General features: G+C 42.1%; 10 protein-coding genes across 14 annotated transcripts in view; 3 read left to right on the forward strand and 7 right to left on the reverse strand.

The window, feature by feature from the left end:
- The first annotated feature begins 27,112 nt into the window (after nt 1-27,112).
- Nucleotides 27,113-30,627, forward strand: znf703 (zinc finger protein 703). The gene is made up of 2 exons (XM_068605258.1): nt 27,113-27,783; nt 28,342-30,627. Exons 1-2 carry the CDS (start codon nt 27,520-27,522, stop codon nt 29,848-29,850), a joined length of 1,773 nt encoding a protein of 590 aa, XP_068461359.1. The 5' UTR covers nt 27,113-27,519; the 3' UTR covers nt 29,851-30,627.
- A 15,808-nt stretch (nt 30,628-46,435) lies between these two features.
- On the forward strand, nt 46,436-58,010 carry erlin2 (ER lipid raft associated 2). Its single transcript, XM_068566483.1, has 12 exons — nt 46,436-46,498; nt 47,869-47,976; nt 49,114-49,195; nt 49,857-49,903; nt 50,144-50,205; nt 50,403-50,528; nt 51,021-51,094; nt 52,350-52,408; nt 54,207-54,298; nt 54,386-54,475; nt 55,482-55,561; nt 55,667-58,010. Exons 2-12 carry the CDS (start codon nt 47,870-47,872, stop codon nt 55,844-55,846), a joined length of 999 nt encoding a protein of 332 aa, XP_068422584.1. The 5' UTR covers nt 46,436-46,498; nt 47,869; the 3' UTR covers nt 55,847-58,010.
- A 3,174-nt stretch (nt 58,011-61,184) lies between these two features.
- On the forward strand, nt 61,185-64,975 carry ch25hl3 (cholesterol 25-hydroxylase like 3). Of its 2 annotated transcripts, none has more exons than XM_068566753.1 (3): nt 61,185-61,312; nt 61,444-61,919; nt 62,507-64,975. In XM_068566753.1, exons 1-3 carry the CDS (start codon nt 61,295-61,297, stop codon nt 62,862-62,864), a joined length of 852 nt encoding a protein of 283 aa, XP_068422854.1. In that variant the 5' UTR covers nt 61,185-61,294; the 3' UTR covers nt 62,865-64,975. The 2 variants fall into 2 exon arrangements, with proteins under 2 accessions (XP_068422854.1, XP_068422855.1); XM_068566754.1 differs by having other exon boundaries at nt 61,249-61,296.
- A 3,421-nt stretch (nt 64,976-68,396) lies between these two features.
- Nucleotides 68,397-70,390, reverse strand: bmp10 (bone morphogenetic protein 10). The gene is made up of 2 exons (XM_068566532.1): nt 69,985-70,390; nt 68,397-69,478 (listed from the first exon to the last, which is right to left on the reverse strand). Exons 1-2 carry the CDS (start codon nt 70,388-70,390, stop codon nt 68,397-68,399), a joined length of 1,488 nt encoding a protein of 495 aa, XP_068422633.1.
- A 2,179-nt stretch (nt 70,391-72,569) lies between these two features.
- arhgap25 (Rho GTPase activating protein 25) lies at nt 72,570-84,819 on the reverse strand. Its single transcript, XM_068566401.1, has 11 exons — nt 84,756-84,819; nt 80,976-81,178; nt 78,510-78,597; nt 77,689-77,802; nt 76,842-77,046; nt 75,684-75,816; nt 75,477-75,550; nt 75,153-75,274; nt 74,694-74,848; nt 73,695-74,230; nt 72,570-73,182 (listed from the first exon to the last, which is right to left on the reverse strand). Exons 1-11 carry the CDS (start codon nt 84,817-84,819, stop codon nt 72,981-72,983), a joined length of 1,896 nt encoding a protein of 631 aa, XP_068422502.1. The 3' UTR covers nt 72,570-72,980.
- A 610-nt stretch (nt 84,820-85,429) lies between these two features.
- Nucleotides 85,430-100,622, reverse strand: cds2 (CDP-diacylglycerol synthase (phosphatidate cytidylyltransferase) 2). Its single transcript, XM_068605386.1, has 13 exons — nt 100,396-100,622; nt 96,255-96,397; nt 95,203-95,299; nt 94,669-94,766; nt 94,033-94,172; nt 92,781-92,839; nt 92,190-92,272; nt 91,864-91,951; nt 91,525-91,593; nt 90,958-91,110; nt 90,372-90,491; nt 89,798-89,901; nt 85,430-89,183 (listed from the first exon to the last, which is right to left on the reverse strand). Exons 1-13 carry the CDS (start codon nt 100,465-100,467, stop codon nt 89,048-89,050), a joined length of 1,362 nt encoding a protein of 453 aa, XP_068461487.1. The 5' UTR covers nt 100,468-100,622; the 3' UTR covers nt 85,430-89,047.
- A 5,322-nt stretch (nt 100,623-105,944) lies between these two features.
- On the reverse strand, nt 105,945-111,713 carry neff1 (neuronal intermediate filament family member 1). Its single transcript, XM_068566688.1, has 4 exons — nt 110,857-111,713; nt 108,994-109,314; nt 108,494-108,618; nt 105,945-107,871 (listed from the first exon to the last, which is right to left on the reverse strand). The coding sequence occupies exons 1-4, from the start codon at nt 111,601-111,603 to the stop codon at nt 107,520-107,522; spliced, it is 1,545 nt and encodes a 514-aa protein (XP_068422789.1). The 5' UTR covers nt 111,604-111,713; the 3' UTR covers nt 105,945-107,519.
- A 7,241-nt stretch (nt 111,714-118,954) lies between these two features.
- mxd1 (MAX dimerization protein 1) lies at nt 118,955-133,829 on the reverse strand. Its single transcript, XM_068604630.1, has 6 exons — nt 132,894-133,829; nt 132,152-132,251; nt 126,545-126,574; nt 122,505-122,619; nt 121,403-121,559; nt 118,955-120,964 (listed from the first exon to the last, which is right to left on the reverse strand). Exons 1-6 carry the CDS (start codon nt 132,958-132,960, stop codon nt 120,768-120,770), a joined length of 666 nt encoding a protein of 221 aa, XP_068460731.1. The 5' UTR covers nt 132,961-133,829; the 3' UTR covers nt 118,955-120,767.
- Nucleotides 133,830-134,707: 878 nt separating this feature from the next.
- On the reverse strand, nt 134,708-138,203 carry snrnp27 (small nuclear ribonucleoprotein 27 (U4/U6.U5)). The gene is made up of 6 exons (XM_068566244.1): nt 138,031-138,203; nt 136,802-136,943; nt 136,382-136,467; nt 136,196-136,275; nt 135,340-135,404; nt 134,708-135,005 (listed from the first exon to the last, which is right to left on the reverse strand). The coding sequence occupies exons 1-6, from the start codon at nt 138,065-138,067 to the stop codon at nt 134,951-134,953; spliced, it is 465 nt and encodes a 154-aa protein (XP_068422345.1). The 5' UTR covers nt 138,068-138,203; the 3' UTR covers nt 134,708-134,950.
- Nucleotides 138,204-138,503: 300 nt separating this feature from the next.
- Nucleotides 138,504-143,136, reverse strand: part of add2 (adducin 2 (beta)) — an 18,555-nt gene continuing 13,922 nt past the window's right edge. For 3 of the 4 annotated variants that reach the window (XM_068604828.1, XM_068604827.1, XM_068604825.1), the window contains 5 exons: nt 143,136; nt 142,939-143,025; nt 142,714-142,840; nt 141,315-141,386; nt 138,504-139,906 (listed from right to left, as the gene is read on the reverse strand). The exon at nt 143,136 is cut by the window's right edge and continues 116 nt beyond it. In XM_068604828.1, coding sequence (XP_068460929.1) covers nt 139,650-139,906; nt 141,315-141,386; nt 142,714-142,840; nt 142,939-143,025; nt 143,136 — 544 coding nt within the window. In that variant the 3' untranslated portion in view covers nt 138,504-139,649. The remainder of the gene's footprint in view (nt 139,907-141,314; nt 141,387-142,713; nt 142,841-142,938; nt 143,026-143,135) is intronic. The other variant, XM_068604829.1, reaches the window with a different exon arrangement.

Consider the following 143,136-nt stretch of genomic DNA (forward strand, 5'->3'; position numbering starts at 1 on the left):
TATGTTCAGCTATATTCAGCTATTTCTTTCAAATATTTCAGCTATAAGCTTCAGCTTTTTGCATTCCAACGCATTTTCAGCAGGAAATGCTCTTTCTAGTTATTATTCTATTTCTTCCATCCGTATTTTGGACCTCTTCAACTCTTTCATATTTTCAGCTACAGAAAAAAGTTCAATTATAAAAATATTCAGTTACCTAAGGACACGATGGCTAAGACCTTTCATATTTCAGACTTTTCAAATCTTTGAAATATTAAGCTTTTTATGATTTTTTTTATAATGGGACCCAATGGGGAAATTTTCAAATCATCTTCAACTTCAAACGTTTACAGTTTCTTCATACGTTGAGCTTGAGACAATATTTAAAATTTCACATGTTGACAAAACCTTTAGCTATTAATCTACGCTTTTACATTTTTCATATTTTCTCAATTTTCAAAATTATTCAGCTTTTTATTAAAAAAAAATGAATGGTTTCCAATGAAGAACATCTTCAAATCCGCTTTCAACTCTTCAACTTCAAAAGGGAAAGACTCTGTCATGCCTTCAACTAGAGACACCATTCCACCTTTAAAATGTTGACACAACGTTTTTGCTGTTATTGTATTACTCATCTTTTTGATATCTCCTGTAGTGTTTTAACTGTAGGCGTTTTCGTTTTATAGTTTTTCCGCACCTTTTCTGCCTTTCTCATTATTGTGTGTTGGGCAGCTCACAGCGGTGACGTCAGACTCCAGAGCGAGGGCACTTGGCGATACACATATTTTAAACTTGCTCTCTACTCCAAACCGTATACTCTTTGGACATAATTTATAGCTCAAAACGTTGGAAATCTTGTCTTCTGCCGTAAACTGCGGTCGATAGGAATCCAACAGATAAGACGTGTTGAGGTCCGACTGAATGGGAGAGCCGGTCCGTCCCCAGCAGCAGCCCTTTGGTCTGTGCATCTACAGGCAGCAGGCACGTAAGCGGCCGCACACGCGAACGGGTCGCGCACATGAACGGCCGTGCTCGCGCGTGAACGTGTTATTATGGTCGCGTGCACGTTCGTGTGTGTGTGTGCGCGCGCGTGTGTGCAGGTCACTTTGGTTATAGACGTCAGGATGAACAGCGTCACTGACGTTCACGTTGAGGTTTGACGGATGGTTTTGTAGACACTCAGTAATATCAGGTCTCTCACCAACTGCACCTGTAGATCAGTGGTTAGCAACTCCGCCTTAGGAGCAAAGGGTCAGTGGTTCAAACCCCACCTATGACAGATTTTAATTTTTCAAAAAAACTTTTTTTTTTCTTCTGTTGGACTGGACACTGTGGCGGGCCGGGTCGTATGTTTGACACCCCTGATTTAGATGATGCAGTTTTCCTTTCAACTTTTCCAATTATACATTTAAACGACAATGATTTTCAACAGTTCAATGAAATGACTTCGAACTGTAACATTTTTCAGCAGGTATTTTGCCTTTTCAATATTTTCAGTAATGATTTGCTATTTATTTATATATTCATCTATTCCGCAATTTTCAGCTATATTAATATATTCAGCTGTTTTTACATATATTCAGCTATTCTTTCATTTTCAAATATATTTAGCTATATTTAGCTAATTTAAGCTATATTCCACTATGTTCAGCTATATTCAGCTATTTCTTTCAAATATTTCAGCTATAAGCTTCAGCTTTTTGCATTCCAACGCATTTTCAGCAGGAAATGCTCTTTCTAGTTATTATTATTCTTCTTATAGTCAAACCACTACTCCTCCCAGAGCGTTGCCAGCACATGCGTAAAAAATACATCGAAACGTGCGGTTTGCGCGGGAATCGTGAGGTATGACTTTTCTAAGAGATTCGCCCGTACGTTTTCCCGAAAAATGCAAAAAACGTCAAAAACTGTCAAAAAAATTTCACGAAATGTTCGTAGAGGGTGGCGCACCAATTAACAGAGTGAGAAGAAGCGACAGAAACTGTTAAAAAAATAAAACGTATTTTGTCTTTACTCGCACAATGTTCACTCTTCATACACCATTGTTGGATAGAAACGTTGGAAATCTTGTCTTCTGTCATAAACTGCGGTCGATAGGAATCCAACAGACTCAGACGTCTTGAAATCGGACTGAATGTGAGAGAAAGTCCACCTCGCTCTGCCATCCGCCGCCATGTTAAATCTCCCTCCAAAGCCACGTCTCCCCTGAAGATCGTACCTGATTTGTAAATCGCCCGTACAGACACATGTTTTATCGTACAGACTCGCCAGTCACAGTATCTGTTCATCAGGTCTTCCTAACGCTCAATATGCGATATCGAAGCAATAGTGGCTTTTAAAGTACCATTTTTTTAAAATAGTTTGAAAGGAGTTCCACAGTATTTAGGTCTATTAAGCTCAGCGTAAGGAAGTCCCTTTGAAGTCATCACCATGGCAACCTTTGATCTAACGACCCACAGGTGTTCTCGTTAGTGCAGTTTAACAGACACGCAGACACTTACACACGCACACACAACACAGATGACTTCTGTCTCTCTGTCTGTTTGTCTCACACACACACAGACACACATACACACATACACACACACAAACAAACAAACACATACACACACACAAACAAACAAACACATACACACACACACACAACACAGATGACTTCTGTCTCTCTGTCTGTTTGTCTCACACACACAGACACACATACACAGACACACATACATACACGCACAAAGACGTTTACGTGTGTTTTATATTGTGTAGTTGTCAACACTGTGATCATTAATAAGGTCATATGATATTTCATATACGTTTGTGTGTGTTCAGGACGTTCAGTAGTTTATTTCCTTAAGTTCACAGTCCAGTCTGCCTCTAATCAGTCTGCTGGCGCTCACTTGGTCACCATGACGACGGCAGCACACAGGTGCTTCATATCAGCCAATCAGTTTAACACACAAACCAACTCAAGTGCTTTGGAGGAGAGACGGGCGTCAGAAACAAAAGCTATATATTGCGACGTCTTACGGCAGTAGTAGCCACACTTTCAAAATTTCTTGCGAAATTTTCTAGTTCATTGCTGTCTCTCTGTTTCTGTCACAGCACACATACATATATCATGTTCCCCACCCATTTACTCACCCACCCACACACACTTTGAGATGTCTTATCCCTCACACACATGCACACACAAACAAACACACTATCCCCCACCCGCCTACCTACCCATGTGCTCACACGTAGGCTTTTTGACAGAGTGAAGTTGTCAGGGAAATGGAGAGGAAATGACAGAGGGCATATTTTCACAAATCTCCCCTGTTGGCATACTCCGCTCTGGCACAGGGCCTGTCAGCAGCCTGTCTGCTCAGTTTAGCCATCAGACACAGTCAGAGTGCCAAACACACTGGGACACGCTCGTCCTCAGACAGGAGGGAAGACGGAGAGAAATGTCAACGGAGAGAGACAGGGAGGTGTGTAAGGGGGAAGGACTAGGTTTCTGGGAGAGGGAGACCGAGGAAGAGAGAGGCATGATTGAAGGAAAAAGTCAAAATGAGTTAAACTAGTGGAGCGATTAAGAATTTCACATCTTTAGAAAGAGGTTAAGTCCAACTCTAACCCCGGCGCTCTCGTTGCTCCTCCCCCGCAAAACAGAAATGTCAAAATGCCAGGCCATTATCCCTTTTACTGGTACTGTAACATAAACCGTGCGGCTCGGGGCACCGTGCGTCACCGCGACTTTGGGAAAGTGACTTTGACGAGGTGGCGGTCGGCCAAGGCAGGCAGGCCTCACATCTACCTGCTTCACTGGAGGCACTGCGTTGACCCTGATGGCTGTCTCCCACAACCCCCCGCTCTGCTGCTTACCTAAACACACACACACACACACACACACACACACACACACACACACACACACACACACACACACACACACACACACACACACAGACTCCCCAGCTGTGCATGCCATCCTACGACTGCAACAGACACTCTACTGTTCTGCCACACACCTCAGGGCTAACATGTCACACAGCCCAACTAATTATCTTGGCATAAAGAGGAAAAACACAAACAGGAGATGTTGCACATATTTTAAACTCATGCTGAGACCGTGTATCCTGGATGACAGACATAGTAAAAGCTCTGGATGGGTGAGAAGCTCAGGCTATTGCGCCAGTTATTTTAAAGCAGGGATCTCAAACGACTGGCTAAAGAATCAGATTTCATATGTCACGCAACATAGATGTGGACCACAATCCCCATAGTCTTTATTTCACAGTTATTCCTTCATTTTTACCTTCTATGCTTCAAAATCTGGATAAGAATTTGTTTATATTTGACATTTAACATAACAAAGCAAGTTGTGCAACTTGTCAACATGAACACTTCTTCAATACACATCCCCCATTTCAAAACACTCAAACTATCCCTTTAAGGGAAAGAAGTCAACTACGACTCCCAGGGAGGATATCAGAAACATCTGATAACAAAGCTTAAAATGTTGTTGCATGTACTGCTGACAGTGAGCAGAGGCTAAGAAGCACACTTTGTCGTAACACACAAAGGACATGATGCTAAAACACTGCGAGTTTAGCCAGTTCACATATTGGTCATAAACAAGCAAGTCTTTCTGTGAATTCTCCGGACAATGACCAGCTCTATTCATAACCTTTAGGGAGATAGCAGGGCAACGTTTATCTAATGTCCAGTCTAACTGATTGGGACATTTGCGTTCTCACATACAGCTCCTCCGGGTGATGTTTAGATTCAGGGTTGCAGTGCACGTGTGAAAAGGATTGTTGCATTTCCCAGGGGACGCACATCCCATGTCGGAAATCATTGAGACAAAGAAAGGAGATGTGAAACTCTATAACAGACAGATCCCTACATTTTAGAGGTTTTCGGATATTTTTCAGCCACATTAAGGACTTTAAAAGGTAAAAACACAGCAGCAGCTGGTGACATTCGTGTTGAAGGGTAAACAACTGAGGGAGAATGGAGGTCAACCTGCTGCGTGGAAGCCTCGTGGGAAAGACTTGCGGCCAAAGCCACCTTTCACCACCACCCTGTCTGCCACACGGACAGCGCCACGAGTACAAACAAGGACATGTATGTCTGCTGCTGCTCCCTGTGTGTGTGTGTGTGTGTGTGCGTGTGTGTGTGTGTGTGTGTGTGTGTGTTTACAGCATTACACTGGTTTCTGCCAAGAGACATTTGGTTATCCTGTCCTGAGGGAGCCATCTCCCTGGGGAGGGCTGGTGATCAGCTCGTGGCTATTGCCTGTCACCAGTTCTCTCTACATCACTGCACACACACACACACACACACACACACACACACACACACACACACACATTGCACACACTGGGAAGAGGAGATACGGTTTTACATGTACTCCCTAGGCAGTGTGAGGTCACCCAGTTCTCTATTTCAAAGGAGACAGGGTCGCAACCGAGCCAGCCGAGGCCCCGTGGAAGCAACCAGTCAACTGTGATTTTCCAGTCCGCTGCTCCATGATGAGCAGGTCTGGTCATGGTTTAGCCCCAAGGGTCCGGCCCGCGGGGAGACTGACGGGCTTGGAGCAGGTCCACCTTCTGCTCTGGCCCTGTCGTATCATTGGGAATGAGGGCTCATCATCGCCTGCCAACCAGTGCTGCAGTCATCATTCTTCTCGGCTCCCTCAGCCCTGTAAATTGTGCTTACCCGCATCATTATTAAACTCATTATGGACCCATTTGAGTAGCTTTCAGCCTGTCACCGGCGCTCAACTATGTCTTCGGATTGACTTGATTTCCTCTGACAGGCTGGGGAGGGGAGTTGGAGAGAAGAGAGACTGGAGAGAAGGAGACAAAAATGCATCTAGAAGAAGTCAAGCAAGAGGTTTACAGACTGATGTAGAACATTGATTTGCTTTTATGATGAGGCACACATTGTCGGTTTTGGCGTTGCTCATCGTATCTCAATTCAGTTGGAGACGCGTGGATATAAATGGGGTGAAGGGCAAGAAAGCTGGCAGTCTGAGTCCATCTTGCTGGTTGTTGACACATTTTTAAACACAGTTGAGAAATGACCCTCATTTCTGGAAAGCTAAGGCCTTTCAATTTTACTGTGCTTGGCAAACCGATGCAACTCACTTGGATTCCCAATTGCCTGTCAACTGCTGGGTCTGCCATCCATTCGTTTCCCAAGTCCTGTCCCCGCTAAGCCTTTTGCTACATCTTTCATTCTGTCATCGCTAACATGATAGGGAATTCCCTGGGAGAAAGGGAAACTTCGTTGGGAAAGGCTCGGAGAAGTATGCACCAGCTCCCCTCCATGCTAAACGTGAACAGAGCCAAGATCTCTCAATCTGCGACGGCTCATTTGGAAATGTGGCTTTGGGCTCTTGTTCCCTCTCGCCCTTGCCAAATACAATAATTATTTTTAATTTCTCCAAGACAATTTTATAAATGTGTGATTTTCCCCCGTCAGCTACGGCCTTTTGAAGTATTTTATTGAATTTCCTGCTGGACTCAGCCCTAACATCCATTTTTTCATGACTGCCTTTTGCAACATGGTCCACCTCTAAGACTTTCCAGTTCACTTTTCCGTCTTGAAGCCACTTCCTTTTTTTTCTTCAAATAAAATAAAAGCTCTCATACTGCTTCAGTTGCAATCATTATTTCATTATCTGGATTTCACATTATTTTCACTGATATTTCTTTGCATTTCACCTCTCGACTCTGTCAGGAGTAGCTGTGGGTGATATCATTGTCATGTCACTGCTCATTTACATCACATGGATTGACAGCAAGGCCCGGGCCAGCTCTGCTTCTGATAAAGGCGGATCTAATCCATACCACTGTGTACTTTCTCCCACTCAGCTCCTCTGTTCTTGGCATCGATGTCTTTAAACCCAAAATGCATCTCTCTCTCTCTCACCCCCCTACATGTGTTTGCAATTCCCCTCCGGGGGGTTATGATTCAACAGCGGCATCATCTCAATTCGTCTCAAAGCATGAAGCATCGCAAGAGAAACTAAAGTGGGAGACAAGACGGCCCTCTCTGCCCCCATTTCAGAGGCAAGAGCTTGAGTGTGTTTGGCGGAGTTGGACGTGAGGCTCGCTCTTTGGGATGTGGGAGTTTAAGAAGAGAGTGCCACGCTGGCCTAATCACATTATGGGTGCCATATTATGTGTCAAGCTGTCACTTTCAATTTGAGCCACCACATTGCAGTGGTGGGCCCTGGCTTTTCTTCATATTTCTGTTTTGATTGGGGCTCGATAGTGACTAGGCTGGAATTGGGTGCACACAGCAAGAGAGGGAGACCGCGGTGAAGAACGCTGATCATATGTTTACAATTAGTTTCTTTGTGGTGTGTGAAGGTTATGTGTGTCTGTGGGGGCTAGGGCAACCGTTCCCACTGACCTCTTCACACTGAATCACATGTCAAATCGTATTTTTGTCTCCTGTTTGAACTGATGTCATGTGTCTCATCGTCAAATCTGTCACACTGGTTGACGTGGAAACTGTGTCGAAAGGCATGCGGGGTGTGTGTGTGTGTGTGTGTGTGTGTGTGTTCAGGAAAATCCTGCTCAACTCCATGAGCTGGGTAAATTGAGGAGATACAGACTGACAAGAGGGAAAGAGGGGGTAGGAGGGGTTATGGGATGAGGGGGAGCAGGGCGTGAGTTCAGTCAAAGCCAATTGTTCTCCAATTGAGTGGAATGACTCAGAGGAATTGGTAGAAGTTGGGTCTTTTGTGTTCAAGCAGCTGAAACATTTGAGCGATTGAGTTGAAATTCCCCCTGTTTTTCCACTCCGGAGTGTTTTACCGCTATTCGGATCCACCCTCCCGTGAGCAATCACTGTCCTCCCTTTCTCTCTCCCTCTGTACCTCCCTCCGTTTATCTATCTCTCTCTCTGTCTCTCCATCTGTCTCTGTCCGATAGATCATTGGCATGGTCATAAAGCCGAGCAACCTGTCAAGGCTGAGGGCTTCTGGCTGCTCTTTCAGACGAAGCCTCAGAATCAGTCGACAGAAGGAACAAAAGTACGTGGAGATGAGACACAGAGGGAGGAGGGGTGCCGAGAGGGGAAGTGAAGGGGAGAGTAGGGCTTTGGTGGCCATGCTGACATCCTGAGACGTCCAGCTGGGTATCTGTCATTTCCAATGGGTTTTCATCTCAATCTCCTCCGTAAATGCTAAATATTCCCCTCTATCAATTCGCTGTTTTGTAGCCGGTAGATGACTCAGAGACCAAATCTCATCCTTGTCTTAGTTTAGTATGAGGCAACAACAACACTGCAATAGCATTTTGATTCAGGACCATAGTCTGACGATAGCAGGAAAGATGCAGACTGCAAGGAATAAGGTAATCTTTTAAAGCTACCAGCTAGCTAACAGGGTATTTAGCTCACCCATGCTAATCAGTAAATTAATTGGCCCACAGTTAAGTCAGTTAAAAAAATCTGGTTGGATCTTTGTATAAGCACGGTAGAACAGTGACTTAATAAAATACCACAAGGAAGCTACTATTGTCATCTAACAGGAAACAGTGCACTGTGAGCTAGCTAGCTGTTAAAACTTGTTGATATTTTATACAGTACTGGGAAGCCAACTTCCTGTCCATTATTCCTTCACACAACTCAACATTATTCGGAGTCAAGCCAAGTTTACACTAAAGATTTGCAAAGTTGTCAGATTGCCGTAGTGTTCACACTACAAAACTTGCTGTTTTCTTGCTGGTCCCATACTCCAAGATCATCTGAAATTGCAGATGAGGTCTCCAAAGTACGCTTTATTATAAAAACACCATCATGAACAGACACTGCCGTTGCATACAGTTATGCTTGTTAATGTTGCTTGTTGGCATTCCCTATGTCGATCATTCACATTATGTTTTGTGTGTATTCATGCAACCATCCAGCACCCTAAGTACAACAACAACAACAACAACAACAACAACAACAACAACAACAACAACAACAACTTTGGCCAGTGTTGCAAATGCAACACTTAACACACACAGCGAGGCAGGGTTCCCCTCAACCTGAATCTTGTGCTCTCCTTGGCTGTAGCTCCCTGACATGTCCAGAAACTCACACATAGCTCTCGAGCACCAATGTGCAAGCGCAGAGTCAACGTGGGTCTGCCTCTGATCTGGGGCTTTTGTCCGGGAGCTCCAAAAACTGTCCCCAAGCGGAAAATCAGGGCTAAAGTTGTGGAGTGTGAAATAGGGATTAACTAACCAGTAACACCGGTGTGTGGCCTGCTACTCCAATACCTGGAAATATGTTTCCCAGCTGAATAAACCCAGTTGAGGAGTATAAAAGGGTTTCTATCTGTGGCCGTAGACTGCAATGCAGGAGTAACTATTGAAACCAGTAGTTTCCATTAGGTCCATTTCTTGGGTTTTTGTGCCAAGCCTGAGCCATGAATCTTCATGGCTACCTCTGATGTTCAGAGGTTCTGGTTCTGCAATGGCAGAGGTCTGGGACCAACCCAAGGAAGGGTGGTGTTGTTGAAAAGGATGTGGATTTGCTTAACTTCTTGTATTTCATAAAACCTGGAGATCCATCTCAGTCTGGTACTAATGCAATATGTAATTGCAGGGTAACACATACCAATAAGGCTGCTATCAACTGGCCGAAATAGAGAGAGAAAAGTAATGTGCCTCTTTATATGTATGTTACTACATAGAGGATCACAACACCATGCCATGGGGAGAGCGTCCATCTTATACAGTTTGTAACAGATTCAGTATGGCAGTCACATTGCGAAAGCTATGTGTTTCTTCCCTGTCATGACCAAATCCTGAACGTCTCATGCTTCTGTGAGGCACTTTGAGCATTTTATTTCTGTCACTTTGTTGTTAATGCAAGACTAATCCTGTGAAAGGCTATGTATCCATTGGTCGTCAACATTATTCATGCTTATTTCCAGTACGAGTCTGGCCAAATTACAAAGGACATATGATACGGCACAAGGACTTGATTATCCAAATTCAGTTACCAAGGCATCCATATGAGCACAAGTAACTTGTCATGCTCTGAGTGTTTCATCTGACTTGATTTATTGTGTCTCATTTACATTCCAGCTTCTCACAGAGCTAATGGTCCATAAATCCTGTGTAGATAATGTCCATAGATTAAAGTGAAATAACAGGCAGTATAAATCAATTCCAGAACAGAGTGATCTGTTGTTTCAATAATGTGCACCATTAGTTTGAAAAGCAGACCTCTGACACACATGAATCCACGTGCAACACTTTATTCATCTTTCTCAGTCTCGTTTTTCTCCCTATAACTCCTTTCACACATTTCATAATTTCTATGTAAGTCTGTGCTTTCTGGGTTTACATGTCAACTCTTTAAACACATGACATGACCATTCGTAAAGATTTCTGCTTTTTCCTGTTCAGTGCTCTCATTGCTCACAAAAACGAATGTTGGCAAAAATGAATTTAAAACTTGGTTTTGCAGTTGAATGAATGTTTATCCCCTTGGCTCGGTTACCAAATCCACTTAAGTGGGTTTTGGAAATGCTACTAGGTGCTGAGTGGGGAGATTGGCAGCAGACTTTACAGAAAAATGACTTGGGGTTTTGAAAACATGATGGTGAAAATGTGCTGAGTGAAATAAGGTTGTATCGTTCTGTTGACCTTTTTGTGACAAATTCAGGATGTGTCGAGATTAATGGCAACCAGTGCTCAACCAGAGGTCAGTGTCAGCATTTAATCATTTTCAGCACCAACTACTTCCAAATAGTTTCAGGGCCATCAGAAAATACTATCCATAGAGCCTGGATGTTTTGGGAGCCATTCAGGAACTAGCAATGAGGAAAATCTCCACGTATAAGAGAGATTGTGTAGGATTTGGTGGCTTCGAGTGGTGTGGTTACAGATAGCAACCAACTGGGTCTTTGCTGAGCAGGGACATTTTGGGGGGTCCAGAAATATAGGAAACTTTAGAGCCTGCTCCCGCCAGTCGAAACATCGGACAAGTTCTTGGGTTCCTAACAAAATTCCTTGCTGCTGAGAAAGGTTCCTGTGGTTGAGTGCTCTGTTTTTTTCCCTCTCACACACTTCATTGTCAACATATTTCAACATATTAAATCTAGTATCTAAGGTGGTATTGAAAAACAACATGCAGACTAGTTTATGAACACACTCACGGTCCCCAACACAAGTAGGGTATACTATTTTATGATGGAGTTATGGACTCTAATAAATATGCACACATGTGCTACTTGTGCAGAGTTGTTGGCACTAGCAGGCCACATTAATATGTCACATTAATGTAGACTGTCTGTTGACAAGCCCTGTTTTGACCCCGTCAGTGTGCACGCTCCACACATACTTTAAAGACTTGTTATGCACTTGCATGCTAAAACTTGTAGCAGAATACATTATGTCTCCTATGTTTCAAAGTGCATAATGCAATGCAGATCTTGATATGTGTCAAACAGCAATGAGAGGAAGTAGCAGCTCCGAGAGACAGAAAGAAAATACAAGAGAGAGAGAGAGAGAGAGAGGGAGAGAGACATCAAAGGCAGAGTGTTTTCCATACAAGAAGGCGAGCGGGGCTTTAGATCAGACAAGCTCTTCTGTAAACAGCCTCCTCAGATCCTGCCAGCAGGAGGTTCCCCTTCAGCACGCTGCTTTGTCTATCAAAGTGCTCCCGTAGTATTGAGGGGGCACTGGAGCAGTGCTCCTTGCCACTTTCATCCCTCCCTCCTCATATAGAAAGCCGGGCAGCTACACCCCCCCAACACTGAATCACAAAATAAAAGTGATTATCTCCTCCCACCTCCACCAGGACTTCCACCGCTTTTTCCCTTTTCCTCCCTCCAGCTTCTCCTTCATGTGTTTCAAAGGTTGCTCTCTCAAAACTTCCTCTTTCACCTCATCTCCTCCTGCTTCCCCTCCTCCCACCTCTTCCATCCTCCGCCACCCTCCAACAGCTGTTTTGTTCTTGGGAAAACACTTTTTACTATATATATATATATACACTTTTACAGAATTTTGTCTTTTGACCATAGCATACTTTCCAACATCCACGCAACTATAAGAAGGAAAAGGAGAACCAGTAAAGAAAAGTGTACCACAAAGGCCAAAAGAGAACAAAGCCCATGCTATATTAATGAGAATACATTTTCTTCTCTGAGCCAGAATGGAAGGTAATTGTGGGGCTGATTTTCTTCTTCTCTCCAGTCTTTTCAATGGGCTTCAGGAGCAAGCTTTACAAGATCTTCCCTGCTCTCATCCTCCACTGATCAAAGCCCGCTCGCACAGATATATTTCCCCTCACAGACAATGCCTCTTCTCAAGGTGCTGTCAGGTTCCCTTCTTTGCTTTAATTTCATCTCTTAAACTTTTTTTTAATCCCCGTACCCCCTACCTCCCTTCCCTCTGCTTCTTTTGTGCGGGCTGTCAGCCGTGACAGTTTGTTGCCAGGAGGGACTTGTGGGAAGAGAAGGTAGGTGCACTTTTACAAAGAGCCGCCGCCTGGCTGCACCTCACTCACACTGTCACTCAAAACAGCCCGACTCGCACACACTCACATGCACACGCAGGCAAGGTGACACGCCCGGCTTTCATGCACCAGCACTGGCAACAGAGCGGCGCTCACACATTTACACTCCAACCCACACGGTGGAACATGACAGACACCTTGACCTTGTGTTTGTTGTGTCACGTAAGGTATCAGCGTTGAAGAGAGAGGGCCGGAGGGGGGAGGCGACTTGAGCTGTGAAGCCAGTTGCACTGTCTGAGTTTCTCAGATCATAAGCCAGAAGGAAACTCGGAGCGACAGAGCCGTGATGGAGCGCTGGCAGAGCCGGCGCTGACAGGGCTTGGATGACAGACAGAGCCTGACATCTCCCTGTCGCCTCGGGGAGACATGCGGCCCTGAGTGAAACCTGAGGAGTCCTCCCTGCAGCCATAACTATCAGCCAGCCCTCGCAAGCCTAATCCCTAAAGTTCACACAAAGACGCATGGGTGACAGAAGGGCAGGAGCAAAAAGGAAGACAAGAGGAGTATCTTTTAATTTACTGAAAGAGAAAGATGATGAGGAGAGAGTTTGCCTTAAGGGAAAGGATCAAGTTTGTGAAACATTAATTACCCCTCTCCCCCAACCGAACGCCACCCTTTCCCCACTCATACTCCGTGCCTGTCTTCATTCTGGAGGTGCTGGGGCTGCTCAGAGCAGGTGAATGTCTTCATCTGTTCTTGTGGAGGCAGTTGTAGGCAAGATAAGGAATTATTCTGATGTTTCGTAGAAAGTCAAACCAATATAACATTAACATAAGATGCCTGTTTTCTGTGGTTTTTCAATGCGATGGCCTCTGAACCAGCAAATGTTGGACAACAACCTCCTCTAGCGACATGAAGATCGACTTTAGATTTTCGTTTTAGTTCCTCCTGACACTATTAGAGTCTGGAAGTAAAATCTGAGATTGGTTTCTAACAAAATAACATAGCATCAGTGGGTCTGCTGCTCAATCGCTTATTTACTACAGCAGTACAGTTTGCTAGCGAGCAGTGGTTAACGGACCATCTGGCATACTGGGACAAATGCTGGTCATTTGGGAGTGTGCATGAGAGCGTGCTGCACGCGTGTTTCAAGTAAATATGTGCATACGAAACACAGGTTATATGGAACAAAGGTTTTGTGCTATCATTTTTTGTTTTGTTTTGAGGTTGATTTTAAAAGCATAACAATAGAAAATCATTTAAAAAGAGCAGGTTGTAGTTTGTTGTGGGATCTGGTGAAGTTTGTGATTTCCAAGCGTGTCAAAGTATTACAGCGGCCTTTGTAGAAACGCAAAGTCTCCCTCGAGAACCAATGTTGTGTTTGTCTGTTCAGGGCTATTGTAGAAACATGGCAGACTCTGTGAAGAAGGCGAGCTCCCTATGTGGAAATAAATAACGCAATCTAATTCTACAAAAACACAAGTGTTGGTTTTCGGTGATTATACACAAAACAAAACCGAAAATACATAGTTAAGCATATTAATCCATCCCTCTAAATCCTCCACACTGTTCCTTTAAACATCATATTCCTCTTTTGAAAGCACATTACTAATACATATTTTACAGCTATCATCAGGTAAGGAGGGAACGCCGCAGCCCAGTTAATGTGTTATCATTGTCAGACAATTGACGGAGTAACAAAGAGTGATTTAACTGTAGCACATAAATGGTACCTGTTAAACAAAGAGTAATTCCTTGTTTGAAGTTAGACGTCAATCAAAACCTGCCTGACAACATAGAGCGGTGTTTCCCTTACGTAGAGACATCTGTGGTGAACAATAGTTTAACCACCACGCCCGCTACAGACTCCTGAATAATGATGTTCATGAAATGTTTAATTGATCCATTCAAATCAGAGGCTTATTATGTTTTTTGTTGTTCATACAAATCTTTGTACGTACCGACAGCCGGTCAGTTACAAGTCATTGGAGCGCTGACCTGGTCAACACCAATGTTTAAACTTTATTACAACGGCGATGTTCAAACAGATTCAAACTTGAAATGTGACCTCTTCCTAACCTATCTTTAGCATTTAGGAGCAGTGAGCTGCTGTAAAGCACAATTTGGGGTTCATTACTCACTCAAGGACAGTAGGAGCTGGGGATCAAACTGCCCACCCTGAGGTCAAAGGACCACCAGCTCTTCCTACTGACCTACATCCTTCCGAGCGCAAAGAAGATACTCTCACGCCATTAGTCGGCCATCCTGCAACCTGTTGTAGCGCTAGATTACAAAACACAGCCCCCTCATTCATTTCAATAAGGCCACTGCCTCGGCACAGCAGGCTTTTGGCATCTGATTACCTTAAAAAATCAGGGATCCTCACTGAAAGTGAACTTCATGGATCAGGTGTCATTGGCTGTTTTTTCAAAGGATAAAGGATAATGTTCGGGGGGTCAAGTTTGGACATTGTCGTTGGTTAATAGTAAATGGACCTGTACTTGTATAGCACTTTTCTAGTCTTCAGACCACTCAAAGCACTTTAACACTACTTGTCATAATTCACTCATTCACACCCATTCATACACTGGTGGGCGGGGCTAAGGTTTGACTCGCCCATCAGGAGTATCTAACACTCGCACATAAAGGTTCTGTGGTCATGCAGCCGTTGAACAACAATATTTTATCGTTATTAGATTTTGCCGCGGGCCTTCATAGACGGTGTTTTCGGAAACTCGTTGTGTCTCCAGTGTGAGGTTTTGTTGGTATCTTTGTGCAAACGACTCCTCTCCTTCACCCTCGGATGTTTGTTTCGCATTGTCACCACGTCCATTCAAATTTTTCAAAAAATCACATGCGTTCACTGACTTTGAACTATTGAACTGGCAGGGTAGCGTCTATTTAACGTCCAGTTACGTTCTTAAAACAGCTCATCTGGGTCACGTTGAGATACGTTCAGGGTTTCAGTCAGTGTGTAAAAGAGTCTCACCAGGACCTTCAGCAACATGCACCCCAATACAAGTGTGTTTTTGTTTTATGGTGCTATATTTTGGTTTTAAAAAGTAAACAATATTTTGAAATCATTTTTAATTGAGAAGTTATGAAGAGGAGTTTTAATAAATGAACACTCCAAGCAGATGATGGAGCAACCCAGTGATTTTTAAATTATGAGATACTGATAACTGTGCAAAACTCCATATATTTGTATAGTATAGTATAGGATGATACATAGTATAGGTACGGGGCAATTTAGTAGATAGTTTTAAGAGCTCAAACAAATTGTGAGACTTTTAGAAAATGATCATGTTAGCATTTGCAAAATCATCTGCATGAGTGTAAATTAATTTCCACTCCACATAAAGCCCCCCGCTGCTCTTAGGGGGCTCCTCACCTCATGGACCCCCTTCTGTCAGCCTTTCTGAAAAGGCAGCCAGCTGAGTGCTGTTAAACCACCTCCAGCACTCGGTAACCTTCAGCGTTGAGTGTCATGGGCTTAAGAGAGATGATTGTGCTGTCTTTGATGAGCAGAGGTGCCTCATCTCACACCTCCCTTTAAAACTTCAAGAGACGACCACTCAGCTCCCAGGAATGAGGATATTAGCCTGTCAGTGGGGTGACAAGTTTAGCACAATAGGGGCGTTTGGCTGGAGTGGATATATTGGGCGAGTCAAAGGGCCGGAGAGAAGCAGTCACATGCTATTAGGCTCATGCTGGTTAATTTGAAGGAGTTCAAAGTATGTTAGCGCCCTCACCAAACTCACTCATACAATCTGTAACAAAACTATTTGGGAACTAAAACACTGTTTATGTTAAAACGCCTCAAGACAAAAGTTACAAAAATCTAACTACATCTCTACATGTTACAGAAAGTCTAGCTTTTTTTTAATTTCAGCTTTCCCCCGAAGGCAAGTAACACAGGTTAAAGTTGAGCGGCAGCGTTCCATACATGTGATGTTTGAGTCAAGGGAAGACTTGTTTATTTATTATGTCACCTTCAAAGTTATCGTTTGTCATCTCAGGCGTGAATGTTGAGGGAGTATCTATAAAATATGATTATTCTCCACAGTAAGAACGCTCTCTTCCTTCCCCATTCCTCTGTCTTTCTCCCGGTCCCTCCAGTTGCAAACAAAGCATTATTTTGACTGACAGCTCCAATCATTCTACTGTGTTTGCTTGGCAAGTTCAAAATGTGACTGACACTCAGCTCATTGGATAGGGGGGGCGGGGCGGGGGGAGATTGGGAATGTCAGAAAGGGAGGGGAAAGGGGCAAGAAATTAAACAGAAAACAAAATCCTCTCTGCATGACAACTCCCCCCTCCTTCTGCCATCTTCAATCCCACCCGCCTCCACTCCGTCTCTTCCTCTTCTCCATCCTTTTCCATCATCTTTCCATTCCTGTCATTCCTTTTTTCCGCAAAATCCGTTTTGATAGCAAATCACCATAGGCCCGCCAAATGACAGATAATCCTTCACAGTTTTATCGCTAAACCCTCTTCTTCTTATTTTGTCTCGCAGCATGTACAGTACGTACAGCTGCCGTGTTCGCTGATACAATCTGCCAGCCATCACAAGCCGTGGCAGATCACACCGAAGAACGAAGGAAGCTCGCCTCCACAGCCACGGATAAATCATAATAATATTCCTTTTTTTTTATTTAAATAGGAGAACATTTACATGCATTTAAGAACTGATGGTCACAGTCCTCCAGTTTTCTATATATTCTGCGTCCCGCCTCTTCCTGGTCCTACTGAAATAGAGATACTCCAATTGATCTGTTTAGGATGTGTAAGACACTATTAATTAATAAAGTTTGTGTAATTTTATATTGTAATATAGTGATTTACCTCGGCGGTCATACGTTTTTGTATTTCATCAAATCTAAATGTGCAAACAAAGGTTCAAGTCAAAGTGAAATTTGAACCATTGAGGCTGAAATGTGTCCGAGATTGCTAATAGTTTCAAAATTAATTTGCCTTTCCAATGAAGACATTTTACGGGATCTCATGCAGAGGCGTGTAAATAGCACGGTACTTCATTTCCCGGCCCATTGGTCACGTGATTCAGTCGCATTTATGTTCATACAACAAAACTACTTAGAAACGGTGAGGCAGAACATTGAGGTCAGACTTGAAACAAGTATTTCAACAATCTAACATGAGAACAGAAAACACGTCACGAACGTCACTGACAAGAACGTGTCATTCATATTGAGTGAGGTCATTCAGAACTCATTATTCAACTCCTTCACAAAACACTGAACAAATCTATAGTCATTTGCTATTTTCTTATTATTTTCTTTCTTTAATTTCCTCATGTTAAACGACATTTTTAAAGACATATTTTCTTTCGAATCCACTGGCAGTACAAATTGATATATGTCTAAATGAAATATGTCGTGTATTGTTAAAAGATGATGCCAACATGAGTCACAACAAAACATAATAGAAGCTACTTTGAAACTGTTAAACAGACATTGACAGCCATGCCTGCATGTGAGCTGCCCCTATAATTTACCTGCGACAAGTCAATTGTCTCTATTAAAAACTTGGAACATGTTTTCTACTTTTTCCATATAATAACTGATCATTAGCAACTGTAATTTATTGTTGTCAGTCTCACAGCAAACAGCGTGACAAGCCGGCCTTGCTGGATCATCAAAGAGAGCAACGCCTTAAAGCACCACTGATGACAAATACGGGTGGTGAGAAAGTAAGGCGAGGAATTAACCAGATGATTTACTCCGGAAAGCTCTGCCTCCAATAATGGGTTGGCCTGAGGGATGACTCTGATCCAGCAGGGAGAAAGAAAGACGGAGAATAAAGACAGTAGAGCGCCTCGACGTCTCTTCATTGTATACAACGTTCACCTTCTGATGTTAAAATCCTCATCTGATGAAGAGGTAAATCCTGCCAGTCCTTTATTCTGTGCTCGATATAAAGAAAGGTGAGCCTGAGGAATCATTCATACACCTGCACAATGTGTAATGCCCCAATCCTTCTACCTTAGGGTCAAACAGGCTGTAAATCTCAGTGCAAAATAACTTCCTTTCAGCTAAAGATCCACTCTATTATTCTTATACAGATGATGTAGAGAATGTCTCGAAGCACAAAACAATAAAGGAGGAGAAAGAGAAATGAAGTAGCGGTGCAGAGAGGATCGATGTATAGAAATGAAAAAGCAGAGGAGGCTGGAAGCAAAGCTGAGAACACGACAGAATGATGAAAGGTTGTGTAATATGCAAAGTGCATATGAAAAATAAAGGTTTTTGCTTAATTATAATGCTCTGACACGGTGACTTCTCAACATCATAGAGGTATTAAATAATGATCAGCTAGAAGGATATTGGTGTGCACCTCTGTTTCATCTTTGTGGCATTGTGAGTGCAAATACAGTGTGTGGATGCTTTCTAGTGTTTTTAGGATTTGCAGGAAAACGTGATTAATGTCGTGGAACTTTGATCTTCTAAAAGGCTTGGGATTTTACACCACAATAATTCTCCCTGGGCTCAGTTTAAATAAATGATGTGCCTGTTGCGTGTGTCCAGAATAGCTTTTATTAGGCTGATCGACACAGAAACAGGCCCGTGACTACACTTAAGATTTATATTTGGTCTTTGGAGACCCAACTCTAGGGAGGGATATTGTGAGATCATGTTACATTAGGTCAAAACAAGGCTGTAGTTATTCTGTTTATTGTAAGTAATAATGCATTTTTAAACAAATACAATACAAACATGCTGTTTAATCCATTCTGTACACTTACTTGCTTACCTAATGTGCCTCTGTGCTTTTGCTCAGGGACACTTTAGTGGAGGGTTTGCTGACTCCCTGGACTTGACCTTGTGTCCTCCTGTTGAAGGGCAGATTCTCTGTACCACACCAACTCACTTCATTGGGATCATGTCACAGTTGGACATGGAAGAGTTTACAAGAAAAATCCCGAAATGATTTCAAGAGGGTGGGATTTCAGTTTGTGTGTGTGTGAAGGTCTGTGTTTCTCATTATGTTTCGTTTAATAAGCAGTGATGAAATCACTGCGGCCTGCTCTCCAGGTTTGCGCAAGTACACACACACACGCACGCACACACACACACACACACACACACATACAGGATGAGGTCATGTATAAATGAGGAGACATAATGTAGCCTACCTTATAGGGTCGAGTCAGACAAAATAAAGTCACTTCAATTTCAACAGTTAGATAGAACGCTGTTCAGACAACACACAGGTCAAAACACTGGTGGCGCATTTACACCAGCCTTGTTCAGTCCAGTTGAAATGAAGCCTGCAGCGTTTACCTCTTTGTGCGGTTTGTGTGGGTTTGTGGGAACACCGGACTCGAACTCTGGTGGGACCAAACAACCGATCTCTGGTCCGCCTGGAAGAGGTTGAAGACTGGAGCAGTTCATTTCTGGTGTGAACACCAACATGTTGGCTCTTCCTGTCTGGTGCCTATTGCACTTTTGCTACCACTGAATTTGATGAATACTGTTTATCAGACAACAAATGAGACAATAATTAGCTCTCTAGCACACCCTTCGCTCTATCCGCCCCACATCCCGCTCATTTGGCTCAATTTGGCTCATTTGGCTCAATTTCTCTGCGAGCCAGTGTCGCATGAAAGTATGCTGGAATTAGCGAGCTAACCAGCCTTCCTTATTTAAATTAGTTAAATAAAACAATTTTGATTAATCCACACACTCTTGTCGAAGCGTTGGAAAGTCAAGGCATTTTTTAATTTGTACAAGAGGCCAACCATATGACCAATAATTAAGCAACATCTCCACTAAATTCTGTCCTCAATTTCTGGACCATTTGACTTTTGCCTCTGTGAAAGCACCCCGCCCCCAGGTAAACATGGCTTTGTCATTTTCTTCATAAGCAAACACACATACATGCTGTATCTGCTATATTGTCTCCAACATGCTGGCTACCCGTTTGACATAAACTCATTTCTAAAACCTATTTAAAATTCTATCCAATCAAATTCAGAGACAACCCTTCTGAAACTAAATTAATAATAATACCAGCTGTCAGTTGAACACATTTTGTGGCTTTGGAGTTTGGTTACATGGTGACTACGAGTGACTTTCGGTCACTTCCGTTTTATAAAATTAGCTTATACACCCCCGCGATAAGATACATACATAAATGCACACACGCACAACATGCCTATACACCTGATGAAACGACAGGTTAATAAATTAGCATGTGTACATTTTGACTTCCTCCTGTCTGCTATTTTCCCCTTGACTCAAAAGACAGGCAGTCTGTCAAGAGGAGAATTCTTCCCTGCAGGCCGGCTGAATAAACGACCTGCCAGGCCGTGGGCTTGGTTTTAACAGTGGCTTGCACAAACACTGTAAATTTACAGCTGGGAACTGCTCACTGAAAAGAACTTCAAATTTGCCAAAGCCCTGAGTCAAGTCAGCAGTCTCTCACGCTAACTGTGTCTCCTTTCTGTTGTCTCAGACTCTTTCAGTAGATAAGTGACTCTCTCTCTCCTTTTCTCTCTCTTACAGAAGTGTTTAACCTACATAATAATCCATACTGGTCTGGCTAAAAGCAGCTCTTAGCCTTTAGACATTGTAGTCCCTCACAATAAGAACAACACTTTGAATCCTAATTTGCTAAAAGATGGGCAAAAAAGTTAAATAGATTTTAAATCCCATTTAAACTGCCTCTGTGAAGATCAAAACGTTCTCCTTCCATCCCCAACTTCGTCTGTTCTCCTGGTGAATATAAAAAAACACCTAATCTATAACCCATAGAAAACCTATGTGTGAACCACATAAACCACAACTTAACTCAACAAAGCCAAGCAACAGTTCGGGCTCCAATGTGTTAAAGGAGTTTCTCTGTCTTTCCTCGTTGCTGGCAGCTGGAGGTACTCAGCACTGACTCTAACATGGAGCTTTGAAATAGCAATCAATGCCTTTATACTGCAGGGAGGGCTCGTAAAAGTGTCGCTGAGAGGAATATATGATGTCGTATTTCACCCTCCCCTCCCTATTTTTAAACACTGAGTTATGGTGGCAGATATGTGTACCCATTAAAGGTGATATGATGTATTTTCTGCCTTGTTCAGAGACTCATTCATCACCATGGACCAAAAAGAAAACTGCACTTACTCCTTTCACCCCTTCCTCTCGGATCTTCCCTCCACTCTTCACCCCGACACCGTTCTTGTACGCTGTCTTGAGTAATTTACGATGCACCGGTAGTGCAACCTTCTGGCAGGAACTGCAAGAGCAGCTTGCTCTTTCTCCTGGCAACTAAATAACCTTTTATAAAAGACCAAACTTGGCCAAGTCATCTGCTGCTGCACATTAAGACGGGACAGAGCTGGACATGTGCGCACAATCCTTCACACTCTTCTTTCTTATGGTTAGAGTGCTGATATAAGGAAGCAAAGACATGCCATCGTGATTACAATTTCATGACTGAATTCATATAGAATTATGAATATTGTGACTTGTCCTGCAGGTTCACAAGTTGAAAAATTCAAATGTCCTGTCGAGTTTCCGATCGGACATGTCAAATTACCTTTCTTTGATCACGGACTGAACAAATGTGTTCTGGCAGGAGCCTGTTTGGTTGATTGTAAGTATGAAAACTAAAAGTATTGATGTACATTTAATCATTAACATATATTAAGAATAACGTGAGGAATAAAGAAAAATGGCGGCCGTGATCTTGTAAGTGATCACGCCACACGGCACGGAACAATGGCGGAGGAGGGAAAGGAGGATCAAGATGGCGGATGTAATCTGGTATTTGATTACAAAAATGGCGGTGAGGCCAATTTTATTGAATGAAGCAATGAGCCACACAAAGCAAAACAGCACAGCTCATACGTGTGCGAGTTACTTTACACAAGCCAGAAGATTCAAGTTTGAACTTTCATCTTGAATTTCAGTGACAGTTCAGTTTAAGCTAACTTCTTCTCTTTTTACCCGATGCCTCATTGAAAATGACTATTACTGACTATTTAAACAACAAACTCATTTCTAAAACTTGACTTTGAGTTTTGTGGAGAATTCAAACAATTTAAGAGACAGATAGACGGACAAAATATGTCAGTGTTAAAAATTCATTGGTATTTGCATTTCAACAATATTAAACAGCATTAAAGAAGCTGCTGTATTCCATTACTGCGTGTGTGTGTGTGTGTGTGTGTGTGTGTGTGTGTGTGTGTGTGTGTGTGTGTGTGTGTGCGTGCGTTGGCTTCTGTTGCATTCTGCTCCCAGTGTCTGCCGACAGAGGATTAATCTCCCCAGCTGAGGCAGTAGCTAAGGTCAGCAAGGGAAATATTTCATAAGTGTCAGCTTGGCCCGTAGCCCTCAACGCAGAGTTCGAAATGAGAATGCACGGTCGCATAACAAACTACCATGTGTGACTTTGCGAGGCATGTAGGGGTGGAGGGCGTGATATATGGCAGTGCTTCACTTTCATGTATTCATCTGAGCCGGTGAATTACTGCCAGGGACTACCACGGTGCTTTGTCACTACAAGGACCCTGTTGAGACAAATATTTTGGCCACACGAGGTCTTGTCTGGAATGCGTTTACCAGTAAACTTTTTTTTATTTAAGAAGAATTCATGAAAGTTATTCCCAACTTCTGCCTGACTACATTTAGCTCAATTCAATAAAACAGTTTGTTATTTAAAAACTTAAAAAACACTGCATTTGTGTTGTTTTTTTAAATTGACGTTTGGCTGCATTTAACACTCTCACTGTTGCAGGTTTTTCTGCTCCTGCGGTGACCCAGGGTTGGCAGACACATGCAGAGAGATTAATGGCATGGGCGGGCCGCTTCAATAACCGTTTGTTTGATATGTCAAGCCTGAAGGGCGCTGATTTACTTACACATTGATAGGCTTTTAATTGAGCAATGCCATCCCTTGTCACATCAAAGTGGTGGCAGCTGACATAACTCGGCCTCACTGCAGGTTGCAATGATTGACATGCACCGCTGAGCCTCGCCCGTCCCATCCTTCATCATCAGCCTCGGTTATGTTTGACTGGAACTTTGCGGCTGCTGCAACCTCCAGTAACTCCTGTTGTTTGTCAGGTCATAAATGCCACAGCGTCTTTCTGCTACGCTTCAGAGTTTCCCTTTTTAAAACTCAGCCTCATTTTTCTGGTGAAAAATGTCTTCTGGTTTTGATTTCATGACTAATGTTGTTTCATAGAAAGACAGAACGTGTTTTCCCAGCAGCCGCCCCCTCAACGAAGGTTGGTGATGAAGACACACAGACGGTGACCATGACTGCAGGAAGCAGCGCCGACTTTCATAACAAGCGTGAGGAATTTGTGCGGGAAAGATTTTCTTTGTGCGACTTGTTGTCGTTCCTTTCAACAGACCTGTCACGGCCCCAGCTCGTGAATACCTTGATTGTGCTTCTATCAAAATGACCCCCCTCCGTCATCAGGCCATCTTTTGATGTCATCTGAAATTTCACACAACAATGTAGGACGATCTGATTTGAGGCGGGCGCTGTCTGGCGAAGTCGGCCCCTGATCCCTCCTCCTCCACGCTCCGTGCACATGATAACTTCTCCGTGTGGAGGACAATAGCGGCTTTTGTTTCCCAGCGTGGAGGGGGGACTTGAGGTTGCACGGGTGTGGGTGGTGTGCAGTCTACGTGCCTGTCTGCGAATGCGTTTCAGGTGTAGCGAGTACGACAAGGTGGAACCCTGCGCGGTGTAGGTTTCGGAAATAAAAGTGCCAATCCGCGAACAGAGAGGGAAGCCTATTATCCCGTTGTGATTATAATGCAGACAGATAGACGACAGGTAGGCAGAGTGGATAAGAGCGTTAGCTTGCGAGACGTGATGAGCTGACAAGAGAGACAATCTCCCTCCTAAACTGGAGAGATAAGGTTGTCAGCCGCAGCTCTGAATCTGACACACACACACACACACACACACACACACACACACACACACACAAATATGCTGTGTAGACAGTCACATAGATGATACTGCATAAGAACTACCCAAACACACATGTTTAAGATGGCATCTTGCACAGTACGGTCTGTCTCTTTGTGTTTGTGTACACGGCATACATTTTGTCGCATGAGCGCACGCATATTCAGCTGTGAAAGGATTAGTATGTGTATGTCTAAGACACAGGGAGAGGCAACCACAGAAAGATAAACGAGGAAGTGTGAATACATTAAGTACACTGTGTAGATATTGTTTGTGGACCTTTCAGCTCAAGGAAATCCTTGTTTCAACATTCTGTCCTGGCTGGAATGTTGCCTGCGAGGCTCTTTTTAAGTGTTTGGGTCTAAATGCCATGTCTGCTACACCCCATGAAACTGTCTTAATCCACTTTTTTTCCCTTGGTTTTATTACTGCTGGAGAAAACACTCGGGGTAGAGCAGAGCCACAGCCTCAGGCCTCTATTCCCATTCCACACACCCCATAAGTCAGTCACAGATAATTAAATAGGAGTTATTTACACTCGTTTTCCCTCCTCTGCCTCTCTGGCGCTTTTATCATTTCTCTCCTCATCTCTTTGTACAGTACTACACTCAGCCAGACCTTGTCAAAATCTAGCTGACACCAGTGAAGGCCTGTAAAACTTGAAAAGTAAAAAAGAAACAAGACTCTCATGAGCTCACATCAATGTCAGCCCCTCATTAAACAATCACACGGAGCATCTACACAACACTAATCCCCATGTGTGCCACAAAACACCTCAGCACTTCCAAACAGAGCAGGAGACAAACGAGCAGACAAGGATTTGCTTCAGCCAGGTTTGAAGAATTCAGCTGCCTAATGTCAGCGTTATATATTTACTCTGGAGTCAGGCAAACAGCAGCCTTTCAACACAGGGATGAATTAGGCCCTGCCACAGAGCTATGGCATCCATTACAGGCCTCAGTGGCTCTATAAATCACAGGATCACAGGGGCATGTGGGGTCTGCTCCTCCTCACTCCTCCTCGAGCCCTGTGAGGCTCATCCTGGGGCTTTTGTTTGGCTGCTGTTTCAGTTAAACCCACTGCTTTGACACAGCCAGGGAAAGGCATGGAAATGGCCCGAGGGCCAGCGGGACCTGGACATGCTGAGAAGCCTCTTTAACGGGAAAGCTGTCCTCTTAAAATATCCACAACAGGAAACAGCCATCAGTCATCGACACGCCAAAACAGCTGTTACCAGCCTACATCAAGGGGGCACATGAAAGGAGTTGCTCCCTGTTGTTTGAGCCCTCCCTTGTTTCATTCTCTCGCTGCCTTTGTCTGGCTTTTGCCAATGCCCTCCTTTGGTCTCCTTTTATACGCCCCCCTCTTCCTTATTCAACTCCACCCACACTGGAGCAACTTACCCACTCGCCCTTTTAACAAGTGGATGACTGTGTGATAAACAAGAGCGCTATCGGAAACCGCGCAACTTAACTAGCAGCCTGATTTGTAAAGAAATGGTTGAAATCCCCTTTAAGCTCTCGGCGTTACCTTTAAATGTTGCAGTGAGAAAGCAGTTGTTATGCGTCACCTGTTTATGTGTCTCGGCCCGAGGTGGCGACTGACAGTTTTAAACAAACAGATGGATTCAAAAGAAGAGTGTACCACACTTAGCCCGGCGGCGTGCACAACTGCGTTCGCATATTCTGGGATCTCTGCAGGTCATTGAAGCACGAGTGGCAGTGCGTGGGCGATGAGTGACGACTAAGCCTAATGATGACAGGTCAAACATTGACGCTGTTGAGTGAAGCTGAAGTGACTTCATCCTCCTCTCAGCTGCAGAAAAATGGCGGCAGGCATGATGATCAAGGAGCAGAATGGCGGCAGAACAGTTTGATAACGTTGGCCTGCGTTGTGAAATGTTTAACAAGTTTTCCTATTAAACCTCAGAAGAAAGCTTTGTTCTGATCTCTCAATAATCATTGATCCTGCTTTAAACAGACAGTGTTGTAATATCTCTGATTATGGATTGAGTGATTCAAGTCAAGCCAGAGGGGTTGCAACCAGGTTGGAAATCTCGGTAAGACACACCTTGTTGTACTTTATTGGAAGTTAAATTAAGTTACTGAACAACCGAGTCTTTTTGTTTACTACGTTTTAGTCTTCTGTACAAGCTGGAGAAAACATTTAAAGTAGCGCTAGTGCACATGTTTTACTCAAATTAAAAACAACTTGTTCTTGGTGTGTGTGACTGTCATTCACAGCAAAAAGCATGAACAATTAAAACATGTCAATTACTTCTAATTTGGAAACATGCCATTAGCCGTCATAATTATAAGGCAATAAAGTAATTAACATACCAGAAATTCTGGTTCATGAACAGTAGGTTATTTTAATTTAAAGTAATGTGTCTAGTTAAAAAAAAAAAAGGCCAGTTCAGTCTCCATAGTTGAGGTTTATCAGGATTAATAGTCTTTTTTATCACATCGTGTATAATGTCACATCTACGACACAGAATTTATTTTTGGCAGGTTCAGTTTGTATATGGCTTATAGAGGTCACTGACACAGATTTCCACCCATAGCCCACATTACTGCCTGGTTATGAGGGTGAGGCCGAACACAAACCACGCCTCGTCACATGGCCCCGCCCCTGCTTGTGAATGCAGACACTTGTGATTGGACGGCGGCACATTGCTTTGAAAGCCCTCCTCTCACGTCGTTAGTATGTGGAAGAAGTGAGGTACTGTGAGAGAGACTGCTGCAGAGGGACCGAGACACACACGCAGGAGGATCGTCATACACACACACACACACCAACCTCTGCGGGGATATTCCTTCTACTTGCACTCTGTATTTTGATGAGCGGTGACGACCTATGGTGTTTTGTTTTTCTCTTTTCTGGCTCGATTCTTTCTTTTTCAACACTGGATGAAGGGATATTTAGGAATAATTAGCGGGTGATATTGAAGAGCCCGACAGAAGATGACATTTGGGCAATTTGTTCCTCTTTAGAGACATCTTGGGTCCGACGCGGAGGACGCGCACTGCGCAGCTACACGTCTTTCCGGATTACCGCACTCTTTAATTTACCACCATGCAACGTGCTTGTAAATGACTTTCAATCTGCGTCCCCTAGTTACATGCCGTAGTCCCTCCACGAGCCCCGATCCAGATGAGAGATCCCCCCGGTGGACCTGAATCACTTTTACGCAGACAGTCCGCGGAGCGCAGCGTCACCGACGCCAGCGGTGATCATCACCAGACAGGAGCGGAGAGACCGTCCGTTTCCATACCCACTTTTTGTCCTCCAAAGGATCCCTTGCGTCAGGCTAAAAGGCGTCCTATCCGGATCGTAAAGATGTTGACGGCGCACAGCGGCCACTTGCTGCACCCGGAATATCTCCAGCCCCTCACATCCGCGCCAGTCAGCATTGAAGTAAGTTAATCAAAATAAATTGAATTTGTCTCCTAAAACTGTTGGTATCACCTGATGTCGCTTTTCTTCCTCATATTATTTCGATAATATAATTCCATGGCAGGTCGAGTTTTACTCTTGATAAAAATGCCATATGCGCCATTTTACGCACAGCGTTTTGTTGGCAAGGACAAGAGTTCCAAATGTAAATTACTGCAGATAATAAACAGTTTTAAAAGTAATATTACTTGTTCATTTGAGAGAGATATTAAAATGACATACACTCTTTTTGAATGTTTTTCTTCTTTTTTTCCTGTCTTCCTTTTTTTACTTAAGGTAAACTTAAACTTTGCATCCTGTGTCTTCCTTTGTTCACATTATATATAAATTAACAACTCAGGGCGGACGTGTGGTTTGCTAGGTCATATACTTCGTAAACTGGTTGGCTTGTTACATAGGTAATTAGAATATTATTTTAATGAGTGCATATTTAAAATTACAATTGCATTTGTCTTAAGATGTTATAATTAAATCAAACAAACATTTGTTAACCATCTTGCTCTCTTTTTTCCTTCACAGCTGGATGCCAAGAAGAGTCCTTTGGCACTGCTGGCCCAGACCTGCTCTCAAATTGGCAAACCAGATCCCCCCTCTTCTTCCAAGTTGGCCTCCCTCTCCTCAGGCAGTCTGGGAGACAAGGAATCGTCAAGCCGATCCTCCAAGTCTGGAGAGCAGCACCAGTCCCTGGATGACAAGTCCAGCTTCAAGCCTTACTCCAAATCATCAGGCGACTGTCGTAAGGACGCTCTGGGGACAAAGGGGTCTTCAGATAAAGCAGCTTTCAGGGTGCCAAATGGAAGCTCCAGCAGTGGCGCTGCTTCATGTCCATCCTTTCCTCTCCATTCCCAGTCACCCAGCTCCAGCCCTCCTCCCCTGCACACTCAGAGCCAGACCCACAGACAAAGCCATTCCCCCTCCACGCAGCCCCCGTCACACTCCCAGGCCTCGCACATGGACAGCAAAACTGGGAGCTCAGAGCAGTCCAGCTTAGACAGTAATAACAACAGCGCTGGCAAAAAAGACTCCGAAGCAGCTAAGTCAGGGATGGATGGGGCTCAGTTAGCCAACTCCAGCCACATACGGGCCAGCGCCAACTCCAGCAACGCCAGCTCTGCCAGCAGCCCGCGGCCAGAGAGCAAGGCCGACACACAGGTCTCCTCACAGCCTGGCTTGGGCTCCGGGCACATCGCCCCCGTCTCCCCTTTTAAACCAGGACATTCTGTCTTCCCTTTGCCTCCCGCTTCCATGGGCTACCACGGCTCCATAGTTGGGGCTTACGCCGGCTACCCCTCCCATTTTGTTTCTGGATTGGATCACACCAAGTCTAGTTTGGGGTTAGGACTTCCTGGGAAGCACCCCAGCTCCAGTCCGCTCACTGGAGCCTCACCTCCATCTCTGATGCAGGGCTTATGTCGGGACCCGTATTGTCTGACTTACCCCAATGCACCCCACCTAGGAGGAAGTAACTGCTCCACCTGCGTCCACGATCCCTCCAGCCTCAAGTCTGGTTACCCTCTGGTTTACCCCTCCCACCACCTCCATTCCCTGCACCCCAGCTCCTTGTCTTCTACCACCGCCCCCTCCCTGGGCCACCCTCTCTACACCTACGGTTTCATGCTCCCCAACGAACCGCTGCCTCACGCCTGTAACTGGGTGTCTGTCGGCGGTCCCTGTGACAAGCGGTTTTCCACGTCAGAGGAGCTACTAGCACACTTGCGTACCCACACAGCCCTGCATGGTATGATGGACAGCAAGCTGTTGTCAGCCTACCCCTCATCAGTTTCATCGACAGCCTCTTGTCACCTCCACCTGCCCCCACACAGCAGCCCGGGTACCATACCCAGCTCCTTCTCCCTCAGAGGCTCTCCTGGCTTGAGCCTGGCTCGCTACAACCCCTACAGCAAATCTCACATGCAAGGAGCACCAGGACTTCCTATGACCAACCTCCCCTCCGCTTCGGCCTATTACTCCCCCTATGCCCTCTACAGTCAGAGACTGGGCTCGGCCTCAGCCCTTGGATACCAGTGATATCAGAAATAGTGCTGGAGCCCACAGACTGCGGGCACCAGCTTGGACTCTCCAGAGCGTCTCTGAAGATGGATTCTTGGGATCGGGGTCATCACCAGTACAGGACATTGTAACTGACGGCGTGCCTGCCAGGAATACCACCTGTTAGCCTCAGGACTGTGACTGGCACTGCGAAGGCACAAGACTCCATGATGGATTGTCTGTAGAACCAACAGACTTAAGTGATTAAAGGCGACAGAGCTTGAAAATAATGGAATTGTGGGAATATTACAACAGTCTTGATTTTGGTTTTTATTTAGTTTTTCTCTAAATGTGTCTCCCAGAACTGAAAGTCTGTATTTATTTTTCACTCAAGCGCTTGAGATTCAACTCTGGGGGTTGGGACGGGGTGTCCGCATAAATTGTTCTGAAATATTCTAACTGAAAGAGAATGATATAAGTATAGTACCATTCTGCCTATCGTACACTCTAAAAATAAAAACCTTGCACCACGATGAAGATGGACTGTGAAGCTTTATTCTGGGAACCTCTTTTCATCTTCTGTACTTTCTTGAGTTGGTATTTTGTTTCTGCATCTTATTTAGACTCTGGAGAATTGCATGTCCATGAGAATTACCTTGAACAATGCCATTATTTTTATTTGTAAATATGCAAAGATGTAATATTTTTTCAAGCTTACTGGGGGCAAGTTGGGGTCAACGCAAATGATACAAAGATCAGAAAAGATGACATAAATAAAAACAATTAATGGTGGCTGTGCTATCCAACCAACAGGAAAAGGTCTTATTTTGTTAAATAAATGATACATGATTGCATTTCACCTTGTTTTCTTCTTTATTGTTTGCTTTAAATAGTACCATGAAGTAGCTTTTTTTGTCAAAGCGTGAGAGGATGGAGTGAATCTCGCGAGGCTATTGCACTCCACTTATCTCGGTCTATCGATCATTACGGCTATTACAGCGACGCTATATGTGGCTGCGTGTAATATTTCATGGCTCATATCAGTTGAAAGGGCTGTCCCAAAGAGGGCAGGCTGGGTCACATTAACCCTGTTAGCTAGCCTCCGAGGACCTCCATCCCTCCTCTCTCCATCACCCACATTGCTTTTGTTGTTGGGAGTGCAGCTTTTAATTGCTGATTCTTGTTTGTGAGGCCTGAAAACAGCCTCCTCAGCAGAGTGGCAGTGTGGAGTGGCCGCTGGGTCACTGGGACTTCAATAATGACCTGAGGGAGGTGTCGACCCAGGATCCCCTCACGGTCTGACGGATTGGTCTGCAGCACAAAGGCCAGGACTGACAATGGGAGGCGGTTAATAGAGAAATATTCATCAAAGTCCTGACATCTCCCCTGAGGAGAGCGGGCTCTCTTACAGGAACCACAAACATGCTGGCCTCCCGTCCTGATGTGAAGAGCCATTTTCTTGCTGCTCTCTGCTGCGCTGTGGTTTAACTGAAGTCAGCGTTCTCGACTCAGAGCAGTTAGATACTAATTTGAGGGGAAGGAGTCGGTCTATCTCAAAGCCACCGCTGCCATTAGAGCATTTCGGCCTCGATAATGTTCCTGCGTCTCCACTCTATTTGGCTGTCAGCTTGTAGGTGGCACAGAGCAAAGAGGCTGCAGTCTCCGAGGCGGCTATTGACCCCGACTCCCAGACTCCTCTACTCTCGCGGTTCATTAGCACTCTAGACAGGGGAAAGGCGAGCACAGGTGTCACTTGACAGGACCATTAACAAAATGGATGACCCTCCCAAACCACATCCAGCCACACGAGCAAGGTCACGGCGCCCTGATCACCACTCCGCATTGCTCTTCAGGACTATACTATTTTTCTTCTTAGAATATTAGGAGACATGCACTTTTTTGTAACAAGACAGGCTTGCTGTCTTGTTGCTGTTTTTTTTTACGGAGTTTATAAAATAGTTTAGATAAAATAGGTCAAGGGTATTCTGGTTTTAATGCTGTATTGCACACATTTCTGTGTAACTTTTAAGAGCGTCACGAGAGATTCACTGGATTGTGTTGCCCCCTAAAGTTACATTGGTGAAGTACAGGGGAAATCTGTGTGAGAAGGGCAGGTACCTCCCTTCCACATAGACTGAAAAATACATCTTACAAACTGTAGATAGAGAATCGGTTACATTGGCTGTAATATGAAGATGATTCACACTGGAGGTCATGCAGAGGGGAGAACCTTCAATCTTGTCGGGGAGGAGGAATAAATTCCACTGTTGCCAGTTTACACTCGTTCATCAAATGCCTCACTATTCTCCCTTTCCCTGCGCTCATCAATCTCCAACATCTATCTTCCTCCCCTACACACACTCACACACACTCCCGCAGCTGAGTCAACACCCACACACTACATTTATGTCGCCTGTGTGAGGCCGTGTGTGTACAAGTATGTGTATGCAGCCCCGATCCTTTGTCCGCGAACGGTGGCACATGTGAGGCTGAAAGTCTTAAGTTATACAGTTTTCCAGTTTTAAATAAACATCAAACCTAAGGGATATGTCAGGAGACTTAAGCCATTAACATTGAGACACTATGGGTACAAATTACCAAAATACAATACGAATGGTACCAAGCAAAAATATGAAATTCCCAAAGTAACTTTGTTTTGTATGTTGTTTTTACTCAAAGAAATGTAAAGATATTCCATCGGCACAAAATTAAATGGTGTAATGTACTTTTTCATCCATCCATTTTATTTAAATAAATCAAAAATAAACAATCAGCAGAAAGTGGAATTTCCTTTGTCACAAGTGATACTGTTCACCTCATAATTATTATTCGAAAAAGTTTTACATCTTGGGAAATAATTGAATGAGTTTTCTTGGCAAAAGCTTCTATGTAACTTTATGTAACATTATTCTCAACCAACACAACATAGAAGGTCAGCAAAAGCAAAACTTTTTTTCCGTCTTACTCTTCTACGCTTCTTTTTTTGTTTTTCTATAGTTGTAAATAATCTGCACGAGTCAGGTGACTCGTTAGTCATTCAGTAGCAATGCGAGTCAGTTAACCACCTTATTTTACTGCGTGTGTGTGTGTGTGTGTGTGTGTGTGTGAGTGCGTTGTCTTAGAATAGCTAAGCATAAAGTTAAGGTTAGCCTGGCTCTGTCGCTATTAAAATCCATCTTCCAGCTTTAAAGCTAACTATTTAACAGCTAGCGGTAAGAAGCAGTTATGGATTATGTTGTTGTGTGCTTGTGGCAATAGTAACAATAGCAAAAGTATGTGAATGATAGTTTGTAATCAGACAAGGAGTATCAGTAGAGATGGTGATGGTGATGGAGGGGACTAATATTTTCCCCTCTGTGCGTCAGTGCAGAGACGGTGCAGAGTGCCACTGTGAGGTCCTGAGCAGCCGGCTGACAGGCCTGGTGATTAATGACGACAGGGTGTGGAGCTGCTCTTCAATTAGACGCCAGCTCTACCCCGGCTCACCATTCCTGGTGACAGCTAGGACAGAGCGAGAGAGAGAGAGAGAGAGAGAGAGAGAGAGAGAGAGAGAGAGAGAGAGAGAGAGAGAGAACTCATCTCGCTCTCTCTCTCTCTCTCTCTCGCTCTCTCTCTCTCTCTCGCGCTCTCTCTCTCTCGCTCTCTCTCTCTTTCTCTCTCTGTGTCTCCAGAACAAAACATTAACCTCAACTCCATGACTACCACCTCTGTGTTTAACATCAGGACACAATACAGAGCCCTCGGCATCCAACAGTGACCGCTGTGTTAAAGCAACCCAGATGGCGTGAACACATCCCTCATCAGGGCCTGTCACACAGCCTCTGCTTTATTTCTCCACATAAACCCTGTGACATAAGCCATTTTACATGCCTGCTTCAACTCCTCATCTCCTTCACGGCTGTAGTCAGCCATGGTGCTCGATGTGAAAACATTAACGGACTTCCAGCAATAATGTTTTCTTGATTCGAGGAAAAGTGAGATGATAATCAGAACTTAACCTCCTTTTTATTAGGGTGCAAACTTGTTGCAGAATGTGGTTCTCCACGCTCACTTTAAACTGTTGTTCTTTGTGCCAGAGAAGAAATTAAATGATTGTAGACAATACCCCGGGATAGAAGGGTGACCCAGTGTGTAAACTGTAGATATGGATACACAAGTAGATTCAGATTACTATAGCCCACAGTCATAAGATCATGTTCTCATAAAAGTAATGTGGAATTGATGTTTGACAAAGTAATCTAGAAGACACCGTATTTAAAGCATAATGTTGTTGCCTTCTGTCTTTGAGGAGAGAAAACCAGTTTGGCCCCCTTTTAACTTACCACATCCATGTTCTTGTTCTAAGCACTGCTGTTCTTGTGTGATGATGAACATGTCCACTAGTTTGAAAAGCAAGAGGCCCCTACAGTGTTACGTTGAGTTCACAAATTGATTCAATGTTAGAAGCACGATCATTTATTTCACCTAAAATAAATAGTTACATTTTGGTATGAGAATACTCATAATTATCTATGAAGCTACAGCCAATAGCTGGTTAGCTTTTAGCTTAGCATAAAGTGTTGGACTAGGAGGATACAACTAGACAAACAATAACCAACAGCACCTCTATAATTAAAACACTAGCCTATATCTCTTTTGTTAAACCCATGCAAAAAAAACCACTACTAATACTTAGCTAAGCTAAGCTCAACTGAGATAAGCTAAGCTTGCTTTCTGGAGCTTCAGATATAAAGGACAGATATAAGAGTAGAATCAACCTTCCAGCGAAATATTAACAAAGAAATGTGTCTATATTTTTAGTGTTTGTGAATGTGCATGTGCTTCAAAACTCATTTTGTGTTAAGCAGCAGCCGTGGCCGGTGACTTACGTGACCTAAAATCAGTCATCAAGGACATTGACAGCTCTGTGGCAAAGTCAACCATGCTTGTATCTATTGAAGAGGAAATAAATGATGATGCTGTGGTTTACACTAACAATACTGCATTGTAATTATAGGTTTGAAGCTTTGATGTCAGGAGTTTAACCTTTAACGTTCAGGGCTGAAATGTGTTGCAACACCAGTTGCTGCGTAGGATCTGTCTCCTTTTAATTAGGCCTTCAAGGCCAACAGCAGTTCTTGACAACTCATTGGCAGTGATCCTAAAAAGGTTATTTACCAATCGGGACAGTGATGCTATTGTTTTCACCTTGTGAGTCTGTCTGTGTTGTCAACGACAGTATATTACTGAAGCTGGAACTCAAGGCGGTTTTGATGCCTGTGGTTTGAGGTGTTTATGTTTCTGTCTGCCTGTGGACAGATTTTGTCACTGCCATAACTTCACAACTGTGTATAGTGCAGTTACAAACCTTGGGAGTTTCAAGGTGTGTTGTCAACATCAAAATGAAGGCTGAGTTCGAAGATTGGTGTAGCCCGAGCAAGGGCACCCCCTAGTTTGTAAAAGTCCTGCTTTTGGGTTGATTCGTCTATGGACTGGTAAAAGAGAGGGACTGTCGGTCCGGCTGCCGTTTCAGAGATAGAGAAGTAGTGCTCGTGATGTTATGTGCAGCCGGCTCTGACCTTGGCAAACCTCACTTGGCCTCGACATGGAAAGCTGCCCAGAGCCGCTGTGGCCTTTCCAAAGTTCCAGTGGTGTGAGTGAGCACCGTTAATAGACACGCCACCCCTAACCACCGGTGTAGAAATGAACATTTTAATTACAGTACGGTGCACTGCTAGCATTTGGACTGCGTGTCCATTTTGTTGCCGCGTTGGGAGATTGCCGGCGAAGATGCCGCGAGCGCTCGGCAACGAACGTGTCTTGGCGGGGAACGAGGAGCAGCTCTGATGGGTGGGATTCATGCTCTGATTGACAACTCTTTTTTTTCTTCCTATTTGGGCCGCCCTGTGGTCATCGTGTACTCACTTTGAGCATCAGGGGCCTCTTTTATGTCTCCTCTGGATGGGCATCCAGACTCGGAGGCTCATTTGAGCCACTGCACTGCAATATACACAGTTTATCACCACTTATGTATCAAAAACTGCTTCACTTTTCTTGCAGGATTAATGCAGCCCTTGTAAGGCAGATTGTACCTTTGTGAAAATAAATTAATAGGCAAATGCTGGATGATAAACAATTCAAAGAAACAGGAAAGAGATACAGGATGAATTGCAAAAACAGAAACAATGGCAAATTGGTGATTAGGTGAATTGGAATAAATTAAAGATAAATTGCCCAAAACTCTGCGATTGTGGTTGTGTGTTGTGTAAATCAAAGTCCAAACCAAGCATTAAAAAACTGTCGCAGATGTCACACCGTCGTTTTTCAGTCACTTAACACACATGAGATGTTTGGTAAATGAGAGACTGTGACTTCCGAGTGTCTGTGTGCCAGCATCACTCACCTGTGTGGTATTCAGACATAGTTGTCTCACAACTGTTCAAACATACATCATTCCACCTGTCAACACATCGTAGGAGCCCAGCCCAACACACACTTGCTGTAATACACATCAATCTGCGTTACACATACATCAATAGCACACGTCTGCTGTGTTTCTCAGCCTGTGTAAGGGTACAATGAAGCTATGGTATGTGTTATTTACTGGTTGCTGAGGAAGCTATAACTTAAGTTTTGTTTTATTTCATCTATACCTATTTTGGAAAATCTGCACTTAGTTTATGAATGCCTAAAATACGCCTTTGAAAGTGAAATGCAGCTTTTCACAGCAAACATTTTGATATGCCTTGTCTTAGGCAGGAAAGCACAGGTGCCATTACTGTACTAAAAACATGACTTAGTTACATCAAGTGTTTCAAGCCATGTCAGTGAGCCAGCATGTGCAATACCAGGGCCTTTCCCTTTGCTCAGTTTGAGCATCCTCAATTCCTTTCCTGGCTTCCTCTCGTCATAGTCGCACACACGGTGGATGTGAGTGGAGGAGGCGAGAAGGAGACGCAAGGAGAGAGGAGGTGAGAAGGAGACGCAAGGAGAGAGGAGGCGAGGCAACAGGCATGTAACAAAATTAAACATCCTCCCCGCAGAGCCGCCACTTTAGATATGACACGTGTCACATTTGTATCAGCTGCCCATCGAGTTGTTACCCCTGTATTTCAAGATCTCTGTCACATGAGCATAACAGTGTTAATGACATCTTGTATACTTACTTTTAATTTAGATTTCATACTTTTAAAAAAGGCTGATCTTAAACAACTGATAAACTCACAATTACAATACCTACATTTCTAAAGTGTTCTCGCCATGGTTTGAGATTATTTCAGCTGCGTGTCTGAGATATGTTCGTTGTTTTTTTTCATTATGATATGTTTATGTTCATAATGGAAATTTTCGGAGAGTGGATTTGGGGATAGGCCTGAATAGACGGGCTGTAATGTTGCTGACTTGTCGACTTTCTCACTAGATTCAGCTACTTTTGGAGCCAGTGCGATTCACTTCTTTGTTTGGAAAACTGTTGGAACTCTGGGCTGATTACTCTAATTTCTCAACATTACTTACCCTAACTTCAACAAAATTATGCAATTCCACTTTACCAATGATACCCAGTGTTACATCGATACATTGATCAATACGCTGCAGGTCCATCTCGATCACATTAAAGGGAGACAACGCTGACTGGGCAGTATCTTATTCTCAAGTTTCTATTTTATAGACACTTGACAACTTTGTGGAGTGATTTTACATTTTTCAGTTCACAGTCCAAATGTACTGTTTTGGTTCACTCTCCATTGTATTATTTTTGGCCACAGCAGACGAACAGATAATCAGTAAGTGCAGTTTTAAATAAATGTCAAACCTTACATGTTTCTTTACGTTTACTAAACTCAAAGAAAAGGCTGTGTAAAACTGAAGAGATGTTCTTTCTTTCTCTTTAGTGTCACTCCCCGTGTCTCCCTAGGGTGCTGCACTGACAGCTCCAGAGTCTCTGGACACTGTTGGTCCAGCGTGACACAGTGGTCTGATTCCTTCCCAGAGAACGTAACAGGATGCTTTGCGTTTTTCCTCCTGCAGTGCAGACAAATAGACAGACAGAAATCATTCAACCCACCATGTTAAACATGCAATAAGGTTTTGACCATTTCCTCTTTGACTCTTTTTACATTAAGTTCACCTGAAACAACACGTCAACCTTTCAAATGATATTTCAGAACATTTTAAGTAAACTCAGTCATTTTGTTTTGGGAGATTTTCATATAAAAGGTGGGTCTGTTGCAACACTTTACGCTCAATTCAACTACTATCCTCACAACACACATCTTGGATCACATTTTCCCATCGCAGGGTGGGCTTATGTTTTTAAGATCCTGACAAGCTTTACAGATTAGGAAGTTCATGGTTAATGTTTGCAGCGCCGTCCATCCATAAGCTCTCTGTGTTTAATTCAGCAGGACTTTGTCAGTGTGAGTGTGTGCTCTCACATACACAAGTCTATATTAGCAGAGAGGCCTTGCGGTTTGTTGAGTGAAGGTGAAAAAAAAACCTTTTTTCCACAGGCAGCGTGATTATTTTTACTTTTTCGGAGAACCCTTTTAGACGGTGAAAGACCCCTCCCTCACCTCCTCAGTCCCTCCTCCGGCTTCTCCTCCTTTAATAGTGAGTTACCCTCTTGTCAATGATGGCGCTTGGGGCAAAAAAAAAAGAAAATGGGGAGGGGAAAGGAGGGCGAGCCAGGGAGAGGGTGGGAAGGGAAACAGAGCTGATTATCCAAATACAGTCATTAAAGGGGAAATGTGTTTTTCAAGCTGTCAAGATGATTAATGGCTGAGAGCAAATCCTCACAAATGCTCTTGTTTAGTCTAACTGGCAGACACGATCCTGCCCATTGATTTATGGCAGGCCTGCTGTGTGAGACCATAGTGAGGTTAGAGGGTGTGTGTTGGTGTGTGCGTGCGTGCATTCATGCCGGTTTGTGTGCATGCATATGGGCGCCTGCTTGTGCGAGTGCTAGTGAAACTGTGGGTTTGTGTGCATGTACGCATACGTGCAGTGGCGTGTTCGTCCACATGGCCAGAGGAGTTGAGGAGGGAATCAGGCAACAGAGGAGGGCAGTGAGTAAATTCTCCTCATCAGCTTTCACCCCTCGCTCTGACAAATCAGCTACACGAACCAGAGAAGGTTAGCTGAGCCCTTTTTCTTATTTTATGGCTCCATGATTGAACATCAACAACAGGATCGATGTTACATCCAGAATGAATCAAACAGCTGTCCAGAGGTACTTGCGCTTTCATCTGTCACTTGCCAAAATCCCTCCTCACAAATGAGATTAGAACCGAATAAGCAATATTTCTCTCATTACTCAACTGTAACTGATGTTTTTTTGGTTGTGTTGTAGATAACATTACCACTGACAACACCTCTTTTTAGGGCAAGGCCTAAACAGTTACAACTTAATAAACTGCACGGTGCCATGACATGTTTTTGTTACAGCATTTTAGGAAATACACTGTTTGTTTTCATGACGAGAGGTAGATGAGGAGATCAATGAATATGTTGCTCGAGCCAGCTGTCAGTTAGCTTGGTGTAGCATAAAACATGTGTGGGCAATCGAAGGAACCTTTGTGAGAGTGAATGTGGTCAGTTTAGATTGAAGAGGAGTTTTATAAAGAATTGAACACTCTGGTTGTTTTTAAATATAAGCTCCTTTCCAAGATGGAAAAGGTTTGCACACATATGAAGAATAAAATGTTCTTGCAGAAAGTAAGATGATACCACTCCCGTAAATATGAAGACTAAGCTTAGCATGGTGACTGAAAACAGCTCGCCTGTCTTTGTTCACAGAGTATAAAATTCCCCTAAATATAACAGAACTTCAAGTAGTCAGTTAACAGTCAAGAAATAGTTTGCAACATAACCCCCAGTAAAGCCACCGCTCGAGGTTCTTCACTTTGGTTTATATTCATGAGATATACAGTGTTAATTAGTGAGTTCATTGTTTTTAATTTTAGGACAGCGCTATGCTAACTGTACCAGTCTTCATGCTTAGCTAAGCTAAGCCTTGACCTGAACCTCTTTGAAAAATAATATTTACCATAATGACATAAAAGTGGTTTCTCCTTTAAATAGAAATAACACATTTTCCAAAATATGAAACTATTAATTTGAATTGCAAATCTCCCCTTTGTAGTAAAAAGAGGAACATTTCACACCTAAAAAGAAAAATACATTTTGATATATTAATAGCGCTGCGTTGAGTATATCTAAGTACAAAGTAAAGTTTTGATTTCTGTTCAATGTCCTGTGTTCTTAAAAAACGTCTAACTGAAACAAAACTTCCTTCACTTGCCTAAACCTGCTAGCCAACTCTGACTAACAGGTGGAAAAGACGTGTCTAATTACTCTTGTTGTTACAAAAACAGTTTGCTGGCGCAGGTACTTTTTTCTTGGTACTTTTTCTTTCCCACAATCTTGGCTTGTGTTGGTAGGTTTCAAGAATAATGAAAATGATTTATTGCATTAATATATATAAATATATATAAGCCATTAACATAACATCATAGTGATCAAACCCCTGAGCAATATTTGACTTTAAAAGCGCTTGACGTGTTGGTAAAAAGTTCTAATAGAAAAGCTTTGACTCATATTTCACAGCTCAGACAAACACAAGAGGGTTTTCTTCCATGAAAAGAATGCATCACATGTTTATCTGACAGCTGATCTCCGAGAAATGAAGAACATGAGGAACAAGGAACCAAAGAGATTCCACCGCTTAAAAAAAAACGCATTAATTAATTTTCCTAAAATGAGCTGGTGTTACTTTTAACTACCAAAGTTTGATCTGTGCAGGAATCATGCACTATGTATTTTGAATGTATTCATAATGATGTGGTTATGAACCCATTTGTTCTGTTTTCAAAATTCTCCAAGTTACATCTTATTGCTTCTGAATAAATGAGCTCTTCAAGGGATTTTAAAACAAACTCCATGAATGTATTGCAAGTCCTTCTCCCCCCTGGTCTGATGAACAGTCCCAGTGCACTCGTCTCCAGAAGGCGAACACGTCACTGTGGAGCGGTCCGGTTCAGCTCGCCCGGCTGGTCCAGATGGATTGCTAGCAGCTGTTGGCCCTACAACCTCTTCCCTCAGCACAACCATTAGGCCTATCCGTCTGCAATTTCCTCATTCTTCCTAAGCTCCCTCTGAAGTACTCCGATCGGTTTCCCACACCCCCACAGCTCAGCACAGCACCACACTGTACGTGTATACAGTGAAGCCTCGTTTGGCCTGAGCACATACACAGTACCAATTACCCTGTCCGCCTACACATGCATGCTCATAATCACAAACACACACACACACACACACACACACACACACACACACGCACACACGCACACACGCACACATCCTCTAATAAATTTCCCCATGAAGCAAAGCAGGCATGAGGAAGATGTTGTAGGGAGATTTTTGCAACCAGGGGAAGATTAATGTAGCGCAGCAGAAAGAGGCCAGTTGTGTAACTTTGTGCCAGGACCTCCTCTGGGACTCATCAGCACTGTGAAGAGCAGGACATCTTAAACTCTCAAACTGTTGTGCTAACGGATGATACTGGGAAAAGAAGAAGAGAGAAATGAGAATAGGCGTCCTAATCTTTAAATCATGACTTATTGGTGTGACGGCTTTTGTGTTGGGCCCAAAAGACGGGATGCATTGCTCAGCCTGAAGTTGCTATATTCAATATCTTTACGATAAACAAATGTAACATGTAACGGGAAACGGGTCATACACCAGCAGAGAATTATCACCGGACTGCTGCCTACAACTTTTGGTTCACATTCACCGCTCTCGTTATTTTAAACAGAGGAGGCGACTGTTTTAAGAAAAATAAAATCACTAAAAACGCCCAGCTGAGCACCAACCAGCAGAAAGACAAAGTTAGAGACTTGCTTGTGAACATAGTGGAGCATTTAGCAGCTAAAACCCAGATATGTCCATCAGGAGTTGATGGAGACCAAAACAGAGCTAAGAGGACAGTGAAATGCTTCAGATGGACAAACATGGCTCCTAATGAATGCTAACGTTGATATAGCTATTTTGATCTAGAGAGTTATAATAGGTCAATGTAGTATTTACAATTTATTTCTGCTGCCATAAAGTGCTAAAAAAAACATTTCAGATTATAATGCTGCTTTTGTTAATTGATTAGTCATGCACCTTAGCTGACAAGCGTTTACCCTCCACCTCTAGTTTGTGCAGTTCAGAAAGTTATTTCAGATTTCACGGTTTCAAGGCATGTTTAGGGCCGACACAGACGGCTTAAAGATACAGAAGTCACTTGGCATCAGAGCAATATATGTCTCGAGCTGAAAACATCACTGAGGAAAAAACGTTTCTGTAAGTAAACTTTATTTAGGGTTGAGAATTTAAGTGCAAAATCCAAGCTGAGCTGATCCTGAGTCTGTGAGGTCCGGCTGTGTCCTGTTGGGTTTGGATTATGAGTATGCAGCTCTGGAATGGAGGAGGGTGGAGCTGGGAGTCCGTCCAGACTGAGGCATGAAGTCCAGCTGTGAGCTCATTCGCCTTACAGTCTGTATACATGTTCAGCTGTAAGCTCAGCACCAAGCCTAAAGCTGCATGTGTGTGCGTGTGTAGAAATATACACGTGTGTGCGTGTTCATGTGTCACCGACAAGTGATTAATGACCCTGCTCTCTTCAACTTCCTTCCCCTCCAGTTGTGTCACACACATCATCACACGCGTCACCATAATGGACGCCGGCAGACGGCTGCAGCGAGCTCCTGCTAGGCCTCATACATACAAACAGACCATAACATCCTCCACATGCAAATATGCTCAAACGTTTCTATTTAATGCTGCTCCGGGAGACTTTGCATGTCAGTAAACTGTGTCCTCCTCTGACCTAAAGCGATGGGTCAACTTTCTGACCTCTACTTTTAGAAACCTTCAAGTTACAGTGTAGTGCTGAGTTTTGCTCATTTCTACACTATATATATATATATATATATATATATATATATATATATATATATATATATATATAATAAAGGGACAATTCTCATTCTTTGAAATCAGCAGAATAAATCATTAACAGTAAACCTAAAACCAATGGACATAACGGTTGCATGACTTTATGTCACCTCTACTAAGCTGAAGGTGGACCATTGTTTGGCCATTTGTTAGAAAATCACATTTTTAGGACATGTAAAAGCTTCAACATTTAGTTCTGTGACAGTTTTATGTCGTAGAACCACACTTTAAAACCTCTTACGCTTTGTATTAGTGTATATAGGCTTGAAATATTTATCTTGAGAAATGTTAGAAAAAGAATAAGAATAAGGAATAACATGCACACATCTAATCCATCAACGAAAGTTAGACTTTTCCAAACCCATCGCATCAAACACACTTAAATGCAGTACAGAGCGCCAAAAGAAAAACTGCTGCAAAAGGCAAGTGTGTGTTGGTGTGAGCACATATCTCCTGGACTGTGCTGACATGCTGCAATGTGCCCTAAGTGTGTGTGAGAGGGGGGAGAGGAAAAGAAAGGGAGCGGTACTGACAAAGAAAGGAGAGAGAGAGAGAGAGAGAGAGAGAGAGAGAGAGAGAGAGAGAGAGAGAGAGAGAGAGAGAGAGAGAGAGAGGGAGAATTGGAGATAAAGGAAGAAAAAGAATGAGCAGTGGAAAAAGTGGGAGAGAGGAGAAAGAAAAGGGAACAGCAGAGAGACAGAAAGCAAGCGAGTCGTGCATGTGTGTTGGTTCCCAGCCCTGTCAAGGCCCTGTCAGCCTGTGATTTATGGCACCGAGACTGGGAGCAGTCTTCGCTGCCAGCTCAGTATTGTTACAACTGACAGCTAATGAGGCCGGACGGGCTTTCAAGCACAGCACTTAACAGAGGCCTCCATCTTCACGAGTCACAAGCTCTCCTTTTTCTTTTCTCCCCTCTCTTTCTCTCTCCCATTTATTGTTTTCTTCCAGGGTGGCAGCAGTGTGGCGAGCTACCGCGTGTTTTCTTGGGGTGCAGAGAGAAAATAAGTCAGGCCGACAGAGATATATGGGCGACACTCTGTTACTGCAGCACTTCCACTCTCTTGCTGCTCCTGCATGCTATTAAGCCAGAGAGGCAGCTCATATAAATGAAGGAGTTGAGGGTGAAATACACAAAGGCAGAGATCCAGCCCCTTTTCTTCTCAAACCAAAATATTCCACTCTTTCTTCAATTATCATGTCACGCTTTCAAAGTCTGGAGTTCCACGTCTTCTCAGTCTATCTGTGATTATGTGAGTGTGATCTTTGTGAAGGTGCCTGAACTTTATAGCCTTGGCTGTGGTGTGTTTTACCTTCAACACCCCTGGCCCGGACTGCTTGGACCCTGTTCTATAATCACTACCAGAGTCTCTGGCAGAGCTGCCCTCCCTCCCTTCCACCTCCTCCCACGGCCCCTGGTTTCTTGTCAGTCGTGATTAATGGCACTAGGGCCCCGGCGCGGCTTACGCTGCCAGTTCCAGCGATGTTCCCTTGATACTTAATGAACTCTGACAAACTTCTTTTCCCTTGCTCTGTTGTCCCCCCCCCCCCCCCCCCCTGTTTAAAATGCACGGCACAGAGCTGCCACTGCAGCACCTAGGGGTTAGCTCTGGTTCTTTGTAAATTTCTCAAGAGGCCAATGTCTAAAAATAAAGCGCCACAGCCATTTTAATGTCAGGACCCTTAGTTGTGCATCACTTTCAGTGGCTTGTTGCTGATTGAAGAGGAAATTAATTGACTTTTGGAGATGTTCAGTGATTGCCTCTTTAAACAGTAGCGTGTGGCTTTATTTTCTTAAACAAATGTGAAACTTGTGCTGCTTTTGTTAAAAAACCAACCATATCTACTGCAAATGTATGTCATAGCCAACTGCTGCAAGATGTTAGCACAAGTCTTTCTGGAATGTTAAAACAGGACGAGGTAGCAGGGTAATGCAGCCTCTTCTACCGGTTTCTCATAAAAATAAAAGCATTGCATCTCTGCTGGTGTGTGTCGCCATCTGCTGTTCACATGAGTGAAGTGTATGTCCTCATCAGCATCTTTAGTGAAAGATAAGAAAAACATCATAAGGAACAACTGAAAAAGGTTGCACTGCAGTGGATAGCACTGTCACCTCACGGCAAGAGGGGCCTGGGTTCGATCCCCAATCACGAGCAGCATGAGTACACTCAGTTCCCAGTTCAAAGACATGCAGAGGAGGTAAATTGGAGACACAGAAATGCCCGTAGGTGTGAATGTGAGCGTGAATGGTTGTCTGTCTATATAATATACTCTATGTGCCCTGTGATGAACGGGCGACCTGTCCAGGGTGAACTTAGCCTTCTCTCAATGCCAGCTGTTATTTTCTCCAGCTCCCTGCAACCCTGAATATGAAGTGGTTTAGATAATAGATTGGAATTATACTATGACCACTTTTTTAAATTTTCTATGACAATGACATTCCATACTATGATTTTTTTTATTTTACTATGGTAATTGTTCTGACTACGGCAAAAATGGAAAATGGAAAAAATGGTTCTACGGCAATGTTTTAAATAACATTGTTCATAATGTTATTATGGCATTATAACCTGTGACATTTTTATGAGTTTAACCACTATACTATCCTCCAAGAACTGCATCTGGCTTATCTCCATAAAAACTTCCACCGGCTCACTTTTCATCTTAGATAAGTATTTTGCACTACAAGAAAGAAATGTACAAAATGCAGTGATGTTCAAATATGACCATTTGTTTTACGACTATAAGGAGATTTGATAAGCTGGCTCTTGAGGTGTCCAGAAACTGAATCTTAAGTAGAGTTGTGTTTGCCCTCCCCCAAGCTCAAAGGTGTGTTCATTGAGCTCCTCCTTGGCTCCACCTTTTTTTGGTGTCAGGGTGGAAAGGGCTATTCTGTGCTTTTCTTTTTCCATTTACGCTACAACGTGAATGAAGCGAATGATCCGGCTAGTAAACTCAAGCAACGAAAGCGTGGTGTGAATGTAGCATTAAGTATGAGATATTCATTCAGGTTTTAATAGCAGTGTCCTAGTCAGGATGCTTGGACATATTATGCATCAGGATAAAAAGATATTTTGAATTTTTACAGTGAATGAAATATATTGAGTTTGGGGGACCTCCTTCAAGACAATTTCAAGGTTTCAACTTCAAACTGTGCAGTTTTACACCATTTTGGACTATTAATAACTGTAGATAGAGCCCAAGAAGCTTAAGACAAAATATTACAAGCTTCATCTGAATATTTGAGTCTTCTGGAAATGTCTGCCCTGTAAAAAACGGCTCAATGGTAAAGGATACAGGAAACCGAAATGCACAAAGGGAAGCAGAGACAAGGATCAACACATGCTAAATAATCAATTATCAAAAATCTGTATTTATCTTTGTATCATCTGTGTTTTTGCTTCGTTGTTTTATCACCTTTATCAGGAGTCAGGGAGATGCCAAAGTCCTGACACCTAACTGACGCTCGCCACATGCTTGCCACAGACTTTTCTGAGCCACAAAGAGGAGCTCGGCCTTGTTGACTGACTGTGGCACACAGGCTCAGCGTGGACCAGCACCAGCACTGTGCGTAGGCGGTCAACTGACCACGAGGGGGCGATGATGCAACAAGTCGGACGCCAAACAATCAAATTGTACAGGAAGAAGAAGAAGGTAGCAGGTGCCTGCTTCTTATCTGTTGCTTGTGTCCTCTCAGACGAAATTACAGGTAAGACCGACCAAGCAACGAGAACAAGTGCTACCGTGCATTTCAACAAAGTCTCTGCTCTCCCCGTCTTGTTTAATATGCCAGTAGCTTGTCAAAGGAAAGACGAGGCGTGCTGATATTGTTTCGCTAACTTCGTAACGTTAGCAAAGATTAATCACTGTTGTTGCGCTGTGTAGTGCTTTGAGGCCAACATTAAGGCGAGCTAACGTTGTCTAAATTAACATAGCCTCGGTCACTGGGAGTAAAGCGTTAATTAAACAGGTCTGCTTTTGGAAGAGCTCCTCTTTTTGAGGAAGCGATAGTATAGCTAGTGACTTACGTTATGCTATCACAGCTAGCTAGCTACGAAGACATCGAAACTAAACTCCGCTCAAATGTTTGGATATTTTATGTTGACTTCCTAATTAGTCATCTATACCTATCATAATTTGATTGCTAAACGACTGCATAGCCATCTTTAAACTCGACCCTGCCATTCGGCTTACGTTTATATTTCTAATATTTTGTGTATTTTCATAAAGTGTTAATTTTGAACTTTGAACTGCTGTAAAGCTGCGTCGTTACCGTGAAGGAGAGGAAGCCGTGTCCGCCACTTTTCGAAAATGTAAGATTGGCATAATTCTGTTTATTGGATTACTTGGCTTCAGAGTTTTCCAGAAGAATTAATACTATACAAACCCTGAGATAACTTGGGTTACTTGACACTTTCGTGGCCGTGAAAAGTAAGTTAGAGCTGCAGACCTTTCATAGCAGCTCACGTGAATCTGTTAGGGCACATTTCTTATCGCAAATATGTTCAATTTCCACTTAATTGTGCATTTTGTTGATTTGCTTCCAAAAAAAAATCCATTTTCATCAAAACAAATAGTTGCAGAACAATTTCTTTCTAAAGAATGGGTTCAAAATAAGAGTCCAGAGTTGAGTCAGCAGGGTCACAAGGTTGTGAATGCACTGAGAAGGAAAATGCACTTCAACCAACTCTTTCTGCTTAACTAGCTAAAATCGTTATTGTAATCGTTATCACATCCATGTGAATGCAGATGGTGCTGCAGGTTTATTTCACGTATGACAAGCGATTACAATGTTTTCTCACTTTAGCCTCAATCCTCTTTACGTGTGACAAGGTCACTTAGTACCAGCTGATGCCTGGTTAAGCCTGAGCTGAGAAGAGATAACTCAGTGAGCAAGGAGCCAACGCCGGTACGTTGCTACCATACGACACAAGCCGCTCAGGGGTGCATAGTTTATTAGTACTTGTAGTTGGAGCATTTTATTGAAGTTAAGGCAGGACATCGTGTGTACATATTAAGCAAGTAACTGTGTTCCCATGTGCTCCTTTTCACATGCTGTCTTCCTTTTCTGCCTGCCAGGATGGCACAGTTGGGTGCCGTATTCTCAATAATTGCTGCCCTCGGAGGAGCAGCTCTCTTAGGCTCTGTGCACAAGATTGATGAGGGACACACCGGTGTTTACTACAGGTAAGGCTGCGCCACACCTTCTTTATTTTGTTCCTAAGGCGGTAGTGTTAAACTGTACTGTTGTGAAACGCAGACTAATAAAAAAAGAGAGCATCTGCGTCAAAGGTTTTTGTTGTCAGCAACTGTTAACAGTGACTACTATAAGTACCTTGGCATTAATTTGCAATAAAAGTCGCCTGTGCAGGTGCAGAGTATTTTAAGTTTCCACCCTTCTTTTACAGGCATGCAATAAATATTTGTTTTAATGACAAACTCGATACTATCAACCTTTGTCTTTCTGTGGGCCTCTTAAATTGAGTTGCCACTGAGACGTCTCATGAGTCATGATGGTGTCTATCGCAAGAAGAAATTAAGTGGTTGAGTATGTCTAGGAGGATTTACTCAAGCATTGTACTTTTACAAATTCAAGGTACGTTTATTTTACTTGAGTATTTCAATTGTATTCAACTGCACTACATCTCAGAGGGATAGGATGGGATGATTTTTTTTAATGTTTTTGATAAACTGAAAGAAAGACATTTTCCTTTTGTGTTTTGAGAAAATTCTCTGACGCTAATTTAGCTGATAAAAACGACTCTTGGATCAGCTGGAAAGTGCATAATGAGAAACCTGAAAACGCCTGTTTTTCTAAACTCATGACGAGATCTTTCATAATATGATGCATTGCTGAGGATTAAACTACCCAATATTTTATAAAAGTTCAAACCTGCACACACCTGTATATCCACTGCAGTAAAATGCATCATACACATATACGCAGCAGTAATGTCAATCCAGAAACATCATATATTGTGAATCGCAGATGGGGACCATTTTACAGTACTTTTACTTGTCATACATGATACATACTTTTATTAAGTTTTTGTAGAGTGGAGTATTTTTTTTAATTCCCCTCGAAAAATGTGTACATTTTAAACTCTGATAAACAAGTTTCCCCGAGTATGTGGACAGAAAGGAACGAATATTCAATATGTGTAAGTGTCGTCAGCAGAAGCATGAACGAAAATGAAAGCACCTGAGTCTTAACAAACAACTTCTTCTGTTTGTCTCTAAATTATTTTACCACACACATTGTTTTATTACAAGCCATCCCCAGGAGATGGTTTGATTGTGTCGGTGCTTGTGTGTCTGTAACAGAGGAGGGGCTCTCCTGACCACCACCAGCAGCCCGGGTTTCCATCTTATGCTTCCATTCATCACATCCTACAAGTCTGTTCAGGTGAGTCAAGTGAATTCAGTTTTTTGAATTATAACCTTTAAACCATAATCACTAGTTACCGCGATTCAGATCATTGAAAGCTTCCAAAAAAAAGTAATTGATATTGGATGTACAGAAATAAGTGATATTTCAAAATAAGTCTATCAAGATTGAACCTGACTTTATCCAATGTTCAGATGTATGGTATATGCAAATTATCACATATTTGATAAGATACGGCCTGCTATACATAAGCAAACATTTATTTTCAGAAAACTTGTAAGATTAAAAAAAAAGAATTGTCTCGATGTAAGTATTCTCCTGTAGTGTCTTTTTAAAAATGAACCTATGCATTCAGTGTAGCGGCCCCGTGACATAACCTACCGTTGGCTAACGCTCACACACTGTCATGGGGATGTTGACTCAGCTCTTTGTGGTGTTGTATTGCATTGCATGATACTGACCAGGACTTCCTGTAACTGTTTCTCCTCTATGTACAACGGAGATCCAGGTTTCTTCAATTTAAAACGTTGTATTGTCTGATCTCCTACTGTGTTGATGAATTGTACCAAGTCCTACCACTGTCTGGTACTGTTATTATAATTTCAGGGTCATGTTTTTTGTGTTCCTGACACCTGGAAAACTTAATTAAAGCATGAATGATTGTTTTTTTTTCTCACAGACGACGTTGCAGACGGATGAAGTGAAGAATGTACCATGTGGCACAAGGTAGGTCTGCCGTTTTGATTGGCTTAAGTGGTATCAGATGTGGTCTTGGTACTTATTACACTGAGCATCAATCTTGTATCCCACACTCTCACAAAATGCATCGAGTGGATTGTAACGCCACCAACGCTGCTGGAGTCAGAGGCCTGTCATCTGAACTACAAGCCCTCATCTGATCTCATACTGGTGTTTTGGATGAACATTCCTGTCAAATAGTTATGTATTATGTATGCTTTCTTTCAGTGGAGGAGTGATGATTCACTTTGACCGCATAGAAGTGGTGAACTACCTCATCCCATCAGCAGGTAAACTTGCCAAAAACATCACACATTGAAATCATCCTCACCACTGTTCAATTTCTTTTCAGACAACTTCACACTGACAAACATGTTGGACGTTTACTTGTTGCAACTCACTCCACCAGAGTCACATTCTGTATGCATGCTCTGTGTTTTTTGCTTTTATTTGTGAACTGACTGAGCACTCGCATCCCTCTCTGCAGTGTACGACATAGTGAGGAACTTCACGGCAGACTACGACAAAGCTTTGATATTTAACAAAGTTCACCATGAGCTCAACCAGTTCTGCAGTGTTCACTCACTGCAGGAGGTCTACATCGGTTTGTTTGGTAAGTGCTGCAGACTGCCGTTACTGCAGCTCTTCATCTATAGCTCTTGTTTTTTAATTGTTTATTCATACTTATTTCAAAGAAACTAATTGGCACATCTTAAGTAAACACAATATTTAAAGTGGTACTTTTGTGTGATTCTTTGTGAAATGCCAAATGACGACTGTCAATTTAATTTAAATTAGCAATTAGTTGAGTCGTTTGAGTCTTAGTCGACTATTGGGCCAAAAGCCCCGTCACTGTTGTGTTACCTCATTAGCCGATAGTGACTTCACATATGTTTATTTCACTGCTCTTACTGCAGATTCTGATGAAGACTGCTCTCATGTAGGACATGTTGATATTGCTCCCAGTACTGATGATGTCTCTACAATTTCTCTGGACATCTGCTTTAATGAAACGTACCTTTTTAAGTTGTCTATGTTATTGCCACCTTGACTCGGATCTGGCATTATCCACATTGCCCACCTGCCTCGTTTCTATTTCCAACAGACCAAATCGATGAAAACCTGAAGTTGACGCTACAAGAGGACCTAACATCCATGGCACCTGGACTCATCATCCAGGTACAGTAAAACCACCAGACAGGCTGCAGTCAGACAGTGAGTCAAGTCCAGCGGCTGAATTCATGACCAAGTCCAGTTGGCCCGAAACTCAGCCCCGGCCCATTTTGGGATGTTTTATGCATTTTTTTTTTTTAAATCCTTTTTGTAAAATGGATTGGCATCCCCTTACATTTTGAGATCTCTGAGATCTGTAACAACATATAAACTCAAAGATTTGCTTCTGGATCGTCTCATCTAATCTGACATGGTGTTTTGAAAGCAGAAGAAAAGGGAAAAAAAACACCTTTTTAACAAAAAGCATTTTTCACTGTTTTTTAAGGAAAAAAGATTTTAGCAGCCTTAGTGGCCCAGAATGTACACAATACAGACACGGCATATACATTTAATTAATAACAACACTGTTACCATTGTGTTCTGCAGGTATTGTAGCTTCATGTGTATTCTCATAATAATCACACCGCTGATTGAAAGCATCAGCTCTATGCACGTTCTCTGGGAATTGTTCAGGTGCATTCTGGGAAATGTGGTTAATAGTAAGGGCAAGAAAATGTACTGAGCATCATGAGTTGATATGATCGTGAATTATCATATAATTATTGTTTATTATTATCTGGACTGAGAAAATATCACTTGCGTTTTACTTTGAGGAGACATTTTTAGGTGGTTGTTGTAATATTAAAACATCTAAACTCAGAGTTATAGTAGTAATGTTAACCTAATGAAGCGCTGTATACAGACTCCTTGATAATAAAAGTATTTTTACAGTTTTCAGCCTTGACTTTCACAGCCTTTTATAAAGACGCTTTCCTGGATAGTTTATTATAACAACTCAAGACCTTGTTTGTCCAAAGAGTTTTATAGAGGTCGGCATTCTGCTTTCAAACTTTAAAAGGAGCCCGAGTGTTTCTCTCCCTCATGACTCCCCCCGCAGAGAAACACACACACATCACTCCTGAGAGTTTAACGCTCCACTGGGCTTTAATACTGTGGCCTTGAGTTTCCTGTAACTCTCTCGAAGCAGTTGAAATAACAATTGATGCTCTTTCTGGGAAAACCAATAATCTTACAGTCCCAAAGTGCCTCAAAACAGGATGGCTTTTCTTTTTCAGGGTTCCCTCAAACGTTTTTTTATAACTCCCCTTGTGGTGAAAACCTCTTTTTTAAAGTCATGTTGCGTTCAATACTTCCTCTGTCTTTATCTGCCTTCTTCAGAGTAACTCTACTCTCTTTGTCTGTCCATCTTACTGATCCACAGGCGGTCCGTGTCACAAAACCCAATATACCAGAGAGCATTCGCAGGAACTACGAGCTCATGTGAGTTTTCTTTCCAAACAAGGAATGTTCCCTGTGTTGTGTAATTTTTCCCCTCCCAAGTGGGCCTGATGTTCATCCAACGCCCCCGGCCAAGTAAGACATGGCTGTTTTTAATCAGTCTGAGGACATTTTACTTTTGCCTCATGAATAAACCGCATGTGCTGTGTCACAGTGGCTGTGCTAAAGAGAGGAAGTTGAGGATTTACACTAAGTCGTAGTGCGGGTCATGTAAGCACTACAAGGCATCAGCCACGGTGGAAAGTCTTCAAGTCACATGCATACATCGTGAGTTACACTGTGTTTTGATATTGTTTAATTTACAGTCAGGCACTGTGCTTGACTTCTGGTCCAAAACCCACACGCAGCCAGATTAAAACAACACGTGTGTCAACTGGTCCGGGGATTTTAAAGTGGGGTCAGTGATACTCTGTCAGGGGGGTCTGTGAAATAGTCTGCAATAAGTTATATAATTGTTCTGTATCATTTTAAAAAAAAAAAAGTCCATATCTACAGATTTGCACCATTAACACGAGTATTGTGTACATTACACCAATGTTGGCTCTGGGCCAATAAAAAGTTTGAAATGCAGCAATGAGTTCATTGTTTTGAAGTTGAAGCCCTTACTGACGGTCAGCTTTCGACTGAGTTTGATTGTCTGGCTCGTCATGGCTGGTTGGCTCCTCCTAATGAAGAAGCTTATAAGATCAATTTATTGAAAAGTATGAATAAAGTTGTTTAACAGACTTTTTATTGTTTCAAGCAAACATTAATCTTAGCGTTTGATAGAACAGCCTGTACATCAGTTCCCTTGGACAAGAATGTGAAATGCAACTAAGAATGTAAAATTGCCACTAAAAGATACAAAAGTAAAGGAATAAGGCATGAGAATGCAATTTCAGACAATGAATCCAACAAAAAGCACGTCAGAGCCGTTAATAGTAGCCAAAACTCTGATGGCATCCACACAAAAACAACACACACAATCTCAAGCACCTTTTCAACATAGTTTAACTGGATACACAGTTTTCGTTTAGTTGCAATAATGGCAGACACTGACGCACATTTTGTTCCACAAAACACTTTCTCACCTCACTGTAATAAGTGAAAATACTCATATTTTTGTCGGTATTGCCATGACTTTTGGTTTTGGGGCTTTTTGAGGTTATGATTCCAGTTATTTACCAACTGAATTGACATCTAGAGAGGCTGCGTTACTTGTAAATGGGGTTCAGCAATCAGACGATCACAGAAGCTATCAGTTTCCGATGTGGAAGTCCTTATTTTCATCCAGGTCATCCTGCAAAACAGTAGATTCTTCAGAGCTACATTTCGACAACGACCGCATTTACTGTGGTTGCTGCAAAATATAATTATAAGCAGCGGAAAATTTGACTTACTTTTTGGTTTTACTTTCTAATAAGTTGTTCAGGATGTTTAAACTCTTCCAGCTTGTGAGACAGTCAGAGTTGGCTTATGCTTGGACGGCTGCCGGCCAGTTCTGTAAACAAACAGTTGTAAAGGGGTTGAGGAAATAATGCTCCAGACCATTGAAATACTCCCCACGGTTTTTAAAATAAACTTTTTTTTCATTGCGTGGATAAAAAAAAAGTACATTATATGATCACCAAACATTTTAAAGACTGCTACATTCTGTGATACAACCCGAACACTGATTTCACCAAAGTCCGAATAATTAAGTGTTTAGATTCCCCACCTAAACAGTATCAATATGTCGGTACAGCTTACTCTGTAAATGCCAACACGGGTCAATGTTAAAGTCTCTGTTTGTTGTTTCCAGGGAGAGCGAGAAGACGAAACTGCTGATCTCTCAACAGACACAGAAGGTTGTGGAGAAGGAGGCAGAAACGGAAAGGATCAAAGCCGTGATAGGTGAGAAAAAAACAAACTGGAAAAAAGTGCATTTTAAAAACACTCAAATATACCTCTTTTACATTTTTTTTTTGTTTTTATATATAGAGGCAGAAAAAGTGGCACAAGTGTCAGAGATCAAGTTTGGACAGAAAGTCATGGAGAAGGAGACAGAAAAAAAGATCTCTGAAATCGAAGGTTTGTCCTCAATTCAAAATCATGGAAATGATTGACATACTGAGAAGTTGGTGTGCAGCTAGTCATCTGTAACTCACTGTGGCTGCAATATTTAAAAAATGTCTGACCAAAATGAGAGTTGTTCTGGTTTGAAGATGCATTTTTGATTATTGATAGTTGTCAGTGTTTAGCTCACTGACCAACATGTTTCCTGTGACTACTGAACTCCTCTTAGTCGATGGGTTGGTTTTAGTTTTATTCTTTTTTTCATGCTGAATTGCATCAGCACATCTCTGGTAAACACAAGATTAAAACAATTTCTTAATATTTATTTCAACTAGAGAGAGTCAGGGATGTACAAAATAATGTTAACGCCACATAAAAAAGTTAGTCAGTCCACGGACCAGTGACTAGTATATCCAGCGCACTGCAGGGATGACGTATTGTAAGTGTTAAATGTTGTAAATGGGAAAGTAATACCTCATAATTGTGCACTACTTGCATAAAGTACTTGAGTAAATGTGCTTTGTCACTTTCCACCATTGTTTATGGTCGGCATGCTTTGACATGTAATAACATGAATATTCACTGCAAACGGTTTAGTTGTGCGAGATCTACATCCCTCGATCAGGCATGTTGATTCAAAGATAAGGCCACGTCATTACGAAGCCACTTACATGTCTGATGTGGGCTTCTCCTGCACGGGCAAGTCAAAATGTTTGATTCCTTTCATGAAAAGGAACCAAACGTGTTGGCCACAATAACCATGTGAAGAAGTGCATCAGAGTGATCTTGAGTAGATCACGATGTGGTCTCTGCAGCTGTACTGTGTGCAATCACAACTGCTTATTTACAAGCTTTTTTTTAGTTCTGGTTTGCTTCTTTTTGAGTCAGGAAACCAGTTGTTTGAACATGATTCATGTCTTTAGATCACTGTATTTACACTAGCTTCCTACTTTCTCAGCAGTAAAGCAGCAACTTGTTATTAAACCGACCTACCGCTGTTGACTCTGTTTGTGATACCTAGATGACGGTTTCCTGGCTCGGCAGAAAGCCAAGGCAGATGCAGACTTTTACACATCCCAGAGAACTGCAGAAGCCAATAAGGTAAAGAGATGACACAAACGCACTTCCTAAATAAACCGGGCCAAATGGTGATTGTAAAGTGCAGACTGCATGTTGGTAATTTCATTGCTGTTGCCCCTCTTGCAGCTGAAGTTAACACCGGAGTACCTTCAGCTGATGAAGTACAAGGCCATCGCATCCAACAGCAAAATCTACTTTGGGAATGACATACCCCAGATGTTTGTGGACTCTGGTTCTGTAGGGAGCTCGATCAAGACGTCTGCAGCCATGGACATCATTGCTGAGCAGATCCTGGACTTGGATTAGTAAGGCACCGCCCTGACTAAGCAAAAAGACAGTCTGCTAGAGGGCAGGCGCCCGGCCCACATGCTGGCTGGCAACTTATCCCTCTGACTCAGAGAAGCTCTGCTGACCAGTGTCTGTATTTCTCAAACACTTCAGAATAACTGCTAGAAATCACACTAAGTAGGACTAGGATGTAATGTTCTCCCAGTTAATTCCAGAGGCTTCTACTATGTTCTCATGGACAATGAGATTGTCTCGACGGACAAGAAATTATGTGGAAGATGAAATGGCATCATCCGACGATGTACAATTAGCTACTTTAAAAATAATGTAGTCCTTTAGCCCAAAACACCATTTTAAGGAACTCGTCCGCCTGCTGCTCAGCTCCGTGTATAAAGTGTGTTTGCTAATCCCCGTCCTCTAGTTATTGCTGCTTTTTAAATAATGATAACAATAGCATGATTAAAATTAATACTTTCTAAACGATTGGTTTCTGATTTCAGTAATAAAAAACAAAGAATCTGCTTCTTATCGGCTGAAATGTCACTCGCAGATTTGATCCGCTTTAGCTAAATCGATATTTGAGCTAACATTAAAAAAAACTGCATTTTTTTTTCACTTTTAAATGTTTCTAGTTGACTCATGTTAAAACAAGAATATTAGTAGGGTGTTAAATATTCACTTGATGGCTAAATATCGCTCTAAAAGTCTGAGGCTAAAGCGGCATGTTGCAGGCAAAACGTCATCGCCTTCATCAGTCTTCATGGAGAAGACATGTCGCTTGTCTGAGGCCTTTCAAGCCAGTAAGTGACTGCTACATTCTCGCATAGCTCTGCAGCAGAACAAGGAATGACTTAAAGCGATCAAGAAGGTTTATTTAAATGTTGATACTGCTGAAAAATAAGGACAAAGTTTGTCTCTCTGGGATGGTAAACTGTGATTTCTTATTCTGAGTGCTTGAGAAATATGAGCCCCGGCGGTAGACCACACACAGGGATGATGAATGTACTGTCGTAGCTGCTGCCTGTCAGATTTGAAAAGCATCACTTAATTTGTTTTTGGAAGAAAAGAAAAAAAGCACAGGGGACCTGTTGAATATTTAATTTGTACAACTGTTTGAAGTTGTACCACATGTGCTGTACATGTATGTAGCACTCACTGTACATTCAGTGAAGAGACTATATTTGTGCAACTGTGTTATTTATGTTGATTGTGCAACTAAGAGTTTTATTCCAAACAGGGCTCACTTTGAAAAGTTTTTGTTGGGTTATGACACAAACAGCGGTTGTACTCCAGCAGACTTTTATACAAAGTCTAGGAAACAGACATGTGGCGACATCTTTTCTCAATGTGCAATGTTCATCTTTTTTGGATGATTTATTCCAACCACTTCATGAATGGTTATAGAATTTGTACAGGCGTGATTTGGCATTGAGCCTTTGACAACATGACTCACTAAGGTGTCATAAGAACTGAAGTAAACAGATTGACACTGTGGGACTCGCTGTATAAAAAAAAAAAACACACCGACCTCGTATGTCAACATTGTCTGTCGGGGTTAGTTTTCACCCCAAAACCTTTTTTTTTTTTTTTTTTTTAAATAATAATCTTGAATTTATCAGGACCAAAAACTAAACTTCATTTCATGTTTGATCTCCTGTGTTTTGTCTTAGATGACTAAATAAATGATTTGTCTAAATGCAGTTTGTTTCCCAGCATGTTGAGTGATGTGTTGTTGCACAAGATAAGTTTCCCACCACGGGATGTGTTATTCATCACAAATTGACTAATTTCATTGCGTAGCTTTGCTGGAAGGGGATTGTTTTGGTGTTGATTCTTGTTACTTTTTATAAAATGTTTTGTTCAGCTGACGCTGCCGCGGTGAGATATTTCTGTAGTCTGAAGCTAAATGGCGTCTGTCCTGAACTCAATGTAACCCAATGCAACTTCCATTCATCATTTATTGTGCAAACAATGATTATATGATGATGTTGGAAACCCTCTGTTGTTTAAAGTTGTAACTCCTCAAAGTGACTTCCAAATGTCATTTTATTAGTTTTTTTCTTCTTGATTGAGACTTATACTGACTTGAAAGGCAAATGTTTTTGCACTGACTGTAATTGTGAATATGCAATCAAGACGTTGTCCTTTGACAATAAAGTGCTGTGGGTTGTTATTTAAGTAATCAATTGCATTAATAAGAGTTTTTTATCATTGTCTATTGTGATGTATAGGTTGTCTGGAGTTAGGAGTTTCAAACAAACATTTAGTATCTTAACTGTTGCAGATTATTTTAAAGTTGAAGAAGTATGACAGTGTAATGATGATACCAGATTGAAGGACTCAATCACACACATTGAAAAGGTTAAACTGTTGAGATTGCGAGACAGGAAGGTTGGACTAGTTTAAACTTGTTGCACACCTCGAAGTCTTGATTGTGTAACATCTTAGGGTGACAATAAGGACATCGACGGGTAATGCTTTATGCTACAGGTCTGTTTCTTAGAATCCTGCATGTTTGAAAATGTTACTCTGATAAACCAATAATGAAAATCTGGAAAGAAAATGTAAATGCAGTATTGTTGAACCATTGTGTGATGGTTAGATTTCACATTCCAGACTTTCTTTATGAGTCGTTTCTGACTTACTTCAGACCAGCTTCTGAGAAGGACACAAGTAATAGTTACTCATGAATATATTTGACCACCACTAAAGACTCATCTTACTGGGAATGAACTATGAAACCTCCATTTTGTTCCACCCACCTTACGGTGAAGTTTAACGATGGACTCTGTTCTTCGGGCCAAATGCTGAACCGTATGTTTCTGGATGACTTTTTGCCCGTCAGTATTTGGGTTACTATTGCCTCTAATGATGGACAAATGGGTTGTCAATCATGAAACCGAAATCATAAAGAATCCTAATGGCCGAGTGGGAAGAGTGAACTTTGATCATAAGATAAAACTTAAGCTTTAAGTAATCTGTAGGTTCATCAACACCTTTCATATTTTCAAATGGTTATTTGACATTAATTACAGAAGCTCAAAGACATTTTGAAACCCCTTCACAAGACGAAGGGGATTACGTAATCGTGCCGGATCCTCTCTGGTTGCCTTTGAGACAGATTCTGTCCAACTTTAATACACTTTAATTAGGTGCAACTGAGTGAACGGGAATGTGGGGCTTTGGTTCTGAGCAATTTGCCGACTTTGACTGGCTTATTGGGAATAATAACTGTCATATTCCTATTTGACCTTATTTTTAATGATTCCTTTGATTTCACAGCTGGGTGTGCCTCCCTAAATGAAAAAAAGAAGAGTAAGAAATATAAAGGAGAAATAAAATAAAGCGTTGAAATGTTCTAGGTTTCCTCCTTTGAAATGTTAGGTATCTATTTCCTAATGTTTCAGTTTGGAAACCGATCCTGTTCTCACCCGGGATCCCATCAAAACTTCTTCAGCAGCATGGAGCTTTCACTCGCCTCCAGGAGGCCGAGGACAAATACACTATGGAAGAGAGTTCATCCAGGACAGTTCCTTCAGGAGTAATGCAAAGTGAAGATCTGAAGGGCATGACTAAATAAGATGGTATAGTTTTTGTTTAAGGTTAGGTTAGTTTTTTTTTCTCAAGAATTCTTGAGAACAGTCAGGAGGAGTCTACCTGAAAGAAGATGCAGGGGATTGTGAATTGGGAGCCGTGATGACCATCGAGGTCAACGTGCCTCTCCTCCAGGGGCTCTGGGAGTCAGAGAGAGAGATGTGAACAGAGAGATGACTGAAACCCCTTCACAGCTGAAGTGGACCAAAAGAGACGGAGTCCTCTCTCAAATTAGATGACAATCTATGAGAAATTATAAGGGAAGTAATGCTTTAATTGGCGAGTCGCTAATGATTAATTATTCACTCATTTCTGAATTAACTACAGTAATCAACAGCTACTCTATGATTATGAGTTACAATGGGTCTCATTTGTTCCCTGATAACTATTCAATATGTCGCCCCTTATTGCTGCACCGAGATACTAATGGCTGTAGAAAGAGCTTCACCGCAAGTCCAATGTGATGTTCAGGATGTCTCTCATTAGAGGTGTTTAAAATTCAAATATTTATCTCAACAACTCTTACATATCAGATTATGTAAAAGTTTAAAAAAAAAAAAAAGTTCTTTTGAGTACAGCATGAGTTTGCATTTCCCAATACAAATAATTTAACAAACTTAATTGCTTTATTTTACAGGACTGTATATATTTCCTGGAAACATGGATGAGGGACTTTAAATGCACTTTGCATTGCAAAGGTTACTCAGAGAATGCAATGAGGAGTTACAGATGAACAGACTGAAAATGAAAGCCTGACTGGAGTGGTTTGGAAAGTATCGAGGCAGACACAAGATGCTTTGTCCAGAAAACTGATGATGCTTATTTGCGCAAGTAGCTCTGCTACATGTGTAACCAAACGCACAATCCCAAAAAATATTACCAAACAGTAACCAAACAGTTACCGCAACCTTGCTTTCACACAGCTACACAGTAACTTTCTCCCAGCCAACAGCATCTGCTTAAATAGAGCCTTCAATTAGCAGGATCTAGTCGGTACCATGCGTGCAGGTGAAAGTATAATCTTGCATATTTCTTAAATATGCAAAGTAACAAAGCTATACCTTAAAACTGTAAAACTTCAGATAGAAACATGTTTAAATACTCTAACATATGGTGTACCTTGCAAACATAGACAACAAATCACAATCCAACCCCATGATGTCACTGCTGACATAGTTTATAAATGGAGGCAATGGATGGGCAGTCCCTTTTTGGTAGGGATCAACACAAAGAGATGATTCAGTAATTAAATGCTGCACTGAATCAATAAAGAAATATGAAGACAAACGTTGTGTTCTCACCACTTTGTCACATTGATGAATACTTGTATTGAATATACAGAATGTGATGTTAACTCCCTGATGATTCAAACACATTGTCAATGAGTCATTTGATGCGACATGTATATTGTCACTTTACTAATAAGTTATGAGCGCAAGTGCAGAAAGAGAGAAGATAAAAACACCACAACAATGTGATGAAACGGGCAGGTGTTTTCCTCTCTGAATTAATCATAGTTTCGTTCACATTGTGCCAGTTTAATAGCCGATCTTGTTCTAGCTAATGAAGACAATTATTTGTGAAAAATCCTCAAACGTGTGATGAGTTTCGATTTCCCCAATAAAAAAAAAAATGCGACACTCCTCTCCCAGAAACCCCCTGCATTCCCAACTGCATGTCGACTTCATGTAGGCGGTCCGAGGGCGTAAAACTGAAAGCTTTTTTTAAATTCCATCTCCACTTGCCTCAACTAAGAATATATTGTGGATCTGCGGCCCCTCCTCCTTCTCTTCCTTTTAGTAGAGAGAACTTTCCCAGCAGCTTTATTCGCCTCCAGGAAGAAGCGAGGCAGCAGCCGAGGAAAAACACCAAATGTACTCGTTTTTAATAGTATGGAACTTTATCCGGCAGTAATTCAAAGTGGACACATAAAATTCACATGAAGATAGCTTTAAAAATATACATATATATATATATATATATTTAATCTGCATTTTGTGCTGAAAGTTCTTCTTGTATAGCCCGGAGGAGTCTACCTGAAAGAAGATGCAGTGGATCGTGAATTGGGAGCCGTGATGACCATCGATCATGAAGCGCCTCTGCTCCAGGGGCTTTGGGAGTCGGTGCGATCCGGGCAGGAGGAGATGCTGCTGTCTCCTTACCTGCCTGCGTCCTACGCCTTCTTGATGCATGTCCTGCTCTGCGCACCTTTCCTCGCGCTGGACGCGTTGGGGACCGTCAGCCAGCGGGTCCGCTCGTGGAGGATCGCTGCAGGATCGGGTCCGCCGCCGCCGCTGCGCCGCTGGTGGGACTGTTTCTGGAGGTTGCTGTACAGATACCTGACTGCTGTCCTGCCGGCCACCGCGCTGCTTCACACCGTGAGGAGTCCCGCGCTGCCGCAGCTGGCTCCATCCTGCTGGCAGCTCTTTGTGGAAGTCCTCGCATGTTTGCTGCTCTTTGACACGCTCTTCTTCATGTGGCACGTCTTCATGCACAGGTGAGAAGTCTGCACCCATGTCAGTTGTGCACTAGTGTCAAGCCAGCAGGGTGAAATGAGATGCATGCATTTACCCAATAATCTGAGACCAAAAACATATAAAATGTAAAAAAATAAATAAAAAAATAGTAGACAACGCCACCTACAGGAGACTGACTCCATATCACGACTCTGTGTGAATTAAAGAGGAAGCACAAATCAAGGTTCAGCCCAGTACTCAATGCATGTCTGGAGGCCAACAAACGGTTCAAACAGAAAGTTTAAATAAGTCAAATGGTCCCTCATTGTTCACTGCAGCAGAGTCCCCACTACTCTCAGAAAATACCTGTGAATAGAGCAAATGTACGCCTGTGTGGCGTTGCAACACTCTGGATTCACAGTTTGTTGTCTTTTTGTATTTTTCCTCCCGTTCTATGCGCTTCCTCTCGTCCCCTGGTCCTCAGTGTTGATGTCGCACTGTTGAAGAATGGTACTAGTATAGATGTTGGACTTCCACAGACACATTGACATGTACCACTCTGCGAGTATTGTGATCCTCCCTAACAGTGAGAGTGTGTTCATAGGCAGCTGTTTGTGTTTCTCATCAGGGTTCCCTGGCTCTACCATAACGGCCACCGGCTGCATCACCAGCACCGCACACCCTTCGCTCTGGCCGCTCAGGACAGCGACCCTCTGGAGCTGCTGTCTCTGCTGCTGCTGGCTCTGAGCAGCGCCTGGGTGGTGGGCTGCCACCCTCTGAGCGAAGCCGTCTTCCACCTCTGCAACAGCTGGCTGGCGGTGGAGGACCACTGTGGCTACGAGCTGCCCTGGGCTCTGCACAGACTGCTGCCCTGTCTGGGAGGAGCCCCCTACCACCAAGCCCACCATACTCTCCAAAAAGTCAACTTTGCCCCCTACTTCATTCACTGGGATGTGCTCTTTGGAACATACCGTGGACCAGCGTAGTGTTCACATCCAGAGTGATGCAACTGTTGAATCAAACTGAGGATTGCTCAACTTCCAGCAAAGCTGCCAAGACGCAGTAAATGATTTTTTAAAAAGTTTTTGTTCGTTGCTGATCAGCTTTTTTAATATTTCACAGAGATATTTCATTCCACGGACTACAGCAAACCAACCATGGCAGTTCAGTCACACATTTGACAGCATCAAGACATGTATAGAGCTGTGACAACACAATGCCATTTATAATAATATGATGGAACTCATTATAACTCAGTTCATGGACAATCATCTGGTTAAAGTGGTTACAATGTGAAACGTTCATAGTGCAGATCATGTGTATTGTAGAGAAAATCACAAATCTGAGTAAATGGTTGCTGAAATTCACTCGCTTTAGAAAAGAAAAGAGAAGCCTCATGCTGTTGAATAAAAAGTCTATGTGATCTTTTACACACAGGGGGTAAAATAATGAGCTATAATTGATTTTAAGATGTGACTTGTCATTGACATTAGATGACCGGCCAAGAAGTCGACTTGGCCTGGGCAAGAACAAGTCGACTTGCTAAAATCTGATTGGTGGAAAAGTGACGCAAAGGGAGGTATATAATTCAGACTTTTAGGAGTCTGCGCTGGAGGAAATATTGCACTTGTGGTCATAATTGTATTCTTTAGAAAGTGATAAATGTCTCCCTGCTTGTTTCCAGAAATCTGAATCCTGTCCCTCCATTATTTGCCACACTGCCACTCAAGTTGGTACAGCACAGTTGAAAGCTGCAGCCAATCAGCTTAGTTTACGTGACGTGTTCAATACTTATTTCACCCGCTGAGTATAATTATGTGTGACGGTATTTGGAGTGTTACCTTGTACAAACTCCTTGAGACTCTATAACTTGTGAGAAATTCTTTAATAGGCCAGTTCTGGTTTATGAATTAAAAAGAATCAACAGCGGGTTTGATACATTTTGCCGCCACAACTGTCAAAACAGCTGGCCGGCCTCAGCGAGAGGGGACTATCTCAAGAAATTGTCCGGCACATAACAAATCATAAAGCCAGACCAAATAAACAATCGGGGGGAGCGTACGATACCTACTGGTAGGTTGATTGTGTTGCTTTAGTTTCCAGTCTTTATGCTTAGCTGTAAGCAAAACTCTAGATTCATAGTTACCAATCATCGATCTTCTGATCTCGCAAGAAAGCAAATACATTGTATTTCTCAAAATGTCAAACTGTTTCTTTATTACCACTTTGAGGCTAAAGCGGTTGCATCATGTGTACCTTGTTGAGTAAATTGTTAAGATTGTGTTCTGAGAAAACGCATGAAACACATGGACACATATTTGGGGTTTTGTTCACTTCAAGTTCAGGTTTCTGTTGTGAGGGATGTTTTTATGCCCCGGGCCTCTCAGCTGTCTCTACTCGCTGTTAACTGGCTCCATGTGGATTTTATGGAGTTATCGAAACCACATGTTTTCAGAGATGACAAGACTTCCAGTCACTATTTGCTGTCGTAACCTTTGTAATTAGTTTAACAAGAGAGGCATGGTCATCAATACCTTCTTAAAATCCAACAATGCCGCGAGGACAACAGCGTTTACAATGCAGCTGGTCATGCCTGATGAATGTAGCTCCCTCTCCTTTGGCACTCGAGCTGTATTCACATGACAGCAGGCTAGCAAAGAGCTCCAGTTCCCTATAACTCATCATTGAGATATGGGCTCTAACACTTAATGATTCACCACAGGGAGACAAATGCTGAGGGTTAACACGTTTATATATATAATGTATTTTCTTACAGCAATGATGGAGTCTTTTGGAGAATGATCTGAACATGTAATGCTACAAGCCTTATTCATTGGAATTTTCTCACACGCTGCACTAATAAAACTAATGAAAATAATCCATTTTAATGAAGAATGAAAGTTGATTTGAACTGAAAAAGCAGTGTAGTCGTCATATGAACTGAACATCTGTTTTTCATTTCTGTCTTTTCCAATGGGCTTTTTGAAATTTCGCAACGTCAGTTCAAATGTAAATTGTTAAAAGCTGTTTGGACATTTGAAGGAACTTTTGCAGATGATCATAAATAAAGTGTTCTTTTCATGGGAACGAAAAGAGATGAGAGGAAAGAGTCAGAGATGAGTGCTGGGTGGTGGTGTTGCCAAGAGATGAAGTGATAAACATGTGATCCAAAACGGAAACAATCAGGCCCTATTACGGACCTCACGTCAGCGTCGGGGCGAGTCATGCAGCTTTGGATGACTCGCCCCAAAACACGTCCACAGACGTCCTGCAGCCGACGTCACGATGCCGGACACTGGAGCATGACCGCAGTTTGGAGCACTTTGAAGCGTCTTTACATTTTTAAACATTTGTTTACGTGTTGATAGGTACGCTCCTAAATGAATCACGTAGGCCACATACGTCACACACTCCAGAAGAGGGGCGAAAGTGATTCGACAGAAGGAGCCATGTCAAAACAAAGAGAGGACAAAGCACAGAACGCTCAGCACCAGTCCTTATCAACAGAGCACACACTAAAGACTTCTCATTTCATCATGTTTCCTGAAAGTTTGCTATTCAGTGACAAAGGCCAGATTCATATTTCTTCCACCGTTCTGTAAATATTCAATTAGTGAGCTTCACATAGCTGAGACACACTGTTGCCACAGAAACTGGTCGAGGTTCTTGCCCTCAGGTCTGTAACCATTTTTAAACGACCTCAGCTCTCATCTTACATGAGAGGTCAGTCAGGGACTAGTTTGCTTTCGGAAACTTCTCAGTGCACTTGTCATTAGTGGGCTGTTTATGAAGCGTTGAACAGACCGCTTCACTGCAGCATGTTTGTAGCTCTCTTGTTACGACTCAGATGGGAAATCAGTGTCTCTACATCATCAACATTTTTCTAAGGACACTAGGAGGTAGAAGCATTACATAATCATCATACTCTGGTAATATAGCGATGGTGTTATGATTGCATAAGTTAAGTTCACTCCAAACATATCTCTGTTTTTTTGTTAACTTTTGCTAAATAAGTGACTATACTGACTGCATTAGAATTGGTAATGTTGCAGAATCCTCTGAAAGGAAATCTGCGTATTTGCTTTCTTGCCACGAATATTCGATGAAAACCCCACTCACATCTGAGTGTTAAGCTACAGCTAGGAGATAGTTAGCTTAGCTTTGCATAAAGGAAGCAGGGGAAAAGAGCTAGCCTAGCGCTGTCCAATGGTTAAATAGTCCACCTCTATATCGCTCAACTGCATGACAGCCTCACAGTGACAACAAGAGTCTGGAAGCCACTGCCCCCGAAATAGTCCAGCAAATAATCTCAATTAAAAACCTAACATTTTTGAGTTTTTTACCTCCTTTTTGGTGCAGATTAATCAAACAACATATATATTTCATTTGGGCAACGTGATTTCAGTTGTTTCCTTGTGCTTCTAGTATTTATTTATTTTTATTCTTCTAAGCTAAGCTAACTTTCTCCAAACAGTTTATTCTAAATTAGCATACAAACAGGAAATGTATGTTGATCTTCTCGGCAAACTCTTGGCAAATGAGCACACTTCCAAATATGTCAACAGTAATCTTTCCATTGAAATCCATGTCTGTGTCTTCGTCTTTGAGTTTCATCAGTCTTGACTTCAAATCTGTTGCTGTCGAGTTCACCCAAACAGAGCACAGTCTCCTTTCAATGCACATTAGTGTGAAACACATTCTCGAAAAAACAATAAGACAAGAGAAACTTTTACACATTTCCAAGCATGAATGAGGTTTATCTTTGATGTGCGTTGGTACATGAAAAGAACAACGAGATGCTGTTGTGATCTAAAGAAAAATGAGTGAGAGCATGAAGAGATACTGAAGTCCAGATCCTTTTTGTTTTCTTGTTCACATTTTTTCTTCTTGAACAGGTTTTCCATCACAGCTGTCTGCATCTGCTCGCTGTCAGTGTGAGCAGCAGGCCATTCATTTTGTTCATTAGCGGGGCTTCCACTCAGTTTCCCATGGCTCTATATTTGTATGTCATGTATGAACTGTGACCTGAGAGCTGATAGTGTTGGACTAAATTATCTGAAAGTCAGAAATGTATTGTATCATTGGTCTAACAGCTCCTTCCTGAAATAATGGCAAGGAAAGTTGACATACCGAGATCCTTTGATCGATAATTGTTATGTGGGAAATAGCTCATGTACACATCACAATGGCATTTCAGCTCCAAATATTTACATTCATCTTGATATGATATAATCCTAATTACATTTTGATGGGCTGTAAACTGTCATAAAGAGAAAGGATCAGTTTATGAGACTTTTCATGGAGGATTTGTAAAGTAATTTATTGTTTTAGAAATTACCATTTCTCTTCCCAACAGAATTCATTTTATGCTGCAAATGCAATGTCGGTTACAAACCTGCTCTACACTAAGCAACTTACCAATATTTAAATATATATATATATATATATATATATATATATATATATATATATATATATATATATATATATATATATATATATATACTCTGTTGTAAAAATAAATAAATTAGAACAATAAATAGTATTTTATTTGACACAAGCAGCAGAGGTATCAAAAGGCTTTTCAACAAAGAAACTTAATTTCTGTCGCTGTGTTTCCTTTGGGTTGTATCCATGAAGGGAATGTGACAAAGTGCCCCCTTTTCAACTCTTGAATTTGGCAGTCAGATGATAACTGTCCAAAAAAGGCAATTTTTACCATAAAAGTGATAGATGGCTGAACTGAGGAGTTCGAGAGACGTTAGGGAAGCAGGGCGCTCGGTCAGTCCGTTGAGTCAGTTAATATCGTTTGTTGCCTTGGAATGTGGACAACCCCCTTTGTCCTGTCCCACTCCCCCTTCCCACCACCTTAGAAAATTGCACAGAATGCCGTCCAGTTCTCCAATCCTGAGTGGTGGCATACATGTTTCTCAAACCCCAACACCTTGCTATCGCTGTAGCTTAGGGGAGTGGAAAAGAGGCATGTGAAGTTGGAAACGGGATTGGAAAAGATAACCCTGCCACATAGGACCCCTCACAGCGCCCACGTATCAGGAGGCTGCAGGAGGCAGGAGGCGGGCCTGGAGAGTTCATGTCTTGTCAGGTTGCCTCTCGGGGGGTCATTCCACTGCGCCAGGACACACGAAGTGCTGATTAGTGTTTGCATCGAGTGGGGAAGCCAGAGATAAGTGGAGAGGAAGACAGATGTCAGGGGGAAGGGGGAAGGAGAGGGAGGGGGATAACTGGCCCGCTGGTTCCCACCAGGCCGCACACACTGTAGGATGAGCCTGGTTTGGTCTTTTGGGAAGTCTTGTGCCGTTTCCTTCTTGTGGGTTGGAGGACACCCCTTGGCATCACTGCCGTTGACTGTTAATCTGCAGCACACTGCCTTTCCACTGTCTGATTCTCACTCAGTAACTTTCACAGAGATTCCAAACTCTTTTTGCAGCTTACTGTTAGTTTTGTCTTTCCTCTTATTGTAAGACTTTACAAAGAGTTAAACTCTCTCAAAACATGGGCTATCTGCAGCCACATTCTGCCACCACCATGCCGTCAAACTTATACTTGTAGGTGACCACACCTGTGTCATCCAAGTACAGCAGGGAGATGGGGTCCAGTTTGGTGGGCACGCAACAAGCTCGTGCTGCCTTCTGAGGACTGTTGATGTTGATCAATGTCTGAACAATGGCATGCTTGGTGGGTGTGACATGCTTTGTCAGTGGGAAGGAACAAAGGCCAGTGCACTCAAAGGCGTCATAACCAGTGGGTGCCAGGATCCAGCTGTCCCATCCGATATCCTTGAACTCTACGTACAGAGATTGTTTCTTGCAGTGATTCCCCTTGGCATTGCGACGGATGCGGGACGCTGTGTCGTAGATCAGATTGGAGCGCATTTGGATGAGGTCCTCTTCGTCTGGCTCTGCTTCTCCCTCCACCTCATCCCGGTCCCTCCCCAACTCCCCCCACAGCCCATTCAGGCCCATCCCCAAGTCATTCTGGAGAACCGTGTTCGAGGTTTCGTGGTCGATCATCTCTTTCAGCTCACGCTTGTCGTCACGATGATCGCTACTTTGGTCGTCAGAGAAGACAATCAGCAGAGGTTTGTGTTTTTCCTCAGGGCTGGTGTCGATCTTCATGTCTCCTTCAGGTGGGTTCCTGTCTTTGTTGTCCTCTGTCATACCTTGAACATCGTCTTCATTAGCCATGCTGGCAATGTGCACTTCCAACCGGTGTGTGGTGCCATGTTCAGATTTGCGCCAGCGTTGAACAGCAGCATTGAGATCAAAGGCCTCCCAGCCGTTATCGGTGCCGTAGACCTGCCGTGAAGCCAACTCCACCATCTCTATCCGCTCTCCTCCCCCTCTGAATCCATCACCTCTCACAGGGTTCTCATCGGTCATGTTGTCATCTCCAACATACAAATCCGTCTCGTAGATCGTGACTTTGCGGTCGACACCAGCGTAGAGGTGGCGGTCAGTCTGGACAAGCGTGTAGAGGCGAAGCTCGGCCGCTGTGATGCGTTCATGATGGGGGATTGACACATTGAAGAGGAGTGGGTGACGCCTGACCTGTCCAACACCCACAACACTGGGAGATGTATCTGGGGAAGAGAATTGAATCGTCGAAGTTAAACTGTATATTTTGTATTATCTTTTTGTTGAAGTTTAAAGCTTAATTTTGCAACATATACTAACCATATCACATCCCCATTGAAGATTATCTAACGTTTAACTATCAATACTGTGAACTTAATTGTATTTATTGCAAGTTGTCCCATAAAAAAATAGAATAGCATTTACATTGTCTTGAAAAGGGAAGTAAAAAGAAACAGAGTGATGACTAAAGCTTGGATTTGAACAAGTTTACATCTTGATTGAGCAACAATCTACTTAAAAACATTTCAAATATATTAAAAAAGTCCCTTTTCCTCAGCTTTACTACTTTGGCCTTACAGACCAGAGTGTGAAGAGAAAAATACTAATTATATTTGGATCAAATATATCACAAATGTATTTAATAAACGTCAATAAAAGATAATTTTTTTAAAGAAATGTATAAATCTATATGTTCAACAGGGCATAATCATATTGAGCAGAGGGTCTTTACCTTCATTTGTGAAGCTGCGGACGATGTTGGCGGTGGGCATGGCGGTGTGGTCATTAGCGAAGCGGTTGTAAAGCTCCATCATGTACTCAGGAGGCTCTTCTCGTGTGCCTTCAGGAGGCAGCGGAGGGGGACCCAAGCCAGACAGGTTGAACGTCTGCAGAAACTGTTCCTTCAGGCTCTCCAGCAAGCTCTGCATGTCCATGTTGTTGTCCTGCTCCAGCAGTGAAGGATCCACCACCCCTCCATGCCCGTCTCCCAGCCCCGGAGCGGGGCGATATCTCTGATGAGTGTTGGAGATTGGGCTGCTCTGTCCACAGAGCCCCTGGAGCAGTAGGATGAAAAACAGCAAGAGCAAAGCCCTGACGCTGCAGATGGTTCCCAGTGGAAAGACCCAAATTCTCGCCATGGGGGAAAAAAAACTCTGCAACCTTCTATTTATGCCCTCTGGGGTTCTCTATGGACAAGCTGGTGCAACAATAAGAGCAAATGATTGTGATCTCTGAACGCCTTAATCCAAAGGTTAATTGAAATTGGGGTCAATTTATCTGTCGACAAAGAAAGTTCTGGATCCAGTAGACAGAAGTGTTGCTGACCCTTGGCCTGACCAGTGTGAGCCTCTGCAGAGTCTCTGTTCCTGCTGCCTTCCTCCAGATCTCACAGCATTTATTCTCATGTACACCTTTTGATGTCCTTTGTGACAGGGCGGCAGTTCCGGTGACAGGGTGGCCAAGGCTTGGCTTTGTCCGTCCGAGTCATCTCTGTTGTGTCCTCTCCTCTTGTCAGTCTGTCTCTGCGCTTTGCTCTCTTCTTCCCAGCTCTTTCTTTCTGTCCCTTATCTATGACATGGTGGGCTCTGCATTGCTTGTGTGTGTGTGTGTGTGTGTATGTGTGTGTGTGTGTGTGTGTGTGTGTGTGTGTGTGTGTGTGTGCGTGCGCGTGCACGCCTTCAACTTTGTGTAATGCACATGAACGTGTGTTATCTCACAACTTCCTTAATGAGGATTTTGTAAACACGGTCCTGAAGCCTCTTCCTTGTGGAAGCGCTATTTTGTTTGGGTGTGTGCTCCAGGGTTGATATTCCTCATTTGTTTATTTTCTTTGTAAATGGTGGAGTTCTGCGAGCTGCCGCCTATGCTCCATTGACCATTTCTTTTTGACAAAATACACAGAGGCTCTGTTGATATTGTTGAATGTAACAGGATAAATCTAGTAGACAACAATGAAATTGAAATGCAATGAGGTGTGAAGCCCTAACGATCAAAGATGAAAGATCCAGAGCTCATCGGGACACCAGAGTTGTGCAAAATGAATCAGTCATGTTCATTTCGTAAAGTAACAATCACCCACCTGTTGTGCGTGTTAAAATGTTCAGTGTGTACTTCCTCTTCTGGCTGTAGGCTGAAAAAGGGACTGGGCACAAGAGCAAGGGCGTGCAATAAGACAAGAATAGATGAGGCAAACTTTGTGAGGCCGACACGAAGTGTGAGAGAAACATGTTTGAACATGGTGGAGCAGACTTTCTGGCACTGCTTCCAACATTGTGGCAGAGGCTAGTTAGGTGTTTTCTGATAAATAATGACTCACGCTCGCTCCTCTGCACATGAATAACCGTTCTGTTCATCACCTGAACCCTCATCCACTACGCAACTGTCCTTCATTCCTGAGCTTCTTTGTGTGACCTGCAGATACACTCCAGATTGCTGCGCGTCACAGAGATGAGAAGGAATGAGCTTTTCCTGCCTCTGCCACTCATCTGCCAGGCTGATAGTTGACAGACGTGCTGTTATCTGTCGCACTGTTAAACTGCTGCGGCGCATCTTCCTGACGGCCGTAAGGCTTGATAATAGCCGTGTACTTTCACACGCACACACAGTCGGCCCCATCCATATGGTCTGCATTATGAGCCTATGGGAGTAAATGTGGATTTATGAATGCCCGGGTTGCCATGTGGGGATTGAACCTTATATTCTTTGTAGATATCTAAGATCCGAATTCAATGATTTTAATCTGCGTTTCCCCCACAATGGTATGCTGGTTATGATCCAAAAACATCCATAAAATGTATGAGGTTTTTAGTCAAAACGGTGCAGCATTAATTGACTGCATTGGTAATACACTGACATAGTACCACCATATGAATGAATTATGATAAATGTGTAACCAAAGAATTACATTTGCAGCAGACAGAGCGATGTTAGCATTCCTTTACTGTCATGTTTCTGGCTGCCCAACACGTTTACGACCAGTATTCACACTTCTGAGGGTCAGTCTGTTGTCCGCACGTACGGCATTTCTTCTGCTGAACATATGTTGTTGAGAACAAACTGAAACGGTAAAGTTACAGGCTGTAAAACACAATGAGCTGAAACACATGGATGCTCTGTGTCTTTGAACCGAGGTGCTGGGTGATGATTTTGTGGCTTCGTCGCCACAAGAGCTCCGTCACTGACTCATTTGAGCCTTTGTTGGTATAATAAAACATATTGATTAGTGCAGCTTTAATGAAACAAATGTAAGATATTTGTATACATCAACAAACAACATTCATATGTGTGCTGTTTTATTAATTTACCACTGAAATGAAACATCAAATAATGCACTCGTCAATCCACATATGACACATACCATTTGCACTGTCCACCATTATCATGACTTCAGTCCTCGGATCAAAGGATTCAGTCTCAGCTGACGTCCCCGAGGACACATCGGATCAAAGCAGTTCATCGTAGAGAGGGACACATGTTTGTTGTTATTGTCCTTAATGTAAATAGCGGTATTAAAACCTATTTATATCTCTTCTTAACAGAGTTCCCTCACAGGCACAAAAAAATGAGCCAATAATTTATCTTGAGGACCAAACAGAGCTCAAGTGGAAACAATTGAATGTCGTCCCACTGAAGGACATTCGTATTTTCCACAACCAGTTCATGTGAAATTAGCTCTGTTGAGGTTAATGGAGTCATAAGTCCAAATACTAGTGGGTCTGAAAATAACTGTTAGGTCGGAGCTTGTGTCTTTTTGGCAAGGAATTGCTGAACGTCTTTTTGCAGCTCCTCGTTGCGTCTCTGGGCCTCGTCTCGGCTGCGCTCTGCATTTCTCAGGCAGATCTCCAGAGCGGCCATGTGGCGGCGATCTGCCTCCAGCGCAGACTGGAGCTCTGCCACCGTGGCCTTCAGCTCCTTGTTCTCCTGATGCAGACTGCAAGAGACCGTGAGCGTCACAGGGGGGTCAGACAAAAAGCACCTTGTCTTTACTGGAAACTAGCCATGTCAAATCGTCAAAAAACATATTGATCCAGTCAAAAAAGATGTCTGTCACTGTCTTATATTGAGTTCTTAAACTTCATTTTCTTCAGATTAAACCCTGCCAGTGAAATTACAACATCTGGTTTCAGTGTGTGAACTTGTTTCAAGAGTTTCAAGAAACTCTTTTGACCTCATTTCTACAATATTCCCCAAACAAGTAATATTGCACTTGGAACAAACATATGAATGTTGTCTTGTTCAGGAGCCCTAAGGGAAAGAAAACCTGAGTATAGTTTTCCTTTTTTGTGTTTTGCATCAATCTTGGTGTTTGAATTGAAGGACTGCTTAATACTTTTTGGTTTGCAAGTGTTGGATAAAGTGTTGTACGTTTCCACTTGAAACTGTTTCATTGGTCATATTACTTTAAAATGTGAAACGAGTGTACCACATGTAACCGTTGCTCACCTGTCTACAAGCTGCTGGCTGTCTTTCTTCTGCTCAGACCGGCTGTTGACCTGCTGGTCCGAACCCGTCAGGTTCCCTCCACTCTTTTGAAGAAGCAGCACCCGAGGAGGCCGGGCCACGCTGTCAGGTTTTTGGGACACAGCAGTCGAAGAACCTGTGGTGTCACTTCCTTTTCGGGCCGTTAATAACTTATCCTCTTGCTCCTTGTTGTTCATCTGAGGCCCCGCAAACAACGAACTTGAACTTCGGATATCCAGGATCTTAAAAATGTCCTCTGACAATGTCCCGCTCTTCTCCTCCTCGCCCTCGTGGATGTGACTCCACCGGTTGAGCACGTCGGCCTTGGCTGCCATCCCGGTGAGTGGGCAGTTGAAGGTGGGAAGGGTCTGAGTGCGCTTTCGGGGACTTCCCGTCCAGTCGTCTGTGGAAGTGGAGCGAGGCTCCTGAAGCGTGTGTCGAGGGCTGCAGTTTTCTGCCCCTGGACTGTCAATGTCCTCCTCCTCTTCTGGAGACTCAGACAGCGATGCATCACACATCTGAGACAAACACATCGCTCCAAATAAATAGCAAATATAAATCTTTTATGTGCAAATGTTATTTTTTTGAGTAGGAGGGAAGAAATAAAACCACCATAAACTGAACCAAAGTAGCTTTAAAACTATGACTGGCACAGACATTACTCAAAGAGATGATAATAACACGTGTGTTAGGCCTTTTATAGTGTTTGTGGAGAGGAGAAGCTCTCAGCAAGAAAGTGAATAAGACATTGTTTAACACTGTTTAAAAATGTGGCAACTTTATCACCAAATGTAATTGTTTCTGAGATTGAATCAACTAATTGACATATTTGATAACTTTAACATTGGATCCATGGCCTCTCCTTCCTACAAACACAAATATTTATTTCCATTGGCCACCATCTCGTCCTATCTTTAACATGCTCTAAAAATGGACATTTAAAATATCTCAGACGCTTAATGTGTGGTCGGCTGCTCGTACCTCTGCAGACTCCCAGCCCACGAAGCTTCGGGGAGTGTTCTTCTGGCTTTCAGCCTTGTTTGAGGGAGGGGAGGGAAGGACGTCTTTAGAGAGAGGAAACAGAGCCTCATGCTGTCTGATCATCACTGTCATCAGCTTCTGGATCTGAGGAGTCGCTGCGAAGAAAAACAAACACAAGCGTTGTGAGATTAGCATCAAAAGGTCGTCTTTTTAGGTTCTCGTGCAAATTAGCGATTCACTTTCTTCAATTTTATTTTATTTTTTTCTTGAGCTGAATTACTGGTTCATATTTTGCGATTCAATACATAGACATAGACATACTGTAGGCCATGTCAGGAGCAATTTTTGTAAACGTGTTATTTCATAGTTAATTTGGACAAGGTTATCAGACACAGCCACATCATTTCAACATGGATCTGTACACATGTAGTTCAGGACACTTCGGCAGCGCGTTCTTACCCTTCATCACAGTTATAGGGTCTTCTATCTGAGGTTTGAGCAGGTTAATCCCCATCACTGTAGCCAAGTTCTCCACATTCATCTTATTCACCTTGGAGTGCAGCTGCACCTCAAACAAAAACCTGCAGAAAGCCGGGATCGGCATTGAAGTCAGTTTGTGTTGGAGGATGGAAACTGATCTCAGATCAGCATCTAGTTGATGTTTTTAACCAAACGAACCTAAGGTCTAGTAGATGTACAGTCAATGACATGTCCATGAACACAGATCTTTCCATCTAACCACACATATGTCCCATAATGCTTTGCGCCCCAACTTCTACTCACCGGCAAACATAACTGAGAAGGTTGTAGTTGATTCTGGGGAGAAGAGCAATTTGTTCCTCCAGCGTTTCCCGACCCTAAGAGGACACATGAGCGAGAGATTGAAGGACACACGCACTCAAAATAGCACAGGACCTCTCCTGCATGCTCACACGTACACAATGTACAGTGTGCATACACATGTTGTAGCCTTCTGTTACACAGGCGCACCTCTGAGCTGTTGGGGTCCAGCAGGGTGGTGCAGTCCAGGAAGTCTTGGTACTGAGTCCAGGGCACCACAGGCTCAGGAAGCTCGCGGAGGTACAGCTTGAGCAGGGACGCCACCGTGTGGACATCAGTGTCACTGCGTTGCATATGACAACATCCAATTATAGTAGAAATGACATTCAAACCTCAAAGGGAAAGTTAGCCTGCCCACATATGTCTGCAGTTTGCTTGATTACATCCTGTTGACATTTTGTGGATTATCCGGGTCATGATTTTGTAAATGAGACACTGCTGTCGAGTTTTTCAAATGTGTTTTACTGTTGTTAAAAATGCCAAAAAAAAGATTCATAAAGAGCGATGAGAGGGGAAATACATATTTTTGGTATTGGGGTGAACTGTCCCTTTAATAAAATGTGGTCACTGGATTCCACCCAAAAATGTATAAATAAATTGCCGTTTTAGTTTTGTTATTGTTTGTTTTTTATTTATTGTGGGCTTTAAGAGTTATCTCAAATAGTTTTTCCATCTTGACTAGATTAACAAAAAGGCATTTAAATGGGGTTGGAGCATAAACAAGGTCTTTACAAAGTCCTCTAGGACTTGGTTGTTCTAGGCCATTTTGGGCCTCTGGGTCTAGTTTTGTATGCTGTGGTGCAGCAGACTTTGATTCAGTATTGTGGTTTGCCAAGTAAAACTTGTGTTTATTATGTTTTATTTGCCTGAAATGTGACATGACACATGTCATAGTAGCCCTGGCTGCTCCCTGACTGCTCATACTAGATGACTCCTTTGTCAGAGGAGGTTGTGATGTTGAGTAACACAGGCTTCCTCTCGTGTGCCGGCTAGAACAGGATGTGGTGTTGCCTTCAGCTCTGAACTGACAGAAATCCATCCCACGCTCTTATATTTCTCTCATCTCTCCTTGCGTTCTCAGAAAAAAAGATTGTGCTGATTGATTGAGGTAAGAATTCTTTGTCTTGTTAAGCTTTTTTAAAATATGTGACGGATGCTCGAACACTTTATACTCAATATTTCCTGTGAATTTCAAGAACAAAAGTTTTTTTTTTACAAAAGTCTAAATATTAATAATAAATATAAAACATTTTCATTGAATGGTTCATATGGCTCCAGCACATACAGAGGGAAACATGAGCTCCTTGCCTGGGGAAGGAGGGTCTCTCTCCTGCATCAAAAGCGTCTCTGAACTGTTTGACAGCATTGTCCTGACCCGGGAGACGGAAGATGCCCTCTTCATCCAGGCCATGCTCTTTGATGAACTCCACACACTTCTGCACCAGGATTGGCACCGTGTGAAGCCCAAAGCGTTGCTCATACGTTACTGTGTCCATGAGACCCTTTCCAAACACTGCATACAGACAGAGAAGTCAGTCATGACACATTTGGCCAGCATTGTCCATACAGTATTAACAGAACACATTTTTGCACAATCAAATGACATCAGTATCACTTTGTATGTGGTCTTCACAGTAACTGTAGGATGGTGGATGTTATTTACTTTAAAATGTCATTTTTGAGAAATTGCCTCTTCTCTTGCTCGTTAGCTTACAGTAGCTTAGCATAATGACTAGCATAAACTCACCCAGCTCTGTTCAAGAAAGTTACAAGAAACCAGAACCAGCACAAACTATTTCTGAGCAGCGAGCAATGACTACACTTCCCTATTTCTTATAATTTATCAGCTGCTGGATTTAGAAATGCTTCGAAATGCTGAGGCAGATTTATATATCTTCTTTTTTCTTTCTTTCTTTTTTTTTTGGACAGAGCCATTGGACAAAGCCAGGCTTGCTGTTTCTGCATTTCCTGTTAAATTAAGCTGCTGGCTTCAGGTTTATATTAATTGTACAGACATGAGAGTGTTATCAATCTTCTCATCTGACTGTCAGCAAGAAAGTAAACAAAAATGCACTCCCAAAATATTCAACTATTTCTCAAGTTGCAGCATTATTTGTAATCTTAGTTTCCATTACAATATAAGGTTTTACTGAACCTCCACTTGTTGGTACTCCAATGACTCTGCGCAGAGTGCGGACCCACTCCTCCATGTCACTCTGGGAGTTTGCCATGAACACATATGGACATCGCTCTCTGTCTTTAGTTGTGCCTGTGAAATGATGGGCATTGTTTGAAAAATCTCTCTTTAATAGGACAGTGAGAAGAAATTGATCTAATTAAGTCCGGTGAAGATTGAGCTTGCTCTCAGTTTGTGGTAGTTTCTGACTTTCCACTACACATGTAAGTGCTGACTCAGACTCACAGATACCACAAAGATACATGTAACCTGATTTTAAAACAGTAATTAGTACCAGAAAAAGTAAAAGGATCCTTTTTCTTCCTTTGTTCTGTAAAAACACATTGAAGTGCGGCCCACCATGCACAGTACTGATGTACTGCACATGAAGCTGCCTCCTAGTGCCACACAGAGACTGTCAGTGAGAAGGGGACGTAGTCATCGTGATGTCACAGATGGTTTGTCAACTACAGTTTTGAAGCCTCAAGTTTGACATTTTGTCTGTCACCATCTTGCTTTTTTGCACTCACATGTGACATGAGAGGGTGGAGCGTAGTACAACCAAACACTAAACAAGACCTTTTAAGGCCGCCAGAAGAAGTTACAGTTCACTCTCATGAACTAAAAACACACTGTGAAAGTGGGAAAGTTTTAAGATAAAAACAACTCAAAGACAGAACAAAGCCACGGTTCCCAATGCTTAACAACAGGCGCAAGTAAAGCACCTTCATTCCATTGACTGCATTTCTTTCAGTGTAAAGTCAGTTTTTCTCCCTTTCAAGGGTCGATTACATGCTTACGTGGTATGATCTCAAAGAGGTACTTCCCGGGGTCATCGGAGTTTGGAGGGAGGTCATTAACTTTACTGAACCGCAGCTGGATGACTCCCTGCAGACCAAAAAACACAAACACACAGACAAAATATATGTTAGTGTCATGTCAAGAACCAACCACTGATATGTATACTAATATTTACATTTATTCACAGGGCTTTTGCAGATGTGCAACACACTGAAACATCTATTATCATTTCACAAGGGTCAACTCATGTTCTACGAGTTGACTGTTTACATTACAGCATATACAGTGTCGTTCACCATATATGATGCTCCACCCACTGTCCCACTCCTTCACTTCTTTTTGTTTGCACAATACAACAAAGCAGCTGAAACACAACCATAAAAGATCAGAAGCAAGTTGAACAGGTGAGATTTTAAAAAAAAAACGTTTATAGGAGGAATCTCCCCTAAATAAACCATATCAGCAAAGTCACACATTCAAAAGCAATCATGAAGTAATCCACTCAAGTCAAGCATCAGTGGTTCTTAACATGGGTTCGATCGAACCCCAGGGGTTCAGTGAGTCACTTCCAGGAGTTCAGGGGTCAAGACACAGACCGTATAGCCCGGTTCACACTAGCAACATCGGGCTTTGTACCCATCGACAAACTGATCCTCACAGCATTGTATGAAGTTGCGTACCTGATTGCAAAGCAGGGCAAACCACACACCATTGTTGAAACACTTGTAAAAACCAGCTGCCTTGAAGATGGCGAATATCATGCTGGGAAACGCTGATGAAGATAAGGTATCCCAAATCCCTCTTCCAAATGACACTATCAGCAGCAGAATAGATGACATGAGCTCTGACATCTTGGCTCAAGTAGTTCTGATTTCAAGCCCAACAAAATTCAGCCTCCAACTCCAAGAGACCACGACGTTTCCAATCCAAGCCAGCTTGTTGCATTCGTGCACGATATGAAAGACGATGTAATAAAGGAAGATTTTTTATTTAACCGAGGCATTCGATGTGAAGGAACTCGTGGATGACTTCTTCTTATTCGTAGAATAAGGTTTCTGCAATTTGTTCAGACGCAGCTCCAGCCACGCTGGGACGACACTCTGGTTTTGGAGTTCATTCTCATTTTGGTGTACACGGCCGATATTTTCGATGCTCTCAAGCATCTCAATCGACAGATGCAGGACAGTGGAGTCAACATCATCGAAGCGGAAGAACACCTGAAGGCGTTTAAAAAAAAAGCTATTTTTATGGAAACGACGAACAAATACATACCTATGTTTTGAAGAAATCATATTTTATTTTTTCTAATTATGAAGGGTTCAGTGAATGCACTAATGAAGCTTGCAGGGTTCAGTATCAGTAAGGTTAAGAACCACTGATCTAGATAAGAGGAATTAGAATAAGTGTGCTTGCATTTGTTCTTCTGAGTAGGATTACGGTTATTTATTTTCATGAATGCTGCTCTTCCTTCCTGTTTCACTATCACTCATTTTACACAGAAAGTAAAGAGGAGGGGTGAACACAAAGTCAACTTTGTTTTAAAGATTTCACACATTATTATTTTGGTCTGTGTATATGCTCTGGCAGCATATGGAGTATATGTTGTCACAGTTTTGAGCTTTGTGGAGCCAACGAGTCCTGTTCGCTCTCCACTGCATTTCTGAAGGTTTGTCCACACTTTGTACGGCACTTTAAGTCATTCACCTGGTGCAATATCTAATACGTTTAAGTACTTTGATACACATCTTATTTTTATTTTCATTCCGTCTGTAAATTTAATATTCTTCTTACTGTTTTGTTTTTACAACTGTTTTACTGTTTATCCATGTTACTTGATTATCTTATGAAAGGAGAGATTGAACACACAGACAGATCCACAGCATCATTACTACGACTGTGGGGTCTTGGTTGGAGGGTTGTTCAACAGTGTAAACCAGCAGATTTGACAACAGTGTACAAAAAAGTATTTGAATGGCAGCAGTCCTCTCTTTCGAGGCTTCAAGCACCATTTGTTTTGTTTACAGGAAGTGTGCAAAGTTAGCCACACAGCTAGACTGTTTGTGGTCTTAATTGGAAAATATAAGCGACACATTTCACAACACACACACAATGTTTAATACTGAAAAATTATAATTTCAGATAACTAGATGTTATTTGATAAGAGATAATACTGGTTTTCTTGCATTATTTAACATTACTGAATATAAAAGAAGTCGAACATATAACAGAGGAATATAAATTATTTTGATGACAATCCTTTCCTCCCATATGAGTTACTGCATGTGCCAAACTAAAGAAGTTATTGTGTAATTTTAATGGTAATATCCATTTTTTTTGGATGAAATGCACTGGAAATATCGTGTGCATGTGTGTTATGCTAACAAAGGACTAGAAAAGGACAATGCATGACATCATTATAAGATAACATGAATAGTACGGGGTAAAATGAATGAAATGTGTGTCACCTGGACAGTGGTCTCCTTGTCATCCTTGTGGTAGGTCAATGTGCTCCCTCTCAGCACAAAGTAACGCTGCTGCCAGTTCTTGACTAAAGACCTCTGTTGTTTCTTGAGCCAGCCGGCTTTCAGGGGCCTCTCCATGGATCTGGGCGAGCGCGGTGAGCCCGGGCCGGAGCCTCCCTCTCCAGGTATCACACTCCTGGATCGCGCTGCCAAACACCACAAGAAAGCTGTTGGTAAAAGAGCTGTGAACAACAAAATAAGCCGACTTGTTGCTTTACAGCCGGAGCTGTGAAACATTACCAAAACACCAGCGCTCTACAGAGCTAGAGGAGAGCGCTTCCTCTTTGTGATATGAATATGCATCAGCCTATCAAGGTTGAGAGTCCTGCTGACTGCAGCTTATCTTTCTTCCCCACAGTTTCAGACTGAGAGGAAACTGTCGGTCTGAACGGGTCATGTTTCCTGTGAAAGGTGCTCAAAAGCAGCTGTGATTGTTCGACATAAATACCACGGTGGATTGAAATAGTCCAGCCATCAAACATAAGCTGGAAAGATAAGACATTAAGTTCTGAATTGTTCTATAATATATTGACTTGTTTTTAAGAATGTCACTGTGTGACTGTGAGAGGCCATGATGAGGTGATGGTTTTCTGGAGAGATGAAAGAACAGAGGCAGATGTCTACGTGGGCCAGAGAAGACAGAGTCAGATGGAGACGGACTGAGTAACACGCAGGACTGTGGGCTGCAGAGATAGCTGGATTGAGATTGAGCCGAGACTCAGTTGTTCTTAATTCACCGTGTCTTGTTAGGCAAGATGACAGCAGAGTACAGAAGAAGCTGGGCCGCACTGGGGTAAACAGGAAGCTGCCACATCAGTGCTGGAGGGCCGGCGACACTTTGAAGGTCTCCACCTCGAGTTTTGAGAGCCCTTTGGTCTAATTTTAATAGCATCACGCTTCCTTGATTTGTGGAAAGTTAAAGTGCTGTTGAGGAACCTTGAGCCCACACACAGAGGCCGATGTCACACCACACCCAGAGCTGACAAACACACGGCGACTTTAAACTGGCCTCCTTTCATGACCCCACTGCACCACAACGTGTCCAGGACCCACTTTCATAAGTGTGATACTTTTTCATCGAGATGGTTACAAGGGAGAAAGATATATATATATATATATATATATATATATATATATATATATATATATATAGTCTTCTACTGACTGTTGGGGGGACTTGTTATGTCATCAGGTTTCATGGTTAAATATTCACCTGGATACATTTAAATTTGGATGTACAAGCCTACATTTTCATGATCATGCACAATATTTAATTGATTATAGGATGAAGACTTATTAGATCATGATCTGGCAGAAGTCAGAGATGACAGAATTAATATTCAATGGAAATATATTTCCTGTAAGTTTCCACACTGCGGGACTAATACAAGAATATATTATTTTAAATTTGGATTGAAATTGTATAAAATATAGTTATTTGCTTTCTTGATGAGCATTAAGAAGCATCATGTCTGTCTGTTAGCTGGTTAGCTTAGCTTAGCATAATGACTGGAAACGGAGAACACAGATCCACCATCTGTTTCAAACCTTTATGTTAAACTGCTGGATGCAGCTTCATTTCTAGTGCACATGCACGAGAGTGGGATCAATCTACTCATCTAACTCTCGACAATAAAGCCAATAAGCCTATTTCACAAAATGTCAAACTATTCCTTTAATCCTGAGTGAAACAGCAGATGAGCAGAAGAGTCAGGTCGGATTGTGTCAATCAACACACAGACTGGTTTGTGGTCGTCTTTTCCAAATCTTTTTGAAAGGCTAAATGCAGTATGACTTTGCACTGTGTGTGTGTGTGTGTGTGTGTGTGTGTGTGTGTGTGTGTGTGTGTGTGTGTGTGTGTGTGTGTGTGTGTGTGTGCTGATACTGAGCTCTTGCATCAGTTTCCTGTTGAAAACCTGCATCACTTTAGTTCATGGCTACAGAATCAGTCACGGTCATGGTCCATAAATCATCTCAAGGAAAAATAATCATGCCTCACTAGCTTTTGAGAAGTTATGCTTTAAACTAAAGGAAAAGCATGACAATAGTAGTGGCTAATATTTAGTCAACATGTAGCAGATAAAGTGAATGTGCAACAGGCAGGTACTTCCTTCCACAGTGCTAAACAACCAGTACCACTGATCGTGAAAATGATTAGCGCTGGAGAGAAAATGAGGCACACTGTGAGAAATAACACACAATGTATCACATCACCACTTGTGTGCAATTCTTTTTTGTTTGAATGTTGCAACGGTTGTGCCATACGAGACATGGCACAAGGCATGTTGTTGCACCGATTCCGCCCTCTACAAACTCTGGTAAACACTGTATTAGTCAGTCTAGACGGCTGTACACTCACTTTAAAATACTGCACAAAGTATTCCATGCAGTCGGTCAACGACTTCTTGCAATATACTTTAAAGTGGCTGAAAGGGAAGCACCACCAACATTAACAATCCTGCTGTTATTTCCATGCTCTAGGACTGTTCCATCAATAACTGGGAGAATGAGCTACTCTGTCTCAAAGACAGAAACCAAAGGATGTCTGGAACTGCTCCACAGACCATTACGTTTTCATTATTAGACTCTTTTTTTTAAGCAGTAGAACTGACATTCCCATTCAAATCATTATAGCAGGTGTGTTGTTAAGTTGTCCATTCAACAACTTAATGCTTCTTCAACACGTTCTCGTCACTGCACAGTGCCATCGGTGGATTTAGCTAGCTCATTAGCAGACAGCTAGCGAGTTAGCTCGCTGGTTCTGCCAACCGCCATTTTACTTTGTACTCGTGAAATGACCACAAAAATAAAATAAATGTCCGTTGTGCTCCTATTCTAGTTCTATGATTTTATTACACAAATTTGTTGAACACTTATTTTTGATTGATCAATGACGACACTATCTTCATCTCTTTCTCTACAGCACACTGATGCTATGGACGCATACACAGCGAGTGGAATATCTTTTTTGCAGAAGCAATAAAATCATTCTTAAACCAATAAAAAAATCAATCAATATTTAGTATCAAATTATTACAGTGTTCTCACTTCTGAAAGAGAAAATGCACATTATACTAACTGCCCAGGGTGCTCTCAATGTCTATAACAGCTTTCTCAATGCATTGTCTGTGGAGAAGCAGCAGACTTTATAGGTCCACATGTTGTTCCTGTTTACTCATATTTGTTGACTGTCATTAGCCAAAGAATTAACATGTATGAATTTTGAGAAGGGCTGCACTTCCCCTTCAAGAAAAGCACTTTATAGTGTTAATTGTCAAGCCATGTTTTAATATAGTAACGTAATATATTAGTATTCATTCTGTACTTGATGACAGTGATTTGTGTGAAGGAAAGCACTCGCATAACACACTGGTTACCATCACCACATAGCCGGCAACCACCAACGTGCTTAAAAAACCTCACTGCTCAAACAAAGTACCAATGCTGTAACTTATCGCTTCTCTTTTTATAATAAAACACCCCTTTTTCACTATAGTATGAAGGTACCTCAAGTATCATACAATGACTCAATATTATTGATATTACACATTTTTGCATTGGAGTACCAACACATTTTAAAAGTGCACCAGTAAGCAGTGGAATGTTTTCTTTTTTACTCTGGATTAACATGAATTGATAGTGAAGGAGCGGTTAAATGTCTAAACTGTAAAATGCCCAATATGAGTGGAAGTGCAGCATCCAGTGAACAAAGCAGTAGCTTACCTATGCGAGCTGTCTCAGCCTTGAAGGTGCTGAAGTCCCAGTTGCGAGGTAGTTTCAGAGACATTGTCCTCAACTCATACCAGAGGTCAGTGTTGGATGTCACACATACAGCCCACCCGAGTACACACACACACAAATTGATACACACTCAAACAACACAATCACACAAAAAGAAGATAACGCAGATCACACTTCCTACTTCCTGTGTGTTGATCTCTCTTCTTCTTTTCTTTTTTCAGCCCTTCTAAACGCGTCCCCTCACGTTGCCTTTACTTCCATGTTCATACTTGTTCTGATGGAGATCTGCATTAATGGCTTTCAGGCTGATTCACTGAAGGGTGCGGGGCTCCAATAGTGGGGACTTTTCAAGTGACTGGTTTTCACTGGTGTCACACACAGAAAAACCACAAGTGTGTTTTAAAGGAAATGTTTTTCACTCCTTCAGTGTCGCTTTACAGCTCAGGCTGCCATGCGACTGCAGCAGAGAGGGAGCATCTACATTACAGTACATACTTTACATTACAGCTAAGGTCAAAGCTTGAGGTATCATCCTTTGGATGCAATGTTTCCCCATCGTTGAAGAGATGAACTACTATTATAAAATGGGTGAGTTGGTATATCTCTTACAAAATGGGGAAGAAGACCAAGAGGGAAGAAACCAGTCACACATTGACTTTTTTTTAGACCTTTAATTGTCTCTGAACAAAGGCAAAGCACATTTCAGCATCAAAGAGTACAACTTTTCTCTAGACAAGTGTACAACTCAGCACAAACTATTGCACAGTGTAAGAACAATATACTGAAATCATACAGCTTTATAAGAAAATCTATAACCACAAAATAAAACGTCCACAAAGGGAAGCCGACAGCATGTGGGGGGTTCACCACTCCCATACATTCCTTTTAGAGGGTCCTGGCTGGGCAGCAAAGTGGCACTGTGTCGTTTAAATAGCATGGTGTTCCCTGGGTCCCGTGAAACAAAACCAAATCTTTTTTTCTTCTTCTAAAAGTGGCATGTTTATCTCATATATTCTGTCTCCGTGCGAGCAGAATCGTAGGGGAACTGGAATGTATCAAACAGCAAAGGGTCAAACCTTCCTGGTCACACGCAGCGTCAGTGTTACACTCAGCAGGAGCTACAGCTCCCTCTAGTGGCCGGCTGCAACACCAGACAGAGACATGGCAGTACAGAGGTGCAGGGTTAAAACCTCAAACTTCCAACCGCCACAGCAGGCGGTGATGCCAGAAAAAATGTAAAGATATCTACGAATGCTGAGACACCAGACCTTGTGTTACTTTCTGGAGACTTCCTGTCTACTCAAAAGGGAGACGATGCAACACAGCGCTACAAGTATCTGCGTTGCTTTAACTTGCACGGCGACAAAGAAGTTGACACATGACAGCTACCAGGGAAGAGCCGAGAAAACACCCAAGTGCACTGAAGTCACAGCAAGACAGAGAGAAAATACTGTTCTGCTATCGCAATACTCTCTCCTATATGGCAATAATAATACTTAATAAATATTCCTCTAACCAAAAATACTAAAGAACACTTAACATGTTTCTAAACATCTTCTCACATTTACAATATAGTGACTTTGAAAAAGTTTTCTTACAGTAAGTAAAATAAATACTTCAAGAAGTTAAGACAGGTTGGGTATCACGCAGGTCAAACCAAAAACACACCAATGAAAATATGAATGGAGCGACATTCAAATAGCAGGAGAAAACATAAAAGCATGCTTGGTTTATGTGGTTCTTGTGAGTCTTGATTTGGAATATTGAAGAATAAGAAATTTTTGTATTACAAAACATTTGCATTCTTTTCTTAAAAATACATCAATGTTTTTGAGGACAGAATCTGATTGTTTTAAAAAAAATGACCCTGATTAAGTTAAGCCGTCATTCACTGGACACAGACAATATTATATATGATTACCATTTAGGGACAACTAGATCCTGCTCGTCCCGTCCCTGCTACACCGATGCCTGTATGGTTGTTCGTTGCCGTCCTTCCTCAAACTCTGACACAGGAGTAGTTCTGTTGGGGCAACACCAACACCTAAAATCCTACATTTAACCTCCAGAGTTATTTGGCTTTCACTGAAAATTATAAACCAATTATTTTTTCCAATTGGATAAAAAACAACAACTAATGGATGAATGTGCACAAACAGGATGAACAGCCTGAGGTGATTGTTTCATGAGTAATTAGAGACTAATTGTTGTCAACCACAGTTGGACCCAGATACACTGTACACGCCGGCATGCTTTCTGCTCCTATAGCACCAACCTTTCTACAAAATAACCCACAAACGTGTGATTAATAGCCAAATTTACTTAACAATATCTGCAAAAAGTCTCAAAATGCAATTGAATCTATTGTCTGCCAGTTGCATTTAATTGTAAAATAAATTAAAAAAATTAATCAGTCAGACTTCAGACTTAAAATCTTATATTTTTCATATGTAACATATTCAAAAATGAACAGAACAGATTGTGTTGGCAGTTTTAAAGGAGTACTCCAGCAATGTAGTGTCTTACTGAAGCCTCCAACAGACAGATTAGAAGAAGACTGTAAAAATGATGCAGCAGAGAAAGAAACAGCCTGACTTTAGTCCTGAGCGTGGGTATATCATTCTCCTCCATTTCCCATAATGCAACAGAAGCATATCTTTCAGAAAGATCCCCTCTGACTGTTAAATGTTTATCGGAACGCAGGTTTTCAGTTAAACTTCTCTCAGGGTAATCAAAGATTATCCCAATAACATCATGATGACATCATCACGCCTATTTTCTCAGACTATTTTCACAAGGTAATAATACGAGTAAACTCCTCTTGGTGGGCAAGATCGGTGGCGTCGCTTTAACAGACAGTAGCATACATACACACAGAATTCATTCACAATGCTCACAGAAACAGAAATGAACTGAACACTGAAGAATCTTTAATATTTTACCACCAAACAAATGAAGCAAACATTTGCCAGTGGTATAAATATCACAGAATCACAGAGTGCTGTTTGTGTAAACAGCAGCTGACCGTAACAGCAAACAACCTGAACATCCGATGCATGAGATCACAGCAGCTGTCTCTCTCACTCTCTCTCTTTCACTCTCTCTCTTTCACTCTCTCACACACACACACACACACTCACACACTCACACACTCACACACTCACACACACACACAGGTCAACTCAAGCAGTAACAGACAGACTGGATATTCTGGCTTTCTGCTCTGAAGCCGTGAACATGGTGAAAATAGAGAGAAGCACATTGTGGCAGTGTCGAAACCATTATTGTGCCTTACTTGTACTGTCCAATACCAACACAATCCCACCAATTCACAACCTAAACCAGCTCCTCGTAAGTATTAACGCAGAAAGACTCATCGAAATACAACATTTAAAATGATTGTGTGAGAGTCTTTCTGCTTTTGTCATGAAATGGCAAGCAGGTGAGGGAAGATTGAGACTATCAAGCTGAAAAGGTTTTTGGTCTTCATGATAAAATATTGAGGCTGGAGCGCCTTACAGCACAAAACCAACCAACTGTTGCCGTCCTTTGATAATAAACGACACTAAGGTGTCAGTGAAAGGCTTTTTTTTGTTTTTAAATGATGAATGGCAGCAAAAACACAAAAAAAGACACATGAATGCACGTGGCAGATGGCAAAGGTGAATTCACAACACAACATTAAGATATATGACAACATAACAAATATAAAAATTGTCTATGTATAAATAGAAACAATCACAACAAAGAAAATTGGGGACAGCTGAGGTGACGAAACAGTAACAGGGTTGAGAGCAGTGCATTCAAACTAAAAACATGTTAAAGAGTACAATAAAATGTGAACACACGTTAATAGGTATATAGAGGATATCCTGTATACTGGTAGAAATGTACAGTGGACCAACATTTTGTTGCGGGAATAGATACAAGTTGGCTAAGGAAATGTTTAACAGTACAGTAATTCACTAACTCAACCTGAAAACTGAAAACACTAAAACATGAGTCACACACTGCATGAACACAAACACACAACTCTCAAACCCAAATAAAATGGAATGACCCAAGACTGTAGTTTTTTGTAGTTTTCTTTTTTTCTCTCTCTCTCTGATGTGTTTTCGCTCACACAAAAGCACAGCCAGTCTCTCAGAGCTCCGGAGCTGCATGAGGCCCTCGGGTACGCCCTCCTCTCTGGTCTCCCTCTCCCCTCTCTCCTTCTCGCTCCCCCTCTCTCTCTCCCTCTCTCTCTCGGCGAGCCGGTGTGGTGTCAGGTGGCTCTAGGCGGCGATGTCCTCCAGCGCTGGCAGCAGGCCCTTCTCTGTCAGGTGAGCCTTCAGGGAATTGAAGATGTTGAGCTGCTGATCGATACGGAGGGCCAGGAGCTGCTGGATCACCTTGCTGGGGTTTGGGCCCCTGAGAGGAGGGAGAACATAATGGTACAACCTCTATCCAAAATGACCTCTACAGAACTGAACTATTACCAATTGCCTTCTTCCGAAACATGGAGTGACCAATCACAGCATAGCAACCTGGCAAGGAGTGGATTAATGAGCGGATGTGTGTGTCCTAACATCAGCTGCAATCGGTAGCTTGCATCACATGAGTCACCGCTTCCAAACACGCTCTACACACGGATAAAATTGTCTTTACTGTGAAAGTGTTACAGACCTGTTTTTCACTCAAACAGCTCTCGTAACAGATACAGAAACTCTCCTTTTAATCTATGCAGCTGTCTGCACCTGCTCAGTGTAGACTCCAGTAACCGTGACCTGCAGCGTGAAGATTAAGGGAACCCTTAATTGGTTCATCCTCTTTGGAGGATGCACCACTGCATGGCAGCCCGTCCTGGATGCTGCTGCATCAGAGTTCAGTCAGGACCACATACTTCTGTCTGAACCCGACCAGAGACGGAAAAAAGCAGAAACCAAGCCATACCCAAAAACAGGAACTCTCTATTCTCTTCTTTTTTTTTTTACATACAAACCGGCCCAACCAACATATTCAGGTGTCATCTCGACTGTGTTTACCTGATGAAGCTAGCAATGTAGACATTAACAAATGTGGCCATGAGGTACTGGCAGTCGAATCGGTCCATAATGCCACCGTGACCCGGGATAGTGTTGGCAAAATCCTGAAAGGAGACAATTATAAAATAAATCAGATATTTAATTATTTAAATACATAATATAGATAGCATTATACAGAGCAAATTCGACAGACATTCGAACATGTCAAGTTTAGCAAATACAGTATAGAATATTTCATATTTCATTTAGCACAATACACAGTAAGGTGAAATCTAAAACCATCTACAGTTGAGCAAACCCCAAGAGTGTGTGTCTGTGTGTGTATATTATTTATTTATTTATTTATTTATTTATTTATTTATTTATTTATTTATATATATATATATATATATATATATATATATATATATATATATATATATATATATATATATATATATATATATATATATATATATATATATATATATATATACACACACATACATACACACACACACATACATACACACATATATATATATATATATGAACAACACAATAAGTGTTGTCAGCAGACTGCAGTCATTGCTACCTTGATCTTAAAGGCTCTTTTGAAGCCGCTTGCAAAGAATCCACCGAAAGGTCCCACAATGGAGGCGAAGGAGGAGAGAGCAATGCTGTGGATCTGGAACGGATAGAGACGCACCGTGCTCTGTGGAGACAAGAAGTTAGTGATTGACCAAAGCGGATGAAAACAGTGATCAACATAGGACTGATTTATGAAGAGTAACTCCACATCTGTAACTCATTCATTCTCCCCTTTAGTTCTGCATTTCTTAACTGGATTCAGGAAGTTTGTGAGCTAAAACCTCCAGCTATGTTCTGACATAAATCAAGAAATAACAAGTTACCAAAGAAAGTTACATTTTACATCTTTACAGAAGTGCTGTATTACACTGTGGGACTGATAAAGGAATATCTTATAACAATCAACCCCTGCAAAGTTGGTAAGGACCCTGCTAAAATACAAAAACCTATACAAAATTGGACTCTTGTAGTTTGTCATTTAATTGGATTTTGCCATTTTCATGGTCACATTTGTTTGAATGTAATGCAAGGAGACACAGAAAAAGCAAAAAGAAGGCCGAGAAAGCAGGAGACTTGCAGGTGAGTCTCACCCATCCAGTGGCGGACTCCAGGATGGTGGGCAGAACGTAGTCCTGAAGCTGGAAAAGCTCGGACGGCTCACAGTCCACCTGGAAACTGTTGGAGTCGTTGTTGAATTCCACCGGGCACACGAAGTAGCGGTAGCCGGCCATCAAATAGGAGAACTGGCAGGAGAACAAGCTTCAGTTACTCTGCAGTCACAACACCGGCCTGCTCGCTCATATCTCAGACAAACAATGACGGACTAAAAAGGAAGAAATCCTGCAACACTGCAGTTGAGTTTTAGCCATTTTAAAATCCAGAGCCAGTGAGTTCAAGAGTTTAGGGGCATAAAAACAGAAGACACTGTCACTGGTACATTTATGGGACAATAAAGGAAAAGCAGGGCTGGCGAGTACGAGTAGGCTTTAGTTTCTATCAGTAGCAACCACTTCATACGTTTAAAAAATAAAAAGACAGCAAACAGCAAACGTGCGGCCCAAAATCAGTATATTTTAAATACATTAGTGAGATATATATATATATAGCCCTCAAACGTCTTGTCATAAATGGCAATGGAAAAAAAACCCCTATCTTACCATAATGCCAAACACAATAGTGGAGAACAATCCACCGATGAATCCCTCCCATGTCTTCTTCGGTGAGAGCTGCAGAGAACAGTCACGATGTGGATACCGGGTTAATACATCATCATGGACCATAATACTTTCTATGTTTCATAACCTAAGTCAATACTCAGATACTGCTTGTGTTTGCCCTACCCGGGCATTAAAACAAAACTGGAGAGGCGAATACACTTTAAATATATTGGAAGTAATTTACTAGAAACAAGTGAATTTGTTTGGAGAAAAACAGTCTGCACATCAGCTGCTTGCATTGATGGTCTCTAAACTAGAAAGAACAGTGATGCAACCAACCTTGATGAGTGGGGTGCGGCCGAAGAAGAAACCAAACATGTAGGCCATAATGTCATTACAGATCACGCAGGAAATTGGCACAATGAACCTGTTCAGATGAAAAGGGTTCACATGAGTCTAACAGAAAATATGTTTTATGCAAACTAGACATGTCGGATTATTTGAAACAATAATTTTAATTTACTAGCTAATCCTACTACAAATCAACATGAAAAATGAAGATAATTGGATTTAAACATAACATAGAAAGAAGACATTTTTCTGGATAGCGGAATATATATATATATATATATACATATATAAATAAAATATGACTGTTTTCTTACCAGATCATCCCTTCAAACAGGTTGTGAATGATAAGGTGAGACTGAGTCACCACAATCAGCAGAGTCACATGGGTCCAACCAAACTGTGGGGACAATAGAACAGGATTAGCTAAGTATGTTTACACCAGGATAAGTTTAAACTCGCCTGAAATGAGAGCCGTACTATTTGTGATTTTGGTACTTTATTCTAAATACTTATTGACAGACTTGACATGTAGGAAGAACACGTGATTTTCTGCAGAGATGGGTTTTAGTAGTGAAAACATGACCAGGAAGTAGCTAAATTAAATCAATAATGTGGTTGGAAAATGTGGGCGTCGGCAGTGTCTCATCATCGCCATTAGGAACGAGCAGCACCGCTTATTTAGAGAGAGCAAAATATTGTGGCCACACTCAACTGACCTCTGAAGCTGCCTCTGCTTCACCAACCCTACCAGGATCAATAACTTGGAATGACTGCGCCAGACTTTTTTATTAGAGCGATCCCTGGCCCACTTCTCCATACACTTGAGGGCTTGTATTTTACAGAGCGCCATCAATAACCCAGTGGCCTCGAGGCTGGAGACCAGGAAGAGGCAGGGCGCCACTTACCATGTAGAACTGAAGGCGGTAATGCTTCTTCACCAAACTCAGCACAAACATGCAGAAACCTGCAACAACATGAAAAATACTGCGTGAAATATTCAAGAGGGGAAAATAACGAGGGCTACCGTCTCTGAGAGAAGTAGGAGATTAATTAAGTGAGAATGTCGGTCATCTTTGGTCAAACTCAACTAAATTTAGCTCGACCTATTTCAGACAAAGCTCCGGATGAATGTGCAGCGAGTAGGTTAGGACTGCTGGAGCGTTTTAGACAGTATACAAATAAGATCTTATACTGGGAGAAAAGTCAAACCAGACATACTGTTACGTTTTATAAGGGCATTTACCCTCTTTCAGGACGCAACATCTACAGCATCTAAAAACAAATGCCATGTCGTGCCAAAACACTGCAGATTTGAGTATTTTCTAGGACTTGAAGGTATGACACTATTATCTTCAAAGCCTCTCTGCTCAAAGACGAGTGAGAAAGTGGCGCCATTCAGTTTCACCTTGAAACTAGTGGGCAAGACATAGCAACAGTCAGGATGCTTCCTTCCTCACCACATCCTGTTTGGCATCAACCAGCTGCTGCGGAAGAACTGAATTACCGACTGAAAAACTTGCAGCACAGGAAGTGAGACTTCTCCAGTTTGCACAGTGGCAGAAATAACCAACTTTGGAAGTACGTTACCTAATGTACACAAAAGAATCAAGTGAGTTAATCGGAATGTTGATATTAAAGTTTTGATGACCAGCAGTAGTTTTGATTTGACATTTAATGCCAAGCCTAAATAATCAATCGCTGTCATCTGCTGAGATCCTAAAGCCATCTTGTCCTTTGTGATCAATAGAAGAGGACAGTCCAAAAAGCATTTCTCACTCTCTGCTCCTCCTAAATGTAATGCGTTCACTAGATAAAATATAAATGCACAATTCTTTTGACCAGGAATATATACACTAACTACTAGGTCAAGCTGTTGCACCTTTAGGCTCCAATAGAGCATTCTCGGAGGAAGTAATTATTAGAAAACCTATGTGGCTTGAGTTTGATAACTGTGTTGGGACTGTTGGTGTTTTGTGGTTCCCCACATGCTTTTGTGGCTCACTGACAAGACAATGTGACACATTGACCAAACGAAAAGATAGCTGCAAAAACTCAAGTCTACACTGCATGAAGTTATGCCTGCTGAATGGATCCCCCCAACACACCGATGAGGACAGACATTTTCACAAGCTTAGTTTTTTATCTCAGCGTTTGTACCTGTGAGGTAGAGGGCAAAGGAGATAAACCGGTGGTATTTGCTGAGGATGCGAAGAGGCTCCTCCCTTTGCACCAGTGAGAAGAAGTAGTCTGTCACGGTCTCACCGTAGAAGAAGTAGTTCACACACAACAGGAAGTACCTGTGGGGTGGAGAGGTGGAGCAAATGTACATTTGTCACGGCTTTATGACAGCAGCTAATCAGACTCTGCATTCAGTATGCCTGCAGAAAACCAGCAATACCATGTGAATACACTTTGCATTCACTGTATGACAAAAGTTGGAAGGTCAAATGTTCTGGGGGTCCCACTACTAACTGGAGAACACTTTAGATTTGTCAGGCTTATGGCATAATGAATGTCAGGACTCTGCTATCTATCACACGACACTGTTCACCACTACTGCTAAAATCAAACGGCTTTGGTGATTCACAATAGATTTGCCATGTTTGCTCATTGGCTTAATAATCTACAATCTACTCAAAGCGTAATCGGGTCAGAAAACAAACCTCAGGAAGTCTGCGATAAAATAAAACATGAAACAAAACAATAGCAAAGAGGTGAGGATAATTGATGCGTTAAAGACACCTTTAGAAAATGTGTAATAATGTGCGTGATTGTGTTTGTGTGCGCCCTCACCAGCTCAACGTCCTGAACCAGGGCAGGTGGTACGAGTGGTACACGTTGTAGCCGATGGTGATGATTTCCTGGAAGCACTTAATCTGAACAATGAGGACCTGCATGGAGAAACACTGCGTGAGAAAACTACCGGAGCATCTCCGAGTGTGTGTGTGTGTAAATATGTCCTACGTCTCCGTGTCCCAGTGACACAAAATGGCTGATGGGCCTATTTTCAGGAAATTCCCAGATGACAGGATGATAAATGCTGCATGCTATTAAAAGAGCCTAAATCCCATTAATCCATGAGATTACGTTTTTCATTTGTCTCGTAAGGTTTAACTGAACGTGCTGCAGAGGAAGGTTACTGCTTGAACCCTAGCACACCGTACAAGTCATTGAGGAAATGACTGTACCTTTAATATGAATGTGTAAACACTGTAAATTAGATTATATTTGTTACATTTCACACCATTTGGACGTAATCTTTTCTAAACGGTCATTTATGAGGTTTCCGAGCTTTCGCACTGCAGCATCAGCGCTGTTGGTACTTACAATCATCATGAGCACCATGGGGCCCAGGTAGATGATTAAGAAGAAGAAGGAAATCATGGCTAACGTGAGGATGCCTCGGACCCACCAGTTCTTCCATCTGAAGGAAACACAGACAGAGAGGCATTACAGCTTCATACAATCCATAACATTACTGTTAGCCGGAGATAAAAATCAATATGGCTACTGCACTCCTTCAGCCATCCTAAACAAACTTTCATCAGCACATACCCACATACATTGAGATATATATATGTGAGAGAGAGAGAGAGAGAGAGAGAGAGAGAGAGAGAGAGAGAGAGAGAGAGAGAGAGAGAGAGAGAGAGAGAGAGAGAGAGAGAGATATATATACACATATACACTCACAGTATATCCTATGTTAATGGTGTTTATTTACATATTACCATTTATTTTTTGTTATCGAGTAGTGTCCAGATATTTGGATAAAGAGTATTGAAACTCATTTTATTTGAATTGGCAAGGAGTATGACGTTAGCGGTAACGTTGTAGCTGTGAACGTAGCAGTGTAGTGTGTGTGTGTGTCTATATATATATATATATATATATATATATATATATATATATATATATATATATATATATTATCCTCCACAAATACAGTCATATACCTTTTCCCCCAGTGATAGAAGGACATAAAAAAAAATAGAAGCTGGATTTAACCACTGCCATGTAACCACAATGTCCCCGATGTGTGTGCGGAAGGATTCCTTTGTATGAATCATGACACCTCCACAAGTGTAGCAGTGATCTAAAGTCCAGGAAAACTAGGCGCTCATAGCTCTATATACACAACAATGTAGTGACTCTATCTATAGCAATGTAGTTACTCACTGAACTCAGAATACAGAGTACAGAGCGGTTCTTTAGATAAACGGTGTCCAACTTCTAATTTTTATATTCAATGTTGACCATCTATTCTAGGAAGGTTTACTGAGCATGATCAACCGCATGCTTTACAGTCATATTATCCTATTCTGTAAAGACAACTTTTATTACTGCAGAAAAATCTTTTCTCTCTTCAACAGCGATGGTACCTTGAGGAGAGTCCAGACAGGGCCTTGTTTAGAACCACAGGGGTGTCATCATGAGGGGCCGGCACCCCCGGGACTCCTGGGTCCACCTTGGCCTCGCCATCTGACGCCACATCTTTCTCCCCCTTCAGCTCACTGTCTGAACTCTGACAAGCAAACAGACAGGAGAAATAAGAGGCGGACATTTGGCAAAGACATAATGCTGTAGCAATAGGAGAACAGATGCAACCTCAGAATTACACAAAAGAAATTAAGATAACATTTAAAATACATTTTATACGTATAGTTTGTGATTCCGGTTGAATGTAGCAATTTAATATAACCATTGTTTAAATAGTGATATAATAAATTCAATCGTTGCCCCAAATGTTTTATGTTTTTTTGGGCAACTTCCAGCTAAACAGAACCTGTGCAGCTAAATGAATGTAAATGAAGCTTCAACATACGACTTGTAGGGCAGACTACACAAAACATACATCTTCTGTGAATTAATACATAGAAAAAACTATAAAAACACACACACACATATATACATATATACATATATATATATATATATATACATATATACATATACATATATATATATATATATATACATATATACATATATATATATATATATATACATATATATATATATACATATATATATACATATATATATATATATATATATATATACATATATATATATATATATATATATATACATATATATATACATATATATACACATATATATATATACATATATATATATATATATACATATATGTATATATATATACATATATATATACATATATATATATATATATATATACATATATATATACATATATATACATATATATACATATATATATATATATATATATATATATATATATATATATATATATATATATATATATATATATATATATATTATATTGAACCAACAGAAGCAGCTTCATCATATCAGAATCAGCAAACACCAGCAGCAGTGTGGGAGTACACGTTGGCGGCTAAAATCTGCCCCAAATCATCTCCATCCATACTGCTGTTCTCCCAGAGCCATGTGTTCAAAACTCACTGATCTCTACCTCTCCATGGTAACTGCAACAATCAAAGGATGGCTGCCACACTACAGCTCGTCTGATAAAAACAGTGAGTTTTAATAGTCACTTTGTCCTTCCCCTTCCCCCCCACGAACACACATCTTTGCAGCTGATGACCAAATTAGGCTCGGAGGTCTCTTCTCACATTTACACAGCAGACGGTCGGCTCACCGTTTGGGACGCCCACTGAGTCTCACGGTTTAACCATTTCACCACTACATGACTGCGGCAGGATATTTTCTAATACCAAACCTTTGTTGCTTTTTGCCTCAACAGCTCAGTTTGTTTTGTTCTTAGTACTTTTCTATATCTCTTCTAAGCTAGTACATTTATTTATATTATCAACTTCATTCCCCTTTCTTAAATGGGTTGAAAGGTGGATTAACACAGGCCTCATTCGGTTTTACAAAAAACTCCTTGTCATAACAACCTTTGACATTATTGCTACAATTCAGCACATTAATAATGAAAAGATTTGATAAAATAGGTTTTAGCATGGGAAGGTTTATCATTATGAATAAAAGGTTTCTTTCTGTGGCATTAATACCGTGTCGTATTGATTCTTTAGTTTTTTTAGAGGGATGTAATACTGGGGATCACATGTTAACAGCTGCAACAGGCAGTGTGTGTTCACCTTCATCACAGTGTCTCCGCACAAAACACTGATTCTCTCCCTGGCTGCACGCACTGAAAACCAAAACTGTACATTTTCTAAGACATGTAAAAGTCCATTGTCCAATAGTTCAACCCGCCAACTGAATGTGGATGCAAGCGCAAGAAAACACGCACACACAGCCCCATTCTCCGCCCACTGGTTGCTATGGAGACAATATCCGTCACTCAGGATGCTCGAGTTAAAAATAGGCGCTCGTTTCACATACACACTTGTCCCCTTTTATGCTTTCAACACCGAGTGTCTCTGTTTATCTCCAATTCTTCTGCAAGTAGTGAAAGGATAAGTATTCATGCTATCTTCACCCTCAGGAGTGTGAGCCCTTTGGAAAAGCAGCAAAAAGGAAAAGAGGAGGTTTGCGATTCATCTTCTCAGCGGTGTCGTGCTGCAAGTTCATCAGACACAAAAATCGTAACGCAATGGTTTTGAAATTTTTTGAATAGCTAAAGACCATACGTGTGTTGGACTGCTCATTTAGAATAAGACTTCCCGACATCGCCATAAAGAACGCACAATGTCTATATTTAGAAATGCACCCGACCAGATGTTTCTGAGGCACAAATCCAAAAATAGTTTCTCAGCGGAATTCCGAAGCATCTTTAATGAACATAGTTTAATCAGTGTCACTCATAAATCCATGAATCTGTGAAACTGATTTTCAAAACCACCATTTATGCAAACCACCATAAAAAAAAGTACCTAATCTAAGCTACAGTCATCCTCATTTCCTAAACCAATGCAATTTTCTCTAGAGTGGTTCCTTTTAAGCTGATCAAGACACAAAAGGTCGTAGCAGGGCCAGAATAGATTTAACCTTTTTTATTAACTTTTTTCTCGGTATGATCACTTAGTAGCTGGAAGCAGGGTCCACCAACAGCTTTATGTCCTACAGGTATTAATGGGATGATTGTTGTGTGATATTACATGTGGTTCTACCTCATCTAAACCACATCACTATTAACTATTAATTTCCACATAGGACACTTGTTGCACATAATTGCCATGATTTCCACATCTTGACTGGCCTACCTTATACTACTGTTATACCATTACCTAGTCCCTGTGCATCATGTGAATATTTCCAGGATGTCGTCTTCATGCAGGATTTAGCCAGCCATGTATCTGCTTTACCCTGAATATCTCACAGATGTTTTCAGTCTACATGTAAGGTTCAAGTGCCTGTATTTTCAACTTTACTTCACAAACTATCAATAACTAATTGTGGATTTAGCACATTTTGTATATTTTTATTGAACTTATATAAGAGAGATACAAATCTGATTGACACCAACCTCCTCAAAACTGTAGCAATATGACCTAAACAGCACCACAGCTAATTGTGGAAAAGTAACTCATTGTGTAACCTGACAAGCACTCCTCAACAGTACCACAAAGGCAGCTCACTGATTGGCTCCTCTAAAAACAAGCCCACGGCCTAAATACATACAGTAATACTAGTAAATTACTATTCCCCTAATAATATCCCGTATGTGGTGTGTGGCCCTTCCCCGTCTGCTTTAAGCTGCTCTTGAATGATCTGTATCGTGATCTGGTGATGGGAGATCCACACATCCATTACCACGCCCCTTCATTGCATCCGATTATTCCCAGGGAAGCAACGTCGACGTCCATGTTGACGACACAGAGCATGCGTTTTGTTTCAATACATAGTAAACATACAATATGTTGTTGGATAGCAGAACGCCTGAAGCAGCTGCTGCTGCTGCTGTTGTTGTTATTATTATTGTTGTTGTAGCAGTGGGACCAGCTCAGCTAACGTTACACTGACAGAGACGATGTGCGCGAGCCTCTGGCCATTTGGCGTTTGAACGGTACACGAGCCAACTTCACTGTAAACCACCGACTGCACGCAAATATCATCTTCACCACTTTGTCGCTTGAGGCTTTTTCATGGCGTCGTCGCCCTGACGTCACACCGCGTATGTGGCGAGCTGCAAAACATCTTTCCACACGTAATTCAAATGGTTTTCAATTCACTATTGCTTTGCGTCGCATGGAATACAAAACACCAGTAAAAACACAACTTAATTGTTTTCCTAAACAAGGAGAGTCAGTCTATACGTCGGCATTTTTACGATGAAGAAAGCGACATTCATTTCGATACAATTTTAACTTGTGCGTTTTGTTTTTCGTGTTGTCACCACGAAAGCGCACAGGAAGTGGTGCGAGTAGTTTGGCGCATATTAGTGGCGTTAACACTAGTTGGGTTAACAGTTGCTCTTCTGAGGAAACCAACGACAAGATGTCGGATTTCAATCTATTTCGACATGACTTTTTCCTCTCGCTCCACGAGCCACAGGACGATGCACCAGGACTCTCCGATAGCTAGCTGTCCTGCGGACGTTACCTTGTCCTCTGACGGCTGCTGTTGTAACGTCGGGTCGCTGTCTTTGCCTCCGCGGTGCCTGAGCTCGGTCATTGTCGCAGATTGTAGCCGGACGACTACCGCGAGGGTCCTGCTGTGTCTCCGGGACACTGGCTCGTGATTTTAGGGCACAGGTCTCCTGCTAAGCTTGGGATTTTGCACAGCAACACTTCTCACTCGATGAACCAAATCGATGTCAGGTTTGCGAGAATAATAGACAACGACAACTTCCGGTTTTTCAAAATAATGTCCGTGTGAAGTCAGAATCAGGCAAGTGTGCGTGGGCATTAAATAAATGTGTCTTTTTTTTGCATCTCGCTCATTGTAGACAAGACTGTTGTGGACAAAATAGTTGGAGATATCAATATTATATGAATATACATTAAAGCACTAATGGCTAATAATACAACATGAAATAAGAGATCTACAAGTCAAATGTTCTGTAAAAGTGCAGAGACATGTATACTGACTGGATATAGATCGACTGGATGATTATGTACAGTATGTATATGTAAAGATGTTCACATACTGTATATACAGAGATTGAAATAGAAAAAAGACATTCCAATGATAAATTTCACTGCATCTATACTTTTTCTGCATGTTCTAGTTACAGCTGTGCTCTTCTGGACCGCTTGTACACATACCTAAACAGAAGAAACCCATCTGCATTCACTGGGCTGGCAGGAAAGTGTGCAGTTCTTAAATGGATCAGATGTAAAACAAATAATAACAAGCAAGCATAATTGGACACGATTAAACACTGACTTTTACAGCATGTAAAATCTGATACCCTGACTTTGAAGACTTTAAATTTGTTATTATCATATTTTGATAATTGACAGGTAACATACTCTGGGTATTTGTCTATAAAAAGTTGTGTTTCCAAAGGTTTTTATTCTTCTAAATGTTTTTAGGCGTGATATTATTTTGTATATGTCACAGGTACCAGGATTGGTACCTGGTAGGCAGGCGTCACATATACACTGAAACATAAATAGCAGCAATCGTATTCGTGTGCACGTTTTCAAAGTGGCAAATGCGTGCTTTTATTCTGAAGGTATAGAGATCTCTGATGTCATGGGGATAGTGAGCTATGTTCAAGACAACTACAGTGCAATGTGTTGGCAGTGCGACAGTTGTAGATATATATATATATATATATATATATATATATATATATATATATATATATATATATATATATATATATATATATATATAAAAGAAACAATACAGCATTTGCTTTAACTATGTGGACACATTTATTCCTTTCAACATAATAATGGCTTTCTAGTGATGTTCAGATCCAGTGATGCTTCCAAATTTTACTCTTGATACACAGATGTTCTCAGACATTATGACTACATTAACACATTATGACTAATATAATATGACGTACATTATGACTCACACTGTAAATGAGATGACCAAGTGTATAAAAGGGTTAACTTAAGTTCTACATTAACTTCAAAGCAAGTTACAAAATATTGTATTACCAATAGTGATTCCTCCTCTTAAGCACTTTAAAAATATGGTCTGTGTCCATTTCATTCTAAAAAGGAAAGAAAATAGCATCTTAATATCTTAAGGGACCATTTACCAGACATGTGAATGGCTTTATCAGTTCAATAGGCTAATGTCTACCAGTCAACATTATCTGAAGACTAATTAGCTGAGGCGCTCTGTTGTAATTTCCGCCTTAAACACCAAGTGGCAGCAAAAGCTCACTCTAATTGTAGGTGTGTGTGTGTGTGTGTGTGTGTGTGTGTGGGGGGGGGGGGGGGGGGGGGGTGTGTGGGTGGGTCAGCTCTCTGGCCTGACAGCAGCAGCCAGCATTTATAAATACTTAATGCCCTACCACTGTTGCAGTAGAAGTGAAAGGGGGGAGAGCTTCGCAGCCCAAATACAACAGTTCAATAGGATATGACATCATTCTGTGGGGGGTTGTCTCCATAGTCTCTATAGCCAGTGATGAATGGTAATTATATGCTGGATCACTGGAACAAGCAGCAATGACAGAGAACACATTGGCAGGGGGCAAAATAATCTAAAACTGATATAAACATAGTTGAAAAATATTTTATTACAATTCACCACTGCCTGACTTTTGATACATTCTGAATACTTTTTTGCCCCAAAATGCATTGCTAATATTACCTGTGAACACAGCTGGTGCACACTCAATCATGACTCAGCAGACCTTTGCAGCATCATGGAGAAGAGACAGGTGCAGGTGATGTTTCAAACGTTCAATGTTAGAGATTAATGCTATACTGACTAAATAATGCTGTCAGTAAACAGTTCACTTACTTTATCTATGTATTTCCTTAAGACACGCTTATTTTACTCTTCTGTTTTAGTTGAATCTTTTAAAATAGTAAGTATCTTAAAAAAAAATTTTTTTTCGGCTTTTCTGTCAATTTTATTCAAGTTAATGTTATCTATTTCTTCTGAACATCTTATCTTATATTGATCCTAAATTTGAATGCTGTGTTTGTGATTAATCAGAGAACAATAAAGATTTGTTTTGTCACTATTGCTGTCATTTCTGTAAGTATGTTGTTGCGCGTAATGAACATATGTTTATGTCTGAAAGGCTCCTTTGATTTTTCCTCCTATTCTATCAGTATTTTATTCTAAATATTTCAAAAGTATCTGACTTTTAATTACAAACACATTGCATGACTTGCATAATCCAAAATGTATTTATTGGAATATACATTCAACCTCAACATCTAAGGCTTCTAAAATAATGGAGCCATGACGCAGCAGAAAACATAAATGTAAGAACACGAGGGATTGGTTCAGAAGCGTGGCAACAAGAACACACTCACATACCCACAGCCGATTATGACTGCAGTGCTTTTGACTCTATTCTGTGGGGGCGCTTCATCCTTGCTGCAGTGTGACGCCTCGGACGTTACTCACGTTTAGACAGCACGCTGCACATGTACTGTGAAAACTCCTGTCATTCTGTAACTGTCCCCATCCTGTAGTGCACAGTTACGCTGCTGTTTCTGCTCTATCTGTGTGTGTGTGTGTGTGTGTGTGTGTGTGTGTGTGTGTGTGTGTGTGCGTGTCATGTCAGGCAGCCCAAATCTTGCACTGGGATTCCTTAGCAGCTCACCCTAAACTGCAGGGCTCTGGGACATCTGCAATGCAGAAGTCTATATATAGCCGTGGAGTTACAGGGAGAGAGGGAGGCAGGGGGTGGGTGGGGGGTGGGGGGAGAGAGAGAGAGAGAAGGAGACAGACAGACGAACAGACAGGAGGACGTGAAGGGAGGACAAGACAAAAAGAAGCAAAGAATGAATGAGTGAACCTTGAACTGAAAAGCTGGAAACAATGCCGAATGCAACTTTCTCCAATGGCGAATTCTAACTTTTACAACTTAAACCATGTCAATTCCTGTTTTGTGCACACTAAAAACTATACAACACTTAATTTTTCATCAGTAACCCCCAGATCTACCAAGCCAACCAAAAGTGCACTTTAGATGTCAGCACTTGTAGTGGCAAGGTCACGGTGAAGTGAATGTGTCAGGTTCTCTGTGTTTAACTCACTTAAAAGAGGAAATGGAATTACTTGCTTGTGGACCGCAACAGCAAAAGGGGAGGGTGACTGTTAAATGCTGAGGTTGAGTATTTATTGCTTTATCTAGGAGGGTCTTGGGAGGGCAGCGGGTGGAGGAGGTGAGCAGCTCAATTATGTATGCGCCTCCACAACAACAGAATCTGCTGATGGCACAGCTCAGCACGCACACAGCAGTACGGCCAAACCAAGGACGACTCCAGTCCGGCAAGCGGCAGGCCGCGGGCACACAGAGGTGTGGGAATGATCCGACTCTTGAGTTTTCAATAAATCTCCCCTCTGTGACTCTTCATCGCGGCGGTCCATGCCGAGTCATAACTCTCCTTGTGTCACGGCCGAACGATAGAGCATCAATCATTACAAGTCCAGCAGGCAGCGCCGCAGGGACTTTTAACACAACATGTTTTTAACTATTGATTTGCAGTTATTCACTAATGATGAATTCAAATGAAAGATTGTTGTTTTCATTTTAATTGTGGCAGTATTTAACCGAAGAGGCTGATAACCAAGCTGTGTACAGCACAGTCATTAATTTGAATAATGTATAATTTAAGGGATACGTTTGACACAAAGGGAAACACTCTTATTTGTTTATTTGCAGGGAGTTAAAGAACATTGATACCACTCTCATCTTCTCATCAGAGTCATGACCTTTGGATATAAATGCTCTAAAAATGCAAATATGCAGGTAAACTAAATACACAGATCTTTTACTCTAATGCTGTGTTCTGGTGCTCTAACTTCTTATCGAGCGTGTATTACTTTTCATTTAACACTTTAACCAAAACATTTGTCCTTGCTTCTTTTTCTGTGCTTTTCTGACAGATTTATTGATTGTGTTAGTGCTGATAATGTTTTTGCCGCTGTGCTGAGTCTCCCTCCTACACCCACCCACTCACACACACACACATACACACAAACAGAACTCCAGTGTGTGAGCAGCTGTGGTGGGTCGAGCGTTTGCAACTGCCATCCATCTTAGCCGTCCCCATCTTTCACCTCCGGGTGCAGGCAGGCAGTAGCTGTGATGAGCTGATAGCGACACCCAGCACGCATTATGCAGCTCCGCCCATCAATGAGAAGGTGTCGATTTCAGCCTAAATGCTGAGGAGGCGGGCGGATTAGGGCTGGAAGTAGACACTTTGTATTGCTGTACTTCTAAGCGAGTAAAGCTAAATAAGTAGACAGCTATAACTGATTGAGACTTGAATATTAGTTGTAAGGAGCGGCTGTAGCGCACGGAGCGTGGTCGTCCTGCAACCACAAGGTAGCCGGTTCAATCCCCAGTCTCCCCAGTTGAAGTGTCCTTGAGCAGGACACTGAACGCCCAGCTGCTCCCTGACGCTTCTCAGCAGCCCACAGCTCCTGACTTGCTATGGATGGGTTTAATGCAGAGAGCAAATTACATAAATGTATTTAATACGACAATGTATTTAAATAATTGACACGTCAGTTGGCCTTTTCCACAGAAACCTTTTTGACACGTCACAGTGGGAAAAGTATAAAAGCAAATTATAAACCTAATGAAGAATTGCATTTTGCAGCTTTAATTTAAAGCTCCTGGTATATTGTGCAAGAATAAATCTGATTACCGACAGACACAACCAGACTATGAGTTACTTTTCAATACTCATGCTAACGTTACAATTTGGATTGTTGAAGGAGGTAACCAGGAAAGAATTGCGTAACACTCTTCCGTCCTTGAGAAGAAGAAAAAGAAAAATCAAGCTGTCTTTCGTCGCTAAATCCTATTTTTTTTTAATTGAAAGTAGGTCCCATGTGCCATGACGGCCTCGCAGTCAACTGCAAGACTCCGGCTCCTGAAAATGTAAAATACAAAATAGCGGTGGAAGGACATTGTCATAATTTCCTTTTAAAACTGTATTCAGAAATATCTCACAACATTAAAGACGCACAGCTGCAGTGAATGTTTGGTTCATAAATGTCTTTATTTGGCTTTGAGGGGAATATCACTGCATGAGATAGCAGCACATATACAGTCACAGTTGTTTAGCAGAGGTCTGGAAAGTGTCAGCACTCCTCAACCTCTCAACAAACAAGTGAGATGGAGGGGAACACATCTTTTATTTTAACTGTCAGTCATGATTAAGGCAAGTTTCTTAATTGAACACACAACAAGCAAAAAATCTATCCCATCCAGCAGATATTCAAGCTCGAAGAGTCAGGCCATGCATTCATGCCATTGGTTGATTCATTTGTCAAACAGAAATTCCCAGAGGACGAACTGATGAACATTAGTGAAATGAAACAGTTCAGAGTAAAGTGACAGAAGGGGTCGTGGTGCAAGTAGTAGCCCTTACATGCGACTCTGTACCATTCAGCCACATCTCCGGTGGCTTCTGCCCCTCCTGCCACTTACAGTCTGAGCTGAGGGCCGTCAGTGTCACCATCAGCTGCCTGACACCGACAGCCACGCTTCCTTTCACCTCAAATCCTTTACCCAGCTACAATAAACTAAATCACCACTACATTTGTATGAGGAGGAACTAAAAGGGTTGGTTTTATAAATGTAGGTAAAGAAGAATAGACTTGCAGATCAATATTAAACTCTGGCAGGCGTGATGGCCGATACATACATTGACAATTGAATCAATCAAAGAATCAAAAATATATATATATATATTGCGGCAATTTAAACTCTACATTTTCATTCCCAAAGATGCACTCCCTCACAAAGACGTTTCAGCACTCCTCCTTCCCAGCGACTGGAAACAGCCCCCGCCCTCCCAACACATTTGTATATACATTTTTTCTGAGCTCCATTATTGCCGTGCTGTGACACTGCAGTGAACTAAAGAGAATGAGAAAGAAGCTTCAATGGTAAAAGGTACATTTCCGCCTGTCACGGTGGGAAGAGATGAAGAACGAGGGGAGTGAAAAGCATTCACCTTCTGTGGGAAATGTGGGGTTGAACGCACAGTTCCAAGAGAAGCAGTCGTTCCTCTCAACGTTCCTGTCTAACAAGCCGACAAATGGGAATGAGCTGGTAGAGCTTCGGTCAATAATGAAATCTCTTTTACATTACAGTACTCTCCAACTTTTATATGTAAAAATCAAATAGCACCGTAAAAGTTGGACTGGCTGACTCAGAAATTGTTACTTTCAAGGTTTTGATTGCTCTTACTGTAAATATTGATCATTAATGGCACATTTATTGTTGCTTCACGTGAGGTAAAAGCATCCTGTTTCAGACTAAAGAAAATAAGTGGCATTGTGCTAGCTCTCTGCACCACCCTTTGCAGTTATGTGATGAACAATAGTGACGACCTCTGCAGAGCGTGTTTATGACCTAAACTCTGTAATTTGTCTATTTCCACCTAATAAAGCTGACTCACTTCTACAGAGCAAACAGGGATGGAAAAACGCAGACGGTGTGCAGAGCTGTGCTTGACGGAGATGATGTGAACAGAGACCAGATCCGTATAAGTGATTGGAATGAGGATGAGGAATGTGTTATTGATAATGATGAAGATGATGTTGACACTAGCAGTTTAGCTCTTGCTTGTCTTCCCGGCGGGGCTTTCCTTCTTCTCCTTTTCTTTCTGCTTCTCGTCCTCTTCCTCTTCCTCCTCCTCTCCCTCGCCCTCGGCCTCCTCCTGGTCATCTCCCTCCTCTCCCTCCTCTCCCTCCTCCTTATTCTCCTCTCCTTCCTCCTCGTCCTCCTCGTCCTCCTCCCCCTCTTCTTCGGCCTCCTCTTCCTCCTCCTCGGGCTTGGCCTCAGACTTCCTGTAGGCTCCGAGGCCGTAGGAGCGGGCTGACATGTAGGAGAAGCCCTGGTAGCCCGACTGGACCATGGCCCCGCCAACTGAGCTGAGGCGGCACTCCTCGCCTTCCAGCAGCTTCCTGCTCGGACAGAAAGAGAGACGGAGGTGGGACAAGAGACGACGAAACCGCTAGCCTGGTTTCGTTACCAACATTATCTCCGTGTCTCTCTGCTGAGGGATCTGATGTCACTGGAGTATCAGTGGCACCTCTGCTCTGTTTTGGTATATTGTCCAAAAACATAACCACAGATGCAGAGTACGGTTTCACACTGTATCACTGTCATTCATCGATCTCATTACAGTGGGAGAAGAACTCATTGTTGATGTGAGCATTTTAAATCACATTTTCAAAAGGGGAAGTTAACTGTTGAGATAAACAGGAATTGTGGGTAAAGAGAGAGGGATTTTTTTTTACAGATACACACTATAAACCTTAAAAACCAGGCCACCAGACGCTGCAGGAGAGTTTCATTTAAAAAATGCTTAAAATAAATGCCTGAGTGAAACTCATTGGAATAGTGACTGAATTTTACAGGACATATCAGCTGAAAACTTGTCGCTAGAATTTTAAACAATTGAACCGAAAGAAAACAAAAACTGTTTTTTGTTTGTTTGTTTTTACCTGTGAGCCACTGAGCTTATCTCAGCACTGCATAGTGTAACAACAAGTGTAGTCTCGTATTGTTTGTAATGTAGCCCACCTGTAGGCAGCGATCTCAATGTCCAGCGCCATCTTGACGTTCAGCAGGTCCTGGTACTCACGCAGGTGACGGGACATTTCTCCTTTGGTGCTGCGCAGAGCCGCCTCCAGCTGCTGGATGGTGTCCTACAGACGCACACAGTCATGTGATGAAATACTAATAATTCATCATGCTCTTATGAATAAACTAGATCAATACGTTTTTACTTCTGTCTTGTGACACTGAACAGTGCGTTCATTGTTATTAAAGTGATTCATGAAAGACACATAAGCAGGTTGTGTCCTCCATAAGGGTCTGAAATGGATGAGTCTGATATCTCTGGCCAAATTACCCCGTGATACCCTTATGGGGCAAATTATAAGTATTTATGCTAATGATGTATCTGTTGCCATGCAGGTCTCCATTGAGCATACGTCTCTCATACCTGCTTAATTCAAGGTTAATCAAATCGTAACACACGTTTAGAACATCTCACGACCACGGGGGGGTCATTGCCGTACCTGCATGTCTCCCATTTCGTTGTTGTGTCGATCCTCCATCTCGGCAATCTGCCTCTCCAGGGCCTCGTTGTGGCCCCTGAGGGCCTCGATCTCCAGGGTACGGGCCTGCACCTGCCTGCGGTACTCACTCAGCTCCTCCTTTGAGTGCTTGACGGCGTCCTGGTTGCGGGCAGCGGCCTCGGTCACGCTGGCAAACTTGGAGCGGTACCAGTCTTCAGCCTGGACCTGGTTCCTGGCCGACAGGTTCTCATACTGAACCCGGATGTCCTTCAGGGCGGCAGTCAGGTCCGGTTTGCTGCCCATGTCCATCTCCACTGACATCTGAATGTGGGAGAGGGGATTAACAGGTCAGCTGAATACAGGTCTAATTATAGGTTTGAACATAGTAACATCTGTCAGTAATTGCCTAACCAAACAAAACTTGAATAATCAATAAGCCTTATATTTCCAAGAGTACAGACTATGCATGTGAATATAACTTTAGAAAACTGCATAGTTCACATTCTGCAGTTTTAGTGAACTGTTTTTGCATAATACATTGTTTTAAGTTGATTTAACTGATTATGTGTGCATGCTCTTTTAACAGGGACTATAATTGGAAAATACTGAAATTCACTGGTTTGCAAAACTTATTCAATTTGACCAGAAATTACAAAAATAAAGCCGTTCTAAGCCACACTGGACATCTCTTCCAGTGCACCATCTCTGGGCCTCTCCTCTGGTGACATGTATGTACAGTGTACTGTGCTGATCCGCTGCAGGACTGATGAATCGACTGCTGACTCGGACTTCTCTGCTGCCATGTGAGCTGTGCTGTCAATAGCTTACATGGCAATTGTATTCCCTGTAGGGAAGAGGAGAGACCCTGGAGAAATCTACCCAGCAACCATAACTCCACTGTATGATTTAACAGTCACTTATTGCACATGCAATACATTGATTTACCGTCAAAAGTTGCAGTGATGGTTGCTACTGCCCTTATTTAATACACACCTCACATACTAAAACGTTTTGTCAAACAGTGACAGTATATTCACTGTCGCGCTGCGGTTAAAACCCCTTTAGCTTGTAAACTACACAAACAGCTTGCCAGTGTAGTTCAGTGTGACCACACCCCTGAGTTATGCGCTATTTCTCCGCATTTTTCCTCCCCCTCCCCTCCCCCAAACACTTCGCCAGGTCGGCTTATGGCGTAAAGTCTAGAATGACCTTGTTGCGCTTCGAGTATGTTTGAAGTGACACCACGATAACATGTTACCACATCAGTATTCCCACAGGGACTTCAGATTTACGGCAGACTTCGCAGCCTATCAGCGTTGACGAGTGGTCGCTCTACTCACACCAGAAAACACTCTACAAGCCAACCCATCTTAAAGTTTGAGCGGGGGCGTGGCGGAGCTCGATCAACTCAAACGTGTGAGAGGAGGAAGAGGAGGAGGAGGGAGGGAGGGAGGGAGGAAGGGAACTGCAGTGCCATCAATTACCAAGTGCGCAATGTTTAGTTTGAGGAGGACGTAGTTTGTCGTGCACACAGAAAACGAACAGGTTATTCAAGTCGTGTAAAGCTGTAGGGAACTGCCTCATATATAAACAATATATTTGCCTAAATATGATCACTTGTGTATATGTGATTTCTTTCACATTAATAGCGTTATCTGGTGAATGTTAAAGTAGATTTATTTAAGTCATTGGGGAATGCAGGTAACCGCCCATCAAGTTTAATACAGACACTCACAAGTCAGTCCACACGCCTCAGTTCCATGGAGCAGTATATCATGCATGTTAGTTGATAAAAACGTGTGTGTACTGAAGGTTTAAGGAGTGAGATGTACTTGTGGTACCAGAGCACAGCGGGAGGGTTACCTGAGTTGACTGCAGAGAGGCCTGCAGCTCCTGCAGCTCCTCCTCGTGAACTTTCCTGAGGAAGGCGATCTCGTCCAGCAGCGACTCCACTTTCTTCTCCAACTCCAGGCGCGCCAGGGTGGCGTCGTCCACGTCTTTCCGGTAGCCCTTCAGGGTGTTCTCCGCCTCCTCGCGCAGCTTGGTCTCCTCCTCCAGCTTCTCCCTCACGTGCTCCAGCGTATCGTTCATCTGCACGCAGTCCAGGTGCATCTGGCTCCTCTCGTGCGTCAGCTCCTCCACGCGCGCCCGCAGCTCGCGGATCTCCTGCTCGTACAGCTCGTGCAGGCGCGAGGGCTCGTTGTGGCGCTGCCTCAGCATCGTGACCTCTGCCTCCAGGACTTTGTTCTGCTGCTCCAGGTTGTGCACTTTCTCTATGAAGGACACGAAGCGGTCGTTGAGGCCCTGCAGCTGCTCCTTCTCGTTGGTGCGGACGATCTTGAGCTCGTTGGTGACCGCGGTGGACTGGGTAAGGTCCATGGCAGAGTCCGGCATGGAGGAGAAGACGCGGCCAGAAGCCGTTGTCCTGCGGTAGTTGCTGGAGGGCATCGCGGAGGGGGAACCATAGGTGCGGTGGCTGCTGCGGTATCCCGCAGAGTGCAGGCGGGACGGGCTGCTGCTGCTGCCCAGGACCACGCGGCCGGACCGGGGGGCATCTCCGAAGATCTTCCGATAGGAGCTGCTGCCGTAGATGTCGCTGGAGTAACTCATGTTTCCTTTATCCTGGTGGTGTCCGGTCCCACTGCTCTGTACGGGAGAGAGAGAAAGAGAGAGAGTGTGTGTGAGGGTGAGTGTGTGTGTGTGAGCGAGAGACAAAGTGAGTTGCGAGTGATGTCTGGTCCGGACAGGTGCTTTTATAGTGAAGGCGGCGGAGCATCATTTGACGCAGGGACAACAGAAGATGGGGGGAAACCTGCAAGCTTTTGCAGAAAGCCTGCATCCTCTGGGGAGACACGAATTCACTCATGCAGCTCATCTTCTCTTCCTTGTGGCTCATGCATCAACATAACATAAGTATGAGGAACACGTTTGGGCTTTATTGTGGACGGTTTGACCTGAGAGCTTATTTGAACTTCACTTTCATTAAGTTGTTAACTCGCCCTTTCCTTTCTTGCTATGACTAAATAATACAATCACGTTATAACAGAATCACGTGTAATCTCATTATCATCCCACTGGACTATCTCATGTTACATTCGCCCAGTGTCCACTGTCATTGCAGTTTTTCTTTGCTGTCCCAGCAGAATGGCAAACGGGATCGATGCGTGAGCTGTGCGCCACAGTTTGTTTTTGGTGCTGCAGTCTCCATCCAGCCGCCCTCATCCCCCCCAGACCTCCGCAATATCGGAATACGGGATGAGACTCATTATAGTGGCCTGGTTTCTGCACTCGCACATTATATCTGCAGCCCCGGAACGTGCTGGGGTGTGTAGATCGTACATTGGATGTAACCGTGACCTCCTGACGGTGATCGTCATATGATTTCACAATAAAACACGTCATTATATAAACGGGAACACAATTAAGTTCAGGTTCTTCCAGAAACGTCACCGCAGTCCTCGTTATAAGTCATGAATAAATGTTCCCCTTACAATGTGTAAAGCAGATTTCCCAGATAACCAAGTTGATCCTTGATTGAGTGAACATTATACCTGCATATGACAATAAAAAAAATATCTCTGTCATGTTTTGCCTGTGTGGCATTTGATAGGACTGCGCAGAGCTGTCGCTGGCCTTGGTCCTGATCCCGGCCGGAGGCAGAAGAGGGACCACGCCCAGGCAATGGGGAGAAACCTCCCACCTGCAGGACTGCAGCCTCACCACCTCCAGACACCGCACACGGCGCCTCGAGTGCTGCTGTTCACGCTGCCAGTCTGGGAAAACAGCCCAAACAGTGAAAATGTGCAACAACACGGCCACTGCCAAGTCATCCTTCTCCAGGCCATTTCTGTCGATGCTACTTTTACAATGGGAGAAAAGAAAGAGCTGCCATCTCTTCGGTGCTTTTGCTTTTCAGTGGAATATAGTTTTCTTGATACCAGAAGTCAGCTGCTTTATTTGGCCTTCCCTCAGTAGGAGAAAGTATTGTGCAGTAACAACGTATCCATGACAAAACACTACAGCCAGTCGTACATTCTTGTTTTTCAAGGGTTTTGTTTATGTGGTCTAAACTCTAGATTCTTCTGTTGCTCTAGATAGGGATATTTATGACAAAACAACTGGAAATTATATATATATATATATATATATATATATATATATATATATATATATATATATATATATATATATATATATATATATATACATATATATATATATATATATATATATATATATTAAATGTATGCATTGGATTTGGAACTCAGTAAGCAACGTAAACAATGTCAACATTGTAAACAGATGACATTGGAAGGAGTCTTTTTATTTACATACATGAACCACTAGAGGGGGCTCAAGCATCAGTGTATAGCGCTAGACCGCTGAAGGGAACTGTATTACGTTTAGCTTTTGTTTTTTGTTTGTTTTATGTTTTAGAGATGCATTGATTCAACTGCATGCCCATTTTGGAAGCTGTATTTTGTGGTGATGCTGAACTGTATTGTGTTGTACAGGCAGATGTTTGTATGTCACCCACATTTATATCAATGAGGTCATAATCACGTATCTATTACCAAGTCTATTACACACCTGCAGGCCTGCAGGTGTGTAATAGACTTGGTCTTCAGCTGGACAGTTTTCATCTCAAGCATCACTGCAGATATTTAAACACACTATTCCTACAGCTCATGTTTCAGCTACACAATGAGGTGTAACAACTCAACACAAGATTACAGTTCAGTTTATCAAGTCTCAGAAATGTTGTGCGTCTGTGTGTATTACTCATGTTGTGAGCACGTAAGTCTGTTTACACATTCACATTGTGGGGACTCACCTTCCTTTTGTGGACAAACTGCACATCCCCATTAGTTTAATCAAAACATTTTAGGGTGAAAACTTGGTTTTGGGTAAGGTCAGGTACAATATAAGATCAGGTTTAGGTTTAGGATGTCAATGTAATGTGCTCAAAAGTAATAAAAAACCTTCTGTGTGTGTGTGTGTGTGTGTGTGTGTGTGTGTGTGTGTGTGTGTGTGTGTGTGTGTGTGTGTGTGTGTGTGTTGTGTCGGTTCCTGACTCAGCAGCAAATGACTGGTAGTCAGAACTGCCTGATTTCCATCGCTACGTGTCTTGCTCAGCCTCCCTGTCGCCTAAAAGTAGCACCACATTCATATCAAGAAAACAGTGCAATGACTATAAATAAACAAAGCCACAGTTAGCAGCCTTTAGCATGCAGACAGGGCCACTGGCTGGACTTCACATTAAATATGATGTGATGTTTTACAACAATAAACAGGAAGAGGGCGCTGGTCTTCCAGCAGAAGGATTGCAGCAATGGAAAATGGTGGAACAAGTGATAGGAAAACAACCTCTAATATAGATATATGTATATGAGTTAAGAGAAAACAACACAAAGACAAGTAGAGCAATGTCATCCACCTTTAAAAAAAATAAACAGCAGACATATTGACATTGCATTCCATTTATTACAGTCGGATGCATTTCACTGTGCTAGTGTTCCTAAACCTTTCTGTCTGCTAATCTCTGAAATCAAATTTGTCTTTCTTCCAAAAATGTGATAATTTTTACCTGCAGTCAGCCACAGTTTGAGCTGCAGGAGGAGCAGCATAGGGTCAGAGCTTTAGGAAGGGGCAATTAAAGTTGCTACAGCTCCGCTAACTGTAGCTCCATCTCTGGAGTTGCTCCCCATTTTTTTATTTTTTTTCAGTAAATGTTGACATTGAGATTACACACGTCCTCTTATTTGTTGGATAATGTGGTCAGATGGTACACCTCTAAAAGCCTCTGAATATAATTTATTGGCATGTGAAAGACATATTAAGTCCCTCACTCTGCATGCTGTTATATCACATGGAAAGAATATGATTTATGTACCATGTCTCCCCCACTGGCATTCAAACATAGTTACCCTCCCTTCACCAGCCTGCTACTTTAACCTTTCTCCTCCTGCTGTCCCAGCCGCTGCTGCTGCCAGCACAGCCACACTATCCTCACTGTGGTTTCAGCTAATAGACTTGTAAACACTGTACCACATGGCAGCTCATTCAGCTGTTCAACTGCAGCCAGAACAGTCAGAATGAGCCTGAAGACAGCGACACGATCATTAAATGTGGCTCAGCTAGTGTGGTCCACTTGCTTTCATTTGGATGTGTTTATTCATTGAATTCAGTGCTGCAAGGGAACTATTGTGCTGCATATACTAATGTCCAATCCTTGAGAAGCATTGCTTTCTTTACATATATAATGGAATCTAATAAATCAGAAATTCTCAGATTGTCCTGACACAAAACCCTCTCCAGCAGCCGTGCTCTTTGAAACTTGTTTCCCTTTAGTGCTTTGATATGCCAGGTGCTTCTCACTGAGCGAAGGTTTCTATGAAGAGCTTTACTACGTGTCACATACAGGCCACTCAGCCCCCTCACTTTTGTTCTGTCTTGGATGCACTGAACTTGTCTGATGTGCACTCTTCACTCGGATCCCCCAGGACGCCTCTTTTCAGTAGGCAAAGGATCTTCTCCATCTGTTTGCAAACACACACACAAACATATATGCAAAGCACACAAAAACACACTTGAATATTTACCGCTTGATCCGAGTGGCCGGCTGTGATGGAGGATGAGCATATAAGGCCGTTGTCACTCAGCCACTTGCATCTGGCTACTGCAGGATTTCTGCTGAGGTGACGAAATCCACCGGGGCTCAGATGGATTGAGGTGATGTTAGCTGTTCTCAACTGTTAGCCTTGTGTTGCGTTGCTAACTAGGCTGGACTCATTTTTCAGTTTGATTGTGATGCATTGGTGTGTGTGTGTGTGTCTGTGTGTAATGCGGGTGTGTTCCCTGCACTACATGTCTGAATGCCCATGTGCATGTGTGCTTGTTCGTAGGTGTGAGTGCGCTAGATAGGTCAGGGCACTCCGAAGGCGAAGGTCAAAAAAAGGTGGGTGTGTAGGTCTCGGATAACCTGATGTTTTTTATGGATCTGGTAGGTCGGTTAGTCGGTCTATGACCCTCACACAAAAACACACCTCCTTACACCACTCAGTTACTTTCATTAGCATGTCTATAAACACACACACACACACACCAGCAGATAGGCCATGTCAATACTCTCTGCGGGAGCGCGGTCGGCATGGCTCACGCTGAACTGCATTGCGGTGTCTGTCTCGTGTTTCATGTGCAGATTAAACGCACGGTGTGTCTTTTGTTGGACACCTTTTTAAGTGCTTTAGAGTAGGATGAAAGGACGGATTATAATATACCAACACTGAGAGAGAGAGAGAGAGAGAGAGAGAGAGATAGATAGAGAGATAGATAGAGTTAACATCTCAACAATATAAATGGAAATGGTCCAGAATGTGCACGCTACTATAGTCAAGCACATAGAGGCCGTCCAGTCCACTTCCTTGTGCTGATCCTCTCTCAGGCCTTTCCTTGACATCACCACACAGCGGACTCACTGTCTTGACCTCGACACAGTTTTGTCTACAGGATTACAGCTCTGCTCTCAACAATGGCTGATATTATAGGATATGTTATCAGATATTTGTTGATATGTTGCCAGAGGGTTCAGTTGTGTACCGATATGGAACTCACTAGAAAACAGTGTGTTTGTACTTTAATACAAATAATTACAGGGATTTGGTTATTGCTCGTCTATTTACGCATACTAAAAGGTTGCATGCGTTAACAGATGAATGAAAATATTTGAGGTCATGAGTTGTTCAAAAACATAGAGATACATCGCTAAACTTACTGAAATAACTCATTAATATGCTGTTAACTTGCTAATTTATGACCCATTAAGCGTAAAGATGGCATTATAGACCACGGTTGATGCATCTGATATGACACTCGACTATAATGCTGTTCAATAATGACAGAAATAACATGACATTACAAATCCTTTTGCTCGTAATGTCCTATCATATATTTAAATCGTACTGGAGCCAACAATGAATGAACTAGGACTCTCCATGATGGGAGAAAAATAGCCTTTTCCTATGGCTCCCCTCCCCCCAGCAGACAGCTCCAGAAGGGATGCGAGATGCTTTTCAAGATGCTCATCCCCCTTTTTTCTGGCTGTTTGTCTTGGTTATTGAGCAGCAGTCAGATGGCTGTGATCAGAAAAACCTGGGATTTGGCCAGCAGATTACTCTGAAAAACACTGGATGGCTGACGAGGATCAAGCTCCCTGTGGAGGCCGCCTTTCATCTGCTGTGCAAAATCCTCCTTATTACCATCTATCCCACCTCTCCATGAAGATTATTCTTTGTATGAGAAACGGGTGTGCTGGGCTGCCTGCATGGTTAAAACCTTCCATGCAGGCTTTTGTGACTTGAACCACAAATGAAGACAGTGACAAGGTGGTAGGTAGGTAAACAAGGGTTTCAAATGTTTTATTCCTTTAATATCAATGGCAAATACAAATTGCTGCTCCACGATTCATTTTCAAAGGTTTTCTTCTTTTCTCTCCACAATTGAAGTGATTTCTTTAGACGACAGCGTCAAAATTGTCCAATTCTTAAAAAGTAAGTGCACAAAACTCCCTCCTTATTGTTCAATAAACATACATTTGACCTTTCTGAGGAGAAAGGCAGCAGGCGACGACGATGTTCATGGAGCTATGACGTTGTGTGTTGCTAAGTGTGTGTGTGTGTGTGTGTGTGTGTGTGTGTGTGTGTGTGTGTGTGTGTGTGTGTGTGTGTGTGTGTTGTGTAACGCATGAAAGCACCACGCCAGTGACGGTCACAATGAAAAGGAATGGCCCTTGTGATACATGCTGATGTATATCATATATACTCATACATATACTTCTGTTAGGTCGTGTCTGTTCTTAAGGCATTATCAGCCACTTGGTATGCAGGGACAAACTGTGCAAAAATAAAATATACACATGAACACATGTTCCCCCTGAAGCTGAAACCGATAGCTTAAACTGGTCTGACTGTAGTCTTGTTCTTTGAGAGATTCCACACCTGCTTCTTTGAGGCAGATGCTGAGAGCACCAGGGTTTTTTAGAGGGGAGGAAGGGTGGAGGTGAAGAGCGACAGTATGCAGGTGATCGTTGGCGCATACGTGCCCCACCACGCACACCTGCCTTGCCTGCACCGTGGATGACCACGCAGCATGTGGAGACCCACACACGCACGCACACACACACACGGATGGAAAATAGGATAAAACAGTAGACTCCCATAGACAGACATTAATGCTTAAAGGTTAATACATGAAGTCTTTGTAAAGTAGACTCTCTTTTTTTGCATTTAACTAGTAAACAAACGAACAAAGAACCAGAACAGAATTTTGCCTTACAATTTGTTTTTCTTGGAACCACCCACCCCAAAGATTTCTCTCTGAAGACAGTGACGAAACACGCACAAGCACACAGACACACACGCACGCACGCCCAAGCGCCGACACACACACACACACACACACACACAAAGTCTTTCCGTGAACACAACTGCCTACTCAAACCTTATTTTCGTTACATGTCCCCTTTAGTCCGCCCCCGCTGTTAACGTGGCTACACAGTACCTCTCCGTTTTGAAAAAGTTTAGAGTTGACCAAAAAAAAAAAAAGCAGCATTCCACAATCAAACACTAAACATTCCTAGATCCTTTTTTTTTTCGGATTTGTCTTCATGCGTTAACTGAGATTTGCAAGTGGTGGAAAGCAGGAGCAGGGACGTGCCATTGACACTGTGCCGCTACACTGCAGGGATGAGGACATCTACATTCGAAAAGCTGCAATCCTCTCCCTGCCTGTGATGATTTGGAACCAAACAAAACGCTAAATTCAGCAGCCATTTTGTTTGAGGTCCCGAGGCGCGGAGATGTGCGAACAGGCAACACAGCTTTGCCAGAGGAATCCTCACCACCGCTCAACCTGACCACCAGCTCCTCTCATTTCACTACTTTTTAATTCAATTTTTTATAAATTATTCAATTTTTTTGTTGTTGTTTTATTCCCACATTCATGGGCAGAATAGCTTTAAAAACAGCTAAAAAATTATGATCAACCACAGAAAAAACATTTCATTTTCGACACATAAGCCTCGAGGCACAAGAGACATTTATAAATACTCTATGGATTGACTAGGCTGTGCAAACAAACTACACATTATAAACTCTCAATAAACCTCACAAGAAGACCATAAGCTATGACTAATTAAATATATTTCTATATATTCATCTATATATTGAGTATATCTAATAAATACATTTGTTGATAGACATAGAGATCTTTCTGTAAACTATTTACATGAACATTTTTTCAGAAACAATACATAGCTAAATAGGTGTGGCCAAGGAGGGGAGATCTGTGGTTTTCTAACATTTTAGTGCTTTTCATGTGTGAACACAGTGCGTGTACCCAAGGAAAAGTTAAAGCCTGTTCTTTTTCAGGCTGACTCGGCTCGTCTCAAACTGAACTCTCCCTTCATAAATAATTGTCAGGAACCTCTCCTTGCAAAACAAATTATGCTCTCAATCCCACCTGCCTGTCCTCTCGTCATAATGGAATGTGCTCCAGTCTCTCGACTGCTCTTTTGGATAGGCTCTTCCCTTCCTATTAATACCTGGTCAACGGGGCAGTGATGAAGTAGTGCGCAAAAATGTCCCACGACCTGCCAAGATATACCAGCGTTCAGCCTGAAGGCTGGGGCTAAAACGTTTCCAAACTTGCTTGTGACCTCTGTCGTTGCCAAGCTCAGACATGTCATACACACATTTATGTTAAAAGGATGCTGTAAAAACGCCACAGTCATCAGAGAGAGGCAGAAAACATCAAACCCACCCCTAATACCACCCCTCATCTCCTCTGCACAATCACATGCCGCACAAATCTTTTTGTTTTGTTTTTGTGTTACTTTTTTTTTTTTTACCTCTGAATGACAGATGTGGACAGAGAATGCCTGGGTACTACGAGACGTATTGGTGTCGGCCCAAACAGTCGAACACAACACATCGTGATACTGGAGTGTCACGACAGCGCAGTAGACGACTGGCATGTTTTTTTAAACACTCACTTCATCCTGTAACATTACTGCAACACCCTGTAGCATTACTGCAACATCTGTAGTAAGGAGGGGAGGGGGGCTTTATGTTTTTAGAGACAGCATTTGAAAAAAAACAAAAAAAAAACTGTTTTGTTTACAAAAGCAATCATAAGTGCAAAGTACCAAGCACAGATGGTTGACCGGTGAGCGGGGTGGAAAAACAGCCCCACATCATGTCAGTGTCACACCTAAGGGAGGACTCTGTCTCGCTGCAGCGATGGAGGGGTGCATGTGTGTCTAAGTATGTGTGAAGTTGGGGTGAAATCTCATAAGTGCTTGAGGCATAGAAAAAGAGGCAGTGGGATATTGTGTGGTAACATTCTCTGGCTGAAAGTTGTGTTTCTGATGAATGGACGGAGGGGTGGAGTGTCTTTAAAATCCCACTCGTTTGATTGGTGCCGAGCAGATTGGGGGACACCCTAAAGACTGACCGCTGACGATGGGCTGGATGGAGGGTGGGTGTCTTGGAGGTGCTGAAGTCTGGATGGAAATCGTTGTGGGAACAGAAAGTCTGTGGAGGCCCAGCTGGACTAGAGGACTCAGACTTGATCAATCCTGGTATGTTTGGAGAGAGTGGGGGACAGAGGCGAGATGATGAGGTCTGAGCGAGATTAGGGAGTGGTGAGGCAATCTAAGGTAGGAGAGGGGGGGGGGGGGGGGGGCAATATGGTGTTGGGTCAGTGACCAGCGCCGTCTATAGGCTGCAGCCTAACTGCTTGGCCCTCTCCTGAGAGTCCTGCAGGAGCAGCAGGCTGGCGCTGGAGTAGCCCTCGTCGCTGCAGCTGCTGCGCAGGCTGCCTCGCTCGTCCCCTGAGTCGCTCACACTGCTGGTGCTCCACTCCAGGTCACCCAGCAGGTAGTCTGTCCCCTCCACGTCCACGTCCAGGTCCTCTGTTGGAGCAAAGGAAACGTAAAACATTGGAATACCATAGCTCCTGCTTAGGATGGGTTGAATGCAGAAGACCTATTTGAAGTTTGTAAAAACATAAATAAAAGTATGTAATATGATAAATAAAGTTTCTTCTTCTTCTAAAAGACACATAGCTGTGATTAAGGGATAATCATCTATCAAACCCTGATAATAATAATTAGAAATTTATATTGTTTTAAAGTGCAGCAAGTTGTTGCATTTATAAAGCACAGCTATTGGACCAGGTCACAGTACTATTGGTTCACAGTATTCAGTGGTATTTTGCATAATTTAATTGAAGGGAGGATATGACTGTATGTCATTTACGGTGTGTGTTATTGTTGTCTGGCTCTCATCATGGATTCACCTGATAAATTAACTTTTTCATGGAGGACAGTGAGTGCATTATGTGTGTGTACCTTGGTCAGAGTCAAACTTTTCGGACCCAGTGGAGCCGGTACTGTCCATGCGGGTCCTCTCCACCCCAAGCTGCTCCAGACGCCTCCTCAGGTGTCTCCGCTCCCGCTGTAGCTGCTCCACAGTATGCTGAGCTCTCCTATCGCTCTCCTCCAACCTCTGCAGGGTGGGAAGAGAACAAACACAAGCAGAACATGTAAAACGTGTTGCTCTGTGTGTGTGTGTGTTTTAACCCTACCACCGCACTGAGACTGTGAGTTCAGTGCTGCGTTGGAGACAGTCGAGCATGTGATATTGTCTGACAGTGTGATACATTGGGCCGGCTTGTCTGGCACAGTGGTCCTAAGTTGGTTCAAGTCTTCTCTACAAGACAGTATTTAAGCAATCAAGGAGGACATGTTGAGTTTCCCGAGGCTCCATCCTCAGACCTCTACATGCTCCCTGTTAGGCAGAATCATGCAAACCAACGACACAAATTGAGCATGTTCATTGACCAATAGTACTCTAATAGACTTGCTTTATCAATGCATTGACCAACTAAATGGTTAAATGAACCAGAATGTTCCATTAAATAATGGCAAAACTGAGATCATTGTATTTGGTGCCAAAGACAAAAGAATAAAAGTGGAGGCTCCTATTGACTGCATTTAAGTAAAAAAAAAATTAGAAAGCTAGTCTACAAATCATTAAATGGCTCAAAGTCTTTATACATCTCTGACCTACTTCTTCCATATGAATCCCACAGCTAGCTGTTCCCAGAGTCAGAACAAAACATGGTTACGGTGCATTTAGTTATGAGATTAAATCCATCTTGACCAAAAAAAGATTTGCACCAACTGGAACTATATTTAAACTTAATGCTTGTTAAAGACTACCTTTTAATTTAAATTGGTAGATCTGCACTAATGTTGCACTTTTATTTTAGGTGTTATGTCTTTTTAAAGTTTTTACTTTTATTATATTTTTAATTTTATACCATTTATCCGTCCCACCTGTTTTGTTAAACTCCTTAATGTAAACTTACCTGAGTTGTATTTGCATGTGCTATATGTGCCTCTTTGGATTGATTATTTTGGAAACAAATACACACATGAATAAACGCACCTTGATATGATCTCTTGCCTTCATCAGCAGGCTGAGGGTGGTGTGCCGGTTGGCATCTGGTCCTAATGGAACGAGGGATTTCAAGCGCTCTAAACACAGCCTTAGATTTGCCCGCCTGAAGATAGAAGAGAAGAAACAAAGAGAGAGAAACTGTCAAACATGATTAGCTTTTTTCTTTCTAGTCTGTTACACACAAGTATGTGATTTCTTAAGCCTTGAAATTCAAGTTTATTCTTGGCCTTAGAAATGGAAAATAAATAAATAAGTAAGTAACTAACGGTTGACTTTCAGTCCACAACTTCTTTCTGGAGCTTTCAACCAGATCTCATGGTCGCCATCCTAGTGGTATCAAGTGATACTTTAGTAATGAGCTTTGGTCGTCTGATGCCAACTGAGCCGTCTCATCATGACAACTCCATCCACTCATGAAGACCATGAGATCTGGTTGAAAGCAAAGCATTAAATAAAAAAGGCTAGTGGGTGCATCTTGAATTATTATTATATTTCTTTTTTCATGATTTGTTATCGATGCAAGCCTGCAATAAACTTATCATTAGAGCGATGAATAAGCTGAATTTTTCTAAACTAATACCAATAAATTGAAGTGAATTGCACTGACATTTGGTACAAACATTCATGTTGCTTTAGGATGAATTGTCATGACCTTGTTTAGTCTTTAACCTTTTATGAACTACTATCATCAGGTTCAAATTTCAGTTTGTCTACAACTTTGGTTTATGACACAAAATTCCTGCTTTCACATTGTATCATCAGCCTCTGATGTACTTTGAGAGTGCTAATCAGGAAATAGCATGCTAATGTTCAAAACTAAGGTGGTGAATGTTGTCATTGTGATTCTAGCATTAGCTCAACGCAACAATGTGCCTCAGTACCATCTCACAAAACTGCGAGTGTGGCTGTAGATTCTTGTTATACATACGAAGGCGCTTGCTATAAAATAGAACTTAAACCTCTAAAATGTAAGGAGTCGTCTATACACAAACAGCCTTATAAGTGTGCCTTAATAACATGCAACAACATTTTAATTTTAATCTGATTACAGAGTAAGTGAATTGTGTATCTGGGCAAGCTTTTCGTTAGATATTTGAATGTTCAATACGACAGGTACATTGTCGGCTGTAGCAAAGACGTATAAAGGAACGTATGAATGCAACTTTGGGGTCGCAAGATACAGAAAATAAATATCAGTCAAATGTCAATGAATAATTTGTACTTTGTCTATGAGCCACGGTGAATGCGCTTTGGCATTTTGATGGGACTGTTACTCATTCGTATAAGCGGTCGTGACTAAATGGTTTGCACAGGTAGAATCATGAGACTCTCCTGTTTGCAACATTACTACATAATGATGCAAGGATTTCCCAGGAACAGTGTAAATCCTCATTTGACAATTATTATACAGAACTGTGCTGAAATCCAAAGACTGACTGACATATTTTCAGATCTGCACCCATTATTAATGTGAGCTGTCCTATAACCCAGTTCACAGCCGCTCTAAGCAGGCAGCCTTGGCAGTTGCCACGGTCTGGTGGGTGTTTGCGACCACTTGACCTGCTGTTACACAACACACACCTCCGGGCTCGGCAGAGTGTGTACGTGTCTGTGTGCCGGAGCGCGTGGGCGTGTGTACGTCAGACTCTTCCTGAGAGTGAGTGTAAAAAAACTTTTTTTGGCAGATGAGGGCTGGCTGAATGAGTTGTTCATTTATTGTCTGCTGCAAGTAATCCAGACGCGAGCGTCACAGCCGGAAAGACTTTATCCAAAATCGGATGGTAAGACTGACTTCACTGCGGGCAGAGGACACGCTCAAATATATTCTCATCCTTTGCCAGGAACAGACTGGGAATGAAAAACAACCCTGGACCTTTAGACTCAAACCGGCCCACCAACACCCAGCCAGCGATACAAGTTGCAAGTTGAGGCTACCTACACTTAATGTAAACAATAATTGGACAATACATTTTTTTTCAACAAATAAACAACTAATATTTATAATTTTGTAGGTTTAGTTCCTTCATTAAATCCTTGAACAAGCAAATAGTTTAAAATGATGGATCATCTCTAAGTTTGTTAAAGGTGCCAGACCGGAGATTGGGAGCATGTCAGTGCTAACAGTGCAGACGGGCTAACAGTGTTTACCACTGACTGTCAATTAAATAGTTCACAGATCAAACCATTATCAAAAATGCTTTCTATATAAACCTATTTTTATTGTATAAAGGTGACCAAGTCGTCCATGAATATGAGATATGGGTTTACGGTTTATGGCTTTTTGCCAGTTACACTCATTGTCTTCTGAATCTTTATATAGATTTTCTTTTGTACGCCATCTGACGTCTCAAAGAAACACCAACAGCGTGTTGAGCGGAAACGCCTTTGTGCACGCTGCGGTGCCATGCGCGACTATGAACAAAGCTTTTGCATGAACTGGATCAATAGTAAATGGCACACAGCATTTGGTTACTTGTATCCAAGCAGTGTTTTCTTCTAAAATGTGTGTATTTTGCATTGCAGCGGCCCCAGTTGTCAAGCAGCCCAATGGGAACACGCCCAGTGCTCCAGATGGCCAGTCCATCGTGGCCCCTCGCCCTGTTAAAAACACACACGCTCGGCAAGTTGAGGCTACAATACTAAACCCATGCACAACGGTGTTCAGCTGCTGAAACCAAGTGTCTGCTTCTCAGCTGACTCATTCCAAAGGGCATGAGGACTGCCATTACATAACATTGACATGCCCTTGGCAGTGTTATTCTGACAATCAGCAGGGCGAGCTAATGTTCGTTAAACAACCCTGCCGAGCAGCAGACTCGGGGGGGAAAAAGCGCAAGTCACATAATGTTGAAGTGCTAGAAAACCGCTGCAGGCGTGGCTGTAACACACAACGCTAAATCACCAACAGGTTGTTCTGTGAAGTGTCGCTGTAGCGCAGTGTGTCATTACATGAGGTGTATGTGGAGCCACAAGCTTTTGTGTGCAGCAGAATTGTGTCCTTTTCAAATGCACACACGACTGTCCTCACTCTCACTTTCCGACCCCCAAAAGTAGCTGCTCATGACCAGCTGGGAGGAAGGCAAAAAAAGGCGTGGTGGTGGCTGGAGTCGCGTTACGCGGACGTAAACATCCGCACGCTCTTCGTTCTGTGTGCAACGACAGATGGGTAGGGGAGTTGTACAAATTAGGACTTTGAATGTATGTATGGAGATTTCACAGAGGCAATATTACCAGAGAGGGGGATGGGTCTTGCTGTGCTCCTCTGGCTTTGTTGGCAGTAGGTCGCCATGAGTAATTCACTATCTGCCTATGATGGCTTTATATCATCAAGCTACTGGTGGGATAAACTGGTTAAAGGCTGTGAATGTTGTCAAGTGTAATACGACGGGCTGTGGTCGTAATTTTGACTTACTGCTGGGCCTGAGGTGTCTCCACACACGCTCATGCACACACATGCAGATGGCACAGCCCTCCGTGCCATATATTATTCAAGCGGTCCACTGGGCTGCTGCTCTGGATGAACTAGCACAGGCAGGCTGGGAGCACCGAGACTGACGGGGACCAACTCATTTCATTAATTAAATACATATTAGTTTTCTGGCCTAAAATGTGTCCGTCCCTGAGGAACTCTGGATGAATAACAGTAGTTTGATTTATGTTTTGACTCAACAGGCTGGTATTACAGCTGTGGCATTATCTTGCAAAAAAGATTATAGTAAATGTATTAATGTGGTGTTTCATAGCAGGAGTCTACAGCCACGCTAGCAGCATCTGTGAGGCTGGACTTTGACACTAAGGTGTTTTGAGCTAAATACTAATATCTGCATGTAACATGCTTATAATGTTGATGTATATAAATCCATTTGGCATTTTCAGTTTTCTTTTTAAAAAAATTAATCATGACCTTATTATCCTGAGTACCAAAATGAAAATAAAGTATTTACCGTTATCTCTTCATTCTAATTCAACACAATTTACAGGAACATAGTTCAAATGTGCACAAACACACACAGGACATTTTTACATACCTGTTCTTTTCCATTTCATTGTGCGTAGACCTGTGGAGATAAAAATGTATATGAGAAACCACACAGTCACAAAGACATTGTTTAACCCTAGAACGAACGATTGTGGTTACGTAATTTTCATTGTGTTGCTTTTGTCTGAGTTGCGTGGGTCCTTGTGAAGCTTCATGCTGCTCACTGACGTTATTGAAGGTGGGCGTGTCTCTCTGCTCCGATCACTGCTGTACGTGTTCTGACGTCGGTGATAGAGGGTGAAAGGGAGACTTTTCCTTCACAGGACAAAGCTCACATGTCCCAGGGATGGGTGGACCAAAGAACACGTTCATAGCTCTATTATGTATATTTTTAAATCATGTTTCATTAAAGATTCCCTAATTTTTCACCCGATTTTTGAGTCTTTATTCAGGTTCCCCCACATGATACCCGTTTTTCTTTTTATGAGAAGTTCTATAGGGTAAAATAAAAGAAGAGTACTTCAATTTGCCTTGTATTGTAATTTAATTTATCATCAGGTACATTATACCGGATGAAATAAACCTAACGTCACTCATGGTGTTACTATTTGTTCTAGGGTCAAACAGGGTTTCCTCTTTGTGTGCCATCAGAGCAATCCAAGGCCTTACAGCACAGGAGTGAAAGAGGCAGAAAAGGCTGTGTGGGAGTTTTTGAGCAGTCAGAACGGCTGACAAATTGAGATTGTACGAAAAACAGGCTGATCATTCTGCTGCCTGTGGCTCGTTTTCCAGAGGACACGTGTGCTTTTTTAAGGACCCCACTTAAATACGTAATAAAGAGGCCAGGGGTAAACATAGCAACAGTAACTACAAACAGAAGCGAGGGACTATGCCCCCTCAAACTGCCCGATTATCCACTGTGCATGTTGTACTGAGAGAGGTGGGGGTGGTGGAGGACACAGTGCTGAAGGTAAACTGAAAGATGGAGGTGTGTGTGCTCGCGGCCAGAATGACTTCTGCATTGCAGTAGCGCTCTTTCTCACAGCCTGTTCCAGGCTGTTATTGTTCTGTAAAAAAGGTACGAAGACAGAATGGAAGGACAGCAATGCACCGTCGCTGAGGCAGAGATCCCCTTCAGCATTCCTCCTCAACCTCCACCTGACCCACTCACCCCAGGTCCCAAAATAGCCTATCTGCACCTTCAGCTCTGCTGGGCTCGACATGGTGCCCAAGCCATGGCCGAGATCCACCGAGGACACTCACACGCACTCACACCTTAATTCACCTCAATGTTTCAACTTACTGTCAGGACCAAGCTCAAAGATAATGTCTTCCAACATTGCAACCTCTGAACCGCAATGGGTGTCGTGCCTGTGTGTGTGCCTGTGTGTGTGTGTGTGCCTGTGTGTGTGTGTGCCTGTGTGTGTGTGTGTGTGTGTATCGTCTTGTTTCAGCTTAATGTGCTCTCTATCTCACTTGACCCCCTCCAGCCAGTGTGTGCATTCCTGTGCAGGGCAGACAGCCGCTGGTGACATAACAGCTCTAGCAGGGAAATGATCCCACTTATTCAGGCTACATTTCGGGCACATCCCCACCTCCGGCCTTGGCCCCATAACCTTACCCCTATTATGTATGGGTTGCTCTATTTCTACATCAACACATTGCTCTAAAGTTACTATTAAAGACAGGATTGATGTCCAACACTGCAAAAATAAGAGAATGGTAGTATGAAACACACATTTTCTTTTGAGAGGCTTCCAAGTCAGTCTGGTCCCTCAATCAGAGGGACTCTTAACTCTTGAATCATTGTGAAACTGCTCATCGCAGCTATGATCGCAGCTTCTGTGTCTCCTGAAAATGACAGTGATGGGCTGTGTCACTTGGTACTGACTAGTCAGGGTGATGTCAAGAAAATGAATGACTATTCTAATAATAAGTTTGAGTCTCCACATACAGTGTTGACATTCAATCTTCCCTGACAGATCCCTGGACACGGCCGCACTACATGGGGTCTGTTTGCTATTATCTCTTTGGGGACCCATGATAGAGAAAATTTGAGATTATCAGATTAAACTGGAGAACTGAATTGTAGACAATTAGACTCTTCAACATTATTCTACTATCGACCCGTTTTCATTTCTGAAGACTCGCTGTAGCGACCGAGCAACAACACAGGGTGGTGAGTATGGTGCGTTGCTTGCCCAACATGGATGGCAAGATCATAGAGCACTGGAGCTGCACTGTGTTGTGTGTGGAGTGTGGGGGAGGACCTATGAAATGAAGAAGCTGGAGCTCTCCACCGCTTGCCAAGAGAGAGAACAGAGCAGGAAAGACACAGAGGGATGGAGGAGGTGAGTTGAGAGAGAAAACACAAGTGGGAGAGAGATGAGGGGGATGGGGGAGTCACTACTACTGACACACATGAACACATACACGCCATTGAACCACAGTGACTCCCCTCCCCCACTACCCACACCATGGTTAAACAGAAACTGATGGAGCTGGTTTGAGTGGTACATACAGTATATGCATATATACATATGCAAATGCATATACATACAAACATGGCTGCCTACTTTCACCAAGTCTCAAACGCAACAAAATAACGTATTATGCCTGATCAATTAATAGTCCCCTCTCGTCTGTCAGAAATCCTACCTTCCCCCCCAAAGAGACAAATTCATTCAGCCATAGTGCGGGTCTGCCTATTAATGATCACGAGCCAGCTTCACACCAGACCACATCAAATAATCCAAGCTGAGCAGAAGACCCTTATTAATAACAAGTGCAGCTCAGCTGCCCTTGAATAGTAATGAGCAATAGCTGAATAAAAACTCATAGACGATCATAGAAGGATTGCTGAACATAAACTTGTGGTTAAAGAAATAAAATGGTAAAAAAACATAACATTAAACTATCTTCACCTTGTGTTAAACACAAGACCTTTTTCAGACATCTAACCAAAATCATTGACAGGTTCAAAAGTGCAGAATTGCTGACTCATGTACAGGTTTTATGACATATTCCTGCTGCACTCAATCGACTAAGTTAAGCTCAACAAACAAATTCCTGACTGAATATTTGTATATCGACAAGTTCTTTTAAAAGAGCAGTATTTACACGCCTACGCATTTATACAATGAAATGCAGGTTATTATTCTGATTTCTTAAATCCTTTTGGCAGATGACTCAATTAATCTAATGCTCATTCATTTTACATTCTCTCATTGTAGCTGCTACTTTTATATATTCTATTACATCTTTGGTTTTTGGACACGTGGTCAAAACATGACATTGAAGACTTTTCATTGGACACTGTGAATTGACAGACTCTATTCCCTAAATTCTTAAAAATTGTACTAAACCACTAATTGAAAAAAATATTCAATTTATTAACCAGTGGCGGGTAAGACGGTATGGACCACTCAAGTGTCTGTGTATAGCAGTCTTCTATCTTTAGATCTGTCGATAATGTAGCTGCATAAGTACATTAGGTTATGAGGGGTAACGGGCATATATATGAACACAATTGACATGCTTCACATTATGTACTATGTACATTGGATACTTGGCCACCCAGAGGACACTTTAGGTCAAGAAGTTTCTCAGACATACAAGTGTATACAAGGTGTCATCCAAGGTCTATAGACCTGCCATCACAGATAGGGAAGGGCAAGGAGTGATAACTCAAGCACACGTTTGGACAGTAACTCATTGAGGACATTTATGATGTTGTCCTTGTTTGAACATGCCAAGTGACAGAAGCAGTTGGGTATCAAAAGTTAAAAACAAAAGCATGAGAGCAGTTAAAATCATGCTCACTCTCTCACCTCTGCACACCTGATCAATCACAGCAGTGGGCATTCCTAATGCCAGAGGATCTGTTTCAGAATGTCACGTACATAGTTGCAGCTATTTCAGCTGGATGTATACTGTACATTGCGTTTCACAAGATAAGAGGCCTATATATTAACTTCTTTATATCCTTCTCTTGTGTTTTCGGCATTCATTCCAGTGGAAGTTGTTGAGGTACAGTGGGCCCTCATAGCCGACGTACCTCTTGTGAGTTCAACCCATCTACAATCAAACTGAGTGGGTTAAATGTCAAAGACTATTAAGAAGTAAATGTAGTCACTGTCACAACACTCATTGGCTAGTGGGATGCAGTTTTAAAGCCTTGAGTTTGGCATTTTGACTGTCTGTCACCATCTTGTTTTTTTAGAACCAGGAGTGAACCAGAAAGGGTAGAGCAACTCAACGCTAAAAAAGGTATTTTAGGCAAACCAAAATGTTACGCTGAACTTTTATGAACTGAAAAGACACTGTGAAAGGGTTAAAGTCGAATGAACAAAACACAGACAACTTCTCGCCCGCACCACGCCGCTGAAGACTTGAAACTAGTGATTGAAACAACAAACTCACGTTTACTGAGGTGATAAATCAAGTGAAAAGTAGGATAATTTTCGCATAGACTCCTAATCAATTTGGTTTCTACGGTATTTGCAACCAGAAGAGTCGCTCCCTGCAGGCTATTAGAAAGAATGCACGTTCAAGGCACTGCTGAAATTGGCTTCACTTTTCAGAACAAGAGGTTGCTGCTTGGTTAACATCATTATCAACCCCGCTGCCACTCTGCTCTTCCGTAAGTCATAACATAATGAAAAGATGGCTCGGTATGGCGGGTCGCTTGTGGAAGAAATATGCTAATGATGTGTCTGAAGGAGCAGGTCACCCAATATACATTTTCCTCATCGTTACATCTTCTCTTTATTACCGGGCCAATGTTTTGACCTTAAAAGCATGTCTAAAACTTTTTTCTCACCAATTAGCAGTTTACTTGTGGTGTTTCTATTGTGCATATGCCAATAAATACAGGTGGACACAAACACACTCAAAGCTTGTAGGTCCTATAGAATAAAGCCCCACTCGTGCTGCCTTCGATCATGAAGCTTCTTTATCCTCTCCATCGAAAGAATCGATGCACCAGAAGCTGTGTGTTCAAACAAGTTTCACAAACAAATTTTTCACAATTACATAAAACACAAAAGGAAATCTAATCACAGAGTGAACATTGATTTGTGGGGTGTGAATGCAACATAAATCTGTTCCGAAATGATTGATTTATAGAACTATGAGTGTGTGCAGTAGTGTCTATTGACTGGCGCTGTCAGGACATGTTCCCTCTGTGAAATGTCGTCTGCTGTCACCTTGACTGACCCAGTATGCCTTGAGCGGCCATTCGCTCTCGGACAGACTGATGTTTGCTGCTGTCACTCACAATGTTTTGAAGATAAGTGGTAGTCCAAACAAGGCCATAACCCAATTGACGCATAAATGCAGCCACATATTGTATTAACAGGCTCTTAAATACGTCAGTGAGTTGAATTTCATATTACTCGAGTTTGAAATATATCTAATTGCAGCAACAAAAAAAGAAAAGTAAAACAAAATTATGTTATTATGTCACTACAAAAGGGAAAGTGTGCAATGTAAAAATGTAAAAAAAAATAATAAAAAAATCCAGTAAACAATGAATGAGCGTTGCTGCACTCAGTGGGGACACACTTGAAGATGGGTTATTATGAGTGCCTTGTTGCAGAGCTGAATAATTATACAGTGTATATGTTCTGGCCACAAGGAGCTGCTATGCCTTTACCTGCTACTTGTGTTTTTCTTGCTTTTGCTTTTCCTTTTCAAGCTGTCCCTCTCTTGGCTGCTGATGAACGGTGGTATGGAGGCATAGCCGTGTTCGGCTTCTGCAAGCAAACAAACAACATAGTGGTCACGTGTCCAGATATTTGGCAGCACAAAATATAGCCACAGTGAAATAAAGCAAAAACAGAATGGTTGCAAAATGTACCACAATCGATCCTAAGTCTTTTAGACTTCAGTAGCAATGTCTTGTGCTTAAGTACAGGGATGCAATTGATGGATTCCACGCAGTATCTTTATACAGTGGTTTCTCCCCTCAGCCTGGACAATGATGTCATCCTGAACTGGAATAAACCCCACTAGCAAACCACAACAGAGGGAAAGGAGGGGCCTGCACAAAAACAGTGTCCGTGCTCATCTGACTGCATCTGCCACATATGCATTCATTGTTTTATTCATTATCAGAAAGGGAAAATGCATGTTTTTGCACATTTGGACAACATCACCAAATGTCTGAATATTTCATATTTGTGAGCACCTATTATTTTGGGTGATGCATTCTGCTGTGCGGTTGCAAAATCCGATAACATTACTCGATTACTTAATATAAAAAATAAACACGACAGCAACATGATTATAAAATAGCTTTAAAAAAGTCAGGCGCATTCAATAGCGTGATTTAAGGATAGTGGGGTCATTGTCATTGTTCATACAGAAAACAGACCGTAGAAAACAATACACTTTACCTCGTTCCCTGCGCTCAAGGTACTCGGCTGCTTCGATCAACATCTGCACCATTCCGATCGCCGCCATTTTCAGCAATAATACTGATAATATAACAATCCGATGAGGGCTTCTGTGACTACACAACTTGCCTTAGATCCTACCACTGGGCTCCTTCTCAGATGGCTTGCTGTTCCGACAGTTGAGTTTTGGGGATTTTTTTTAAAGGCGAGAGTGACCGTTAAAGGGCAACAAACGGGCTAAGTTGGTTAAATGTCCTGAAAACAGCACCGATCAGTTAACGAAGGACTGACCTCTTCCTTAATGATTGTTAGAAATGGTTCACGTTAAGGGTTTGCTGTTAGCTGAGGCTCACACTTCTTTAGTAGCTAATGTTGCTTTGGCCTTTTTGTTCAGCAATTAGTTATGTAAAAAAAAAATCAACGGTTTTCTATTAAGGTCTTCGATAGAAAAAAAAACCCCGCTGGTTAAGAAAAATAATTGCTAGTCGTAAAAAATAAGCCGAGTATTGCTCTGTTTGGTGAAGAAAAAAAGAGAAGTTGGCTAACGTTTAGCGCTCGTGACAAGTTGCCAGATTAACGATGAAACGTTCTCGCTTGCTCGGTTGTGTATATTGTCAGCCAGTCAGAAAACAAGACCGTTTGCTTGTCTTGTCTGATGTGGAAATTATAGAAAAACGAGAGAACGTTAGTTGTCTTTAAAGTTCAGCTGACGATGTCGTCCAACCTTATCGGTTCAGGGCTGTGTGGCTGGCTAGTTTTGTGCTGGCTTATCGCTGAATGCGCGAAAAACGTCCCTGCTGGAAACGCAGATAGCGACTGACATCAACTGAGGAACAGTGAGTGTTTATCAAACTGCTTCCAAAATAGTGGCTTGTTGATCTGGACGACTGGAAACTACTGTACTTTGCCACAAAGCTCCTGTGTGCAGCGATGTGATTGGGTACTGGCCGTAACAACTCGCGCTCCTATTGGGCGTTTACGCCGTCACTCGTGGAGACGGTCGGCGCTGACTGCCACTGCCAACCTGGTGCAGCCATTTTGGTCCTTTGATTCCGTTGGCGAAGGCACACTGCGTTGAGCCAAAATGGACACAGTTTCTGCCGAACACAGTCGTGTACCGTGATTGGCCGCTCCCTGAAACTCGTCAGCCATTGGTCGCGATGAGCACGAGCTAAAGTGACAACGCCTGCTTCTGAATAAAGACACGCCTCTCTGCCATGCTGTTTCGCGGTGTATGGCAATGATTGGCTCCCATGGTGTTGTTTGTCTTATTGTGTGTTCAGCCATTGGCCAGATTCACATGTTATCTTGTTATTGGTCTCTTGCTTCTCCAATCATAAAGAATGCATCCGCGCAGACGCACACACACTGTTTTCGCCAAAACATGTCAGTAAAAGACTGCTACAAAATGAGACTGATGCCTATTTTAAAGCGGGGAAAATACGTGGATCTTAACTAAAAAAACCGGGTATATTTGCTAGAAGACGACCTTTGTTTGATAATTGAAGAATCAAGCCAATCTTATAGGTTCACACAGAACACCAAAATAGATGAAATTCAGTGACACCTACCAAAAACAACACATCAGCACAAGAATGCATAAACAAGAAAAATATCTGACTGCAGATATCTGACTGCATAATGCATTACACAGTAATTATATTATCTGTTGCTTTAGATCCCATAGGACTGGTACTAAATTCACATTGAACAATTTAAAAATGTTACCATTAAAACATTGACACCTACATGAGAGTACCTGTCCCGGCACATTATGGCATTTGATTTATTTTGCATAATTAAGACTGCAGAAACACATTTTAAAAATGACTTTATTTCAAATAAAACTACACAAAATTACATGCATTGTTACTTCTGTCCATTTTCCAACAAAGCTGAGTATCGCTAGCAGACCAACTTGTAAAAAGAAAGAAAACAGTATTCACAAAGTTGTCATATAACACAAAAGAAGATTGAAATAACACAATATCATCCACTAATATGAAGGGGAGAACGGCGTTTAGCTTCTCAGGTATCACAATGTGTTGTGGACACTTTTAGGCGATGAAGTCCAGAGGTCTGTTGAACCCACCTTTTCTGTTCATGTACTGCCTAAAAAAAATAAAGAAAACATTACATCACTGTTACCCTCGCAACACTTACAGATTACATCATCAAGCACCAATAGGAGAGCGGGGATCTTCGCATAGAAACACCTGCAGAGGTGATTGGCTACAATGACAGTGGATGAGTCTGAGAGCGCTCACTGTGAGGGGACTGAAAAGTTGACACTTTAACTCCACAGAAAACTGGGGTTTGGACAATAATTTTAAAATTATCAATATATAATAGAAACATGGGCTTGTGAAACAATTCCAGTTGTTGCGATGCTGCACAACCAACAAACACTTCTGTACAACTAGAAACATATGTTTTGTTGACATACCTGTATTTTCTCTTCATGCTCACATTGATAGCAAACGCATTGACTGATCCATCAGTTTTCCTTCCCTGTTTGAAAACATTGTTACACAACATCATGTATTACAGATTAAGTTAAATATGAACATATTAACAAAATGTAGTAGTCTCTGCTTAACTTCCATTGCTCCTATAATGTACACAAAAAAATATACTGAAAGATAAGTATTCCCAAAACTACAACAAGAATCATAAAGCTAAAATGTCACGCTGAATCAGGTTGAGATTGGACTATACAATGAGTCATGTTGGACAACCATGATGGCAGGTTTAAAATTGTATTCGACAGATAAAAGAAACAATATTCCATGTATTTCTATATTACTGAACTGTTTCAATGCTCTGAACCAAAGTTTTGTTCGAACACTTCTCTTAACAAAGGAGTTTTATTTCAGTGGCTAACTCCATACTTCCTTCAACATCACATATTTGCAGCTGCGTCACAAAAAAAGCATCAAACAGGGGAAAGCCATTGGAAGGATTTTACTGTGCAGCAGTTGCATATACCATAAATTATGTAAATTAAGGGGGATATATTGAGGGATAGCTAGCTTGTCCAGAAAAAAAGATGCATCCTAAATATGGACGCATGACCTTCATCATACCGTCAAAAGAAGCATGTGAATATGAATAGTGACCATTACATAACCAGGAGCTACATAGAATGCAATTCTTATAATGCTTTGATACTTTAAGCACAACTGTAATGAATTGATATGCACAAGTATGCCTATGTTCAGTTCAGCTGAGGAATTAACTTGTTCTGAAATAAACTGCACCTCCTTGAGGGTGCAGAACGTAGGACGCCCTCGTGCTATTACCTTGCTGGTGTTAAAGGAACCAAATCCCATCAATTTCATCATCTCGATTTCTTCTTCCGTTTTGCCCTCCATGTCTTCCTCTGTAGAATTTTGGCAAAAACGTTAATGTCAAAAGCATAGAAAAGGCTGAATGTACTCTATAAGTCATGTATATTTAGCAAATAGGGAAATTGATAATTTCAATACCAGAGATCGTAATTGTCTTTGTCTTTTCCTTAGCATCTTTGTCCTCTTCAGAGGGGGAAGTGGAGCGATGACGTCTGGGGGGAGACCTGTAGAAGGAATGGGGAGGTGGAGGGGTTACCACGACTACTGAGGTCAGACACTTTAGCGCCTTATTGAGATTATTGTTCTTTATGATTTGTGTAAGTGTTTTAAAGCTTGCAGATACACATGCTTGTTCTCAAAAGGGCAAAGATTACCAAAAGTGTACTTCAAACACACATTTTCAGACAATTTACTAGAGTGGTATTTGGTGGCACTATATAGCCTAAACCTTTATTATTTAGGAATGAAATTTTAGCATAAAAGGAATGACTGCAGCCATAAGTGTGTGTGCATACATAATCTCTTGTGGCAAAGAGAAGAGAGAAGGTGTTAACGCACCTTGAACGTCTCCTGTGAGGAGATCGTGAGCGACTTCTCCGCCTCTCTCGATCTCGATCCCGGTCTCGAGAACGAGAGCGATCCCTTTCTCTTCGCTTTCGCTCACGTTCCCGGGAAGTAGAGCGGGAACGCCTTCTCTCTGCTGTAAAGGAGTAAACAAGATTACATTAGCATTAAACTGGTGGTTAACAGGGGCATAATGACGTCCACATATTAACATTCTTCTCTACACAGTGAATTTAAGAGCTTCTCTTCCGTTTTGAATAGGCTACACTTGACACATGTATACATGTCATTGGCACCAGTCCAACTGAGTTTTGTATGTACAGGTTTCTTATGCAAAGACATATTTAAAAATGCCTGCCAGAAGTCAAGTGAATCATTTCAACTGTTAAGTGGAGAAGAAACAGGATTTGAAACACTGCCTCAACGTGTATACATTATTGTTGATATAATTACAGATACTAGTGTTGTCAAGATACACTTCCCTCCTTCAAATCACTACCTTTTGATCACTTCAGGAACTGAGTGTGAAAAAAAGAGATTAGCATACCGTTCTTTCATAATTTACATGCACACCCTGCTTCATGAGGTGCAGTTCAACCTGTACGTGGTTGAGAAAGTTGGAACAGGAGTGTTGCACTGTTGAACACCATCAACATTATATTGATATGAATTTGACAGGTTTCATATCGATATGAAACCTGTCAAATGTGGAAACCTGTCAATGTTCGCATTACTGGCAGAGACATAGTCTCGAGAAAACATGACATCAGGGCTGCAGAAATAAAGTTTATTGAAACAGGCTAGTATATCTAACATTGTACCACGTGTACTGGCCTAATCAGAGACCAGAATAGCCCAGGCTCCTCCACTGTGTTAATAACAAACTTAATATGCTTTAAAAAAAACAGTTAAATGTTCCAATTACAAAACCAGTCATATATAACTTACAACTTCAGAAATGCGTCAAACTTACAATGAATTCGGCAAAACATCTTGAACTTTGTTTTTATGTGACTTAACGTAGAAAGGCGACAACGACGCTTTACACGAGTCACGCTTTAAGAAGTCATGAAGAAAAGGAAAAGCGTTAACTATGTTATGAACAGGAATATCGTTCACTGTGTAAAATACGATGAAACAGAGTCACAAGCTGAACATACGTAGATAGCTAGCGGTTAGTATTAACGTTAGCTGAATTAGCCAACTTCCTTTTCGTTTCTTACCTCTTCTTGGAGGAGTTCGACTCCGGCTCCTTCCCATTTTCCTAATAAAAAAAATGTAAAATCAATATAATCTTAGAAACAAACCAATTTCAGCCGAGAAATGTGTGTATTTCGTTGACTTAATGGCTGCTTCCGAAGTCAGGCTTCTGTTGTGTGTTTTAATGTCGTCAGCTTCCGGTGGGCTCCTTCCTCTTCTGAGCGCCCTCTGGCGGCGCGGAGGAGCGCAGTCAGTGTCGCGCAGCTGGGTGACTTTGCACCACCCATAGGCCTTTATCTGTACTTCAACCAATAATGAGTAGTAGTATAGTGTTATCATCAATATATCATAGTTCTTAGACTGAAAATTAAACATCTGTAAATACAGAAACAAATATGTTATTTAAATACATATTGTATACTACGTGTTAACATGAATACGGTAGTAACAGAACCCCAACTTCAAAAGAGAAAAGATAGACAAACTAGATGTCCAGTTGGTTTTAAATCAAACTTGATCTTTAATGACTGATACATGGAAACCTTGCAACACTCACTTATACATTATAATATAAAATAAATTAAAACCATGAGCAAACATCACACATCAGCATTTTGATAACAGCTACTTGTTAAAACAGAAAGAAATTACAACTGTTAAGAGGTATTTTGCACACATACATTTAAAACAAAATGAGAAAATCGGAATGTTTAGTACCATTAGTATCTTCTCTTACTGGGTTTCACACTGCATTGGCAAGCAACAAATTGTTTTGGGTAATAGAGGCATTATTAGCGACTTGTGTTTTGTTGCGAGCCAACATATTTTCCCTGCTTTCTTTTTCCTTGTCCTTCCCTGCTGTAGTAACGTCAATAGGCTGATAGTTGTACACAGAACCAGCATTCAGAAGAGCACAATAAGTAGTATCAGTATATTTCTACACGTACTGCACCTGTGCTCACATAGCAAACCTGCAACATCTATCTAATAATTAGAACCAAATCATGACTAGAAGGTGCCTATGATGATGAACAAATGCAACATATTAGAATGTCAATATACAAATGTCAAGTGCTTATATGTGGATAAGGGGTGCATAATTCAAGGGGACTTCAATTTCCACCGTCTTGGACAATTGTGGCTAAAATAAAATAAAAAGGTATAAAACAAAATTCTGAGTGGCAAGTGCACAAGATAATCTCATGTTAGAATGCCTATACAGTGAAGTTAAGTAATGGTTTGATAGCACAGCAGGTGAAAATAAGATGCAAGTAATACAAGTGTGTGTGTGTGTGTGTGTGTGTGTGTGTGTGTGTGTGTGTGTGTGTGTGTGTGTGTACACGTGCGTGAGAGACAAGAAGCGTCAAAATGTTGGTTTGTATCTGACCTGGATCAAATAGTTTGTGAAAAAAATTGTCAGTGTTTTCGAAGACGAACCATCACTTAGATCAAGTCAGTGAGTACCAGTGTTACAGTAAAATATTTGTAAGTCAATTTAGTACACCTTTAGTGTCTGTGAACGACATCTTAACTGAGTGTGTTTGAATACATCTGATGTGGATAAATCATCCGTTATACTCCGTTATACACTAAGAAATGTTTCACAGTAGTATTTCACCAAGGTCAGGTGCTTCTAAACGCCTCAAGTCTCCGCTTTCTCTTTCTGCTTCTTGCTCTTTTTCAGGAACGACGGCGGCTTGAACTTCTTTTTCTTCTTGGTTGGGGACTTGCAGGGCGAGCCCTCTGGGGTGCCGCCCTGTGGTTTCGGAGTGGGTGCGGCAGGTGGGGCGGAGGTGTCGTTGGTTGAAAGAGCCTTCATCCCTTTCTCCAGTTCCTCTGTGGTCTGCTTCTCCTCTTCACCTCCGTTCTGTATGGCTGGAGAGTCGGTCTTTGCCTCTTCTGGAAAAAAAAGAAGAAGAAGAAGCAAAATGTTGAATATTCAGCAACCAGACAGAGAGCCTTACGTTTGGGCAGAGCTGCAAACTACATGCTTAGACATGTCACTGCAGATGAACATGCTTGCCCAATGAGAAGTGAATTGTCGTTCTCCGTACTTACTAGTGAGACAAGACCAAAGCACCAGAAGTGTGCCCTATGAATGAGTGTGGAGCAACACAGAAAAGGACAGACAGACACAGAGGGAGAGAGTACAACTGAAACAGTACGCAGAGACATATGGGCTGAAATGTGGCAAATGTATAAATCAAACAAAAACAGCTAAGACAAAAGACTTGAAATTATAATTCTAACAGAAATAATGTCTGCATGTGCATTTACTTTTATCCGCTTCCAAGGCATTGCTGTCTCACCGTTAGAGCTACTGTTATTATATTATTAGACTATTACCAGAGACACTATTATTCATGCTACACGTTTCCTGCTATGTCTGTCATGGAAAACATGAATTAAAACACTGGTTACACCTTGAGGTATCTAACATGTATCGGAGACGGCTGTGGTTTAGGTCCAATAATCAGAAGATCTGCAGTTTGATCTTCGCTCCAACAGTCCACAAGTAAAAATGTCCTTGGGTAAGTTACTGAACTCCAAATTGCTCTCGAATACTGTGCCATTGGTGTGTGTGCAAGAAGCATTTCATGGTTTCTTCAGACCCCAAAGCCTCAATTGCAAAATGTCAGGGGGGAGGGAGTCTATAGAACCACAGCAATTATTTGTCTCTTGTAATTGTAACTAAAATGTTTTTTATGAGTGTATTAATGCCAATTAGTTATTATTCCAGCTGCTAAATATTTATCCACAAATATGAATAGCAGATGTGAGAGATGAACGTAAATGATAGAGCCAGAGACGAAACCGGTTGAAGCGAGCCTGTCCCCCGTTCAGTGTGTGGACCTAAATGTGGGTATGTGATGAATATTAAAACTACCTTTCAATTGGGCTTTTTATCTACAGTTTGAGTTTTAAGCTCTTTTTCTAACTGTGCGGTTTTTGTGTGGTTGAAGTTGTAGACGACAATTAAATAAAAAAGCAAATTCAGATTCAAAAGTTAAGTGAATTTAGTTTGATTCTTGTTACCACACATCGATATGTTATCTTTATCCTTCTGACAGTGTGGATCAGCTCACTCTAGTGCCTATATCTTTATAAAATGAAAACATAATAATCGACATGAAGCATACGAGGCAGATCCTTGAACTGCATATAGTGAGGCGTAGCGAGTATTTGATGCAAAAGAGGAAAGAAGTAGCTTCGGATGAGTCCTTTTGAGACTTGAAGCAGGCTGCTGATCAGATACGCAGCGTGCAAAGCAAGCAGGGCAGACAGTCAGCGCTCTGCCAAGCCTCACCTGAGAGAGGAGGGGGAACCTCTGTAGGGGAGGTAGCGGGGGGAGACTCCTTGTCATTTGCCACCTCCTCCTCTACTTGCACAAACACACAACAAGACACACAGTGAGGGACAGGGAGGGTTTAGTAGTGCAGCAAGTTAGTGTCGGGAACACAGTTTACATGGCAGTCACACATGAAATAAAGTTTGCCTCAGGGTACTTTGTTTAGTATCTGCACATTTTCAAACATTTTGACATGCAGCAGAAATTCAGCAGAAAACCTGCTGCACGTTTAACAATTCCAGACGGTGAAAGACGACACAAGTAGAGCTAACAATAGAAGAAGTGAGAGCCATTAGAAACCGAAAGTCTATATGGATACTTAATATGTTACACAGCACGTGTAAGGTGAGAAGGTTAGAAGAAAATGTGCAATGCATAAGCGAAGATGAGGGGTAGTATGTCGTCTGCATGACTTCAGTAAAATAAATTAAATCAGTTGGTTAAATTAGACTTGTTTAAATGTGATACTGCGCTCTAATCATTTGTATGTAGATATTTTCCCCCAACAGTTCCTAATTCAGAATGCTTACGTATATGATAATCACAGGGGTGGGTATTACTCCTGTGTGTGTGCGCGCGTGAGTGTGTGCCGGTGTGCATGCTCGTGTGTGTGTGTGTGTGTGTGTGTGTGTGTGTGTGGGTGTCTCTCTCTCTCTTCACGGCTGAATACAGATGAGGGCAATCAGAGGATTGTGACTAGATAGTTTACATCAAAACAGACAACTTCCTAACTAGCCAGCTATCACGTGAAGCACCAGCCTTTGCCGTTAGCTTACCAAAACCAACTTTCTTCACCAAACTTGGATCAGATTTATTGAAATGACAACCCTGAGCTCTAACGTCTTCTCACCCAACTGCCCTTCTTGAGGCCGAATGGGTGAAAATCCTACCAAAATGTGTTGGAAGGCCTCGTCAGGCTTACAAAATGTTTTAATTGAAATGAAAAAGAGCAGTATAAATTATTGTCAGAGATTATGAAGCCTTATTTTGAGAAAAAGAAACCCTAAACAAATTCTACTTTGGAATCTGATTTAGCAACTATTTTAGACCCAAAATCCCCATATTATCAAGTATGCGGACCCTGATGAGACATTGCTGTGAATTAATTTCTTGGAATTTCCCTTCTCCCGCGTCAATGCCCTTAATGCACCAGCGTACAAACAGGTGTAATGTTTGTCAACATACCTGGCCATATAAAGCATGATGGAAATAATGTTTCATAGCTTCTAAATAGCTTTAGACAAATCCAGCTCTACACCTAAGAATAAAGAGACATCTACTTTACACAATGATTATTATATCACTGTAACTGTATGGTTAACAATCTAAATAGTTGCTTTGGTTGAGTGATTCATACCATTGGTCCCTCCATCCTGTTTCTTCTGCACCTCCTTGCGGTACTCCTCCAGCTCCTGGTCTGTCAGCTGGTTGAAGGGGTTGGGAGGTTCTGGCTCTGGTGGGACGTTAGGTGGACTGTCTGGAGACTAAGAGACAAGCAGAGACAAAATCAGGACTTTTAATGCTGCATATGAAGAGAAGGACTGAGAGAGGGACAAAGGCAGAAGTTAGACAATCAGTTTACCGGAGGGCCATCCACTGTTATAACACTTGCGAGGACTTGAGACTGTGGTCCCGCTGTCTTCATGTCCTGGCGATTCAGCTGTCGGATCTGAGGAATATATATATTTTTTTAATAATACTTCCGATTCATGTGACACTAAGCTGACGGCAAAATATAGGATATGAGGGACACAGAAAAGGTCGAAAGCAAGACGTCACC

The sequence above is a fragment of the Clinocottus analis genome, unplaced genomic scaffold (assembly GCF_023055335.1).
Source record: "Clinocottus analis isolate CAN_PGR_092001 unplaced genomic scaffold, fCliAna1.0.p SCAF_7, whole genome shotgun sequence".
NCBI classification, from domain to species: Eukaryota; Metazoa; Chordata; class Actinopteri; order Perciformes; family Cottidae; genus Clinocottus; species Clinocottus analis.

What these genes read in the sequence shown, in the direction of transcription:
- snrnp27 (XM_068566244.1), bottom strand. Translation starts at nt 138,067, where the DNA reads ATGGGAAGGAGCCGGAGTCGAACTCCTCCAAGAAGAG. An exon ending in TCGAACTCCTCCAAGAAGAG is followed by an intron (nt 136,944 to 138,030) that starts GTAAGAAACGAA and finishes ACTCCTTTACAG; the next exon opens with CAGAGAGAAGGCGTTCCCGC. An exon ending in CCTCACAGGAGACGTTCAAG is followed by an intron (nt 136,468 to 136,801) that starts GTGCGTTAACAC and finishes TTCCTTCTACAG; the next exon opens with GTCTCCCCCCAGACGTCATC.
- mxd1 (XM_068604630.1), bottom strand. Translation starts at nt 132,960, where the DNA reads ATGGCGGCGATCGGAATGGTGCAGATGTTGATCGAAGCAGCCGAGTAC. An exon ending in CCTTGAGCGCAGGGAACGAG is followed by an intron (nt 132,252 to 132,893) that starts GTAAAGTGTATT and finishes GTTTGCTTGCAG; the next exon opens with AAGCCGAACACGGCTATGCC. An exon ending in AATGAAATGGAAAAGAACAG is followed by an intron (nt 122,620 to 126,544) that starts GTATGTAAAAAT and finishes TTCTATCTTCAG; the next exon opens with GCGGGCAAATCTAAGGCTGT.
- ch25hl3 (XM_068566753.1), top strand. An exon ending in TGGCACGTCTTCATGCACAG is followed by an intron (nt 61,920 to 62,506) that starts GTGAGAAGTCTG and finishes GTTTCTCATCAG; the next exon opens with GGTTCCCTGGCTCTACCATA.
- znf703 (XM_068605258.1), top strand. Translation starts at nt 27,520, where the DNA reads ATGAGAGATCCCCCCGGTGGACCTGAATCACTTTTACGCAGACAGTCC. An exon ending in CCGCGCCAGTCAGCATTGAA is followed by an intron (nt 27,784 to 28,341) that starts GTAAGTTAATCA and finishes TTTCCTTCACAG; the next exon opens with CTGGATGCCAAGAAGAGTCC.
- neff1 (XM_068566688.1), bottom strand. Translation starts at nt 111,603, where the DNA reads ATGAGTTACTCCAGCGACATCTACGGCAGCAGCTCCTATCGGAAGATC. An exon ending in CCTCTCTGCAGTCAACTCAG is followed by an intron (nt 109,315 to 110,856) that starts GTAACCCTCCCG and finishes TCCCACATTCAG; the next exon opens with ATGTCAGTGGAGATGGACAT. An exon ending in ATTGAGATCGCTGCCTACAG is followed by an intron (nt 107,872 to 108,493) that starts GTGGGCTACATT and finishes CTGTCCGAGCAG; the next exon opens with GAAGCTGCTGGAAGGCGAGG.
- erlin2 (XM_068566483.1), top strand. Translation starts at nt 47,870, where the DNA reads ATGGCACAGTTGGGTGCCGTATTCTCAATAATTGCTGCCCTCGGAGGA. An exon ending in CACACCGGTGTTTACTACAG is followed by an intron (nt 47,977 to 49,113) that starts GTAAGGCTGCGC and finishes TGTCTGTAACAG; the next exon opens with AGGAGGGGCTCTCCTGACCA. An exon ending in AATGTACCATGTGGCACAAG is followed by an intron (nt 49,904 to 50,143) that starts GTAGGTCTGCCG and finishes GCTTTCTTTCAG; the next exon opens with TGGAGGAGTGATGATTCACT.
- arhgap25 (XM_068566401.1), bottom strand. Translation starts at nt 84,819, where the DNA reads ATGTCTCTGAAACTACCTCGCAACTGGGACTTCAGCACCTTCAAGGCT. An exon ending in CCTCTTTGAGATCATACCAC is followed by an intron (nt 77,803 to 78,509) that starts GTAAGCATGTAA and finishes ATCATTTCACAG; the next exon opens with GCACAACTAAAGACAGAGAG. An exon ending in AGCCAGCAGCTTGTAGACAG is followed by an intron (nt 73,183 to 73,694) that starts GTGAGCAACGGT and finishes GGTCTCTTGCAG; the next exon opens with TCTGCATCAGGAGAACAAGG.
- cds2 (XM_068605386.1), bottom strand. Translation starts at nt 100,467, where the DNA reads ATGACCGAGCTCAGGCACCGCGGAGGCAAAGACAGCGACCCGACGTTA. An exon ending in AGCAGCCGTCAGAGGACAAG is followed by an intron (nt 96,398 to 100,395) that starts GTAACGTCCGCA and finishes TTTGCTTGTCAG; the next exon opens with AGTTCAGACAGTGAGCTGAA. An exon ending in TGGAGTCCGCCACTGGATGG is followed by an intron (nt 90,492 to 90,957) that starts GTGAGACTCACC and finishes TTGTCTCCACAG; the next exon opens with AGCACGGTGCGTCTCTATCC.
- bmp10 (XM_068566532.1), bottom strand. Translation starts at nt 70,390, where the DNA reads ATGGCGAGAATTTGGGTCTTTCCACTGGGAACCATCTGCAGCGTCAGG. An exon ending in CCGCAGCTTCACAAATGAAG is followed by an intron (nt 69,479 to 69,984) that starts GTAAAGACCCTC and finishes TCTCTTCCCCAG; the next exon opens with ATACATCTCCCAGTGTTGTG.